This window comes from Quercus lobata, chromosome 4 (assembly GCF_001633185.2).
Source record: "Quercus lobata isolate SW786 chromosome 4, ValleyOak3.0 Primary Assembly, whole genome shotgun sequence".
Taxonomy (NCBI): Eukaryota; Viridiplantae; Streptophyta; class Magnoliopsida; order Fagales; family Fagaceae; genus Quercus; species Quercus lobata.
Window position 1 is genome coordinate 93,948,033 of NC_044907.1, and position 144,179 is coordinate 94,092,211.

The 144,179-nt window shown below is 34.8% G+C and overlaps 7 protein-coding genes and 1 pseudogene across 11 annotated transcripts; 7 read left to right on the forward strand and 1 right to left on the reverse strand.

Moving 5' to 3' along the window:
* The first annotated feature begins 3,385 nt into the window (after window positions 1–3,385).
* On the forward strand, window positions 3,386–42,642 carry LOC115987245 (succinate-semialdehyde dehydrogenase, mitochondrial-like). Of its 3 annotated transcripts, none has more exons than XM_031110750.1 (6): window positions 3,386–3,519; window positions 39,595–39,708; window positions 41,414–41,513; window positions 41,878–41,926; window positions 42,083–42,171; window positions 42,325–42,642. In XM_031110750.1, the coding sequence occupies exons 1-5, from the start codon at window positions 3,415–3,417 to the stop codon at window positions 42,168–42,170; spliced, it is 456 nt and encodes a 151-aa protein (XP_030966610.1). In that variant the 5' UTR covers window positions 3,386–3,414; the 3' UTR covers window position 42,171; window positions 42,325–42,642. The 3 variants fall into 3 exon arrangements, with proteins under 3 accessions (XP_030966610.1, XP_030966611.1, XP_030966613.1); XM_031110751.1 differs by lacking the exon at window positions 3,386–3,519 and adding an exon at window positions 39,112–39,359; XM_031110753.1 differs by lacking the exon at window positions 3,386–3,519 and adding an exon at window positions 39,391–39,451.
* LOC115987243 (exopolygalacturonase-like) lies at window positions 29,500–31,928 on the forward strand. Its single transcript, XM_031110749.1, has 4 exons — window positions 29,500–29,656; window positions 29,868–30,176; window positions 30,837–31,352; window positions 31,479–31,928. The coding sequence occupies exons 1-4, from the start codon at window positions 29,537–29,539 to the stop codon at window positions 31,710–31,712; spliced, it is 1,179 nt and encodes a 392-aa protein (XP_030966609.1). The 5' UTR covers window positions 29,500–29,536; the 3' UTR covers window positions 31,713–31,928.
* A 5,757-nt stretch (window positions 42,643–48,399) lies between the features above and the next one.
* On the forward strand, window positions 48,400–49,970 carry LOC115986200. Its single transcript, XM_031109052.1, has 3 exons — window positions 48,400–48,612; window positions 48,703–48,991; window positions 49,264–49,970. Exons 1-3 carry the CDS (start codon window positions 48,400–48,402, stop codon window positions 49,968–49,970), a joined length of 1,209 nt encoding a protein of 402 aa, XP_030964912.1.
* A 3,547-nt stretch (window positions 49,971–53,517) lies between these two features.
* On the forward strand, window positions 53,518–55,780 carry LOC115987799 (annotated as a pseudogene).
* A 7,582-nt stretch (window positions 55,781–63,362) lies between these two features.
* On the forward strand, window positions 63,363–80,223 carry LOC115986653 (succinate-semialdehyde dehydrogenase, mitochondrial). 2 transcript variants are annotated; one of them, XM_031109880.1, is made up of 20 exons: window positions 63,363–63,621; window positions 63,858–63,971; window positions 65,665–65,764; window positions 66,128–66,176; window positions 66,332–66,419; window positions 66,569–66,679; window positions 69,087–69,149; window positions 69,280–69,390; window positions 70,560–70,625; window positions 70,752–70,829; window positions 70,925–71,002; window positions 72,185–72,251; window positions 75,039–75,124; window positions 75,438–75,470; window positions 75,576–75,608; window positions 76,583–76,683; window positions 78,462–78,547; window positions 78,766–78,872; window positions 78,949–79,026; window positions 79,753–80,223. In XM_031109880.1, the coding sequence occupies exons 1-20, from the start codon at window positions 63,517–63,519 to the stop codon at window positions 79,789–79,791; spliced, it is 1,593 nt and encodes a 530-aa protein (XP_030965740.1). In that variant the 5' UTR covers window positions 63,363–63,516; the 3' UTR covers window positions 79,792–80,223. The 2 variants fall into 2 exon arrangements, with proteins under 2 accessions (XP_030965740.1, XP_030965742.1); XM_031109882.1 differs by lacking the exon at window positions 63,363–63,621 and adding an exon at window positions 63,629–63,717.
* An 8,048-nt stretch (window positions 80,224–88,271) lies between these two features.
* Window positions 88,272–90,473, forward strand: LOC115983737 (myb family transcription factor APL). Of its 2 annotated transcripts, none has more exons than XM_031106501.1 (6): window positions 88,272–88,581; window positions 88,711–88,787; window positions 88,938–89,004; window positions 89,120–89,186; window positions 89,428–89,470; window positions 89,565–90,473. In XM_031106501.1, the coding sequence occupies exons 1-6, from the start codon at window positions 88,413–88,415 to the stop codon at window positions 90,216–90,218; spliced, it is 1,077 nt and encodes a 358-aa protein (XP_030962361.1). In that variant the 5' UTR covers window positions 88,272–88,412; the 3' UTR covers window positions 90,219–90,473. The 2 variants fall into 2 exon arrangements, with proteins under 2 accessions (XP_030962361.1, XP_030962362.1); XM_031106502.1 differs by having other exon boundaries at window positions 88,273–88,581; window positions 88,938–88,995.
* An 11,237-nt stretch (window positions 90,474–101,710) lies between these two features.
* On the reverse strand, window positions 101,711–105,178 carry LOC115983185. The gene is made up of 3 exons (XM_031105827.1): window positions 104,669–105,178; window positions 104,230–104,577; window positions 101,711–102,410 (listed from the first exon to the last, which is right to left on the reverse strand). Exons 1-3 carry the CDS (start codon window positions 104,978–104,980, stop codon window positions 101,916–101,918), a joined length of 1,155 nt encoding a protein of 384 aa, XP_030961687.1. The 5' UTR covers window positions 104,981–105,178; the 3' UTR covers window positions 101,711–101,915.
* A 22,196-nt stretch (window positions 105,179–127,374) lies between these two features.
* LOC115986201 (organic cation/carnitine transporter 2-like) lies at window positions 127,375–128,922 on the forward strand. Its single transcript, XM_031109053.1, has one exon. It carries the CDS (start codon window positions 127,375–127,377, stop codon window positions 128,920–128,922), a length of 1,548 nt encoding a protein of 515 aa, XP_030964913.1.
* The last annotated feature ends 15,257 nt before the right edge of the window (window positions 128,923–144,179 follow it).

Here is a 144,179-nt window from a genome sequence, read left to right on the forward strand (position 1 = left end):
AGAGTAAGTGCCGTGGTGAGGGAGAAGCTAGCAATCTCTACGACGAGGTGGATGAGCCACCTCATTGCTTGGTGAGGGAGGCAGGGACTGACGAGACCGGTGAGGTGGAGGAGGGACCGGCGGCAGCAAGTGAGAGAGAGAGAGTGCGGGAGAGGGAAGGGTGGCTAAGAGTGAAGGAGAGAGAGGTGGCTGAGAGATGAGAAATTAGAATTGAGGATATGTTTTAAGAAGTGATAGAGTTGTATTTATACCTAGGTTTTTAATTTTTTTTTTTAATAATATTATATATACGGGTCGGGGTTTGTGCTAGGTATGCATAATACCCAAACTCGACCCAAACCCGCTACAGGTTAAGTTTATAAAACCCGAATCCGCCCCATTTGCTTCGTGGGTCAGGTAAAACCCGACCCATTAAGGTCAAATCGGGTCGGGTTTTTTTGCCATCCCTAATTGCTTACAATTCAGTAATTGAACTTGCAAGTTACAAGTAGCTTTTATAATGGGATGTAATTCAAAACTTTGCCGAAACGATGTTTAAAATTTAGTAACATGTAAAAACTTGACCAACTTGAATAAAATGAATAAAAAAAAATAGAAAGAAAAAAATATCTAGAAATACTTGGAAGTGTTAGATGGTGCACTTATGCTCAAGTAATTAAACTTGGGGCCATATGTAAAAATGAACTCTCCTTTAAAGTAAACTAATCAACAAGGGTAAGATTTCAGTTTTCTATCATGTGTTTGTTAGAAAATTGGAAGGATGAGAAATAAATATAAATGTATTTTTTATTTAGTTGAGAAGAAAGAGATTGTAACTTGAATTAATTTATGAGCAAGACTTAGGTACAGTACTTAGGTGATGTTCCTTAGGTTCCCCTATTAAGATTCTGTCATGTAAGTTTTTTCTCATGGGATAAAAGTGTATAATTTAGTTAAGTACTCATATAACTCAAACTTAAGTGAGGAACCAAAGGAATAGCACTTAAGATATTGTTCCTAAGTTTTGTCCTTAATTTATTGATACCCTTATGTCTTATCTCTTAAGAAATACTTTTCCTACAATGTATCAATTAAAAATATTTATTTTCGTAGCCAAGTAAAATGAGAGGAAATAAATTTTTTGGACGAGGCCTCTGTCTAGTGACCTTTGAATGGAATCTTAGAGGTTTATTGGTATAGATAAATGATGTTTCTTCACACTTTTATGATGTTCTTATTGTCAATTATGACTAAATATTTTTAATGAAAATTCAAGGTTTTCTTCTTAATAAAAACACCTCCTTTGATATTCTTTGTAATTTGTACTATTAAGTAACTTTTCATAACAATATTGGGACCCACTAAGTACCACATAATATTTTGGAATTGATTGTAGCATGAAGTGGAAATTTGTGATTGGTTAAAAATTTTCCATTTCTACCGTTGCTAAGCATGAAAATTCAAGACAAAAATTTAGGAAAATAAACCGATAAAAGGATTGTGTTCTCATTTGCCTAAGCTTAAAAATGAAAATAAAATGGAAGTACAATAATAATAATAATAATTTAGGAGAATACAGGCAAAGACAGGCAGCTCAATGCAACACACTAGAAGATTTCTTCATGAATGTCCATAATGAATTTCTTGGTTCTGTAACCCATTGTATGAAAGTAGCACGAGAAGAATTCTTGCTGATGAAATGTTTCTCATTTCAAAGGAAAGATTTAGAGAAACATTTTGGCAAAATGTCAAGGAGATACTACTCTTTTAATGGTATGGATGATGTTAATGCCAAGCATACCTTTCTCAACTCCCTTCCAAAACCATTAGGGGATGAAACACTCCGCATGATGAATCCCCAAAAAATAACTTTGCAGCAAGCTTCCTTGGGAGAAATTTATCAACATGTGCTCATTGCTCTAGAAAAACTCTACAATCAGTGAAAATTTCTTTCAGAGATTGACAAGATTCATAGCAAACTTAAAGACAATTGTAAAAGAAAAGATCTGCAGATAAAGTGCTATGAAAAGAATTGTGCTTTTTTATTATTATTATTATTATTATTATTATTATTATTAAGTAGACTTACTTAAAGCAAAATAGATTACCAAAAGATATTAAAACACCAAAATAACAATTTCTTACCTTAATTGGATAATCTATATATATATATATATATATATAGATTAATAGGTAAAGCTTAGATAAAATTCAATTAGATTCTATAATTGAAGTCCAATTTTGCACCAAATGTCCTAAATTATTTATTTTTAGAGAGTTATTTTTCAATTTTGGAGTAAAATGTGGGACCATATCATAAATATCCATCCAAGTGAGTTATTTCATTCGAAAACAAAAGAGTCTATAATTAATGAACATAAAAAAAATAAAAAAAATTGACAATTTATATTTTCTACCTAATAATATTCTTACAAGACTTTTTAAAGAGCTTAAAAAAATATAAAAATGACTATCAGTAATATTAAAATTAAATATGTAAAAATTATACTATGTATCTTAATATATCTCTATATATTCATCTCTATATATTAAAATGATTCAAAGAGTTAGTCACAGTTTCAAAAAATGTCAAAAATATCTCTAATCTAATTAGATAATCTTTATTCTTAAAAAATAAAAAGGGTTAAATTTATAATTCAACAAAATTCAAAAAAAAAAACTATTAGATAATTTTTTTTTTTTTTTAAGTTAGTACACTATCTATTTAAATATATCTCATGCACATTTGATACATTTTTTTTTCTAAAAACTAACACACACTAAACCCAACAATTTACTCATTTTCAAATTCTAAATTTTAGTTTCTTAAAATTTCCTTCACGTGTAATCTCACTTATAATAGATAAATTCAAATTAAAAAATTATATTAAATTCAAAAAAAAGAAAAAAAAAAGAGTCTCATCCACGTGCAATGAGACTTTTTTTTTAGGTTTTTATTTTATTTTATATGAACATGAGGGTACTTTTGGTTGTATACACGAGGCAGTAAGAAGTTTTATAGAACATGGAGTAATTTTATAAAATGGAAAGGTTTTTTTATAATTTTTTTTATCAATTTATGATTTTAACTTTATTTTTAAATATAAATATAATAATTAATTAATTAAATTATAAATATTAAAAAAAAAAAGATAATAACTAACTATCTGAACCTTCAGATTATCAAGCTTATGCGGAAGTTATCATCAAATGAAAATACAATTATCACCATTAATGAATCATGAGATAGACTAAAAAGAGCGAACACAGAGTGTGGTAAGTACCAAGTACCTGTCCGTATCTACAAAAATAGTCAAATAGATTCAGCTACGCGTCAGAACAACCTCAATATTAGCAAACCAAAACTCACATTCATACTCGCCCGCTCTTCAGCTAGAGACAGAGAGACACACAAAGAGTGAGAGATACATAGATATGAGCACGTTGATGAGAGCAACGCACACATTCACCAAGCTTTTATCGCCTTCTTCGGATTCCTTTTCTCTTCGACCCTCTGCTTCTCTCCTCACTCGCCACCAGGCAAGAACTTACCATACATAAATACCCTCTCTCTCTCTCTCTCTCTCTCTCTAAATCTGTGATTTGATTGTTAGCTTCTATTTGATTTTTCAGAGTATGTGGTAAAAATATCATCTGGGTTTGTTTGTTAACTTAGTAATTTGCTTAAGAATGAAATCTCTTCTCCTTTACTTTTCTCTCAAGCTCTTGGAATTTCTTTGGCATGGTTTTTAGGGTGTAGATTTTATGTGCCTTGCTTTAGAAGCAACCACCAACATTAGCGACAAGCCAACATCTCTTTAGGTCATGATGGCATAGTTTACAATGTATAATAGGTGAGCAACGCATGGAAAAATTGGGAAAACAAGGTCCATGGCTTTCAAACTAGACATGAGTAAAGCTTTTGATAGGGTTGAATGGAGTTGCTTAGAAAAAATCATGACAAAAATTGGTTTTTGAAGATGATAAAATATAGAGCCTGAGGGGCCTACCTTAATGGGCCTGACGGATTGGAGCTGTTGGGCCTGTGTGAAGATGGTCCCACGCGCTTCGAAGGCCCATCGCTGGCAGACATGATAAGGGCCCATGATCCGAAGTCTCCATAGCCTAGAAAAGCCCTAAGATCCAAAAAGGGAGATCCTTGCTCACCACACTTTGGAGAATTTGTATTGGAGTCCCACATTGGAAAGATCTGGAGGACAGGAAGAAAAGCCAACTTCCCACCACTATAAAAGGACTAACATTCTCGCAAATCGAGGTAAGATTAATTGACCCTATCTAGCGCTCTTGAAGTGAAGAGACGAATTCTGACTTGACCTTCGGAGAGTGTTAGGCCGGCACCACACCGGTGCTCTCTAAAGGTTTTCTTTCGACCGTTCTTGTTGTGCAGGTTCGCTTTGAGTCACGAGTACGGTGTGACCTATTGATGATAATTTTCAACGTCATCAGTTGGCGCCGTCTGTGGGAAACGTGTAGCACTTCATCGCTTCCTAGACAAAAGAGTTACATGGTACTCACTCGCTCAATGGCAACCACGAATGACGTTCAAGAAGAAGAAGCCCCTACGACTGCCCTTGAGAAACAGGTCAGGACGCTCGCCGCAGTCGTGGAGCGCCTCACCAAACAAAACCACGACCTAGAAGAGCAGCTGAACCAGAAGAATGCGGCGGTCAATAACCAAGGAGCGGATCAAGAAGGGACCAGCGCTGAAAGGAGAAATCAGGACGGACCACAGGAGAGTAACGCCCCGAGCAGACCAGTGAGACGGGACATTAGCATCCCATCCCTGACGGATACGGCTCCGCAATCCGTCATCGCGGAGATGCAGGCGATTAAGGAACAGATGGATGTAATGATGAACGCTCTCAAGGGGCGAGTGTCAAGTGATCTTGACGACCTTGTCAACCGGACTGACTCGCCATTCACGACAACCGTCAACTCCTTCCCCCCGCCGAATAAGTTCCGCATGCCAAATATGGATAGTTATGACGGAGTCAAGGACCCTCTAGATCACCTAGAGACCTTCAAGACCCTGATGCACCTTCAGGGAGTGGCAGACGCGATTATGTGCAGGGCCTTTCCTACAACCCTAAAGGGCGCAGCAAGGATTTGGTTCAGCCGGCTAGCGCCCAACTCCATCAGCACCTTCAAGGAACTAAGTGCTCAATTTACTGCGCACTTCATCGGAGGACATCGGCACAGAAAATCCACGGCTTGCTTGATGAATATCAAGCAGCGAGAGGAGGAGACGTTGCGGGCCTACATATCACGCTTCAATAAGGAAGCGCTCTCGATCGACGAAGCCGACGACAAGATATTGGTAGCAGCATTCACGAATGGGCTGAAGGGGGGTAAGTTTTTGTTCTCCCTATACAAAAACGACCCCAAGACCATGTCGGAGGTGCTTTACAGGGCCACCAAATATATGAACGCTGAAGACGCGCTATTGGCCCGAGAAGATAGACCCAGGAAAAGAGACAGACAAGAGGATCCCCGACAGGACCAGGGGCGGAAGAAGGGAAGGATGGGAGACCGAAGGGAGGACAGGCGTCCAAAACCCACGGGCGGAAGGTTCACAAGTTTCACCCCGTTAACCGCGCCGATAGACCAAGTCCTAATGCAGATTAAGGACGAAGGGTCCCTGACGTTCCCAGGAAAGCTCAAAAGTGATCCCAGCAAAAGGTCCAGAGACAAATATTGCCGCTTCCATCGTGACCACGGCCACGACACGGCCGATTGCTACGACTTGAAGCAACAAATCGAAGCCCTTATCCGACAAGGGAAGCTGCAGAAGTTCGTCAACAAGGGGAGAACGGATCAACCCCCACAAGAACAGCACCCCCGCCGAGAAGACGGGCGACCGAGACCCCCATTAGGAGACATAAGAATGATAATCGGAGGAACTGCTGCGGCCGGATCGTCAAAAAAGGCTCGCAAAACATACCTTCGGATGGTACAGAATGTCCAGTTGGTGGGCACAGTGCCAAAGATAGCAAAAAGAGAAAGCCCTGTTGTTGGGTTCTCAGAAGAGGATGCACGGCGCCTACACCATCCACACGACGATGCCCTCGTCGTCAGCATGCGAACAGGAGACTACAACATGCACCGAGTGTTGATCGACAACGGCAGCTCGGCCGATATCTTGTACTATCCGGCATTCCAGCAAATGAGAATTGACAGGGAGCAGCTAATACCGGCAAACGCCCCGCTCGTTGGTTTCGGAGGGAGTAGGGTATTCCCTTTGGGATCGGTAACGTTACCGGTGACGGTAGGAGATTACCCCCAACAAATCGCCAGGAACGTAACATTCTTGGTGGTCGATTGCTCGTCCGCATACAATGCTATTCTTGGACGACCTACGCTCAACTCGTGGAAGGCGGTAACATCAACTTACCACCTAATGATCAAGTTCCCAACGGAGTATGGGGTAGGAGAGCTACGCGGAAGTCAAATTGCCGCACGAGAATGCTACGTAGCTATGATGGAAATGCAAGACCAAATCCAGGCCTTGAGCATAGAAGAGCACCGAACGATGGCAGAACCCACAGAGAAGCTGGAGGAGATAACTCTCGACAGTTCCAATCCGGACAGAACAACCAAGATCGGAACACTTGCCAAACCCGCAATCCGTCAAGAGCTCGTAGCTTTCTTGAGGAGCAATAAGGATGTGTTCGCCTGGAGCCATGACGATATGCCGGGAATCGATCCTTCGGTCATGGTACACAAATTGAATGTATTGCCCTCATTTCCACCCGTCCGACAAAAGAAGAGAGTGTTCGCACCGGAACGAGACCAAGCAATAGCGGAAGAGGTCCGCAAACTCCAAGAGGCAAGCTTCATCAGGGAAGTCTACTATCCCGATTGGCTGGCGAATGTGGTAATGGTAAAGAAAGCGAGCGGCAAGTGGCGGATGTGCGTGGATTTCACCGATCTTAACAAAGCGTGCCCTAAAGATAGCTATCCCCTTCCAAGGATCGACGTCCTAGTAGACTCGACGGCTCAACACCAATTACTAAGCTTCATGGACGCTTTCTCGGGTTATAACCAGATCCGTATGCACGAGGCCGATCAGGAGAAAACTTCGTTCGTAACCAGCCAAGGACTATTCTGTTACAAGGTAATGCCATTCGGCCTGAAGAATGCGGGGGCAACATACCAAAGGCTAATGAACAAGATGTTTGCGCAGCAAATCGGGAGAAATGTCCAAGTCTATGTCGACGACATGCTGGTGAAGAGCCGGAAGGAGGAAGACCACCTGGAAGATCTTAAGGAAACATTCGGTACGCTTCGATCCTACAACATGAAACTCAATCCGGGAAAGTGCGCGTTCGGCGTAACGGCAGGCAAATTCCTAGGGTTCATGGTATCCCAGAGGGGGATTGAGGCTAACCCGGACAAGATCCGAGCCTTAACGGCAAGATAGCGGCATTAAATAGATTCGTGTCGAGGGCCACGGATAAGTGCTTGCCCTTCTTTCGCACATTAAAGAAATCCTTCGCGTGGACGGACGAGTGTCAGCGAGCGTTCGAGGAATTAAAGGCATACCTATCTTCACCACCCTTATTGAGTCCCTCGCAACCTGGTGAAGAACTTTTCCTGTACTTGGCTGTCTCCTCTGTCGCCGTCAGCGCGGCCTTAATTAGAGAAGAGGATAACACACAGAAGCCTGTATACTACGCCAGCCGGGCGCTCCGCGGTGCCGAAGGAAGATACCAACCTATGGAAAAACTCGCTTTTGCATTGGTCACGGCGGCTCGCAAGCTCAAACCCTACTTTCAAGCCCATACCGTGAACGTGATGACCGACAAGCCCCTGCGAAGGGCACTGAGTAATCCTGAAGCCGCAGGTCGACTGACGCTGTGGGCAATAGAATTGAGTGAGTTTGATATCAAGTACCATCCACGGGTGGCCATTAAAGGACAAGCTGTAGCCGACTTCATAGCAGAGTTTACGCGTGACGAGGACAAGGGGGCAGAAGAACCCCCCTCAGTGGAGCATCTACACAGACGGATCATCCAATCGGCGAATTGGAGGGGCCGGCATAGTATTGCTGTCACCTGAAGGAGACAAGATCGAATGTATGGTCCGTCTCGACTTCCCCATTACCAACAATGAAGCAGAATACGAAGCAGTGGCGGCAGGACTCGACCTAGCCAAAGCCGCCGGAGCTGAAAGTGTGGTCGTTTATTGCGACTCTCAAGTCGTGACCAATCAAGTAAACGGAGATTATGAATGCAAGGGGGAAAGGTTGAAGAGATATCTTGATCAAGTAAGGACGAGAGTCAACGGGCTAAAAGCGACGGTCGTCCAAATCCCCAGGGGAGAAAATGAGCTCGCTGATCGGCTAGCCAAAGCCGCTTCAGCAGAACATATGATGACACCGGGTAATGTACTTTCCTTTGTTCAACTCTTTCCACTAATAGACCCCGACAACATGCAGGAGATACGCTTCGAAATAAACTGGACTACACAGATAACTTCATATTTGAAGGACGGGTTACTGCCACAAGAGAAGGAGGCAGCGAGAAAGCTAAAAGTCCAAGCGGCGAGGTTCGTCTTGATAAAAGACATTCTTTACAAGAGAGGCTTCTCCCGCCCTTATCTAAGATGCCTCGGGGTTGAAGAGGCAGACTACGTAATGAGGGAGGTTCACGAAGGGATATGCGGGAACCATTCTGGATCGCGGTCGTTGGTGCACAAACTGGTACGAGCTGGGTATTACTGGCCAACCATGCAGAAGGATGCCGAGTCTTACGTTAAAAGCTGCGACAAATGCCAGAGGTTCAGCAATTTTATCGGACAGCCAGCTGAGGAGCTGACCCCTATAACGGCTCCATGGCCGTTCGCTCAATGGGGACTAGATATCATGGGACCTTTCCCAACGGCGGTAAGGCAGCTAAAGTTCTTGGTAGTGGGTATTGACTACTTCACAAAATGGGTAGAGGCGGAAGCCTTGGCCACCATTACAGAAAAGAACATTAGAAGTTTTGTCTGGCGGTGCATCGTATGCAGGTTTGGCATTCCTAGAGTCCTTGTCTCAGATAACGGGAGGCAGTTCGACAACGGCCACTTCCGGGATTTCTGTACACAACTAGGAATAAAAAACCACTACTCATCACCCGCCCATCCTCAGGCTAATGGCCAGGTTGAAGTCACGAACCGATCCCTGCTAAAGATTATCAAGACTCGGCTCGAGGGGGCAAAGAGCATATGGCCCGAAGAATTGCCGAGCATACTGTGGGCATACAGGATAACGGCGAGGACCCCAACGGGAGAGACGCCATTCCGACTGACATACGGGAGTGAGGCGGTCATCCCAGCAGAAGTTGGGCTCACAAGTTACAGGGTTCACAACCATGACGAAAGCAGGAACGACGAGTCTATGAGGCTACAGCTGGACCTGATAGATGAGGTAAGGTCGGCGGCGGAACAAAGGATCGCTAGATACCAGGATCGCATGGCCAGACATTACAACTCCCGGGTCCGACACAGGAACTTCCAAGTAGGAGACCTTGTACTCAGGAGGGTCATAGGTACAACTAGAGACCCTGCACAGGGAAAACTCGGCCCCAACTGGGAAGGACCTTATAGAGTCACGGCATGGAAAAGGAAAGGAACATACCACCTGGAGACAACAGATGGAGAGAAGCTACCGCATCCATGGAATGCCGAGCATTTGAGAAAATACTACCAGTGATAGTAATACGGCGAACGGCAACCATGTTTCTTTTTGGCGCTTTAAGTTTTTTATAAGCTCTTCATTTAACTGTTTTTCTTTTGCTACAATCTTGTCGTGCCTTTTTTAAGCCCAAGGGGGCAGGCGCTTTTCCTTTACGCATCTCTATAATTAGCTACAATTATGATCTTCTACTTGGATGTCATTATGATTGTCCACAAAGTTAACGAAAGCTAGTTAAAAGTCCACGAGACGGACACAAAATAAAGTCCACAAGATGGACGGAGCATCCCACAGGGATGATAACATCCTACGGGGATGACGACTTATAGTCCACAAGATGGACGAAGCATCCCACAGGGATGATAACATCCTACGGGAATGACAACTTAAAGTCCACAAGATGGATGGACACAACATAAAGCCCACAAAGTGGACGGATCACCCATAACGATGAATAATTTCACAAGTCCGTAAAGTGAACGGTATAGCCGCTACAAAGTGGACGGATCACCCATAACGGTGAATAATTTCACAAGTCCACAAAGTGGACGGATCACCCATAACGGTGAATAATTTCACAAGTCCGTAAAGTGGACGGTATAGCCGCCACAAAGTGGACGGATCACCCATAACGGTGAATAATTTCACAAGTCCATAAAGTGGACGGTATAGCCGCCACAAAGTGGACGGATCTCCCATAACGACGAATAATTTTACAAGTCCATAAGATGGACGGTATAGCCGCCACAAAGTGGACGGATCACCCATAACGGTGAATAATTTTACAAGTCCATAAGGTGGACGGTATAGCCGCCACAAAGTGGACGGATCGCCCATAACGATGAATAATTTTACAAGTCCATAAGGTGGACGGTATAACCGCCACAAGGTGAACGGATCATCGATTCGATAAAAAGCTGCCCACAAAAGTGGACGGACCGTAAAAACGGCTGAAATAATTATGCTCTCGAAACGGACGGTTCAACAATGCCCACGAAATGGACGAACAAGACGATAAAGGTCAGCTACCACAAAGTGGACGGATCAACTGACCAGTTTGTCCAGATTACCACTTAACATGCAAGAAGACGGAGAGAAAATCCTTAACGGATACAAATACTTAACCAGCAACAAAAATATGCATAAACATATAATGAAAGAAAAACATTGTTCAGTACAAAAGCTAACTTAAAATAAACCGTCTTCAAAGTACTTAAAACATATAAAAAGGGGACGGATCCTCCTCAATATTTACAAGAGATTAATCTACTTTCTTCGGCTCAGCAACTTGGACATCCTTCGACGGAGCAGACTCTCCGTCGCCCTGAACGGCATCTTCACCAAAAAGGTCCTCCGTATTTTCTGAAGCGACGGGCAGAGCAGATGTCTGATCTTGATCGCTGACGGTTATCATGGACACGTCCAGATCTGGGTAGGCCTTTTTTATTTGACGGAGTGCATCGTCAAAGCCTTGAAGGAACGATCCCCCCAGCTCCTTCAACAAAGCCTCTGAGTCACGATACTCAATGACGGCATCCTCCCTGGCCTGACGGAGTTTCTTCTTTAAGTCCTTGACCTCATCTTCCTTACCCTTCAAGGCCTTCCCAGCTTCCTCCGTCCTCTGTTCAAACTCTTTCCTGGTCTTCTCAGACAGTTCGAACTTCTGCTCCATTGTGGACTTCCACTTATGTAGTTGGCTGAGCTCCTCCTCCGTCTGCCCAGCTTTTGACCTTACCCGTTCCAGAGCCGCTTCACGGTTGAGGCAGCGGTCCATCAAGCCCTTCATCATAACCAAGGACTGAAATAGACAAAATTAAAAAGGTGTTAAATAGAAAACTAAGAGTGGACGGACATACAATGACGGATAAAAAAGGTTACCTGTGCAACGGAGAATAACCCCGTCTCCCCCATTGCCTCCGTCGAATGATTCCCCAGATCCTCATAATCCTCTGCGGAAATTATCGACGACAGCTTCTCCAAAGCAAACTTCGAGTCGTCACGGAGAAGGGGAAGGGGCTTCTCCTCGCCGGCGGGTGGGGCTTGCATTAAGCCCTTACCGGATCCATGTTTGGCTGGGGTGACGGTCTTAACACCCTCAGCCATCAAGCCCACCACGGGTTCCAATGAAACCTTCGGCTGCTTGTATGGACGGTCAGACTTTGGCGGTTGCTTCCTCTTTGCCGACGACCCCGGCATCTTGGGAACCACAACTTCACCCGTCTTCTTTTGCTCGACGGCTAGCGATTTTATCATTGCCCTTCTCTTTGCGTCGTCCATTTCTGCAATACAGGACGGATGAAGATGTTTTCTCAAATTGAAGGCTAATTTCAAGAGTAAAAGTTGACGGACTCACGTTTGTGTATTCTTTCGTCGTATGCAATGGCCTCGCGGGTAGGTTCTGGACCGTCACAGTACCAGTGTATTGTTTTCGGGTTCACTAACTTGGCCCAGGTCCTTTCTTCCGGCTTAGTTTTTCTGCAAATCTCTTCAAGGAAACTGAATTCCTCAAGGCTAACTTGTGGGCGCCGTCTACCTACAGAGAACGACGATCAAAATATAGACATGAAAATGGACGGATATGAAAAGCATTACAAAATTAAGACGGGTGCATACGCAATTGATTTATCACTGCCCAGGTCGTGTCAACGGGCAGGTACTCCGTCTCCCCTGGACGGTTCATCCATCTGTCACCTTCCAGGAAGAAGTAACGACTCTTCCAGTCTCTATTTGAGTCTGGGGTTTCAAAGATCACCTTCAACAAGGGGCTCCGACTAGCAAAACTATACATCCCCCTTGACCCAGAAATCTCGTCTGGACGGTAACAGTGAAGAAATTCATGGACCGTCAGTCTCCTTTCTCCATTCGACCATGCACCATAAAGAATCTCCATGGCTATGAAGACCCTCCAGGCGTTAGGAGATATTTGTGTGACGGACAACCCTAGATAGTGCAAAAGTTCCCTATGAAGTGTGGAGAGCGGGAACCGAAGTCCTGCCTTCAACACCTACTCGTATACTCCGACACCTTCTACCCCTTCATAGTAACATTTCTCCGACACATATGGTAGACGGATGGAAACGTAATCCGGGATTTGGAAGTTGGTTCTAAAAGTGCTGAAATGTCTCTCCCTGATGACGGATGTGAACCTATGCACTGTCCACTCTGGCAACATGATGAACTTCCTTAGTCCATCAGCACCCACAACGGACTCCAGTGCTTGATTCCCGTCGTCATCAGAACCCTCTATTTCAACTATCTCCACATCCTCATTTATTGAGGACGAAGAGGAGGCAGACGAACTCCTATCTTCGCCGGGGCTCTCTTGGTCTTTATGACCGGACGGGTATACATCTTCGTATTCCGTCCCGTCACGAACCACCGACTGGTTACTTGACGCACTAGACATTTCCTACAATTGACGATAAAACCTAAGACTGACGGGTTTTTAAAGCATTGACGGGTATAGTAAGCCTAACAACAATGCAAGGACGGAAATGTAACTTGATTATGGTATTAAAGTAAACACTTACCACACTTGGCGGAGGATGGGTGACGGTTGTTGTAATCGGTAGATTGTCGTCCTCGACGGAGTGCTCTGACAAGGTTGACGGCTTCGCTCTGACAGACGATTTCTGACTAAAAATTGTGAAAATGGGAGAGTGAGGCGCCTTATATATATATATAGGAGATGCACGGAAGACGAAGCGACGCTTCGATCCTATACAACGGCCATTCAGAGATTGACACGTGGCATGCATAATAAATGTTGACAACCTGTCAGTACGTATCAACAGATTGTACCCTTCGTGTAACCGTCAACTTGATGATTCTGCTTTTGACGGGTTGATTCATCTGGAACCGTCATCCTATCTTGCATGAACCCGTCAATCAGTTTAAACCTTTTTTCTCGCGGATCCCATTCCGTCATAAAATACCCGTCATACCCTTACGTTAGGATTGTCACCCCATTGATCCTTTGACCTGAAAGTGGACGGACCATTGGGGTGAAGGGGGCAACTGAAGATGATAAAATATAGAGCCTGAGGGGCCTACCTTAATGGGCCTGACAGATTGGAGCTGTTGGGCCTGTGTGAAGATGGTCCCACGCGCTTCGAAGGCCCATCGCTGGCAGACATGATAAGGGCCCATGATCCGAAGTCTCCATAGCCTAGAAAAGCCCTAAGATCCAAAAAGGGAGATCCTTGCTCACCACACTTTGGAGAATTTGTATTGGAGTCCCACATTGGAAAGATCTGGAGGACAGGAAGAAAAGCCAACTTCCCACCACTATAAAAGGACTAACATTCTCGCAAATCGAGGGAAGATTAATTGACCCTATCTAGCGCTCTTGAAGTGAAGAGACGAATTCTGACTTGACCTTCGGAGAGTGTTAGGCCGGCACCACACCGGTGCTCTCTAAAGGTTGTCTTTCGACCGTTCTTGTTGTGCAGGTTCGCTTTGAGTCGCGAGTACGGTGTGACCTATTGGTGATAATTTTCAACGTCATCAGTTTTCATTCTAGGTGGATTTCTATGGTTATGAGTTGTGTAACTTCTGTCACATTCTCTATTCGCATTAATGGTGTCCCTCAAGGGCGTATTACCCCAACTAGGGGTTTGCGTCAAGGGGATCCTCTCTCCATATTTGTTTTTGTTATGTGCAGAAAGTCTTTCATCTTTAGTCCACAAATCAGCTGAGATGGGAACACTTCGAGGTCTTCAGGTTTCAAGTGAAGCTCTCACATCACCCATCTTTTCTTTGCTGATGACAGTTTATTGTTCTATAATGCTACCACTGCTGATTGTGATGAAATACAAAGACTGCTTATGGTCTATGAAAGGGCAACAAGTCAGTAAGTAAATAGACAAAAAACCTCACTATTTTTCAGCCCCAATACTCCAGCAGAGATCCAAGAGGAACTTAAGCAGAGATTTGGTGCGGATATTATTCGTCAGCATGAGAAGTACTTGGGTTTGCCTTCATTAGTTGGTCGAAATAAATGCAATATCTTCCAACAACTTAAGGAAAGAGTAGCTAATAAACTCTCTGGATGGAAAGAGAAGTTTTTATCTATGACTAGCAGAGAGGTACTTATAAAGGCAGTTGTCCAAGCAATACCAATGCATACAACGAGTTGTTTTCTCCTTCCAGAGTCTCTTTGCGATGAACTAAATAGTATTGTGAGCAAATTTTGGTGGGGCAGAAACATGATGAGCAGAAAATGGTGTGGATGAAATGGAACAAGTTGTGTAGACCAAAGGCTAAGGGTGGCATGGGTTTTAGGGATCTAAAAGCTTTAATCTTGCTCTCCTAGAAAAGCAAGGATGGAGACTGCAACATGAATCAAACTCTCTCTTTTATCATGTTTTCAAGAGTAAGTATTTCCCTGATACTTCTTTTGTGGATGCCCGCAAGGGTAGAAATCCATCCTATGTTTGGCACAACATTCTTGCAACCCAGCCTATTATTCAGCAAGGGATGTGTTAGCAAATTGGAAATGGTAAGGGATGTGTTAGCAAATTGGAAATGGTAAGAAGTTTTGTATTTGGAAGGATAAGTGGACTCCATCCCCATCTACATATAGGGTTGAGTCATCTAGAATTCTGCTTCCTGAAGCACTAGATACTCTTATTGACTCTAATCACGGGTTATGGAGGGCTGTTCTTGTAAGGGAATTATTCTTAAATTTTGAAGTTGAAAATATCCTAAGTATTCCTTTGAGTACTCGTATGCCTCCAGATAAATTAGTTTGGGCTGCCACACCTAATGGTACTTTTACAGTTAAAAGCGCTTATTGGATTGTTGTGGTAATGAAAGAGGCAGAGCAAGAAGGAACTTCTGGTAATGCTAGCAAAAGCAGGCTTTGGAAAACTATTTGGTTGGCTGAGGTGCCGAACAAAATTAAAAACTTTGTTTGGCGGGCTTGTCAAAATATTCTACCCACAAAATCCAACCTTTTCCATCGGCATGTGCTCAGTTCAGATGTTTGTGACCAGTATGGCCAGAGTAGTGAGACGACAAGTCAGGTGCTGCTATTTTGTGACTTTTCAAGGTCTGTGTGGGAATCTTGTAATTTGTTGGTGGATTGTCAATGGAATTTTGCTGATGTGGTATGGAGGTTGGGTTGTGATGTGGGATCATCGGCTATTTCTCTTGCTCAATTCATGGCAATTGCATGGAATATATGGAGGAATAGAAATGGCATTCGACATGGCAAAGAGCCAAAGAAAAAGGAAAATTTGATCCTCAAAGCGTCCAGGTTTATCTCTAAGTTTCAAGCTGTTCAAGACCTTCCAATACCTTCTGTTTGTCGTTCTCAAACTAGTTGGTTACCTCCTGAGCCGAGTGTCTACAAAGCTAATGTGGATGGAGCTATTTTTAAAAATCTTCCAAGTGCTGGAATGGGTATTCTTATTCGTGATTATAAGGGTCAGGTTGTGGCAGTTTTAAGCCAACGTTTTTTTGCTCCTTTGGGTCCTCTTGAGGTTGAAGCCAAGGCAATGAAAGTAGCTGTGATTTTTGCAAGAGATGTTGGTATTAAGAATATTATATTTGAGGGAGATTGTTTGCAAGTCTACAGCTATTTACATAGAACCTCCAAAGCCCCTCCTGCTGTTGCTAATGTTCTTAATGGCATTTTGTTCCACCTTCAATCTTTTCATTCTTTTGATTTTTCACATATTAGGAGGGAAGGAAACAAGTCTGCCCATATTTTAGCTCAACATGCTCAATTTGTTAGTGATTTTGTGGCATGGGTTAAGGAAACCCCCAGTTTCTTAGAAACTGTTATTGCCTCTGATGTACTAGACTGTTTATGATTTCTATTAATATTGTGTTGCTTTTTCACATTTTTTTTTTTAAAAAAAAAAATCCTTAGTAATAAAGCAGTAGACTCAAAGGCCGGAGCCGCCGCACACAGCTAGCAAAATAGTTACCCCACTAACTCCAAGATCTGGCTCCGTCCCTAGCATCAACTTGGCTATATGTTTGAGCTTAAACTGGGTCCAATTTCTATATAGAAAGCAAACAATCAGACCCACTTTGTCAACTTTGAAAACCTCGCCAGCACTTATCGTTAACCCATCAGAAAATTTCATACCCACGAGAAAACCCAACACTCTAAGCCAAACTAAAAACCCAGTCACCGTTATCAAAGTATCAAACCACTTAAACCCACACCCATCACACACCATCATTGATCCTTTGGAAAAAAAAAAAAAATAAATAAATAAATAGAGTTGTCCATCATAACTTCTTGGTCCACAAATCATACAACAGCAACCATAATTAACAAATGGCTCCACTCTGCGATAGAACAATGCCACCGAGGCAAGCATCCATCGCAGGCCCAGTCGATGCTGCCATTCATTCGATCTGTTTCTCCAACTACTGTTACACCTCACTTCTCCCTCTTTCTTTCTTAAAATTAATAAATAAATAATAAATTAAAATTTTAAATGAAAAAAAAAAAAAAAACAGTGTTGTTTTGCCGTAGATAACGGTGGCAATTAACGGTTTGTTAACAAATGACTTAATTGAGAAAAAATGAAATTTAGAGGACTAAAATGACAAAACACAAACTTAAGGGACTGAAATGAAAAATAGTGAAACTTAGAGGGTGAGTTTTGCATTTTGGCCTATATTAATTGGTTTATCAATTTTATGGGATTAACCAAGTTTATGATATTCTCTTTAAAATTCACACGTTTATCCATGGCCCAATGATAAGCTAACAAATCCCCCCTCCCCTACACTAACCCTTTTGGTTTATTGTGTTTCATGTTTGAAAATGATACTAGGAGAAAAAATTTACTTAAGGTAACTGTTTCTACACTCTCTTTTTATTTTTATGTTGTAAAGATATTCACATGCTAGATATATAGTAAATAAATAATCACATGCTAGCTCTCTCCCTCTCTCTCTCTCTCTCTCTCTCTCTCTCTCTCTCTCTCTCTCTATATATATATATATATTATTTTCTTGCAATGTAGTAAACGTTTTTCACATGTTATTTATATATTTTCCCATGTTTTGCTTGTATATATTTCATTGTAAATAATATTCACATGATACTTTATAAGTAAAAAAAATAAAAATAAAAATAAAAAATACTCACATCATATGTATACGAATTGTTTGTACAAAGCATTTGCAAAATCAAAATCAAAATGCCAATGTTCAATTTGTCTTTCTAATTAAAATATGAACATTGAGATTAAATTAAAATGAGGTACTATATTTTGGATAGATGGTGTGAGGGGCCTAACACATGTCACACCCAAAACTGAACTTTTGAGTTCAAAATATTTTCTTCAAAATGTTGGTTTACCTTAATTAATTTAAAGACCTCCAAATCAGTTTTTGGTTAATTAGTTGGCTAAAACAAGTAAGACAAATAGGTGACCAATACACCTAATACAAAACCAGTGGTTGGTGAACTCCTTAATAATAAAAATAAAAATAAAAATAAGAAAAGAGACTCAAGCTCACACACCTACCCTAGAAACACATGCCTACATAAACAGTTTGCCAAGCAAACAATGTAGAAACTGAAAAAAAAAAAAAAAAAAAAAAAAAAAAAAAAAAAAGAAGGACCAAGCATCCACAGCTTGGCATGCCTCTTTTATTTCTCCCTTCAGTCTTTTTACAAGCATCCACATTATTATTATAATTTTGATGGTGACACAAATAAATTAAATAAAGTATTTGAGCATATTAAGAAAATCTCATTTAGGTCCAAAATAAAATTTACACACACACGACATTCAAATTGATAAAGAAAGAAATTGCATTTAGGAAAGAAAATTAAAAAAAATGGACATAAAAAAAACATTAGTTAATTAATTATCCTCATTATATGATAATTAATATAATCATGCTAAGACTCTTGTAACTAAATTAGTTGACATCTCTAGAGTTCAAATTTCACTCTCAAAAAATAAAAAATAAAAAATCTCACTCTCAAAAAATAAAAAATAAAAAATCTCACTCAATTATCTAATTATAAAAAAATATATATAATAGTTAACATAATTGTGGGTCCGGGAAGTTTACAATCCGGCCCAAGCCCTATCTGGGCCCAGGGCCCGTGCCGAGGAGGTCTCTTGCCGAGGACGAATGATCGATGGCCGGGGAGTTAAGGGAACGTGTAAGGTTGAATTTATTCAACCATCTAATTGGCTTTATTCCGTGCCAAATTTGCTTGTAATTCAGCATTTAGTAACCCTGTATTTAGGTGGGTTTGATGTAAGGGTAGTGAGTGAGATAGAGTGAAGTTTGCTCAAGAGTGTGCAAGAAAACAGAGTGTCGCGGCTGGGTCTCGCGGGTGACTCGCGGCTTCAAGCCGCCAGAAGCTGCACACGTGCCAAGCATGCTGGAAGATGAACAGTCATGCTAGCTGGAGCACTACAGGACAAAACAGGACAACTGGCCATACGGTTATCTCGCGACTGGATCTCGCGACTTAGTCAAGCCGCGAGGTCAAGCCGCGAGCCACCCCTATTTTGTAAAAACCTGACGTTTCACATTCCTCTCCACTCCAGTATAAATACCCCTTTTACCCACGATTGAAAGAGAGCTTCCAGAGAGAATTTTGAGAGAGAAACCCTAGAGAAAAACTAGATTGATTCACACACAATCTATACCTTAGAGACTCTTCAAATTCCTCAACTCTCTTCCTCTCCATTGTCAAATCCTTGAGAGGCTTTATACCAAACCAGGTTCTCACCATCATCATCATTGTGAGACTGCTGTTTGGATTTCTGGGAAGCAGTTAGGAAGGAACTAATCTTCATTGGTTGATACTACGGTCTAGTAGCGGAATCCGGGAAGCTAGAAAAGAAAAAGGTTCGGCGTAACCTCGTTGGAGCAAGAAGCTTGGAGGGCTTACGTGCACTGGGTAGATTAGGCTTGGAGGGTCTATTGCTGTCCTTGTATCCCAACTATATTTTCTAGTGGATTGATTACTGCTTGGAGGGCGGCGAAGAGGTTTTTCGCCGAGGGTTTCGGTTTCCTCTTCGATAACACATCGCGTGTTGTCTTTGTGTTTGCATCTTCCTTCCTCTCTATCTTTGCCTTTTTATTTATCTGCTGTGGATATTAATTTGTTATGGCTTAGATAGTATTTAATCAATTTCGTTTGATAGCATATTTTAAGTTTCCGCACACTAGTTGTTTGACATATTGCTTGAATTAATTAAGTTGTTATTTGGGGGTCTAAACGTTCAAAGGTGTTTTTGTACACGTTTTTGAACTTTCAATTGGTATCAGAGCGGGTACACTGATATTGGTTTCATTACCATTGTGTGATCCTTGACTCCCTTTTGAGATGGATAGGTCTCAATCCCTAAATGCACCTCCATATTTTGATGGTAGTAATTCTGCTTTTTGGAAGGTTCGAATGAGAGCTTTTCTGTGTTCTATTGATGAATCCGTTTGGGATGCTGTTGAGATTGGTTGGACCAAACCAGAGGCAGCAAAATCCACATGGGATAAGGCAGCACTTGCTGCATCTAATGCTAACAGTAAAGCACTCAATGCTATTTTCTGTGGTGTGTCTCCAGATGAATTTCACAGGATCTCTCATATTACCGTGGCCAAAGAAGCATGGGAGATTTTGGAAACTACCTATGAAGGCACGAAGAAAGTGAAAGACACCAAGTTACAAATGCTGACCACTCGCTTTGAGGAGCTCAAAATGAGTGAGGATGAGTCTTTTGACTCTTTCTATGGGAAGTTAAATGAAGTGGTTGTCAGCAAGTTCAACTTGGGGGAGAAAACGGAGGACTCGAAGATTGTAAGAAAGATCCTTCGATCATTACCGGAAAGTTTTCGAGCTAAAGTGACAGCAATAGAAGAGAGCAAGGACCTCGATGACATCAAAGTGCAAGAGCTGGTGGGTTCTCTGCAGACTTATGAGATGTCGCTGCCCAATCAACGGAAGAGTAAATCTCTTGCTCTAAAGACCATTAATGAGAAGGTGGAAGATCAAGACTCATCGGGAGAAGATGTGGTTGACAAAGATGTTGCATACCTTGTCAAAAATTTCAAAAAGTTTTTGAAATTCAAAAATAATGGCAAATTTGATGATAAAAGAAAATTCCAAAGTTCTGGAAGGGAGAAAAGGGAATTCAAAAGGAAAGATGGAAAAGAATCCCAACCTACACAAGGTGTCACTTGTTTCGAATGTAACGGGCATGGACACTTCAAAAAGGAATGTCCGAATTATTTGAAATCGAAAGGTAAAGTGTATGCCACGACCTTGAGTGACTCGGATTCGTCTGACTCTGAGTCTGAAGAGAGCTGTGATGGAGAGGGGAACTATTCAGCTTTTATGACTATTGCTCATGTTGAGTCGTCAGATGAACTGAATCTGCTTGTGCAAGACCTTGGAGAACATAGTGATGATGAATCACTAGGAATTGTTGAAGAATCGGATGCTGAAGAAGATGGAAGCAACGCGAATCTTCAGGAGAATTATAACTTACTTTTGGAGAAGTCCGGGGAATATACAAGGGTGGCCAAGGCTGCTGTGAGAAAAATGAAGAAGGCTGAGGAGGACTACAAAAGTCTCCTAATCCGATATAGGGAGGCCAAGTGTGAGATAGAAACTCTGAATGGAGAGTTGTCCGAAGCTTACACAAAAGTAAGGTTTCTTGAGAGTGAGGTTGTGCAAGCTAATGCTAAAGTAGAGAGGGTTACCACCAAGAAGCTAGATGATGTTATATCATCTCAAAAGAGCTTTTCAGACAAATCCGGATTGGGATATACCGGAGGAGGTAGTTCGTCTGGAAATATCACAAAAGAAGTAAAGTTTGTAAAGGCCAAAGATCAAGTTGTAGCTGACTCTACTGGTGAAAAGCTCGAGGTGAAGGAGAAGAAGAATTTGGTGAACCAACGGATGTTAAATCATCACAATCAGTTAGCAGGCAGGTCTGAATCTCGTGCCAAGTCACGTCCTCGACCCCAAAGAGGTCCTAGAGGAACTTATGTGTGCCACTACTGCGGACTTCAAGGGCATACTCGACCAAATTGCCAAAAGCTGAGAGCAAAGAATAGTGCAACCCCTCAAAGGTCAGGAGGACCTAGAAATGAGAGAAGAAGTTGGGCTGGAGATCAATCTAGAGATCAGAATGGTGATCCCGGAATGATGAACGTGATGAAGATGATTGGTGCATTCACCAACTGCTTGGAAAGCTTCTCACGAAGGTTTGAAAGCCCTAACTCCCGTACCCAATCCTATAAGGAAATCATCCCAAACGCAAGTGACGTGAGGGTGAATAAGGGTACTCATGCATAAGCATTACAACATGTCCATGCATCAATACTTCCTATGCTTTGTGACTATGTTTGATTGTTTTGCTTACTATTTTTGCTGTTGGTTGTTTGTTTGTCTTTTTGTACATTTATTTAATTTTGTCTTATCAATCTTTTTGTTTCTTGTGTCAAAAATCCCAAAAAAAAAAAAAACACATAAAAATAGAAAATCAAAAAGCCTGATTGACTTTGTTGAGCTTTTGTCTCAAACTTGTTTTGTCTTGTACCTTTGTGCTAATGGCTTTGTGCATTTTCGAGCATTGCTTGTCTTTATGCACTTATATCACTGTGGGAAAAATCTTGAAATCTTTGTGATTGTTGTAAATAGATCTTCAAACTTGTCATGAATGATTAGTGAATGGTTTTGTTGATCTTGAGACTTGCATAGACTTGTGTCTATATATCTTCCCACTCTTTATTTTTGTTTTGCTAAAAAGAGCTCTCCAAATGTAAATCTCCAAATGAAAAGAGATATTGAGCTGCAAAAGCCTGTCGCACACTCTAGTATTTGACTAGGAAAAAGGGTAAGCGACCTTATATTGAAGTGAATGTTTATTCAAAAAGCCAAAGGCTTATTCATTAAAGTGAAATATCAAATATCACTCTCACAATGAGAGGTGATTGACTCAAAAGATCAAAAAGATCAAATGTTATGATTAAAAGTGGAGTCAAATGTAAAGCTCCAAATCATGTTATCAAGTTTTGTGGGAAGTCATATATACATATTTCTATAATTGAGATGGGTCACATGATCTAGTGCTAATTGTGTATGCCTTGGTTGAATTGATCATTGAAGCTTCACATTAGACGAAGGACTATCTCATTGTTGATATCCACACACAACACACAAGTTTATGTTCAATAAATGCCATATTCATTTGTGTGATTGTACTTGATGAAATGTGTTTTCACATGCTCAATCTTTGTTAATTCAAGCACAAAAAGATTTTTGAGTGTTTTAGGTGTTTTTGGAAAGTATTTTGTTTGAAAAATCTGAAAATTTCAAAAAACCTGTTTTGCCCTGTTTTGGCGGCTCAGTCGCGGGTATGTCAAGTCGCGAGCCTCAGTCGCGTCTCCGCGGGTAATTTTTGGCGACTTGTTCGCGAGTGGAAGGTCCAGTCGCGAGGTTACTCAGAGATTTTCGCGGCTCAGCTCGCGACTCACTTGCGGGTAGACCTTCCAGTCGCGAAAAACACTTAGAAAAATTTTTCAAATTTTTGGTCTTGTGTGTTTTGGCGGCTTGAGCTGGCGACTGTGTGGCGACTTATTCCAGTCGCGAAAAACGCGTGTTTTGCAGAAACAGGAGCAGTTTTTAAACCTTTTTCAGTTTTCCCTCGAACTTTTATGACTGTTCATCTTCTCTTTAAACTTTCTCCTTTCCAAATACTCTGTGAATCCATTTTCAAACCTCATTGGTGCTTCATTTCTTATCCAAATCATCAAGAAAAGGTATGGGTTTTTGCTTTCTCTATCTCATTTTCCTTTTTTTCCTGAATATTTTTGCTACTGTTTGGTTTGATTTTGTGTTCGAAATACTTCTATCTTGTGTAATGGGTATGGCGTGTCTTGTTCGATATTATTCTCATCTGTTTTCATGTTGAGCGGTCACCATGTGAGTTTCATTGTTCTGATATTTGCCTATTATTGTGTCTGACAATCTTTTCTTAAATGGGTTTGGTGTCTTTTTGACTTACTCATTTCATTTGCTTGAGTATTGATGTTGGTGTTCGGTATTGGTTACTGAGTTGTTATGATAACATATTGTATGTCTCTCATCCATGTGCTCTAGTATGAATGATTAGATTCTTCATGTTGAAATAGTTTTCCTTGCTCATATCTCTGGTAGAGTGTTTTATGTTATCTGCTCTAAATGTTCGATTGCTGTATCTGTTTGCATATCATGGTCTTGATAAACCTGTCTCATTGACAGTTGTTAGTCGTTTTGTCCATCTCTGTCTTTGTGCTCTATCACCATATTGCTGCACCTATCATTTCGTGCTCCTGTGTATTGTTGGTAGTTTGGTTGGGACTGCAATGTCTTCAATTTGTATTTAAATATTGAAATTTTGTTTACACTGAATCTTGTTGACATTTCTCTTGTGTGGTATTATTGTTTGGTTCTTTGCTGTGGGCCTGTTCTCTTGCAGATGTCTCGTCGATCTTCCAGGGGTAAAGACATTGTTGCTGACGAACCAGCATCACCAGTTGCCAAAAGGACTCAACTATCATCTCAGGCTTCTCAAGACCCCAATGAGGATAGGTTCAGACTTCCTCTTAACTCACACGTCTACTCAAACGTGTTTGACAAGTCGACCACTATAGTGGAACGGGTGGTAGAGTTTAATACCTTAGGGACCACTTTCATCCCTCGAATCTTTGAGAAACGAGATTGGGCAAACTTGTTTGGGAACTTTGATGATCCAATGGATGAACTGGTTAAGGAATGCTTCTCCAATGCGACTGATCTTGGACCCCAACTCATTTTCTGGGTCAGAGGAACAGAGTTTAGTGTTACTCCAGACTCCATCGCAGATCTTCTCGGCATCACCAGACCTCAGAATGTGAATCTCACTCCTTACGATGAACGAAATCCAGAAGTTGGAGAAATTTTACAAATCCTAGGATACGATCATGAAGTATCCAGTGCAGGAACCTCCATCAGTACCGCAAAGTTTGCACCTGAGTTGACCACACTGAAGTTGATCATGCTCACCAATCTCTACCCACTGTCCAACACTACATTCATCAATCTTGGGAGAGCTCTGTTTCTCTGTGACCTTATTACAGGAGCCCCCATTGATATATGTGCTCACATCTACTACACCTTGAGGAAGACCGCGTGTCGATCTACAGCTCGAGGAGTCATTCCATTTTGCGGTCTCATCATGAAGCTCATTCTTCGTGAAGGCATTATTCCTCTTGCCGATGGAAAAATATTACCTCGTCAACATCCCATTTCCTTATTCACTCTTCAAGCCAGCAGAAGTCACTCCTTTAAATCACCAAGGAGTGCTCACATATCTCCGGTTACTCCATCTGCCCCTGACTCAGAGACACCTGCACATACCACATCTACATCACGTGCAGATCCTGAAGCTTCACCGGCTAGTATTCCACAAGCACAGACTGCTCCTCATACTGATAGAGTCGGCAGTGTACTTGAGCATATTCAGAAACGTGTTGATGAGCTTGTGGCACTTCTCTACTCCACAAACAACCATGTCCAAATGCGTCTCGAGACTATGGAGAATCAGTTGGATGATATTCAACGAAAGTTGGACGAGAGCCTTTAGCTATTCCTGACAAAAAGGGGGAGAGCATTCAGTAAGGGGGAGAAAGTTTCAAAGGGAAGTGTGCATAGTGATAGGGGGAGTACACACATACTTTTGTCATACTTTTGTTTTTAGTCTTATCCTCTAAACCTATAGTTTTCGGTTTATGTTTGTTGGACTAGTTTATGTTTATATGGGTTTGATACACTGTGTTTTGGTGTATAGTTGTTTCTAACTCTTATCATATACTCTTGGTTTAAACTTCAATATATTTTGATGATGTTATTCAGGTTGTTTGTGATTTGTACCCATGTGCTTATGTAAGCTTTTAGGGTTATGTTTTTATGCATATTTGTAGGCTTTTTGGTATGTACCTTGCTTAATGCAGCCTTTATGCTATGTTGAAATCAGTACTTTGATCTAAATGGTATGCATTTTGGTTTATGTACTGTCACTCTTGTGCCCTTGTAGGATTGTTCCTAGATGCATATGCCTTGTGTGATTTGCATTGGTTGAGTGTTGAGCATACAAGTGTCTTGCCTTGTGCTTGTTAACTTGTATGTCCTTGTGTTCATTCCAAGTGTGAATGAGCACTGTGATCACTACCTTGTGGTGTTCACTTGGTTGATCAAGCCATGGTTTGTTTCATAACTCCATCTTTGCTTGATCAAATATTGCCTGTTTCATATGCATTTTATAATTTTCTGCTTACAATGATCATGGTGTATTGTTGTGTTTCAGGAGTATTATGTTCATATGATTCAAGTGCTTCACAGCTTCTAGAGTTAGGTGTGAGTGAGTTTTGTTCAACTGTTCCCAACTCACATGTTAAGTCTAGAGTCTGTTTTAGGGTTTTGTCACGGAATAGCCAAAGGGGGAGATTGTAAGGTTGAATTTATTCAACCATCTAATTGGCTTTATTCCGTGCCAAATTTGCTTGTAATTCAGCATTTAGTAACCCTGTATTTAGGTGGGTTTGATGTAAGGGTAGTGAGTGAGATAGAGTGAAGTTTGCTCAAGAGTGTGCAAGAAAACAGAGTGTCGCGGCTGGGACTCGCGGGTGACTCGCGGCTGCAAGCCGCCAGAAGCTGCACACGTGCCAAGCATGCTGGAAGATGAACAGTCATGCTAGCTGGAGCACTACAGGACAAAACAGGACAACTGGCCATACGGTTATCTCGCGACTGGATCTCGCGACTTAGTCAAGCCGCGAGGTCAAGCCGCGAGCCACCCCTGTTTTGTAAAAACCTGACGTTTCACATTCCTCTCCACTCCAGTATAAATACCCCTTTTACCCACGATTGAAAGAGAGCGTCCAGAGAGAATTTTGAGAGAGAAACCCTAGAGAAAAACTAGATTGATTCACACACAATCTATACCTTAGAGACTCTTCAAATTCCTCAACTCTCTTCCTCTCCATTGTCAAATCCTTGAGAGGCTTTATACCAAACCAGGTTCTCATCATCATCATCATTGTGAGACTGCTGTTTGGATTTCTGGGAAGCAGTTAGGAAGGAACCAATCTTCATTGGTTGATGCTACGGTCTAGTAGCGGCGGAATTCGGGAAGCTAGAAAAGAAAAAGGTTCGGCGTAACCTCGTTGGAGCAAGAAGCTTGGAGGGCTTAGGTGCACTGGGTAGATTAGGCTTGGAGGGTCTATTGCTGTCCTTGTATCCCAACTATATTTTCTAGTGGATTGATTACCGCTTGGAGGGCGGCGGAGAGGTTTTTCGCCGAGGACTTCGGTTTCCTCTTCGATAACACATCGCGTGTTGTCTTTGTGTTTGCATCTTCCTTCCTCTCTATCTTTGCCCTTTTTATTTATCTGCTGTGGATATTAATCTGCTATGGCTTAGATAGTATTTAATCAATTTCGTTTGATAGCATATGTTAAGTTTCCGCACACTAGTTGTTTGACATATTGCTTGAATTGATTAAGTTGTTATTTGGGGGTCTAAACGTTCAAAGGTGTTTTTGTACACGTTTTTGAACTTTCAGAACGGCTGAGAAGCAACCCTGTCCTCGGCACTCCAGAACTTCGATGGGAAGATCAACATCTTGGTGGAGGCTATCCCCAAACAGTCCCCTGAAGGGGATGTAAGTGGAAGGGGGCCCATAGGGAAGCAGGGTGTAGGATTGGATCAAGGAAAATGCGTTTCCCCCCCCCCCCCGCATTAAATGCATCTGCCAACACCCAGATCCGATTAATGAGAAAAGACGTTGGGACGGTGTAAACTTCGATCTTCGCAACTAGTAGAAAGTAAGACGGGACGGTTGATGGGATGGATACAGAAATAAGCCCCTGCCTGACCTACAAGTGGAGGGCCAGGATCAACCAAGACGGGCTATATAATAAAAAGGTAGGTGCACCAAGCAAGGGGCTGGGAAAAATGGCCAAAAACCAGAGCCTCCCAGCCCACCTCCAGGAGAAAGACTCCAGGGGTGAAGGAAAAACTAACCTTGTATGAACACCACGAAAAACCCACCGCCTGTCGATCAAGGCCTAGCCTTTCAAACCCACGCTCTACAAATGATATTGTTTGGGCCTTTTTACGTGCGAACCCGACACTGTTACGGTCCGCCACGAATCGTGTCCTTACAATAATCACTAAATTATAATTAATATACTCTAGCAAGAAAAGCGCTTAATCACATATATATTAATATAAGGCCTTTTTTCTTTTTCTTTTTTTCTTTTTCAAAGTTATGGACTGATATAATTCATCCAAAGTCAAAATACGAGGCCAAAAAAAAAAAAAAAAAAAAAAAAAAAACTATCCTTCTTTTGAAAACAAAATCTATCATGATTGTGATAATAGTCTATATATATAGTTTTTGTTTTTTTGAGAATGAATCTATATATATATATATATATAGTTAAAGCCAAAATTTAGAGAAAAGTCCAATTAGATTCTAAACTAGAGTCCAATTTTACGCCACTTGTCTCGTCTAATTTTTAAATTTTTGTATCAAGTAAATTATTAGGTGCAAAAATTGAAAAATTTAAATCCAATTTGATTTTAAATTGGATTTCAATTAAAGTTCAATTATGCATCATATGTCCTATCTAATTTGTAATTTTTGGAACAAGTGAATTATTTGGTGTAAAAACCGAAGAGTCAAAATCTATTTAGATTTTAAATTTTATATATATATATATATATATATATATATATATATAATGGAAAAACTATTACATAATTTAAAAAATTCATAACTTAGAAAATGTGTCAATTGTAACTCTAATATTAATTATAATTTGAACTCATATATGTGTATATTTGTGATTGTTTTTAAATATACCTGTGCATATACACGTGGTTATACACTAATAATTAATTAAAAAAATGCCCTTTTTCTCCTCTTTTTTCCATCTTTATATGCTCCATTTTTAGCCTTCCAAATAAAGATCATAAACAAGAAATAGTGAATTAGCAAAAATATATCATAAATACGCATTGGTAAATTAAAGCAGCTCAAATATAGGAGAAATTATAAGGTCCTCATTTTGGACAAGTGATGTAGTCCACTGGTCCAGTAAAAGAATCCCACCTGTTTAAAATTACCGAGTCAGTATTCAGTTTTTATTTAAAACTCTACAACTTTAAATAGGTGAAAGTCTTTTATTGGAATGGTGGACCACATCACTTGTCCACCATGAGGACCTCATAATTTCTCTAAATATAGCCACACTTATTCCTTTTTTTTTTTTAAATGTATGCATTATACGAGCGTAATGCCACCCTTTATTAAAATTGATATTTCTACCTCCAGTAATGCTATAGTTACAAACTATTTTATAATATTTTTATAAATTATTAATGTGGCCAACTTCTTATTGATTTTCATCTAAGCTCATTATTAACATCACTTTTTCATTTACCAATAACCACCCACAATATCAGCAGTTTGTAAAAAAAATTTGTAAAAAAGTTTGCATCTCTAGCATTACTCTTTTACTTGGTTAACCGCTAACAATCATTTGTGTCTAAGAGAAAATCAAGGGATTTGGATTTACTGGTTAACCGTTCATGGTCATTTCTGTGTCAAGGATTTGATTTCAGGGAATGAGAGCTTGACAAATAAGGCAAAATGAATTTAATCCCTTAAGTTTTTTAGCATAATTCAATCGTAAAATTAGTTAACATTAGTTGAATAGCTCAATGGTGGTGAGCTCACATATTGAAGTATAAATAGCTTCAAACCAAATGGGGTATTCATCATTCCGTACAACAAATTGGCAATAGCAAGGAAATAATTGAAGAACAATAAGATGGGAAAGAATTTTAGCATTACAACAGTTTCCTTGCTATTGCTGTTGACATCCACCAATGCTGGGCAGGTCTTTGACATTAAATCATATGGAGCACAAACTAACGGCGATATCACTCAGGTAAAAATATGTGTAGTGCAATTAACCATACTTAATTAATATGAAAAGTGTGTTCAACTTAATTCGTAAAGCCTTTTAACATCATATAAGAGAACTTAGGTTCAAACTCTATTTACACTAAAACCCAATTGGTTTCTTGACCAGATTGATAAAACATTAACATGAAAAATAATTGTAATATGCTGATTTTGATTTTTCATAATGTGTTTAGGCTTTGACACAAGCTTGGAAAGCTGCGTGTGCAGTAGCAGGAAGTAAAGTTGTGATTTCAACAGGGACTTACAAACTAGGTTTAGTGACTTTGTTGGGTCCATGCAAAGGTGCTATTGAGTTTAACCTTCAGGGCACTCTACAAGCCCCATCGGACATTGAATCCTTCAAAGGGAAAGATGGTTGGGTTGTTTTTGAAAGGATTGACAGTCTTACTGTGTCAGGCGGTGGAGTTTTTGATGGCCATGGACAAATGGCATGGCAAAAAAATAATTGTGCGAAAAAGTACAATTGTGACATACTTCCTATTGTAAGATTTAAATCACAAAATAATTATCATTTACATTTCCATAATTTTCTACTTAGATATATATAGTCACTACAACTTTACAAGCTTTATCCATTACTAAAAAGCAATTCAAGCATTTATATGTTAGAGAATGCTAAAGATAATATAAACGATTTGGCATAAATTTTATATAGTGATGTGTCACAACTCACAAAAGAAGTAATTCAACATTTATATATGAGAAAGCCTACGGAGTATGGACACAACATTTTGTGCAAAACACTAATGGGACTATGAGTGATAGAGAAAATATTATGGTTAAATCTGAAAGTGATAGTTCGCCAATCACAATCGCACATGTCATCAAGTTATGACAAAGTGTATGTGGTTTAAGATAAGAATTATTTATATAAGATGATATAGTTGAAGTAATACCAACCACGTTCATTAACACATTAGGTTGTAAGTTGTTATGTGATAATATTTCTTATAATTTTTTAATTTTTCCTATTTATTATGTTGATTCAATGATGCTAAAAAATTTATTACCAAACCAATTTGTACCTTTCTTTTGAATCGTTAGCATTTTACTAAATATGACATTTTTTTAGGTGAATATTTAAATGAAACTTGAGCATTCATATTTTGTGTTTAATTTATCTAACTTGTAATCATGAACAGAATATAAGGTTCAACTTCATCACTAATTCAATAGTCCAAGACATTACATCGAAGGACAGCAAATTTTTCCATATCAACCTTTTGGAATGCAAGAATTTGCAATTCCAACATGTTACCATAACTGCACCGAGAGATAGCCCCAACACTGATGGAATCCACATAGGACGGTCATCTCAGATCAACATTACCAATGCCAATATTGGAACAGGTGATGATTGCATCTCCATTGGTGATGGAACCCAAGATATTACTATTAAGCAAGTAACTTGTGGACCTGGCCATGGTATCAGCATTGGAAGTCTTGGAAGGTACGAAAACGAACAACCTGTTTCAGGAATCAGAGTTATTGGTGCCACTCTTAGCAATACAGAAAATGGTGTTAGAATCAAAACATGGCCTGCTTCCCCTTCTGGGACTGCTTCTGATATACATTTCGAGAATGTTATCATGGACAATGTTGGCAATCCTGTCCTCATTGATCAAAACTACTGCCCAAACAATCAATGCTCAAATGAGGTTATTATAAATATCACAAATATATACACACATTTTGATGTTAGAAGTTAAAAAAAGGATAAACAAATTACAGATTCTAATATCAAATTCTTGGATGGATTTTTTGTTTGTTTGTTTTGTTTTCAGTCTCCCTCTAATGTTAAGATCAACAATGTTAGCTTCAAGAACATTACAGGAACTTCTACAACATTGGAAGCTGTGAAGCTTGTTTGCAGTAAGAGTGTACCGTGCCAACAAGTGGTGGTTGCTGACATTGATCTCGCATACAAGGGAAGTGGATCTGCTACTTCCACTTGTGTTAATGTCCGACCTGCGGTTTCAGGCAAGCAAAACCCTTCTGCTTGTACCAAAAAAATTTAGCTAATGCGGAATGAAGAAATACTATCTACAGGTTATAGAAATTCTATTCAAAATAGAATCTCACTTACTTTTGTCCAACATGTTCCCTTTAAAAAAAAAATTTGGGGAATGTTGCTTAGTTATTTTTTGAATTGTTTAAGTTCAGCCTTTAGCTGAAAGCTTCTATGATTTGTAGTGTTGTATTAGATAGTATTTATTATATTATGATATAGATATTATTTATTTTGAATTGGAGAATTTTGGAGAATGTTGTATATATATTATAAGGAAAAAGTAAAATAAATTAGAGTAAAGAAACATAAACATTTTGCGATATTAAAAATTAGTTTAGTAGCAACGCATCACTAAGATCTGTTGGGGATATTACACAAAGTAATAATGGAAGAACAATGTTAACACAAAATACAAACAAAAAATAGATAACTTGGAGACATTATATCGTTTTCCTAAGACAATATTTGCCCCCCCTCCCCCCACACTTTTGTTGCTAAAGGGTTAGAGCAAAGTTGTCTTTAGGATACAACCAAGATGTTGGGTTCTATAGATAGCAATTTTGGAGAACGACCACAAGATTTCTTGTGTTTCTCTCAAACTTACAACTTTGTGGAATTAGTTATTTTTTGAAGTGAACATAAGCCTTTATTTATACCCATAGGTTTATATTTCATCAAAAGGCACGTATGGAGAGTTAAAATGTTTCATAAAACTGTTAATAAGGCTTGAAACCTCTTCAACCTTTCTAAACAGTCACCAGAAAATTCTACAGAAAATCTCGTTTCACGAAGAGTGTATCACTACTACACTACACGTGTAGTAGTGGTACACTCTAGCCTTCAGCCAAGGCTTATAAGGCATGAGTGGGGTGCATCTTTCTTCGATGTGGGAGCAAGTCTCAAAAACTGCTCACGTTACTTGCAAAGAACAAAGCCATGCGGGTCCTTCGGCCCCAAAGCGAACAAACTGACTGCGGGTGGATCTTCCCCCACAAATGTAGTGATGGGAAACCCTTTATTATTTAATTAGTTGAAGACTCAAAGTTACCGTTCATTATCAAGTGATTGTTTAACAAAACTCTTTTTCTTTTCATTTTTTACTACTTTTTCAAAATGACAATTTTTTAAAGGAAAAAATCTCACATATTTATGCTACCTCAACCTTAACCAAGTAATTATTAAAAAAAAAAAAAAAAAAAAATCCTTAACCAAGACACCAATAACTATCTCACCCTTTTTTTCATTAAATATTAGTGCATGATGTTGATTAACCATTATTTTAATTGTTTTATTAATGTAATATTAGGCATGAATTTGAACTTTTAACTATAGTTTTTGTATTTTTTTTTTTTAAGAATCTTTTATATATAGCTTTATGAAGTTACTAGGTATAGAATTATGTGAAAATAATAAATAGGTTTAAAAAAAAAATTATAATGTGGATAGAATAAAGAATTGGTCTAACCTCAATCAGACCTTGAAATTATCCTTAATTATAAAAATCTATCATTGATTTAAAAAAAATAAAAAAATACAAAAAGAAAATAATGCTAATAATGCATTGTTGTCAACCTTTAGTATTAATATTCCAACTTTTTAAAATTCTTGAATAAAGAACATTGCCCCCCCCCCCCCCCCAGTTTGAATCCTAGTTCCGTCCCTGCTCATTTAGTTGCAACAAAAATGGGTGATTTAAAATAGCTCGCCAGTTGCGAATCTTTTCACATGATCCCTTACAAAGCAGCAATTCAAAAAATGTTGTGCTATTTTGGCATTTGGTTTGTAATGTTTGGTAATTCAGAAGAAATCCGAGACATGAGGTTGTAATGTAATGAGAAACCCCATGATCTCTTTTCAGTGAACATCATCTAGTGAACAAATATTTGGGAGTTCCTCTTATATACCGTCCTTAACCGTTTTAGGAAAAAGGAACCATGTTAAAAAAGTTTTTTCTTACATAGTTGGCAAATTAGTCGGGTAAAAAAATTATCTATGATTGTTGTCAAAGTGATTCTAATTTTTGAGAATGAAACGAGGAAGGGAGAGGCCTCTCTTTATTAATTAAAAATATTTATGTATTTGAAGCATTATAATACTTAGGTGGAAAAGGGATATGAGGGAAATAAAAGAAGAGATTAAATGCCAAAAGATAGCTACTTGGATTAGGCATTTTATTTTATTTTAATGGTAATTAATCCCTAAAACTATACCGTGCATTTAATCGGTATTGGTTTGTGTGATAAGAAATGAGCTTCCATGGGTTTAGGTAACTATAGAAAAACCAGCAATTGGTTATAGGTAGGAATGCCAACGGGCCAGGTTTTTTCATACTCGGACCAGACCCGCAGGCCCAGACTTGGCCTGATTATTAAACGGATTTTTTTTTTCGAAGCCTAGACGCACCTCGCGGGCCTTGTTTAGCCCAGCCAAATTTGGGCCCATGCGGTAGCCTAAATTGTGGCCCAACCAAAAAAAAAAAAAAGAATTGAAGCCCAGCGAGACCTGAAGAGAGGCTGAATTCCGTGAGACCTAAAAAAGAACGTAACAGCATCGCTATGTCCGCCATTGTTGTTGGTGGTGGCAATGTACTTAAGCTAAGACTTTGGTGTCTCATCGGATCAAACACACTGCGAGACGGCTTCACCAAATGATGTTTGATGGTAGGGATTATGAACGAGTTGACGATGATGCCTTGGATGAGAACAAAAGACCTAATGTGAATGTTGTCAATTGGCATGACAAAGACTACTCTATGGTTACTATCCAGAGTAAAGATAGGCCCAAGCTTCTCTTTGATACTGTTTGCACATTGACAGACATGCAATATGTGGTTTTTTGTGCTAGTGTTAATGCTGAGGGTCCAGAAGCTTATCAAGTATGCCATTTATTGCTGGTGGTGTAAATTGGGGTTAGCTCTTAATTGGCTGTCTTTGTTTTGTTTGTACTTGCATTTTTGCTAACTTTCTATGGATGAATTTGCAAGAATATTATATTAGACACATAGAGGCAGCTGTAAGAAGTTTCTCTGACTCAGATTGTGAATTGTGAGATTAAGAGTGAGTGAGAGTGGGAGAGAAGAGAGGTGGCTGTGAGATGAAACTGAGTCTGAGTGAGATGAGAGGGAGACGCGGCTGTGAGTGAGTGTGAGCTGAACTTTTTGTTTTAGGGTTAATAGATATAGATATAGATATATATATATATATATATATGTACACACACTGGGCTGTTTCAGTAATTTAGGATATAAGTATATAACCGAGTCGGGTCCGGGTCCAGGTTTTAATAAAACCCAGACCCGACTCGGACCCATTTCGGGTTTTTTTTTTAAATCCCAAACTCGACCTTATTTTTTATCAGGCCGGGTAAAACCTAACCCATTAGGGTCGGGCCAGGCCGAGTATCCGCGGGTTGGGCAAAAATTACCATCCCCACTTATAGGAATGGCAACGGGGCGGGTTTCGTTATGCCCGAACCCGACCCGCGACTTGACTCTGAAACCCGAAACCACCCTGTTTAATAATTGAGTTTTTTTTCTAACCCCAAACCCACCCCATCAGGCTCCACGGGCCCCGCCACTTCAGGCCTAATCCATGGCCCAATAAAAAAAAAAAAAAAAAAATTGTTTGAATCTTTAAATCGTGTAGAACAGAAACCATCACAAGAACCATGCAAAACAAAGTAAAAAGCACAAATATTCCACTCAATAGTACAGATCAAAGTCTAAGACCATAAATATAGATCAAATCTTTCATAAAATAAAAAAAAAAACCAAAAAAAATACAGATCAAATCAGAGTCTAAGCCTACCTCTATTTCAACCCCTCCAAAACTCCAAAAACAGAACCATGAAAAACTCCGAATAGATCAAAGTTTAAGACCATATAAATACAGATCAGATCTTTCATAAAAATAAAAATACAGATCAAATCAGAGTCTAAGCCTACCTCTATTTCAACTCCTCAAAAACTCCAAAGCAAAACCACGAAAAACCAGCAAAAATCCCTCCTTTTTCCAATCAAGGCGAGGTGAGAGAGGTAAGTAGGAAGGAGTGGCATCTGCAGTGAGGTGGAGGTGTGAGCAGCGTTTGCAGCAAGAGGGAGGAGTGAGTGCCGTGGTGAGGGAGGAGCTAGCAATCTGCGACGAGGTGGATGTGCCACCTCGTCGCATGATGAGGGAGGTAGGGACTGACGAGACCGGTGAGGTGGAGGAGGGACCGGCGGTAGCAAGTGAGAGAGAGAGAGTAAGGGAGAGGGAGGGGTGGCTAAGAGTGAAGGAGAGAAAGGTGGCTGAGAGGTGAGAAATTAGGGTTAAGGAAATGTTTTTAGAAGTGATAGTAGTATTTATACCTAGGTTTTTAAATTTTTTTAATAATATTATATATATGGGTTGGGTTCGTGTCGGGTATGCATAATACCCAAACTCGACCCAAACCCGTTACAGGTTAAGTTCATAAAACCTGAATCCACCCCATTTGCTTCGTGGGTCGGGTAAAACCCGACCCATTAGGGTTGGACCGGGTTGGGGTTTTTTTGCCATTCCTAATTGCTTACAATTCAGTAATTGAACTTGCAAGTTACAAGTAGCTTTTATAATGGGATGTAATTGAAAACTTTGCCGAAACAATGTTTAAAATTTAGAAACATGTGAAAACTTGACCAACTTGAATAAAATGATTAAAAAAAAATAGAAAGAAAAAAATATCCAGAAATACTTGGAAGTGTTAGATGGTGCACTTATGCTCAAGTAATTAAACTTGGGGCCATATGTAAAAATGAATGCTCCTTTAAAGTAAACTAATCAACGAGGGTAAGATTTCAGTTTTCTGTCATGTGTTTGTTAGAAAATTGGAAGGATGAGAAATAAATATAAATGTATTTTTTATTTAGTTGAGAAGAAAGAGATTGTAACTTGTATTACTTTATGGGTAAGACTTAGGTACAATACTTAGGTGCTGTTCCTTAGGTTCCCCTATTAAGATTTCTGTCATGTCAGTTTTTTCTTATGGAATAAAAGTGTATAATTTAGTTAAGTACTCATATGACTCAATCTTAAGTGAGGAACCTAAGGAATAGTACTTAAGGTATTGTTCCTAAGTTTTGTCCTTAATTTATTGATACCCTTGTGTCTTATCTCTTAAGAAATATTTTTCCTATAATATATCAATTAAAAATATTTATTTTCGTAGCCAAGTAAAATGAGAGGAAATAAATTTTTGGACGAGGCCTCTATCTAGTGACCTTTGAAAGGAATCTTAGAGGTTTATTGGTATAGATAAATGATGTTTCTTCACGCTTTTATGATGTTCTTATTGTCAATCATGACTAAATATTTTTAATGAAAATTCAAGGTTTTCTTCTTAATAAAATCACCTCCTTTGATATTCTTTGTAATTTGTACTATTAAGTAATTTTCATAACAATATTGGGACCCACTAAGTACCACATAATATTTTGGAATTGATTGTAGCATGAAGTGGAAATTTGTGATTGGTAAAAAATTTTCCATTTCTACCGTTGCTAAGCATGAAAATTCAAAACCAAAATTTAGGAAAATAAATTGATAAAAGGATTGTGTACTCATTTGTCTAAGCTTAAAAATGAAAATAAAATGGAAGTACAATAATAATAATAATAATAATAATTTAGGAGAATACAGGCAAAGACAGGCAGCTTAATGCAACACACTAGAAGATTTCTTCATGAATGTCCGTAATGAATTTCTTGGTTCTGCAACCCATTATACGGAAGTAACACGAGAAGAATTCTTGTTGATGAAGTGTTGCTCATTTGAAAGGAAATATTTAGAGAAACATTTTGACAGAATGTCAAGGAGATACTACTCTTTTAATGGTATGGATGATGTTAATGCCAAGCATACCTTTCTCAACTCCCTTCCAGAACCATTAGGAGATGAAACACTCCGTATGATGAATCCCCAAAAAATAACTTTGCAGCAAGCTTCATTGGGAGAAATTTATCAGCATGTGCTCATTGCTCTAGAAAAACTCTGCAATCAGAGAAAATTTCTTTCAGAGATTGACAAGATTCATAGCAAACTTAAAGACAATTGTAAAAGAAAAGATCTGCAGATAAAGTGCTATGAAAAGAATTGTGCTTTTTTATTTTTATTATTATTATTATTAATAATTAGACATACTTAAAGCAAAATAGATTGCCAAAAGATATTAAAACACTAAAATAACAATTTCTTACCTTAATTGGATAATCTATATGTATATATATATTAATAGGTAAAGCTTAGATAAAATTCAATTAGATTCTATAATTGAAGTCCAATTTTGCACCATATGTCCTAAATTATTTTTTTTTATAGAGTTATTTTTTAATTTTGGAGTAAAACGTGGGACCATATCTTAAATATCCATTCAAGTGAGTTATCGCATTCAAAAACAAAAGAGTCTACAATTAATGAACCTAAAAAAAAAAATGGACAATTTATATTTTCTACCTAATAATATTCTTACAAGACTTTTTAAAGAGCTTAAAAAAATATAAAAATGACAATCAACAATATTTAAATTATATATAAATTAGTTATGTAAAAATTATACTATGTATCTTAATGTATCTCTATATATTAAAATGATTCAGAAAGTTAGTCATGGTTTCAAAAAATGTCAAAAATATCTCTAATCTAATTAGATAATCTTTATTCTTAAAAAATAAAATGGTTAAATTTGTAATTCAACAAAATTCAAAAAAACTATCAGATATATATATATATATGTATATTTTTTAAGTTAGTACACTATCTATTTAAATATATCTCATGCATGTTTGATACATTTTTTTTCTTCTAAAAACTAACACACACCAAACCCAACAGTTTACTCATTTTCAAATTTTAAATTTTAGTTTCTTAAAATTTACTTCACGTGCAATCTCACTAATAATAGATAAATTCAAATTAAAAAATTATATTAAATTCAAAATAAAAAAAGAGTCTCATGCATGTGCAATGAGATTCTTTTTTTTAGGTTTTTATTTTATTTTATATGAACATGAGGGTAATTTTGGTTGTATACATGGGGCACTAAGAAGTTTTATAGAACATGGAGAAATTTTATAAAATGAAAAGGTTTTTTTTTTTTATCAATTTATGATTTTAATCTTATTTTTAAATAGTTTTATAAAACATGGAGTAATTTTATAAAATGGAAAGGTTTTTTTTTATAATTTTTTTTATCAATTTTATGATTTTAACCTTATTTTTAAATATAAATATAAGGATAAATTAATTAAATTATGAATATTTAAAAAAATCTGAATCTTTAGAGATTATCAAGCTTATCTTCAAATGAAAATACAATTATCACCATTAATGAATCATGAGATAGACTAAAAACAGCGAACACAGAGTGTGGTAAGTACCAAGTACCTGTCCGTATCTACAAAAATGGTCAAATAGATTCAGCTACGCGTCGGAACAACCTCAATATCAGCAAACCAAAACTCACACTCATACACACACACTCGCCGGCTCTTCAGCGAGAGACAGAGAGACACACAAAGAGTGAGAGATACATAGATATGAGCACGTCGATGAGAGCAACACACACATTCACCAAGCTTTTATCGCCTTCTTCGCATTCGTTTTCTCTTCGACCCTCTGCTTCTCTCCTCACTCGCCATCAGGCAAGAACTTACCATACATAAATACTCTCTCTCTCTCTCTCTCTCTCTCTAAATCTGTGACTTGATCGTTAGCTTCTATTTGATTTTTCAGAGTATGTGGTAAAAATATTATCTGGGTTTGTTTGTTTACTTAGTAATTTGTTTGTATTTTGAATCAAACTAAGTATCATAGTGTTTTGGATAACATTAACACTAAAATTAATAAAGGGTATTATTATTATTGTTGTATTGGCAGATGAGTACGGAGGCTGAGAATGTTATTGCTCGGCTCAAGAATTCGGGTTTGTTACTTAGCCAAGGCCTCATTGCTGGGAAATGGATCGATGCCCATGACAGGAAAACTATCAAGGTCTCTATTTAATTTTTTTTTTCCTGTCAATTTCTTATTGAATGCATGTAACAATAACAGAACTTTGGGTCTGCTATAGATTCTTAACAAATAACGCTCGTTATTGTTGCACACTGCTGTATACACAACTTGTGAAAATACGATTTCAGTTATAACAGTTATAATTGGGAAATGATGAAATCAGTTTCACAATTTTAACTGAAATTGTGTTTCAATTTCAGCTGTGTAACTATCATCACTCAACAAATAATTTTGGGTTGGTTATGGATCCTTAACAAACTAGTTAGGTCCGTCACATGTATTCTTTTTATTTTTATTTTATTTTATTTTTAGGTAGGCGATGCCCCAAAGTGTATATGTAGTAGATCCATTCATAATAAAGTGACTAATTTCACATTGATCTACATATGACACTAAGTACAAACACACGGACAAAGTTTTTTTAAGCATAATAAACTAACGAAAATAAGCTATACCAAATGATTACCAACCATGCTCTAGATTGGCATCAGTTTTTTCTATAAAAAACAAGAAAGATGCATCGGTTGCTTTTTTCATTTTATTCCAAGATGAAAAAGATAAATGATTTTAGATATGATAGAATGACGGAAAATAATATAGGTGTCCTCATTAATTTGTTGAGTATCCAAATTTGAATGACGAAAAAGAATACAGGGGTCTCCATTGAAAAAAGACAATGATTTTTTATATGATATACTGACATCGCCTGCTCTTTTCATTTTAAGGAGGCGATTGTATCATATCCAACATCAATATAATTGACACACACACACATATTTTACTACTTATGTTGTTTTAGGCTCTGTCAATCACCTCCTTAACCTTAATCAAATGCATAATAACCATTTTTTTAAATAAAAAAGTTTGGTAAGTTATACATGCATCTAGTGGGCCTTGAACAACCTCACCCTCCATCTTACTTTCCTGTACTCATTGGCACATAAGAAACTGATATGGACACTCATTGTTGGGCCAAGGAAGCTTCTTGCTTTGCTTTAGTCTTAGGTTTCCAAAGATGAATGGATACTTGAAGAGGTTTGGATACCCTCATTTGTCAAAAAAGAAAAGAGAAGATGAATACTTTCATATCTAGGTGCCCAAATGGTTTAGAGTATTTTCATCTTAAAAGAGAATGTTCAACTTTGTATTGTTTTGTATTTTTCAAGGTATGGCTGTACTTTTACATAGCTTTTTATTTATTTATTTATTTTTATCTATATAGTAAAATAACAACAAATAACAATACAACAATCAAGATTTAGTCCCAAAGTTTTTGGCCAGTTATGGATCCTTAAGAAACCAGTCAAGGTTGGCCATGTGTATGTTTTTTAAGAAGGGGGGGCTCCAACATGTATTTGTAGTGGATCCATTCATTTTAGAGGAATAATTTTTACTCTAGCTGTCAACCTACCATAACCCTCCTCTTTTTCCAAGCTTGGGATTGCTATGATCAGAATATAACACTAAGTACAGAGACATGCAATATTATTTATTATTTATATTTTTTTTAACAGGGTAAAACAATGAAATAAGCTATACTAAATGAACACCAACCATGATATAGATTGGCATTGCTTGCACTTTTTATTATATTCCAAATGAATTTTTCTTTTATCTAATATGCCTTAAAAGTGCCGTTTTTTTTTTCCATAACAAAAATCACACCTATTCTATGTCATGGCAGGTTTGCAATCCAGCAACTAGTGAAGTTATAGTAGATGTCCCATGCATGGGTCAGAAGGAGACAAATGATGCAATACCTTCAGCATATGAGTCATTTTATTGTGTGAACTTTTAGATTGAACCACTCTGATTATGTTATATTCTGGGCTTTGGCATAACTTGTTAGACAAAACCATTGGTGCTTCTATGCTTGACATATACTACATCTTTTTAAAATTTAATGTTATTCAAACCTTTAAGTTTAACCAATACATCAATAATTGTTCTAACTATATTACTTTCAGTAATGATTATTTAAGGAAATAATTGTTCTAACTATTAATACTTTTAAATTTTAATGTTATTCAAACCTTATACTTAAATGGACTGAGGTTGTGCTTGATATTTTTGACAATATTGGGACGTAAAATACACTTTTGAATTTTTTTTTAACTAATGTAATGTATATACAATCTATCTGTGTAGCTTGGAGCAAACTGACAGCTACCGAAAGGAGCAAATATCTAAGGAAATGGTATGTTAGCTATCTTTTGAATCTAGTAAACCCATTGGTTTTATTGAAAGATACACAATATATTAATCTCACATAAATAGATCCTCCAAAATGCTGGCTTGGAAACTTTATACTTTTGCAAATTTTAATATTAGACTTTTCTACATGAATTTCAAGGTATGATCTACTAATTGCCCATAAAGAAGATCTTGGACAGCTTTTTAACCTTAGAGCAAGGAAAACCTCTGAAAGAATCCCTGGGTGAGGTATCTCCTATTCTCCTTCTAACTTTGCTTTAAGATATCTGTGCATTGGTCTTGGACACTATATCTTCCTGTTTTCATCATCAGCTATATTACTTTGGTTGCATAAGTCATCAATTGTTTTGCAACATATTATGTAATGGACTTAGTTAACAGGTTAGCTATGGGGCTGGTTTTATTGAGTTCACACGCATGGAATAATGTGTTATTCCACTCTCCTAGATGAAGTCACATTTCTATCTCCACCACTAATACTCCCTCCCTTATCCAGCACCACTCTCTCCACCACAATTTCTCCCTCCTTTATCCACAATCACTCTCTTAGATAATCTCACCTTTCTCCCTCTAACATCAAAGTTCCCTCCCTGCTCAACATCCACTCTCTTAGATGAACTCAATTTTCTCTCTCCACCACCGAAACTCCCTCTGTTGTTCACTTCCACACTCTCAAAAGAATACCCACTTCTCACTCTACCACCATGTTAGAGATATATATTAGACATATTAGCCCAATGTAATAGGCCCAAGCCCATTCCTGCTTGTACTAGTAGTCTAGGGTTTAGTCGCTTATATATACTCATGTTGGGGTTCATTGTAACACAGGAGGTTATTGTACTACACTCTCAGATAATAAAGATGTAGCCCTTAAGGGATTCCTCCGTGGATGTAGGCCGTAAGGCTGAACCACGTAACCCTCGTGTTCTCAGTGTTCCTCCTCTATGCTTCCTCTTCCGCATCTACTCTAGCATACACAACATGGTATAACACATCTCTATGCTAATATATTTAACATGGTATCAGAGCCAAACTTCGTTCTTGGCATCAAACAAACATCTCTAGCAAGCAAAGAAGATTCTCACGTGCACACCATCATTAGAAGTCACACACGCTTGTTTGCTACATCTAGACTCCACGGCATCTTGCAGCCGCCATGGCTCACTGCTATGTCCAGACCCACAAACTCAAGCAAAGCCGTGACTTAACTTTTCAGATCTGTGCACATCAAGCCTTCGCCTGTCGAAACCGACACTACAGACGTGCTCCCCGGCCTCCCGTGAAGAAAACCCAGAAATACGGTCTCCCGAAGCCCTGCCACGCGCCTCCACGCGCCTCAGTTGTAATCGGAAAATCTTCCACGCGCCGCCTCAGATTTTGACTTCCGGATCGTGTTCTTGGTACACGCGCCGCCATGACGGCCTCCTCGTCCACCGATCTACAAAATCGAGGCACCCGATTTCCAACCGCAGCCGCACGCGCCACCACGCGCGAACAATGGCTCCTGGAACTCTCACGCGCCGCTGAACGTTCTTGACTCCCCGCTTGGATCACAGCCACACGCGCCGCCAAGAAGGCCTTATCGTCCTCCGATCTACAGAACCTAAAATTATGGGCCTCAACCGAGCTAACACGCGCCACCACGCGCCTCCCTAGTTTCTGGCTTCTCCTCCACGCGCCGGTGAACACGCACGCTCCTGCCATGCCGGAAAACTACTGCTGATGTCATCTGACGTCACCGGATGACGTCATCATTCCACATCAGCAGCCACGCAAGCACGTCCACGTCAGCCCTAGTCCACGTCAGCGACACGTCATCAGCCACGTCAGCAGTGTCGTCTCGTCAGCACCACGACCCGGACCGACCCGACCCGGACCACCCGGATCTGACCCGTGAGCACTTTGACTGTTGACTTGACTCTGGACCAGTTGACTTTGACTTTGACTTTTTGCGTTGACTTTGACCAAAAGTCAAAATTTCCAAAAGGGCCTATCTTGCTCAGTTTTTCGCGTAGATTCCGATTTTGGGCTCCATTTCTGCATTTGAGACTCCGAAATTAGTCAATTGACACATTCTTCATTGTGGTTTCTTCAAAGGCATTCTTCAAGGCATCTCCAAGTGATCTTCTCATGCTTATCCAACCTCAAGCCTTCATCGAGCTTCCGCCTAGAGTTTGAGGGAGGGTGTTAGAGATATATATTAGACATATTAGCCCAATGTAATAGGCCCAAGCCCATTCCTGCTTGTACTAGTAGTCTAGGGTTTAGTCGCTTATATATACTCATGTTGGGGTTCATTGTAACACAGGAGGTTATTGTACTACACTCTCAGATAATAAAGATGTAGCCCTTAAGGGATTCCTCCGTGGATGTAGGCCGTAAGGCTGAACCACGTAACCCTCGTGTTCTCAGTGTTCCTCCTCTATGCTTCCTCTTCCGCATCTACTCTAGCATACACAACATGGTATAACACATCTCACTCTACCACTTCTCACTCTACCACCAAAACATTCCTCACTCGCTCACTCAACAAGCTAAAAACTGCTTCTGCATCATCGAAACAATCCTAATTTTCACTCTCCTCTGAAACCGTACAAGTACATCTCTCATTACGCCTATTACTCACACTAGTCTCCTTGAGAGAGCAAGAAACCTCATAACAACCCCAGTCCAAATGCTGGACTGGAAGCCTGTTATAGTAGCGGTTTCCACTTCCCAAGATCAGCCTTCTAGAAGCTGAGCATTGAAGCAGGGTGGACTGCCTCAACCCATATAAAAATGTAGGGCTTGTGGGCACCCTATGACTGTGAGTCGAAAATGTACAGCAAGAACAACAAGCACAAGCACAACAAGATGATGATGATGATGATATTTGAAATGGGGTTCTATCAAATCTTTCATTGAAGAAGTAGGAGTAGTCATTAAAGGAAAAGGAAAGAGGGCCTTTGCTTCTAAGTGAATATATATAGGTGTTGTGCATATCTATATAGCTAATATTATCTATAAAAAAAGGGACAGGGAGAGAGAGGGCAGCTTACCTTGCTGTGAGAAGTGGGTTATGGAGGGTTTGGAAGGTTGATGGAGCTGAACTTGAGAGTGAAACCATGTGGGTCTCTGTCTCTACTGTTGTAGATCAGATTTCTTAACTCAACTCAACTCACAAATTATGTTGTCGAATGTCGAAGAAAATGAAATTATTCAAGTCCAATTGAATTGAGGGATAGCTGATAGCTCGCTACAGGTCGAGCGGCTCATGAGAATCGGTTCGGTTGGGTTGATTCGCTCGGTGCCTAAACTTGGCTTTTCCATGTGAGTTGGCAAAAATTATTTTTTGAAAGAATAATGATACAATCATTTAGCTATTTTACATTATTTTTATAATCCGTTGATGCGATAAATTCTTACGGATTCTTCCTTAGACCCACTATCAGAATTACATTTTTACTTACTAATAACCACCCATCAGATCAAGCGTTTGTAAAATAGTTTATAACTTTAGTATTTCCCATTTTGAACATACTAATAATAATTTGCTACATCAATATTTTGTGAAGTTTTCTATAAAATTTCTAGTGGCTCTAAACTCAATGTTTCTATTTTAGTAACTTCGATCTCACTTTTTTATTCCCTCAAAACTCGTCTTACATCATTCCTATTTAAATTTGGGATAAATCTAGATTCACAATTTGCAAAAGTATAAAGTTTCCCAGGCAGCATTGCTTTTGATAGGGTCCATGATAAAACTTAGTTAACAGGTTCCATGATAAAACTTAGTTAACAGGTTACTATTTCGAAGTGAAAATTACATGATAAAACTTAGTCTAAGAACCATTAATCTAAGATTAAAAGTTAAGTTATGAAATGGGAGTATTAAGAACCCACCCTGCCTAATGTAATTGGTCTTCTAGAGTATGATGGACACCATCATGTCATAATATTCATTCATCCGACAGATCAAAAAATAAATTAAATTAAATTAAAAAAAAAAAAAAAAAAAAAAAAAAAAAAAAACCTAGCATTGAGGTTTTTGAAAAAATGATTTTGAACATAAGAACAACATATGAATATTAAAATCTATCATGATTTGATCCTAAACCACCCCAAATAATCAAAGAAAGTCTTTTTAAAAAAATAATAATAATGGCAATAACAAGATCAAAAAATCAAATGGATGAAAAAAACCACCTATATGCAGTCATGCACAAGGCTTGATGATAAATTTAGCCTTGGTATGTTTTCGGGGGCGTTGGAGAGTAGAGAATTAAGTGATAGAGATTCGATCGTGTACTGAATAAAAGGATTACCAACTACCTTATTACCTTTATTGAAAACTTTCTGTAGATCCCCTAGAATTGTGTGTTTAGAACTGTAAACACCTTTTATTTATAAAGGGATGAAGGCATGGGTTAATGAGTTTGAGTGAAAATTAGACACCCAAGGCTTGAATCCTCTAAAAATCATATCAAAAGGTGATAAATATGAGTTGAAAATAGGGGGGAATTCATAAAATGATTGGAGAATTTGAGGTTAAAAAATGGCTTGCCAATTACTTTAATAAATAATTAATCAATTTTCTACAGTTTCATAAGTACACTCGGATATACATTATGCATCTTTTGTTTGATAAATGTCCCGACAATGTCACCTGAAAGCAACATTGCACATAATGCATCATTGTATTTATACAGATAATCGTGCTCATATGACATATCATTCATGCTAGCTTATAAATATTGGGTATTCATGCCATGCGTCATTGTGCAACATTATTACATGCGTGTGAATGTGAGATCACCATATGTTAGCTATGGGGCTGGTTTTATTGAGTTCACACGCATGAAACTAGTAATGGACTTAGTTTCCCATTGGCATTGGTTTTGTTGAGAAAATGGTAGCAAGTATGTGCGTGAGAATGTGTTACTGTTTGTTACTATTATTTGCATTCCTCTTCTTATATACTATGAGTTAAGAAAAAGGTTGGACAAGGCGAGAGTTACGAGGTAAAGTGGTTTGACTTTTGAAGCTGGTCGATTGTAGTTGGGAGAGGTTTGTTTTTATAATCGTAGTTGGGAGAGTTTTGACAACTGAGTACCAAACCAAAAGGGACAGAGATTCCAATGTTTGTGTTCATGGTGGATGTTCTACATCTCATGGTACCACATGTTCCTCACACATGGTTATGGACCTTATGGTTAGAAATTGAATCAATGTTCTAAATGGTCTTTGACAACTCCGATACTAATTCGTCTCATACAAATCAAATCTTTGTTCTGAGACAGACGAAGTGCTTGATCACTAGACTTTCACTCTAACGTCTTAATCCATTAGTAAGTATGACTTGCCCAACCAAGTTGGCCTATATAAATGAGATTAACTTGACTCTTGTAAAACATAAGTTACATGATTAGGATATAATGTGGGTGTAAACACCCTCGTGTTAGTGTAACTAATAAAAAGCTTAAGAATGAAATCTTTTCTCCTTTACTTTTCTCTCAAGCTCTTGGAATCTCTTTGGCATGCTTTTTAGGGTGTATATTTTATGTGCCTTCCTTTAGAAGCAACCACCAACATTAGCGACAAGCCAACATCTCTTTAGGCCATGACGGCATAGTTTACAATGTATAATAGGTGAGCAATGCATGGAAAATTGGGAAAACAAGGTCCATGGCTTTCAAACTAGACATGAGTAAAGCTTTTGATAGGGTTGAATGGAGTTGCTTAGAAAAAATCATGAGAAAAATTGGTTTTCATTCTAGGTGGTTTCTATGGTTATGAGTTGTGTAACTTCTGTCACATACTCTATTCGCATTAATGGTGTCCCTCAAGGGCGTATTACCCCAACTAGGGGTTTGTGTCAAGGGGATCCTCTCTTTCCATATTTGTTTTTGTTATGTGTAGAAAGTCTTTCATCTTTAGTCCACAAATCAGCTAAGATGGGAACTCTTCGAGGTCTTCAGGTTTCAAGTGAAGCTCTCACATCACCCATCTTTTCTTTGCTGATGACAGTTTATTGTTCTGTAATGCTACCACTGCTGATTGTGATGAAATACAAAGATTGCTTTTGGTCTATGAAAGGGCAACAGGTCAGCAAGTAAATAGACAAAAAACCTCATTATTTTTCAGCCCAATACTCTAGCAGAGATCCAAGAGGAGCTTAAGTAGAGATTTGGTGTGGATATTATTCGTCAGCATGAGAAGTACTTGGGTTTGCCTTCATTAGTTGGCCGAAATAAACGCAATATCTTCCAACAACTTAAGGAAAGAGTAGCTAATAAACTCTCTGGATGGAAAGAGAAGTTTTTATCTATGGCTGGTAGAGAGGTACTTATAAAGGCAGTTGTCCAAGCAATACCAATGCATACAACGAGTTGTTTTCTCCTTCCAGAGTCTCTTTGCAATGAACTAAATAGTATTGTGAGCAAATTTTGGTGGGGGCAGAAACATGATGAGTAGAAAATGGTGTGGATGGAATGGAACAAGTTGTGTAGACCAAAGGCTAAGGGTGGCATGGGTTTTAGGGATCTAAAAGCTTTTAATCTTGCTCTCCTAGAAAAGCAAGAATGGAGATTGCAACATGAATCAAACTCTCTCTTCTATCATGTTTTCAAGAGTAAGTATTTCCCTGAAACTTCTTTTGTGGATGCCCGCAAGGGTAGAAATCCATCCTATGTCTGGCACAGCATTCTTGCAACCCAACCTATTATTCAGCAAAGGATGTGTTAGCAAATTGGAAATGCTAAGAAGGTTTGTATTTGGAAGGATAAGTGGACTCCATCCCCATCTACATATAGGGTTGAGTCACCTAGAATTCTGCTACTTGAAGCACTAGATACTCTTATTGACTCTGATCACGGGTTATGGAGGGCTGATCTTGTAAGGGAATTATTCTTAAATTTTGAAGCTGAAAATATCCTAAGTATTCCTTTGAGTACTCGTATGCCTCTAGATAAATTAGTTTGGGCTGCCACACCTAATGGTACTTTTACAGTTAAAAGCGCTTATTGGATTGTTGTGGAAATGAGAGGGGCAGAGCAAGAAGGAACTTCTGGTAATGCTAGCCAAAGCAGGCTTTGGAAAACTATTTGGTTGGCCAAGGTGCCAAACAAAATTAAAAACTTTGTTTGGCGGGCTTGTCAAAAAATTCTACCCACAAAATCCAACCTTTTCCATCAGCATGTGCTCAGTTCAAATGTTTGTGACTAGTGTGGCCAGAGTAGTGAGACGACAAGTCATGTGCTGCTATTTTGTGACTTTTCAAGGTCTGTGTGGGAATCTTGTAATTTGTTGGTGGATTGTCAATGGCATTTTGCTAATGTATAGTTTGGAGCTTGGGTTGTGATGTGGGATCCTTGGCTATTTCTCTTGTTCAGTTCATGGCAATTGCATGGAATATATGGAGGAATAGAAATGGCATTCAACATGGCAAAGAGCCAAAGAAAAAGGAAAATTTGATCCTCGAAGCGTTCAGGTTTATCTCTGAGTTTCAAGCTGTTCAAGACCCTCCAATACCTTCTGTTCATCGTTCCCAAACTAGTTGGTTACCTCCTGAGCCGAGTGTCTACAAAGCTAATGCGGATGGAGCTATTTTTAAAAATCTTTCTAGTACTGGAATGGGTGTTCTTATTCGTGATTATAAGGGTCAGGTTGTGGCAGCTTTAAGCCAACGTTGTTTTGCTCCTTTGGGTCCTCTTGAGGTTGAAGCCAAGGCAATGAAAGCAGCTGTGATTTTTGCAAGAGATGTTGGTATTAAGAATATTATATTTGAGGGTGATTGTTTGCAAGTCTACAACTGTTTACATGGAACCTCCAAAGCCCCTCCTGCTGTTGCTAATGTTCTTAATGGCATTTTGTTCCACCTTCAATCTTTTCATTCTTTTGATTTTTCACATATTAGGAGGGAAGGAAACAAGCTTGCCCATATTTTAGCTCAACATGCTCAATTTGTTAGTGATTTTGTGGCATGGGTTGAGGAAACCCCTAGTTTCTTAGAAACTGTTATTGCCTCTGATGTACTAGACTGTTTATGATTTCTATTAATATTATGTTGCTTTTTCACATTTTTTTTAAAAAAAAATCCTTAGTAATAAAGCAATAGACTCAAAGGCCGGAGCCGCCGCACACAGCTAGCAAAATAATTGCCCCCCTAACTCCAAGATCTGGCTCCGTCCCTAGCATCAACTTGGCTATATGTTTGAGCTTAAACTAGGTCCAATTTCTATACAAAAAGAAAACAATCAGGCCCACTTGGTCAGCTTTGAAAACCTCGCCAGCACTTATCATTAACCCATCAGAAAATTTCATACCCACGAGAAAACCCAACACTCTAAGCCAAACTGAAAACATAGTCACCGTTATCAAAGTATCAAACCACTTAAACCCACACCCATCACACACCATTGTTGATCTTGAAAAAAAAAAAAAAAAAAAAAGAGTTGTCATCATAACTTCTTGGTCCACAAATCATACAACAGCAACCATAATTAACAAGTGGCTCCACTCTGCGATAGAACAATGCCACCGAGGCAAGCATCCATCGCAGGCCCACCGATGCTGCCATTCATTCGATTTGTTTCTCCAACTACTGTTACACCTCACTTCTCCCTCTTTCTTTCTTAAAATTAATAAATAAATAATAAATTAAAATTTTAAATGAAAAAAATACAAAACAGTGTTGTTTTGCCGTAGATAATGGTGGCAATTAACGGTTTGTTAACAAATGACTTAATTGAGAAAAAATGAAATTTAGAGGACTAAAATGACAAAACACAAACTTAAGGGACTGAAATGAAAAATAGTGAAACTTAGAGGGTGAGTTTTGCATTTTGGCCTATATTAATTGGTTTATCAATTTTATGGGATTAACCAAGTTTATGATATTCTCTTTGAAATTCACACGTTTATCCATGGCCCATTAATATTCACATGATACTTTATAAGTAAAAAAAAAAAAAAAAATATTCACATCATATGTATACGAATTGTTTGTACAAAACATTTTCAAAATCAAAATCAAAATGCCAATGTTCAATTTGTCTTTCTAAAATATGAACATTGAGATTAAATTAAAATGAGGTACTATATTTTGGATAGACGGTGTGAGGGGCCTAACACATGTCACACCCATAACTGAACTTTTGAGTTCAAAATATTTTCTTCAAAACGTTGGTTTACCTTAATTAATTTAAAGACCTCTGAATTAGTTTTCAGTTAATTAGTTAACTAAAACAAGTTAGACAAATAGGTGACCAATACACCTAATACAAAACCAATGGTTGGTGAACTCCTTAAAAATAAAAATAAGAAAAGACACTCAGGTTCACACACCTACCCTAGAAACACATGCCTACATAAACATGCCTCTTCTATTTTTCCCTTGAGTCTTTTTACAAGCATCCACATTATTATTATAATTTTGATGGTGAGACAAATAAATCAAATAAAGTATTTGAGCATATGAAGAAAATCTCATTTAGGTCCAAAATAAAATTTACACACACAACATTCAAATTGATTAAGAAAGAAATTGCATTTAGGAAAAAAAATTGAAAAAAATGGACATAAAAAAAAATTAATTAATTAATTATCCTCATTATATGATAATTAATATAATCACGCTAAGACTCTTGTAACTAAATTAGTTGACATCTCTAGAGTTCAAATTTCACTCTCAAAAAATAAAAAATAAAAAATCTCACTCAACTATCTAATTATCAAAAAAAATAAAATAATTAACATAATCACTAAATTATAATTAATATACTGTAGCAAGAAAAGCGCTTAATCACATATATATTAATATAAGGCCTTTTTTCTTTGAGATCTACAACATTTTTACAATAAATCACAGGTGGTTAGTTGTTATTGGTTCAAATTTGAAACTAATACTAAGATACTTTTTTATCCAACAATAACAACCAATAACAACCTACTACTTAGGATTTGTTGTAAAAATGTTGTAGACATATCATTTCTCTTTTTCTTTTTCTTTTTTCTTTTTCAAAGTTATGGACTGATATAATTCATCCAAAGTCAAAATACGGGGCCAAAAAAAAAAGAAAAAAAAATCTATCCTTCTTTTGAAAACAAAATCTATCATAATTGTGATAATAGTCTATATATATATATATATATATATATATAGAGTTTTTGTTTTTTTGAGAATGAATCTATATATATATATATATATATATAGTTAAAGCCAAAATTTAGAGAAAAGTCCAATTAGATTCTAAACTAGAGTTCAATTTTACGCCACTTGTCTCTCTAGTTTTTAAATTTTTGTACCAAGAAAATTATTAGGTGCAAAAATTGAAAAATATAAATCCAATTTGATTTTAAATTGGATTTCAATTAAAGTTCAATTATGCATCATATGTCCTATCTAATTTGTAATTTTTAGGATAAGTGAATTATTTGGTGTAAAAACCGAATAGTCAAAATCTATTTAGATTTAAAATTATATATATATATATATATATATATAAAATGAAAAACTATTACATATATTAAAAAATTCATAACTTAGAAAATGTGTCAATTGTAACTCTAATATTAATTATAATTTGAACTCATATATGTTTATATTTGTGATTGTTTTTAAATATACCCGTGCATATACACATGGATACAAGAATAATTAATTAAAAAACGCCCTTTTTCTCCTCTTTTTTCCATCTTTATATGCTTCATTTTTAGCATTCCAAATAAAGATCATAAACAAGCATGAGTGAATTAGCAAAAATATATCATAAATACGCATTAGTAAATTAGAGCAGCCTAAATATTGGAGAAATTATAAGGTCCTCATGGTGGACAAGTGATGTGGTCCACCGGTCCAGTAAAAGACTCCCACCTTTTTTAAATTGTTGAGTTAGTATTCAGTTTTTATTTAAAACTCCATAATTTTAAACAGGTGGAAGTCTTTTATTGGAATGGTAGACCACAACACTTGTCCACCATGAGGACCTCATAATTTCTCTAAATATATCCACACTTCTTGCTATTTCATTTTTGTTTAATGTATGCATTATATGAGCGTAATGCCGCCCTTTATTAAAATTGATATTTTTACCCTAAGTAATGCTACAGCTACAAACTATTTTATAATATTTTTATAAATTATTAACATGGCCAACTTCTTACTGATTTTCATCTAGGCTCATTATTAACATCACTTTTTCATTTACCAATAACCACCCACAATATCAGCAGTTTGTAAAAAAAATTTGTAAAAAAGTTTGCATCTCTAGCATTACTCTTTTACTTGGTTAACTGCTAACAATCATTTGTGTCTAAGAGAAAATCAAGGGATTTGGATTTACTGCTTAACCGTTAATGGTCATTTTTGTGTCAAGGATTTGATTTTAGGGAATGATTTTAGGGAATGAGAGCATGACAAATAAGGCAAAGTGAATTAAATCCCTTAAGTTTTTTAGCATAATTCAATCGTAAAATTAGTTAACATTAGTTGAATAGCTCAATGGTGGTGAGCTCATGTATTGAAGTATAACTAGCTTCAAACCAAATGGGGTATTCATCATTCCATACAACAAACTGGCAATAGCAAGGAAATAATTGAAGAACAATAAGATGGGAAAGAATTTTAGCATTGTAACAGTTTCCTTGCTATTGCTGTTGACGTCCACCAATGCTGGGCAGGTCTTTGATGTTAAATCATATGGAGCACAGACTAATGGCGATATCACTCAGGTAAAAATATGTGTAGTGCAATTAACCATACTTAATTAACATCAAAAGTGTGTTCAACTTAATTCTTAAAGCCTTTTAACATCATATAAGAGAACTTAGGTTCAAACACTATTTACACTAAAACCCAATTGGTTTCCTGACCAGATTGATAAAACATTAACATGAAAAATAATTGTAATATGCTGATTTTGATTTCTCATAATGTGTTTAGGCTTTGACACAAGCTTGGAAAGCTGCGTGTGCAGTAGCAGGAAGTAAAGTTGTGATTTCAACAGGGACTTACAAACTAGGTTTAGTGACTTTGTTAGGTCCATGCAAAGGTGCTATTGAGTTTAACCTTCAGGGAACTCTACAAGCCCCATCAGACATTGAATCCTTCAAAGGGAAAGATGGTTAGGTCGTTTTTGAAAGGATTGACAGTCTTACTATGTCAGGCGGTGGAGTTTTTGATGGCCAAGGACAAATGGCATGGCAAAAAAATAATTGTGCGAAAAAGTACAATTGCGACATACTTCCTATTGTAAGATTTAAATCTCAAAATAATTAGCATTTACATTTCCATAATTTTCTACTTAGATATATATAGTCACTACAACTTTACAAGCTTTATCCATTACTAAAAAGCAATTCAAGCATTTATATGTTAGAGAATGCTAAAGATAATATAAATTATTTGGCATAAATTTTATATAGTGATGTGTCACACCTCACAAAGGAAGTAATTCAACATTTATATGTGAGAAAGCCTATGGAGTATGGACACAACATTTTGTGCACAACACTAATGCGACTATGAGTGATAGAGAAAAAATTATGGTTAAATCTGAAAGTGATAGTTCGCCAATCTCAATTGCACATGTCATCAAGTTGTGACAAAGTCTATGTGGTTTAAGATAAGAATTATTTATATAAGATGATATTGTTGAAGTGGTACCAACCACGTTCATTAACACATTAGGTTGTAAGTTGTTATGTGATAATATTTCTTATAATTTTTTCATTTTTCCTATTTATTTTGTTGATTCAATGATGCTAAAAAATTTATTACCAAACCAATTTGTACTTTTTTTTGAATTGTTAGCATTTTACTAAATATGACATTTTTTTAGGTGAATATTTAAATGAAACTTGAGCATTCATATTTTGTGTTTAATTTATCTAACTTGTAATCATGAACAGAATATAAGGTTCAACTTCATCACTAATTCAATAGTCCAAGACATTACATCGAAGGACAGCAAATTTTTCCATATCAACCTTTTGGAATGCAAGAACTTGCAATTCCAACATGTTACCATAACTGCACCTGGAGATAGCCCCAACACTGATGGAATCCACATAGGACGGTCATCTCAGATCAACATTACCGATGCCAATATTGGAACAGGTGATGATTGCATCTCCATTGGTGATGGAACCCAAGATATTACTATTAAGCAAGTAACTTGTGGACCTGGTCATGGCATTAGCATTGGAAGTCTTGGAAGGTACGAAAACGAACAACCTGTTTCAGGAATCAGAGTTATTGGTGCCACTCTTAGCAATACAGAAAATGGTGTTAGAATCAAAACATGGCCTGCTTCCCCTTCTGGGACTGCTTCTGATATACATTTCGAGAATGTTATCATGGACAATGTTGGCAATCCTGTCCTCATTGATCAAAACTACTGCCCAAACAATCAATGCTCAAATGAGGTTATTATAAATATCACAAATATATACACACATTTTGATGTTAGAAGTTAAAAAAAGGATAAACAAATTACATATTCTAATATCAAATTTTTGGATGGATTTTTTGTTTGTTTGTTTTGTTTTCAGTCTCCCTCTAATGTTAAGATCAACAATGTTAGCTTCAAGAACATTACAGGAACTTCTTCAACATTGGAAGCTGTGAAGCTTGTTTGCAGTAAGAGTGTACCGTGCCAACAAGTGGTGGTTGCTTACATTGATCTCGCATACAAGGGAAGTGGATCTGCTACTTCCACTTGTGTTAACGTCCGACCTGCGGTTTCAGGCAAGCAAAACCCTTCTGCTTGTACCAAAAAAATTTAACTAATGCGGAATGAAGAAATACTATCTACAGACAGGTTATAGAAATTCTATTCTAAATAGAATCTCATTTACTTGTGTCTAGCATGTTCCCTTGAAAAAAACAAAAAATGGGGAATGTTGCTTAGTTATTTTTTGAATTGTTTAGGTTCAGTCTTTTGCTAAAAGCTTCTATGATTTGTAGTGTTGTAATAGATAGTATTTATTATGTTATGTTATAGATATTATTTATTTTGAATTGGGGAATTTTGGAGAATGTTGTATATATATATTATAAAGAAAAAGTAAAATAAATTAGAGTAAAGAAACATAAACATTTTGAGATATTAAAAATTAGTTTAGTAGCAAGCATCACTAAGATCTGTTGGGGATATTACACAAAGTAATAATGGAAGAACATGGTTAACACAAAATACAAACAAAAAATAGATAACTTGGAGGCATTATATCATTTTCCTAAGACAATATCCCCCCCCCCCCCGGGCACTTTTGTTGCTAAAGGGTTATTGCAAAGTTGTCTTTAGGATACAACCAAGATGTTGGGTTTTACAGATAGCAATTCTGGAGAATGACCATTGGATTTCTTATGTTTCTCTCAAACTTACTATTTTGTGGAATTAATTATTTTTTCAAGTGAACATAAGCCTCTATTTATACCCATAGGGTTATATTTCATCAAAAGGCACGTATGGAGAGTTAAAACGTTTCATAAAACCGTTAATAAGGCTTGAAACCTCTTCAATCTTTTTGAACAATCACCAGAAAATCCCATTTCACGAAGAGTGTACCACTACTACACTACACATGTGTAGTAGTGGTACACTCTTGCCTTCAGCCAAGGCTTATAAGGAATGAGTGGGGCGCATCTTTCTTCAATGTGGGAGCAAGTCTCAAAAACTGCTCACGTCGCTTGCAAAAAACAAAGCCGTGCGGGTCCTTCAGCCCCAAAGCGGACAAACTGACTGCGGATCAATCTTCCCCCACAAATGTAGTGATGGGAAACCATTTATTTTTTAATTAGTTGAAGACTCAAAGTTACCGTTCATTATCAAGTGATTGTTTAACAAAACTCTTTTTCTTTTCATTTTTTACTACATTTACAAAATGACAATTTTTTAAAGGAAAAGATCTCACATATTTATGCTACCTCAACCTTAACCAAGTAATTATTAAAATAAAAAAAAAAAATCCTTAACCAAGACACCAATAACTGTCTCACCCTTTTTTTATTGAAAATTAGTGCATGATGTTGATTAACCATTATCTTAGTTGTTTTATTAATGTAATATTGGACATGGATTTGAACTTTTAACTATAGTTTTTGTATTATTATTATTTTTTTTGAATCTTTTATATATAGCATTATGAAGTTATTAGGTATAGAATTATGTGAAAATAATAAATAGGTTTAAAAAAAAAATTATAATGTGGATAGAATAAAGAATTGGTCTAACCTCAATTAGACCTTGAAATTATCAAGATTTGCCAATTAACTTACAGAACTCTTAATTATAAATATCTATCATTGATTTTAAAAAAAAGAAAATAAAAAATACAGAAAGAAAATAATACTAATAATGCATTGTTGTCAACCTCTAGTATTAATATTCCAACTTTTTAAAATTCTTGAATAAAGAACTTTGGCCCCCCCTAAGTTTGAATCCTGGTTCTGTCCCTGCTCATTTAGTTGCAGCAAAAATGGGTGATTTAAAATAGCTCGCCAATTGTGAATCTCTTCACATGATCCCTTACAAAGCAGCAATTCAAAAAATGTTGTGCTATTTTTGGAATTTAATTTGTAATGTTTGGTAATTCAGAAGAAATCTGAGACATGAGGTTGCAATGTAATGAGAAACCCCTTGATGTCTTTTCAGTGAACATCATCTAGTGAACAAATATTTGGGAGTTCCTCTTATATACCATCCTTAACCGTTTTAGGAGAAAGGAACCATGTTAAAAAAGTTGTTTCTTACATAGTTGGCAAATTAGTCGAGTAAAAAAATTATCTATAATTGTTGTCAAAGTGATTCTAATTTCTGAGAATGAAACGAGGAAGAGAGAGGCCTCTCTTTATTAATTAAAAATATTTATGTATTTGAAGCATTATCATAGGTGGAAAAGGGATATGAGGGAAATAAAAGAAGAGATTAAATGCCAAAAGATAGCTACTTGGATTAGGCATTTTATTTTATTTTAATGGTAATTAATCCCTAAAACTATACCATGCATTTAATCAATATTGGGTTGTGTGATAAGAAATTAGCTTCCATGGATTTAGGTAACTATAGAAAAACCAGCAATTGCTTATAGGTAGGAATGGCAATGGGCCGGGTTCAAGCTGGGTTTTTTCATACTTGGACCCGACTTGCTGGCCCGAACCTTGCCCGATTATTAAATGAATTTTTTTTCGAAGCCTAGATCCGCTCACAGAGCCTCGCGAGCCCCTTTTAGCCCAACCAAATTTGGGCCCATGCAGGGGCCCAAATTGTGGCCCAACCAAAAAAGAACAAAAAAAGAATTGAAGCCCAACAAGACTTGAAGAGAGGTTGAATGCCACGAGACCTGAAGAAGAACTCAACGGCATTGCTGTGTCCGCCATTGTTATTGTTGGTAGTGGGAATGTACTTAAGGCAACAGCAAATCCAGTGAAGCTAAGACTATGGTGTCTCATGGGATCAAACACACTGCGAGACGGCTTCATCAGATGATGTTTGATGGTAGGGATTATGAACGAGTTGACGATGATGCCTTGGATGAGAACAAAAGACCTAATGTGAATGTTGTCAATTGGCACGACAAAGACTACTTTGTGGTTACTATCTAGAGTAAAGATAGGCCAAAGCTTCTCTTTGATACTGTTTGCACATTGACAGACATGCAATATGTGGTTTTTCATGCTAGTGTTAATGCTGAGGGTCCAGAAGCTTATCAGGTATGCCATTTATTGCTGGTGGTGCATAATGGGGTTAGCTTTTAATTGGCTGGCTTTGTGTTGTTTGTACTAGCATTTTTGCTAACTTTCTATGGATGAATTTGTAGGAATAGTAAATTAGACACATAGAGGCAGCTGCAAGAAGTTTCTTTGACTCAGATTGTGAATTGTGAGATTGAGAGTGAGTGAGAGTGGGAGAGAAGAGAGGTGGCTGTGAGATGAAATTGAGTCCGAGTGAGATGAGAGGGGGAGGCGGCTGTGAGTGAGTATGAGCTGAAATTTTAGTTTTAGGGTCAATATATATATATATATATATATATATTTATATATACACACACATATAGGGATATTTTAGTAATTTAGGATATAAGTATATAACTAGGTCGGGTCTGAGTCCGGGTTCGGGCCGGGTTTTAATAAAACCCGAACTCGGCTCGGACTCGTTTCGGGGTTTTTTTTTAAAAAACCCAAACCCGACCTTATTCTTTACTGAGTTAGGTAAAACCCGACCCATTAGGTCGAGCCAGGCTAGGTACCCGTGGGTCGAGCAAAAATTGCCATCCCTACTTATAGGAATGGCAATGGGTCGAGTTTGGGGCGGGTTTCTTTATGCCCAAATTTGACCCGCAACCTGACTCTGAAACTCGAACCCATCCCATTTAATAAACGGGTTTTTTTTCTAACCCCAAACCCACCCGGTCAAGCTCCACGGGCCCCGCCACCTAAGGCCTAATCCATGGCCCAATAAAAAAAATATTTGTTTGAATCTTTAAACCGTGTAGAATAGAAACCATCACAAGAACCATGCAAAACAAAGTAAAAAGCACAAATATTCTGCTCAATACTACAAATCAAAGTCTAAGACCATAAATATAGATCAAATCTTTCATCAAAATAACAAAAAAAAAAAAAATACAGATCAAATCAAAGTCTAAGCCTACCTCTATTTCAACCCCTCAAAAACTCCAAAAACAGAACCATGAAAAACTCCGAACAGATCAAAGTTTAAGACCATATAAATATAGATCAGATCTTTCATAAAAATAAAAATATAGATCCCTCCTTCATAGTGTAAGCCTACCTCTATTTCAACTCCTCAAAAACTCCAAAGCAGAACCACGAAAAACCAACAAAATTCCCTCCTTTTTTCAATCAAGGCGAGGTGAGAGAGGTAAGTAGGAAGGAGTGGTGTCTACGGTGAGGTGGAGGAGTGAGTAGCGTTTGCAGCGAGAGGGACGAGTGAGTGTCGTGGTGAGGGAGGAGCTAGCAATCTCTGCGGCGAGGTGGATGAGCCACCTCGTCACTTGGTGAGAGAGGTAGGGACTGACGAGACTAGTGAGGTGGAGGAGGGACTGGCGGTAGCAAGTGAGAGAGAGAGACTAAGGGAAAGGGAGGGGTGGCTAAGAGTGAAGGAGAGAGAGGTGGCTGAGAGGTGGAAATTAGGGTTAAGGAAATGTTTTTAGAAGTGATAGTAGTATTTATACCTAGGCTTTTAAATTTTTTTAATAATATTATATATACGGGTCAGGTTTGTGCCGGGTTTGCATAATACCCAAACTCGACCTGAACCCGCTACAGGTTAAGTTTATTAAACCCGAATCTGCCCCATTTGCTTCGTGCGTCGGACTGGGTCGGGGTTTTTTTGCCATCCCTAATTGCTTACAATTCAGTAATTGAACTTGCAAGTTACAAGTAGCTTTTATAATGGGATGTAATTCAAAACTTTGCCGAAACGATGTTTAAAATTTAGTAACATGTAAAAACTTGACCAACTTGAATAAAATGATAAAAAAAAAAAATAGAAAGAAAAAAATATCCAGAAATACTTGGAAGTGTTAGATGGTGCACTTATGCTCAAGTAATTAAACTTGGGGCCATATGTAAAAATGAACGCTCCTTTAAAGTAAACTAATCAATGAGGGTAAGATTTCAGTTTTCTGTCATGTGTTTGTTAGAAAATTGGAAGGATGAGAAATAAATATAAATGTATTTTTTATTTAGTTGAGAAGAAAGAGATTGTAACTTGTATTACTTTATGGGCAAGACTTAGGTACAGTACTTAAGTGCTGTTCCTTAGGTTCCCCTATTAAGATTCTATCATTTGAGTTTTTTCTCATGGAATAAAAGTATATAATTTAGTTAAGTACTCATATGACTCAATCTTAAGTGAGGAAAGGTATTGTTCCTAAGTTTTATCCTTAATTTATTGATACCCTTATGTCTTATCTCTTAAGAAATATTTTTCCTATAATATATCAATTAAAAATATTTATTTTCGTAGCCAAGTAAAATGAGAGGAAATAAATTTTTGGACGAGGCCTCTGTCTAGTGACCTTTGAATGGAATCTTAGAGGTTTATTGGTATAGATAAATGATGTTTCTTCACGCTTTTATGATGTTCTTATTGTCAATCATGACTAAATATTTTTAATGAAAATTCAAGGTTTTCTTCTTAATAAAATCACCTCCTTTGATATTCTTTGTAATTTGTACTATTAAGTAACTTTTCATAACAATATTGGGACCCACTAAGTACCACATAATATTTTGGAATTGATTGTAGCATGAAGTGGAAATTTGTGATTGGTAAAAAATTTTCCATTTCTACTGTTAGTAAGCATGAAAATTCAAAACAAAAATTTAGGAAAATAAACCGATAAAAGGATTGTGTACTCATTTGGCTAAGCTTAAAAATGAAAATAAAATGGAAGTACAATAATAATAATAATAATTTAGGTGAATACAAGCAATGACAGGTAGCTCAATGCAACACACTAGAAGATTTCTTCATGAATGTCCATAATGAATTTCTTGGTTCTGCAACCCATTATATGGAAGTAGCATGAGAAGAATTCTTGCTGATGAAATGTTGATCATTTGAAAGGAAAGATTTAGAGAAACATTTTGACAGAATGTCAAGGAGATACTACTCTTTTAATGGTATGGATGATGTTAATGCCAAGCATACCTTTCTCAACTCCCTTCCAGAACCATTAGGGGATGAAACACTATGCATGATGAATCCCCAAAAAATAACTTTGCAGCAAGCTTCCTTGGGAGAAATTTATCAGCATGTGCTCATTGCTCTAGAAAAACTTTGCAATCAGAGAAAATTTCTTTCAGAGATTGACAAGATTCATAGCAAACTTAAAGACAATTGTAAAAGAAAAGATCTGCAGATAACGTGCTATGAAAAGAATTGTGCTTTATTATTATTATTGTTATTATTATTATTATTAAGTAGACTTACTTAAAGCAAAATAGATTACCAAAAGATATTAAAACACCAAAATAACAATTTCTTACCTTAATTGGATAATCTATATCTATATCTATATATATATATATTAATAGGTAAAGCTTAGATAAAATTCAATTAGATTCTATAATTGAAGTCTAATTTTGCACCATATGTCCTAAATTATTTATTTTTAGAGAGAGTTATTTTTTAATTTTGGAGTAAAACGTGAGACCATATCATAAATATCCATCCAAGTGAGTTATTACGTTAAAAAACAAAAAAGTCTACAATTAATGAACCCAAAAAAATAAAAAAAAATGGACAATTTATATTTTCTACCTAATAATATTCTTACAAGACTTTTTAAAGAGCTTAAAAAAATATATAAAAATGACTATCAATAATATTTAAATTATATATGTAAAAATTATACAGTATGGCGACAAAGGACAAAAGAAAGGCTGCCATTACTGCCATTAAATACTCTGCGCTAGACAGAGCAATGCTTTTTAGCTTTTACAACCACCCCCAACCACTTTGGGTATGGGCTGATGGGACAAGTATCAGTCCTGGAAAGTTGAACCTACACGTGGACGTTGGAAGGGGAGTAAAGGCTAATATAAAAGGAAAAATAAGCAGTCCAAAGAAAGGGGCCGGGAAAAAAGGCCAAGAACCAGAGCCTCCCAGGTCGTATCGAGGAGAAAGACTTCTCGAGTGAACATGGTTTAGTTCTGCATGAACACCATGGCTAACCATCGTCCGGTGACCAAGGCTTAGCTTTTCAAACCCATACTCAACAAATTATATTGTTTGGGCGCTTAACGTGCGAACCCAACATCATTTTGGGGTCGTTACAAATTGAATCCTTCATATATATATATATATATATATATATATATATATATTTAAGTTAGTACACTATCTATTTAAATATATCTCATGCACGTTTGACACATTGTTTTTCTTTTAAAAACTAACACACACCTAACCCAACAGTTTACTCATTTTCAAATTCTAAATTTTAGTTTCTTAAAATTTCCTTCACGTGTAATCTCTCTAATAATAGATAAATTCAAATTAAAAAATTATATTAAATTCAAAATAAAAAAAGAGTCTCATGCACGTGCAATGAGATTCTTTTTTTTAGGTTTTTATTTTATTTTATATGAACATGAGGGTAATTTTGGTTGTATACATGGGACACGAAGAAGTTTTATAGAACATGGAGTAATTTTATAAAATGGAAAGGTTTTTTTTATAATTCTTTTTTATCAATTTTATGATTTTAACCTTATTTTTAAATATAAAAAAAAGATAAATTAATTAAAATATGAATATTTTTGGAAAAAAGACAATAACTACAAAAATGGACTAAAAATACAATTATGCGGAAGTTATCTTCAAATGAAAATACAAATATCACCATTAATTAATCATGAGATAGACTAAAAACAGCGAACACAGAGTGTAGTAAGTACCAAGTACACCTGTCCATATCTAAAAAAATAGTCAAATAGATTCAGCTACGCGTCGGAACAACCTCAATATTAGCAAACCAAAACTCACACTCATACACACACACTCGCCGGCTCTTCAGCGAGAGACAGAGAGACACACAAAGAGTGAGAGATACATAGATATGAGCACGTTGATGAGAGCAACGCACACATTCACCAAGCTTTTATCGCCTTCTTCGCATTCCTTTTCTCTTCGACCCTCTGCTTCTCTCCTCACTCGCCACCAGGCAAGAACTTACCATACATAAATACCATATCTCTCTCTCTCTCTCTCTCTCTCTAAATCTGTGATTTGATCGTTAGCTTCTATTTGATTTTTCAGAGTATGTGGTAAAAATATTATCTGGGTTTGTTTGTTTACTTAGTAATTTGTTTGTATTTTGAATCAAACTAAGTATCATAGTGTTTTGGATAACATTAACACTAAAATTAATAAAGGGTATTGTTATTATTGTATTGGCAGATGAGTACGGAGGCTGAGAATGTTATTGCTCGGCTCAAGAATTCGGGCTTGTTACGAAGCCAAGGCCTCATTGCTGGGAAATGGGTTGATTCCCATGACAGAAAAACTATCAAGGTCTCTATTTAATTTTTTTTTTCCTGTCAATTTCTTATTGAATGCATGTAACAATAACAGAACTTTGGGTCTGCTATGGATTCTTAACAAATAACGCTAATTATTGTTATACACAACTTGTGAAAATACAATTTCAGTTATAACAGTTATAATTGTTAAATGGTGATACCAATTTCACAGTTTTAGCTGAAATCATGTTTCAATTTCAGCTGTGTGTAGCTATCACCGCTCAACAAATAATATTGGGGTCCGTTATGGATCCTTAACAAACTAGTTAGGTCCTTCACATGTATTCTTTTTATTTTATTTTATTTTTTAAAGTAGGGGATGCCCCAAAGTGTGTATGTAGTAGATCCATTCATAATAAAGTGACTAATTTTACATTGATCTACATATGACACTAGTACAAACACAGACAAAGTTTTTTTAAGGATAATAAACCTACGAAAATAAGCTATGCCAAATGATTACCAACCATGCTCTAGATTGGCATCAGTTTTTTCTATAAAAAATAAAAAAGATGCATCAGTTGCTTTTTTCATTTTATTCCAAGATGAAAAAGATAAATGATTTTGGATATGATAGAATGACGGAAAATAATATAGGTGTCCTCATAAATTTGTTAAGTATCCAAATTTGAATGACGAAAAAGAATACAGGGGTCTCCATTGAAAAAAGACAATGACATTTTATATGATATATTGACATCGCTTGCTCTTTTCTTTTTAAGGAGGTGATTGTATCATAACCAACATCATTATAATTGACACACACACACACACACACATTTTACTACTTATGTTGTTTTAGGCTCTGTCAATCACCTCCTTAACCTTAATCGAATGCATAATAACCATTTTTTTAAATAAAAAAGTTTGGTAAGTTATACATGCATCTAGTGGGCCTTGAACAACCTCACCCTCCATCTTACTTTCCTGTGCTCATTGGCACATAAGAAACTGATATGGACACTTATTGTTGGGCCAAGGAAGCTTCTTGCTTTGCTTTAGTCTTAGGTTTCCAAAGATGAATGGATACTTGAAGAGATTTGGATACCCTCATTTGTCAAAAAAGAAAAGAAGATGAATACTTTCATATCTAGGTGCCCAAATGGTTTAGAGTATTTTCATCTTAAAAGAGAATGTTCAACTTTGTATTGTTTTGTATTTTTCAAGGTATGGCTGTACTTTTACATAGCTTTTTATTTATTTATTTATTTTTATCTATATGGTAAAATAACAACAAAATAACAATACAACAATCAAGCTTTAGTCCCAGAGTTTTTGGCCAGTTATGGATCCTTAAGAAACCAGTCAAGGTTGGCCATGTGTATGTTTTTTTAGAAGGGGGGGCTCCAACATGTATTTGTAGTGGATCCATTCATTTTATAGGAATAATTTTTACTCTAGCTGTCAACCTACCATAACCCTCCTCTTTTTCCAAGCTTGGGATTGCTATGAACAGAATATAACACTAAGTACAGAGACATGCAATATTATTTATTATTTATATTTTTTTTAACAGGGTAAAACAATGAAATAAGCTATACTAAATGAACACCAACCATGATATAGACTGGCATTGCTTGCACTTTTTATTATATTCCAAATGAATTTTTCTTTTATCTAATATGCCTTAAAAGTGCCATTTTTTTTTCCATAACAAAAATCACACCTATTCTATGTCATGGCAGGTTTGCAATCCAGCAACTGGTGAAGTTATAGTAGATATCCCATGCATGGGTCAGAAGGAGACAAACGATGCGATATCTTCAGCATATGAGGCATTTTATTGTATGAACTTTTAGATTGAACCACTCTGATTATGTTATATTCTGGGCTTTGGCATAACTTGTTAGACAAAACCATTGGTGCTTCTATGCTTGACATATACTACATCTTTTTAAAATTTAATGTTATTCAAACCTTTAAGTTTAACCAATACATCAATAATTGTTCTAACTATATTACTTTCAGTAATGATTATTTAAGGAAATAATTGTTCTAACTAATAATACTTTTTAATGTTATTCAAACCTTATACTTAAATGGACTGAGGTTGTGCTTGATATTTTTGACAATATTGGGACGTAAAATACACTTTTGAATTTTTTTTTTTTTTAACTAATGTAATGTATATACAATCTATCTGTGTAGCTTGGAGCAAACTGACAGCTACCGAAAGGAGCAAATATCTAAGGAAATGGTATGTTAGCTATCTGTTGAATCTAGTAAACCCGTTGGTTTTATTGTAAGATACACAATATATTAATCTCCATAAATAGATCCTCCAAAATGCTGGCTGGGAAACTTTATACTTTTGCAAATTTTAATATTAGACTTTTCTACATGAATTTCAAGGTATGATCTACTAATTGCCCATAAAGAAGATCTTGGACAGCTTATAACCTTAGAGCAAGGAAAACCTCTGAAAGAATCCCTGGGTGAGGTATCTCCTATTCTCCTTCTAACTTTGCTGATATCTGAGCATTGGGCTTGGACACTATATCTTCCTGTTTTCATCATCAACTATATTATTTTGGCTGCATAAGTCATCAATTGTTTTGCAACATATTATGTAATGGACTTAGTTAACAGGTTAGCTATGGGGCTGGTTTTATTGAGTTCTCTGCGGAGGAAGCCAAACGTATATATGGTGATATAATTCCGGCAACTCTGCCTGATCGTCGATTGTTTGTTTTAAAGCAGGTGTGCTTATTCATTTCTTGATGGTTTGAGCTCTATATCATTATCCTCTATAAGTTTAAGTATTTTGTCTAATTTTCAGTTGTCTGTTATACATAAAATGTCTCATCCTTGCTTGAGGAAAACACTGTCAAGGAGTTGGGTCTTAATCTCAAAATGATATTAGTGCTTTAAAGAGCAACATCAAAAAGATTAAAAAAAAGATCAACATGTGACACAACTATGTTAAGGATGCAGGTCTAATATAGATGCAAGATTGAAGATTCTTTGCAGAACTGCCTGAGAGTCCATGGTCTAGTATCCGTGTTTTCCATCCAGTTGATTGTTAGGAATGTTATAAGCATATGGATAATAATTGTTGTATTGAGATTTAGTTAGTTAGTTAGTTACAATTCCAAGCATGTTAATCACATTTAGCACATGTTGGAATTATTAATGCACATGGGGAATAATAGAACCTAGTTAGTTAGTTAGTTACAATTTCAAGCATGTTAATCACATTTAGCACATGTTGGAATTACTAATGCACATGGGGAATAATAGAACCAATAGGATGAGGCCATGTGGACCAATGAGATTAGAGCTAGTCTCCTATAAATACATGATTGTAATCCAATATGAGGAATCAATGAAGAATAAACCAATTTGTTAGTGCATTTCTCTCTCTTAATCTCTCTCTTTCTCTATGGAGGGTGACTACCTCGAATTAAGTCAATTTCCCTACAATCCCCATCCATTTCCCTATAATTCCCATCAATCTCCATTAGGAACCACCGGGTTCGTAACAAATGGTATCAGAGCCGTTGATCCAGAGACGAGCAATTGTGATGAAAGAAAACTTTTGGAAAAAATACAAGGACTGTTGAACAAAGCCTTAGAAGAATCTAAGGATATTTCAAAGAAGATGAAGGCCTTGGATGAATCTAACATGGCCATGAAGGAGGAGCTCTCAAGATTGCAAGAGGGTCTCGAGAACATGACGGAAGAGGAGATACAATCTCTTGATTCAATGAAACTCGAAGAACAAATCAAGTTCCAAGAATCTACTACTATTGTTGCAAGCCGAGATGTTGATTTTTGTGTCAAAGTGGATGATGATGTACATGTACACGCTGCCCTTGAAGTTCAGTCAAAAGAATCAACAAAGAAGGTGATGATGATCTTCCAAGAACCCATTCTTGATGCACCAATGGAGGATTCCATTCAAGAGTCTATGATTCAAGAATTGGCAATCCAAGTGTCGGTGATCCAAGAATCCAAGATACAAGCTCCAAGAATTCTAATGGTTCTAGAATCAAATGAGGTCTTGAGGATACTAGAACATTTCAAGGTTCAAAGAACCAATGAGACCTTGAAGATTGAAGAACCATCGAAGCCTCAAGAATTTGAGCAAAGTTTGAAGATCTACGAAGAAGAAACCTTCATGTGCACCGGACCGCTTGTCAAAGAGAAATGCATGAATATGGTGATCAAAATGTCACTACGGTATTGGTCCATTGGAAGATCTCCTTTGATGAAGATGCTATTTCACAACAACACCTTGTGGGCAAGGTGTTTTCAAGGGGAGGGAAATGTTAGGAATGCTATAAGCATATGGATAATAATTGTTGTATTGAGATTTAGTTAGTTAGTTAGTTACAATTCCAAGCATGTTAATCACATTTAGCACATGTTGGAATTATTAATGCACATGGGGAATAATAGAACCTAGTTAGTTAGTTAGTTACAATTCCAAGCATGTTAATCACATTTAGCACATGTTGGAATTACTAATGCACATGGGGAATAATAGAACCAATAGGATGAGGCCATGTGGACCAATGAGATTAGAGCTAGTCTCCTATAAATACATGATTGTAATCCAATATGAGGAATCAATGAAGAATAAACCAATTTGTTAGTGCATTTCTCTCTCTTAATCTCTCTCTTTCTCTATGGAGGGTGACTACCTCGAATTAAGTCAATTTCCCTACAATCCCCATCCATTTCCCTATAATTCCCATCAATCTCCATTAGGAACCACCGGGTTCGTAACATTGATGGAATGTTTTTGGTCTTCCTAGCACAGCCCTTGTGCTCTCTAAGACTTTTTAGGATAGTAAGGAATACCAGTATTAAAGATAACCTGCTTTCACATGATATTCAAGTCTTTACAATCCACACAGAGCAGTTACTAGCATTCACTTTCCATTTTTGCTTTAGTGTCCTTTTTCTGAACTGTTGCATCTTTGAATTACCTTCTTGTACCGGTGGTGGTTGGAAAGATGACCTTTGATGATTTTGCTCTTGATTGACAATTTTAACATAATATTTTTTATGGAGATTTCTTGATATGTTTTAAAGCATATCCTATTACCAGTTGTTATATTTGATCTCTTATTTAAGATTATTTGTAAGTTTTATTTTGCAGCCTGTAGGTGTTGTTGGTGCAATTACACCTTGGAACTTTCCCTTGGCTATGATTACTCGAAAGGTGTGCTTAATTTAGGATTATTACAGTCTAATATCCTCTGGTGCATATCCTTAAATTGTTTTAGGATTCGATAACTTTAATGACTGAATTTCATTTTCAAAATCTCCTTTCTGTGCCTCACCTGTATCAGGTTGGTCCTGCACTTGCATGTGGCTGTACAGTAGTCATAAAACCCTCTGAACTCACACCCCTCACAGCTTTAGCAGCGGCTGAGCTCTCTCTTCAGGCCGGAATACCACCAGTAATTTCTTTTATTTATCTGCATACATGCGAACGCATTGCTTCTTTTCTTGTCAATAAACTTCCATTATCTATATAAAAAAAAAAAAGTGTGTTGTTGATGCAGGAGATGCAAGAAAATTTTTATTTAGTATTATTTATGTTTGCAAGTCAATTGAATTTTTATATTTTAGGTCCTTGTAGTTATTAGGCTATTAGTATTTTAATTTGGATGCAAGGTTATTTTTGTAATAAGGCATTTAGGGTTTCCTAGCCAATTAGAACTAGGGTTTAGCAATCCTTTATAAGCAACCTATTGTACTCCTTGAAGAGATAGTTCATATTTTGATAAATGAAAAAAATGGTTGTTTGGTCTCTCTTTGGTCTAGTGCTAACTCCAGGCCCACCCAGTGTTGACTCTAGGTCCATTTTAGGTGCTGACTCCTAGTGGTTTCCCTATTTGGTGCCGACTCCAAGTCAGGTTTAGGTGTTGATTCTTAGGTCATATCCATTTATTTTTCTATTGTTTCATTTTGTTCTGGTTGTTCTGCATCATAGTGGTTTTCATTTAGATACTTATTTATGTTTCCAGTAGGGATAAAACTTGGGCAGGCTGTGCTCATCTCTGGCTCAATCTGAGGTGCAAACTTGGCCCTAACCCAGCCCGGCCTGTACTTCTACCCCTACTTGGTCTTTGAGTTGGCTTGTGTATGTTGGATACTTATTTGGTTTGGGTTGCCATTATTAATGGCATTCAAATGTTACTCTAAAATGAAAAAAATTCACTGTACATACTCTAAGGTGCTTTCCCAGCATTGAATCATTGAAAAAACACTATTCCTATCCTAGGCCAAAAAAACATACATCAAGGACTAAACTATATATAGAAATTAGAAAAGATATAGAGCTTTTGGGCCTAACTAATTGTGTGGGTGGCATGTCCTATATGTGAATTTTTCTTTTCAGCTTACAATAGGAAAATCATGAATCATGACATCCTTAAAGCTCAAACTAAAAATACATTAATTAAAATGATGCTGGTCTCAGGAATCTGAAGCGTTGGCCTAAGCCCAAGTTTCTAGAATGTGGCTTAGACTATGGTGCTTTTTCTTTTTTCTTCTTCTTGACCAACTGATAGTTCTTCTGTAGTTTCATTTGCTTCTAATGCATACTGATTTCTTAATTGTCTAGGGAGTTGTCAATGTGGTTATGGGAAATGCTGCTGATATCGGGGATGCTTTACTTGCGAGTACACAGGTTTTTTACCTTTAATATATGCCCTGATCTCCTCTCCATGTGATACTATCATGCAATATCCTTCTAGATAATAGGATATAAAAATGATGTGACATTAAGTGTTCTTGTTGTATTCAATGTATTCAGGTAAGAAAGATCACTTTCACGGGTTCAACAGCAGTTGGAAAGAAGTTGATGGCAGGTGCTGCTGGGACAGTTAAAAGGGTATGCACAGTATATGAAATGAGGGCATGAGCTAACAATGTTGAAAGCGCTAGAAATCACCATGTGGCTAATGGCCTTTGTTTTGAATTTTCTAGGTATCTCTGGAACTTGGTGGCAATGCACCCTGCATAGTCTTTGATGATGCAGACCTGGATGTGGCAGTAAAAGGAGCTGTAAGTTAGGGTGATTTTTTATGTATACTGGTTGTAATGGTGTTGATTCCATCTTAGATATCATTACATGAGTTAATATGCATCTGGAGTGAGTACGAAACCATTGTTGTTTGTTTATGTACAGTATTAGATATACCTGAGATGCTGCATAAAGCCATCTAGGCACTGGTTGTAATGGTGTTGATTCCATCTTAGATATCATTGCATGAGTTAATATGCATCTGGAGTGAGTATGAAACCAGTGTTGTTTGTTTACCTATAAGATATACCTGAGATGCTGCATAAGGCCATCTAGGCACTTCTGGGGCAGGATATATCCTTTTTACTGGTGCAAATTATACTTGATTCCTTTTTAGGCTGCTCTGCATGCCCTCAAGCTAGTGCATGTGCAACAATGCGTCCAACTAAGTACATACTTCAGACAATAGAAGTTTCTAAAGCTGCCAGAGTTAAAAAATACAAGATATGAAATTGTATTAATGCAATGTCCACTGCTTTTATAAACCCTACATTAGGAGTTTGGCTGTGCCATTAAGTTGGACATGAATGGCATATCAACCCCATGTGTGTTTTATGCTCAAGTGAGATTCTTTGTTTTCTATTTTCCTTCAAGAAATGGGCATCATTTCTTAAGAAAAAGACCGTCAATGACGTTTAAATTGGTGAAACTCTTTGTATATGGCTTAACCACCACAGTGATAAATTAACTACTCTTTCTGTAGTAATTTTCATAAATGTGTTCATTTTTGTGATGTTGTTTCCATCACGTTGATCTTCTGAAATTTATTGTTTTAGCTTCTAGCTAGTAGTTAGATTCTATTTAGCATAACTATATTTTATTTTAGGAAAAAACTTAGGTACAGTATCTTAGGTGCTGTTCCTTAAGTTCTCCTCATAAGATTCAGCCATGTGGCTAATACACTTCCATCTCATGAGAAAAAATCTATATAGCAGAATCTTAAAAGGGGAATCTAAGGAATAACACTTAAGTACTGTACTTAAGTTTTGTTCTTTACTTTATATGCTTTAGGTGACTATTAAGTATTAACTATTCTTGCCCTTTTTCTTTAAACAAGGATAGATAGTTGATATTATTATTCTGTTTTACTTTTACATTCTTTGTTCCAGAATATAATTATTTTAGATATTTCATTTATTGAACAATGCAATTTGTTGTTGCAGCTAGCAGCAAAGTTCCGTAATAGTGGACAAACATGTGTTTGTGCAAATAGAGTTCTTGTGCAAGAAGGTATAGATGAAAATATTGCATTTACAGATATATTAATTTGTCTGGTTGATGCTATTGTATTGTTCAGCTTAAATTTGACTGCTTGTAGATTGTCAGTATTAGATATAGTAAGTGAACTCTTAGTGTTTGTGGAGACATAGATGTATAGATACGTCAATATAGCAAATCATTGGTGCCATGCTTGCACTAAACATTTGCTGCATTTTAATAACAATTATAAAGATTATATAATGAACTTGCTAATACCTGTTACTGCATTGGATAGTCCTTGGCACAAGAAATGACATCAAATTGCATTGGGAGTCTGATTTGGGGGAGAGTTGGAATTGCTAGTAGGCAGAGAGGCCCAACTAGTACGGCAACCCATAACTAAGTTCAAGCCCAACCAAGGTGGGATTAGTTTTAACACTTCCTTGTTGCAGGCCTGACAGACATACAAATCCAACAGAACCAAGCACCCTCAACGAATCCAAGACCCCCAAAGATAGAAGCATGACTAAACAGACCCAATTAGCCCACGATTTTATACTCAAGTGTTATAAATTATGAACAAAGAGAATTTCATGGATTATGCCTCAAACAACCTACATATTTGACAAATGTTTCCAAAGTTATAGATTCAGTGTCTGTTTGGGAATAGCTTATTTAGTTGAAATTGAAATTTTTTTGCTGAAAGTACTGTAGATAAAGCTAAAAGGTAGCTGAAATAGTACAGTAGGCCCATGAATAGTATCAAAAAGTGCAATGAGACTCATGAATAATAGCAAAAATAAGCTGCATAGTCAAAAAAAGCTGGCTTTTTAAGCAATCCCAAACACACACTCAATCTTCTAAATGTCTATATGTATAAGCTTTTACTTTCTGTAGGGGCAAGGAACAAGGGTAAAAATTGTGGAAGGTTTTCTTTCAAAGACAAGTCAATAATAAGAATTTTCTTTCTCTCCCTCTTGTTTTCTGGAGATCTGTGGTGTCTATCACCTTGTTGAATACATACACAATAACAAAAAGAAAATTGGACAGCTGATTTATCTTATTTGCTAAATAAGCTACCAAAAATGCTTATCCAAATGCACATTGGTATCTTGATTGAGTATTGTTTATTAGATTCTTCTTTTCCCTTTTTTATTTTTTAGTTGTTTGTTAAAACATATCGCGTTTGGCAGAGAACATAATACTAATTGTAGACTGCATTTGTTGATTCATGATTCAAATGCAATTTTTAGGTTTCATAGGGTGTGTTTGGGAACAGCTTTAAGCTTTTATGGATAGCTTTTTAAAACCTCATTTTTTCCTATCTTTTCTCACTTTTTTCAATTTTTTTCAAGGTACAAGTATACTTTAAACATACTTTCAGCAAAAAGCTAGATAAGTTATTCCTAAACAGACAAATAGTGTCATTCAGGTTCTTGAGTAAAATTTCAATAAAGAAATCTGCAGTTTGTGAAAGGCTTAAAGGAGTTTTAATGAGTGAAATTGTGATTTGAATTTTGGAAAGTAAGTAAGATTCAAATTATAGGATTTAGTATGGAGCTGAAACCCCCCTCAGGTAATTTAGTATGTAAAACATCCTATCTTAGTTGATTATTGGTTTATGGTAGTAGCATAGTAGCTGATAGATATTGGTGAAATAATTTAGAGTATAAATTTTAGGTCAACAAGTGGATCAATATGATTTTAAATAGAGGGAAAAAAGGTTGGATTGCATGGGTAAGGTAATTGTTAGAAGTATATGGTTAAATGATTAAATTTATCATATCTCAATAACTTAAACTTTTGGAACAATTGTTAATTTAACATGGTATTAGAGCGGGAGGTCTTGAGTTCGATCCCTGTCTCCTCCACTCTACCTCCCATTTAAATTTCATGTGTTGAGCCTCACCTATTAAAAGGTAGTTTTGGTCTACACATGAGGGGGAGTGTTAGAAGTATGTGGTTAAATGATTAAATTTCTCATATTTCAATAGTTTAAGCTTTTGGGACAATTGGTAATTTAACAGTAATGATAGCAGCTTAGCAGCTCAAGGGCTTAGTTTGGATCTGCTAAGGTTTGACTTGAGATGAATAAGACTGGAAGTTTGGGGTGGTCATAACATTTAATATTATTTTATGTTTATTTTGTCCTATAGAGTCTAACTTCCAAATTGTAAGAATTCTTAAGAAGTATTTCATGACTATTAAATTACCTTGGAAAGGCTGTTTTGTCTTTTTACTATATTCTTGATTTGGTTTTGGACCCTCTAAGGCCTTATGAACTCCCAATAAGCAAGATGAATTATACCTAGAGATGTGGATATATTATATATATATATATATGTATATGTATGTATATATGTGTATATATATATATATGTGTGTGTGTGTGTGTATATATATATATGGACTCACATTAATTACTTGATTCTTTTTCTAATGCATGCAAATGTTAAGGTATAGTTTGATACATCAATAATATTAATATAAAAAAAGTTTGATTCATTTGCTCCTGGTCATGAGCATAAATTGCTTATTTTGTCAGGGGTGAATGCCCCTGAATTACTCAAACAACTGGTTTTGTGGGTTGGAGCTCGTAGGTTTTACTGGCTAGAGGCGAATCCAAAGGGCTCTTCTTTAGAAAGGTTCCCTATGTTCAAAAAAAAAAAAAAAAATGTTTGATTCATCAATAAAAAATTTCACTACATGGTCTGAACTGGTTCATCTGTCTGGATTTTTTAGAAGTTTCTGGTATATTCCTTCCAAATAAGCCTTTTTTATTCTTCCATTTGCACAATTAATAGATTTTCTTTGCAGGTATCTATGAGAAATTTGCAAATGCTTTTTCAAAAGCTGTCCAGAATCTCCAAGTTGGTGATGGCTTCACTGAGGGTGTGGCCCAGGTAGGCATTTGTACATTCCGTGTCACAGTTGTGGTCCCCCCATTTCTGAAGCTACTTTATTCTTCATGCTTTCTTTAGAGTCACAAAATTATAAAAGAGATACCGTCTCATTTGTTTGTAACATTTGACATCGATCTCTTTTATTTTCTATATCATATGACTTGTTTTGAAAATTGGAGATGATGTTCCATTCACCCATAAATATAGAAATGAAGGCTTTTAGGGGCTACTCTTAAACTTCTTTTATCTTCCCCTCTATTTCTCCCCAATGAGATGTAATCAGATTTGGAATTAACTATTCATTTCCTCACAGGGTCCTTTAATCAATGAAGCTGCAGTACAGAAGGTATGTTTGCTTTCAATTTTTCCAGTTTATAATGTGCATTATGTTGTGATCTTGCAGTTACTGACATCAACTTCTATCTTGGTGCCTTTTAAATTTTCCTTGCAGGTTGAATCATTTATTAAAGATGCAATCTCAAAGGTTTGTTTACTCAGTTATTCTGTTGAATTAGTAATTGCTGATTTGGAGGTTGTAACTTCTTATCGGCATTATGTTATATGATTATCTTAACATCATTGAGTACCTACTGAAGAAGGATGCTTACTTGGGTACCATTCTCCATGCATCTTAGATGCTTGACACCATGGCAAGTAAATCTTTAATTGATTTTAGAGCTGCAAATCTCTCCAATATATATTTTCTTTAGTTTTGATGCACTGCTTGTACACTACCTGTGTACTGAGTGCTGTTTCATTTTTTCTTTTTGTTTCATATTAGAGTCGCAAATCTCTCCAATAAGTCTACATGTTGTTATCATGGCCTCGTAGTTTAGTGGTACTTCTCCTTTTAAATGTGGAGATTTGGGGTTCAACCTGACATAAGGATTTATGATGTAGATGGTTATTTATCCTTTGGCTGTAAAATAGGGCTATATGTTAGTGTTTTATCAATTGAATAATCTTCTCAATTATGTGCAGTATATAATGTGCATGGAGTCATTATATTGAGTCAATCATGAAGTCCACTTGTGGACCACCACAAAGTGTAAAAGTGGAAGTCAGTCGTGAGTCACATCTTTGATGTTTGGCACAGGAAGTTGGTTGGTAATTCTCAGGAATATGACATTCACAATGCGGTTATTATTCTGACATTTATCTTATTTCCCTCTTCTCTCTCTCTCTCTCTCTCTCTCTCACACACACACACACACACTTTGCTTTAATACCTGAAGATTGAAAAAAAAAAAAAAAAAAAAAAAAAAAAAACTTTGTTCCCATATTGAAGGTGGTTGTAATGAATATTGAATGAAATCAAATAATATGTACCTTTCATTTTCCTTTTTGCTTGATATTGCAATTTTAAATGTATTTGGCATAGCTCACAAAATGACAGTCAATAGAACTTTTCTTGTTAAGAAATAATGCTACTCTTATAAATTATGATTTTATTTGAAGGGAGCAAAAGTCCTACTCGGGGGTAAAAGACATAGTCTTGGTATGACTTTTTATGAGCCTACAGTTATTGGTGATGTCAAGAGTGAGATGCTTCTATCAAGGTGAATGGTTTTCTTTTAAAATATTTTTACATTTGTTGTTCTACATTTGACTTTTTTTTAGTCACGGATATGATATTGCACTTATTCTTGTGTCCATATTAATGTTTTATACTGTGACCTCAACAGTAGCTGGGCCATTATATTCCACATATGGGTGTCATTCCTTTTAATTGTCATGGACAAGTTTCAAGAGGCAACTTGAACATGTCTCTAAAAAAACAATTCAATTCAAACATGATGTCAGAAGAAAAAGAAAAAAGAAAAAAAGTTGAGAGGCAAGAACACAAATAAGTGTGTGAACTTGAAGTCTTGAACATGATCTGTTTATTTTCTCAGAATGCCAAACCTTTACGGAATTCAAAGGTTGTACAAGTAACATGACATGGCATGGCCGACATGGTTGGTGTGAAATAAGTTTGGTTCACTCGGGTTACCTATTGATCTAACATGAAACTAACAAGTTTAATTTGTTTTATCAAACGTTTTATTTAGAATATTAGACCACTTACACTCCCTTTTGTTATAATGCAAACTCAACGTCTTAAAATATTGCCATGAAAGATCTAGTTGAAAAAGTAGTATTATAACGTTAATCTAGTTGTTTGCCATATTGGGTTGAATCATTATATTGTCAAAGGGGGTAATTATTTGTGTCAAATGCAGGTCAATTATGGGTTTGGAAAGTTATCCCAAATATGAGCTATTCAATATGCATAAGATGGGTGAACCCAATTTTCCTAAACAAGACTAGGAATTTAGGTGAAAACCAAACTGCTAACTTTGTTTAGCTTTGAGTTGTTCATGAATTGTGTCAAGACTAATCATTAGAATTTGGAGTTGTTTCGTTGTTGCTAGTAGAACTTCTCTCATTTAGGAGTGTTATCCTTGATTTTGCATAAAGCGATCAAAAAGTGAAATTGAGTGAGCAAGCTGGACTTAATTGTCCATGTTTTACAAAATCCTTGTTTCCCCCTTTTGTTTTGGTGAGAATCAGAGACATGGACATGACATGGAACACAGTGATACGACAATTCTTGAAAAATTAAGACATGACATGGATACTGCAATTTAGTTAATTAATAAATAAATTTTTTTAGATAAATTTTTATTTTATTTTATTTTTGTAGCCATATTTTATGTTTGGTTTGGCAAAGTTTTTTTTTTTTCCCACAATACACCTTGGACTTGGAATTTGATGATCAGTAATCTGTTATTTTTTATTTTAAGAAAAATTTAAACAAAGTTTCTTTTTTACTGAAAAAAAAAAATTCTGCTTGCATTTTTTTGGTATCAACTGTGAATAATTGACTGATGTGAGTGGGGCATGTATACCCATGTCTCAGTACACTAATTACTGGGTTCTGAACGAATTGAGCTGGTTGTAGAGTGTAGATTGCTTGCACTGCTATGGTGTCAGCGGTAATGAGTTCAACTCCTAAGTCTAGATTGTTTGTGTGATTGGGGATACTCCTGGGTTTGAAGAAATAAAAGGACAAAATACATTGTCGGTCCCAAATTTTAGCCCATGAGTGATTTTAGTTCCTAAATATTAAAGTGATCAGTTTTAGTCCTTAACAAACTTAAAGTGATCATTTTTAGTCCCTAATATTTAAACTTAAATGACTAAAATTGCTCTGGTAAACTTTAGGACCGAACAGTGTATTTAAGTGAAAAGTATTGGCTTGTTATGTGCTTTAAAATGTTTTTCTTAGTTCTTTTAACTGGATGAATTTTTGTATGTTAGTTTTTATGTGCTTAAGCTGTTTGTCATGTGTCAGAGAGGAAGTATTTGGACCTGTGGCACCCTTATTGCTGTTTAAAACAGAGGAAGAAGCTATTCGCCTTGCTAATGACACCAATGCAGGTTCTTTTTCTGGACATGATTTATATTTTAATGCAAGAAATTCAAAACATACAAAATATCCTGCTCTCTCTCTCTCTCTCTCTCTCTCTCTCTTCCTTGGTCAATTAAAACTCATTTGCGTTACATTTCTGCTTAAGTTATTCCATATTGATTCAATTTTTTGTTATTTCTTCACTATTCAGTTTCGTGGTTGATTGTTTTCCTCTATACTTTCGTAGGTTTGGCTGCTTACATATTTACAAACAGCATACAACGTTCGTGGCGTGTGTCTGAGGCTCTTGAATATGGACTTGTTGGTATCAATGAAGGCATAATTTCTACAGAGGTTGGTTTCATCCTGCACCCACCAACAGATTAAGAAATTATTGTAGCTAGCTTGTCACAAGTATGTTCAAATGCAGGTTGCTCCATTTGGAGGTGTCAAGCAGTCTGGTCTTGGAAGGGAAGGTTCCAAGTATGGGATGGACGAATACCTGGAAGTAAGCTTACTGACAATGTCCTAATGCAACTCTTTTTGTTTTTTGGTTTTTATTTTTGTCGCCAGAATAGAAAAAAAGAGGGGGGGGGGGGGAGGTGAGGGGAGAGGGGAATCTTCTCTTCATGTTGTGTGTGTCCACCATTTACTAGTATTCAATTAGGTTCTCAATAATTTGCTACTTATCAAATAAGTTTTTGATCGACAATCTGATTTATGGGAATAATTTTCTATTTAACAGTAACAAATATTGAAATAAATATGCATCTTTATGTATGTTGCTTCTGTTTACTAATTTTCATGCTGTCTGTCAAGTAAGGAATTTCTTCAAAATCAGAAGTTGGAATTCAAGACTTCAAACAATAATCTAAAACTGCCAACAACACTTCAATCTTTCCTTTGATGGGTTGCTAGATATACTTAATTTATTTGAGGGCAGTATTGACTTTTTAAATTATATAATTTAGGATAGCTGTTGTCAGTAAGGCATCTCTTTGTAATTACCTAATCCGGGAACAGCCCTTTGAAAACAACACTACAATGGGGCAATTGCATGTAATTTTCCCTTGCTTTTCAATCTGCTGAAGTTCTTGAATTATCTACTTATTAAATACATTTTCCATATTGGCTCAAAAGTTTTGTTCCTTTATGGAAGTCACTAATGACCATATATCAATCTGCTTATATCTGTGCTGTCATTTTGATACATCTTTCCATACAATGGTTTCAGATGAAATATGTGTGCTTGGGGAATATGAACAGCAATTAATATGAAAGGGCTCTGCTTGGACTGTTTTCAATGTAGCACATGTTGGAGCCTTGACAGTGACACTGCTGCTGTTAAGCTTAAGTTGCAGACAGTCTGCAGGAACAGTGCAATATCAACAGTAAAAGATGAGCAAGATTTAAATACTATGCATGTATCTAAAATAAGCGTAGGCTTGTCAAGGATTAAGTTGAGTTAAATTATACATTGGTGGTCAATATTGTTAACCCCTCTTTTCTTGAAGGTTGGTTGACAATATTACCTTCCCGCAAATACCAGTGCATTTTTATATCTTTTCAATAAAACAGTTTTGGCTGCACAATTGAGTTTTGGCAAAATAAACATGTGAATCTTGTGTGTTAACCCATTTAAGTAAATTACAAGTGAATGTTATCTACTTTTAAAGGGGAGTTAGACTCTGTAGTTCATGCTTTAGCCTAGTTTGCGGCCCATTGTAAGTTGTCTGTGTTGTATTAATTCCTCTCTTCCTCCTGTTAGGGAGGTTTGGAGGAGAAATGCTCCTCGTTTTCTTATGAAATTTGAATTTGGTAACCCCCCCCCTCAAAAAAAAAGAAGAAGAATAAATGTAGCTTTTGTACTTGCTACATCCTCGCATTGCACCATTTGCCACTTTGTCTTTGTGATTACAGGCACACAGATCCAGCAGGGAATATTTTAGAAACATAAAGCAGGCTCTTGTAAATGAATTTGTAATCATTACTTTTGTAATGTACTAACCGAATCCCACCAACAAAACATGGGTGGAAAAAGGTTGTGTAGGGGCAATGGTCTTGTAGCTTGGTTGAGGTTAGTTCAAGCATTGAAATTACTGGTCCAAGTGTTGGCAGCTGGTTTTGATTCACTTCCCAGGACTTTTACAAAGGTGGGACTCAAATGTAAGTTGAGTAGCACTAATACACTCAATGTTGTTCCAACCTTGATACACAATATAGGTATCAATCTTATTATCACTAAGGGCTGATACTTTCCCAGCCTCTTGGCGAAAATGAAGATGATGTGATGCTACATGCTTTTCTTCAATGTCCAATCCAATTGCCATTATGAATGCATTAACCAGTAACCATGGTGTGAAATGTAAGAGCAGTGTGAGTACAAATTTCAAATTATGTATCAAACGCCACTGTTTTTCCATATTGCATATTGTCTAAATAATGAAAGATCTCAAATGCCACGAGTTATATTAGTCTATAACCCATAAAAAAGTCAAAGCTCCACCTTTAACCTCATAAGATTGATATTCTACCATCGAATTGAATAATTTATATAAATATAAAATGGGCAAATGATACTCTTAAGATATAGTTACCATGTATTTTATTTTATGAAACTTTTCTCCCCTGCAAAAAAAAGAAAAAAAAAAAAAATCTTCATTAAAGCTTACAAGTGCACAAACAATCAGAAACCTAAATTAGGATTAATTGAGAAAATTAAAAATATAACAAAAAATGTCAAGACTCGAGTAAAACTTTTTTGTTTGTTTTTTTTTCAATCCTTTATCATCAGCAGTTGGTGGCGGTAACATAGGGGAGGTGTAAGTCTAGCAAAACAAAGAAAGTGATAGCTCTATGTTGTAAAGGTATATCATAGAGATAGTATATGCAATTTATCCATATATTTAAAGCATAAGTTTAGGGAAAGACCAACCCTAGAAGAATTGAAATGGCTCAAATGCAGCCTTTGTAAGATGAGTAATATTATCAACAATATTTTTTCAAAACAGTTGAGTTGATAAGTTTTTATTGGTTTTTATCTAGACCCATAATTTATATAATTTGTTCACTTACTAATAACAATTTGCTCATCTTGATAGTTGTGATTTTTTATTTTTTATTTTTTGTCTCTAAACTTTGTGTTACAAGATTGATAGCTTTGGAATGACTCGGCTTATGACATATGGCTATCTTTTGGTTAACCATGAATATTGCAATCTTTGCAGAACTGTGAGGCTCTAGAATGACTCATCTTATGCCTTATGGCTATGTTTTGTTTATCCATGATGAATATTATAGTTTCTTGCTTGCATGATTGCATCTTGTTCACATTAAAATGACAGTAGAATTTCAACTTGATTAAATTTCACAAGGGTGTTTTAGTTTTTAAAGAGCAGAAGTTGCACTGTTGCCCGTTTCATAATGCTCATTTCCATTGCTTTTTGTGAAGTGGGTTTTCTCACAATTGTCGCAGTTTTTTATATTTTGAAAATCTGACGCCCTACCAAACTCATTCTTGGCCTTTGATTAGACTAAATAAAATTTTTATTTTTGCTAAATGATTAGGCTAAATAAATTGCTCTTTTGGGCTCTCAGACTTGACAGCACAGTCAAACCTTGGAGCTTTATTATCTGATTTGAAGCTGGGCCGGGACTCAATTGCAAAGTAACATTCGGCTATGAGCAATGTCTTTTTTTTTTTTTTTTTTTTAACATTATGTACACCACCTCTCTCTCTCTCTCCATTACAACTTGTTAAAATAGAAAGTTATGATTGAAGCAAATAGACCTATAACACCGACATTCCTTTATCATATACCAATTACAATATGCCACTCTAATAAACTTTGATATTTCTAAATATGTTAGGTTTTATGGTTAAAAATTCTAAGTAACTAGATTATGTCCAAAAAGTACTCAGGTTTATAAAGAATAAATATTTAGTCTAAAAAAAATATAGATTTCAATAATATATTTAAAATTGAAGGATAAAGGAAATAGTAAAAAAATAAAAAATAAAAAATAATTTTAAACTTTTGTGGTGAGAACATTTCGTATAAGAACTCAATTTTTTTTTTTTTTTTTTTACCAAAAAAAATAATAAAACTTCTTTTAAATTTCTCAAAATATTAAAAATTATATTTCTTTAAAATTTCTTGAGACTTTTGATTATTGAGTTTTAATCGGAGTAATATTTTAAATTTTTTATAACTTTGATTATAGGGTTTTACTTAAAACAAATTATGTAATATTTTCTTGAACCACATAGTGAAAACATAACATGTAAGGTCCACTTTTAGTAATACAAAATATGGTAGATGATCAAATAGTTTAAACTAAATAATGAAACTCCTTTTAAATTTTTAGAAACTTTTAGTAATAGATTTTTAATTGGATTTCTTGAAAAATTGGCAATAGAATTACACTTACCCTTGAGGTTTGAAAAAATGTTGGAAACTCCATCATATTTTTAAAAATAACACTTAGTTCCTGGAGGTTTTTATTTATTTATTTTTAGTTATAATAGCCACTATGGTTAGTAGGCTTTATTTTGAAGTTAATTTTTTTTTATGAGAATATATAGTTTGAAAATATGTATTTTGATTCAATTTGTAATAGGCATAAATGATCGGAGTTATTTATTATTTAAATCAAAACCTCAAGGAATATAGTGTCTTTTTATAAAATAAGTAGCTTTTTTTTTTTTTAAGTATATTTTTATGGATTTAGTTTATCTCAAATACTTTTTTTAACTAGAATTTTATTTTATTTTAATAAGAAATTGCCATATCACCAACTAACTAAATAAAAAGTGGAGATTAATACCCAATACTGCTTGCTATTGTGTATTTAAAATAAAAGGAGATTTCTAGTTAAAAAAGTATTGGAAGTAAGCTAAATCCTATTTTCATAAACTTTATTTAAACCTCAAGAAAGGATATTTTAATTTACCATAATTTTATTACAACACATTTTTGTGGGAGAAATATATATTTTCTTAGTCAGGATAAAAAGTCTTAAGGGTGTAAAATAAATAGACAGAATGACTTGATCACATGGTAAAAATACTATATATATATATATATACACACACACATATATATATATATATATATAAAGGAAAAAAAAGGAGATGGCATTTGCTTGATACAATCATAACATGTACGACACAATTTTTATTATACAATATATGATATTATTGTGCAAAAATTAAAAATTAAAAAAAAATGAAAAGAAAAAAAAGTTTAAAGGTGTATATAGGTCTTGTAGCTATAGTCCGAGTTCTGAGCTGCCTCAGTATGTGCATTTCAATCTAACATCCTATCTGAAAAAGATCTGAATATGACAAAGGAATGTCATATATTCCCCACTACAATGTGACTTTGAGGATCCTCAGCCATCACCATCGTTATCACCATGCTCTCTCATCAATCTCTTTAATTGCTTAATAATCATCCAATCACACAAATTCAATCTTAATATATAGTAATCACAGTTTCTTCAACAAAGAAATGGACGGTGCACCACCCTATCAAATCTTTGGGGGAAGAACTAGATAGAAAAAGAGAGAAGCTTCGCAAAGTATTCAAATTGGACATAAAACATGGGGTCCCACTAATTCACCCTAAAGGAATATATTCATTTTGGAGAATAATTCTAGAGAACATAAAGATGCTTAAATTTCAAGCAAACATGCCCTTAATACTAAGCTAACTCACTTTTCCACCTGGGTTTTAGCTTTGACACTTATTGAACTAAAAGTTAAACCCTAACTTTGCTTCAATATATTATAAAGGGAGCCATTGTGGCACAAGTAGTCGAAAAAGGAATCTCACAAATTAGTCTAAATATATAGTATATATTTTTTTCCCCTTTTTTTCTTCTTCTTTTTCTCTTCTTATTTTTAGAATAGAGTGGTGCAGAAATAAACAAAAAAAAGCATTTCATATTGTAAGCTAAGGGTCGGTGAGAGCGAAGGCATTCTAGAGCTCAAATCAGCTAATAAATTGGATATTGTCTCAAACTAGATAGCTTGATTTTTGACCTGTCAAGCAAGCATTGGCTTGATTTGTGGACTGTTAAGTGGGACCTAGTTAAAATTTTCTATGCTATAGGTGGGTCAAACTTTTGCACGTAATTTGATTGAAGGTATAATAGGAGTATAGTGTTGAGCAAAATTGAGGGTTTTTTAGAGTTTTGGGAGAAGAATCTTCCTTTAATTGTCAAAGAAGAAAGCATCTATTCCATTTTGGATTTGGATGAATAGCATGCATTATATGATATCTCCAGCTTTGACATGCTTCATCTTTGCATGGGCTTTACATAAGAGAGAGAAAGAGAGAGCTTTGTATGTATAATATATTTGGTATAACAATTTTTTTAACTACTATTACTATAAGTGTATTATAAAATGAGAAATGTTACCAACCCAAACTATTTTATAATATTTTTACAAATTGTTGATGTGGTCAATTTTTATTGGTTATTAATTTGGGTTCATCACTAACATTATTTTTTTATTTATCAATAATCACTCACCACATCAGCAATTTGTAAAAAATGATGTAAAATAGTTTATAAGTCTGATATTTTCTTTATAAAAATGATAACCGTGATGGATTCTTATAAAAATTATACCATTACATAATAACTTAACATGACATTGTTAAGTTGTGAAAAAATTGGTGATTTTTATTTTCTCTAACATTGTTCTTGCATATATTGTTCTTAAATATCCTGATTTACTTTTTAAACTATTAGTGTGGGACCCTGTATCTATTTATGGGTTTGACTCTATTTTAGCTTTTTTGTTTGTTACGGTTTGGAAGGAAGTAGGAATGCCAGGGAGGACAATCTTCAATTCCACAAAAGTGATAAGGGAATGAGCCCCAACAAGCTTTAGAAGTAGAAGGTCCCCCTCCTGTCATCAAAAGCTCCACATCCGAAAATCCTTTATGCATTGATGTTCAATTTCCAAAATGTTACGAACCACAAACCCTAAAGTTGGAGTTCCATATCATGTTGTTTTTTAGTGCTTTTCTTATCCATCGAAGGAAATTTACATTTTGATCATTAATCTTCTAACTCAATGCTTTATTATGTATAATTTCTCTTAGCTTTAATACATTTGGCACAAGAGAAGATCATGGAAAATGACAATGTCAATTCGTTAACTAAAAAGGTACTAAAGTTTCATTGAGAAATAATATAATTCAGATAATGAAAATCAAAATTTTTTCGTGGTTATACCTTAGAGAGGGACAGGAAATTATGTCTTATATATGATTATCTAGTTAGGTCACGTACAGTAATTTCAACTTTTGACATAAGTTGAAATTAGATCTCAAATGCGCATGAAAGGGTGAACAATATAGCATCACTGTGACCTAACTAGATGGTCATGAATAAGGTGGTACTATATATATGCTTTAAATCTCATTTGGGAAGGATCAGGATTCCCTCCATTTGATATGAATCTATTTCACTTAAAATAAAGAGAATCTAATTCATAATTATCAGACTACACATTAATTAAGTCAAGAAATGGATTTTACTTGAAAAAATTAATAGTATCAACCTGAAAAGATTATACAACTAGTGTAGCTAGATGCGGAAACTATGGACCCTTAGAGATTTTCTTATAATGTGTGTTAATTTGAATCTTTTAGTTGTGAAAATTGATATTGATTCAAAAGTGGCAGCTAGTAGATTGGATTGATGGCCCTCCATGTAGTAGTATTTTTCATGCACCTCTTATTATGGATTGTAGGAACCTTCTGATATTAATTCCGTCTGTGAAGATTAAGCATCGTTATCATGAAGCCAACTACAACATTGCCGTGCGAATGCTCTACAACAGAAATTTGTGACTTTTGTTTCTCCTTCCGATTATATTTATATTTTTCTTTTCTATGATAACTTGGGTTTGTATTACGAGAAGCTTTGCCCTAAGTTTGTATTTATATCAGTTACTTAGTATATCTAATTAAAGTGTCACAAATACAATGGCATTTAAATTATATGTTACGAAGGACTTAATAATTTTTTCCCTTTATTTTTTTGGACAGTAGCTTGGGAGGCTGGAGCACAAGATAAAAAAAGTATTAAATAAATACTTTTTAATGATATATAAGACAACTATAAAAGGCCTAGTTGGGATTACAATATTGCAGCTTCTCATCAAAATAAGAGAAGCTGGCTTCACAAAATTTTTTAAGAACTTAAATACTTTTGGTTTGCAAATCAAGAATAATTATATAAACTTCTTGATTTTAAAAGTTAAAAGGCCCTAAAAAAAACCCCACCAAACAAAGAGTAATTATATACTAATGAGAGCTATAACATGAGATTAAAAAAATAAAAAATAAAAGACAAAAAGAAGAAAAGAAAACTAAGTACTCTTACAGATCAAATCCACATGAGAAACATGACAATGCCATTGAATCCAATATATAGTTAGCGAATCTGTTAAACATGAAATTTTTATGTCAAGCATCATGAAAACCTTTTTATTGGTAATGACATAAAGCATGTCTTTGCGTTCTAGCCATGATAGCCGATAGGTTATAATGGGGTTCACAATAATTAAACTAAAAAGGGGTCGTACTACGAAAACACAGAAGGATATGTCGAAATAAGTGATGGCCTAGCTTATAGCTATAGCGAGAGATTTATTATGTTTTAATGCGTGAAAGAGCATATGGTTCCACAAAAAAAGAAGGGTAAAGTGCTACATATATATTGCCCATCATCATGATTGCATGAGGCTCTCTCTCACTCATAGCTTCATGCGAAAAAAGTGTCACATGGTGTAGAAGAATACACTACTAAAGATATAGTCCTCTTTTGGTGATAACAAAAGATATACTACTCTCACATTACATAAATACTGACACACGACAATATAAAGATTCTCTATTTCATCCCAAAATATAAATAAATAAATAAAGATTCTCTCTCTCTCTCATATAATTAGATATATTTTCTGAAAATATTAAAATTATTACTAATTTTAATACAAAGGTCTTCCAAATTGATGTAACATTGATAATAAATGTGATTGATTTTACTTCAGTAATACAAAAAATAAATATTAGAATCACTTTTTTGTTATAAAAAATATGCTATAACACCTATTAATTTTACCATAAAAAATTTACGAGATGGTATAACAATGAATGCTATTGATGTTATCTTAACAATATAATAAATAAATGCTTAAATAACTTCTTTGTAAGGTTTATATATTGTAAAGTTTTTAATATCTCTAACACTAATTTTTTGTGATTATTGACACATCAATTTGCGAAAGTAATATGGTAAAATTTATAATATATATTTATAGTATCACTTGTATATCTGAGTCTTTAAAAGAGTATATCGAGATATATTTATAGTATCACTCGTATATCTGAGTCTTTGATGGTAAAATTTATAGTATATATTTATAGTATCTGAGTCTTTGAAAGAGTATATCGAGATATATTTATAGTATCACTCGTATATCTGAGAGAGAGAGAGAGAGAGAGAGAGAGAGAGAGAGAGAGAGAGAGAGAGAGAGAGAGAGAGAGAGAGAGAGAGAGAGAGAGAGAGAGAGAGAGAGAGAGAGAGAGAGAGAGAGAGAGAGAGAGAGAGAATCTGGCAAAGGAAGGCCTGCATTTTAGAATAGTTACACTTTAGTTTCAATTTTTAAAACATAGTTTGTATTTTTTTTATTTTTCTTTTTCTTTTTATGCAAGATAAGCTAGCTTTGTCTGTCCCCCTTGTGCTTTCTAGTTGAGAGAAGCCAAAGCCACCCGCCATCTTCTTCAAAAGCGCACCCTATTCTTCCCTATTTGCATCGCATTTGTTCTTGAATCTCTTGGTATTCTCAGAGCCCCTCAGAGAGAGAGAATGTTCCAACACAAGAAGCCCTCAACTATGAATTCCCATGACAGACCCATGTGTGTTCAGGGTGACTCTGGTCTTGTCCTCACTACAGATCCTAAGCCTCGACTCAGGTGGACTGTGGAACTCCATGAACGATTTGTTGATGCTGTTACTCAGCTTGGAGGGCCAGATAGTACTTATTCTTTCCCATGCTTTCTTTCCAATTTTGTTTTCATTCTATATTATTGTATTTAATAACTTTTCCTTGTATTAATTAATTCTATTGCTTTGTTTTGCCTCTTTTCTTTGTCTGAATCTGTAGAGGCCACTCCAAAAACCATCATGAGAGTTATGGGTGTGAAGGGTCTCACCCTTTACCACCTCAAGAGCCACCTCCAGGTTTGAATACAACAATATTTCAAGCTTCTTTTGCTTTTTCTAACTGCAAACCTTTTTGTTGTTCCTGATTTTTAGTTAGCTTGACACTTCTCTACCTATTTTTCTTTTCCCTTTTATGTTCTTTTTATTCTTTTTCTTCTACTTGATTAGAAATTCAGGCTTGGGAAGCAACCCCACAAGGAATTCAATGATCACACAATTAAGGATGGTATGAGAGGTGACTCTTCTTTCTAGGGTTTCTTTATTATTATTTTTGGGAGCATGACATGTTTCTTTATATACTAATTATAACCCATATGACATGGCTAAATTTTGTTTGTTTTCCATGGCAGCTTCAGCTCTTGAACTTCAAAGAAATACTGCGTCTTCATCCAGCATCATGGCCCGTAGTATGAACGAGTATGTATTATATTTTTCTATTTTTGGTGACATAATAAAAGATTAAATTAAACCAATAGCTAGAGAAGTATTTTTGCTTTTTGTTTTTTTTGTTATTTTGATTTTTTTAAATTTTAATTTAATCATAAAATGAATCACCGAAATTTGTATTTTGATTTGGGGTATGGGGTTTGGGTTTTCTTGTGGATTGTATGTGTGAAACTGTATATAACAGTAACTCACACATGGTTGATGCAATTAGGATGCAAATGGAGGTGCAAAGAAGACTTCATGAGCAATTAGAGGTAACAAAACAGCTTAATTAATTATCTCATCTACTTTTCATTTCTTCATAAAATTTGTACAAGTATCCTATATGGATTTGGGTACATATGGCAGGTGCAAAGACACCTTCAGCTGAGGATTGAAGCTCAAGGAAAATATATGCAAAGTATATTGGAGAAAGCTTGTCAAACCCTTGCTGGAGAAAATAGCATGCCATCTGCAAGCTATAAGAGTATTGGAACACAAGGCCTTGGTGACATGGGATCATCAGCAATGAAGGATTTTGGTTCACCTCTTAACTTTCCATCTTTTCAAGACCTTAACATATATGGAGGTGACCAACTTGATCTTCAACACATGGATAGGCCACCGCTTGATGGATTAATGATGGGAAATAATGATAGTATTTGTCTTGGCAAGAAGAGGGCTAGCCCTTATGGTGGTAGTGGCAAGAGTCCCTTAATTTGGTCTGATGATCTTAGGCTACAAGATTTGGGATCAGCCCCATCTTGCCTTGGGCCACAAGATGATCCTTTCAAAGGTGATCAAATTCAGATTTCACCACCATCAATGGATAGAAGCTCAGACATGGATAACATTTCAGACATTTATGAAACAAAGCCAGTACTCCAGAGTGATGAAAAGAAATTTGAATCTGTAAAGCTTGAAAGGCCATCACCGCGAAGAGGGCCACTTCCAACAGACAGGATGAACCCTATGATCAACACTGGCTCCATGACACAAGGAAGAAATTCACCATTTGGGTAAAATGTAAATCATTTCTTATTAGATGTAAGTGACTTACTATTAAGGGTTTGAGATCTAGGGTTTTGGGTCTTTAAAATTTAGCAGTTGAGTTAGGGTTTCCACTTAAAGACTATGGTATAATGCCTTGCATGGCAAATGATCTTATAAGTTGTTATTGTTCTAAATTCTAACTAGTACATTGGTACTTTATTGTGAACAAGGTGAGTAAGTTCTTGATGCTTCTTACTCCAATATACCTCATAGCTTATTGATTTAGGGAGGTACCATTTTATTATGGCCTATTGACAATTATTTGACATTCCATTAATTGATGCTACAGACACTAGCATGCATCTGTGTGTGAGTAACAAATGGGAGTAATAAAGTTTATTCTTTTCTTATAATCACATTGGTTATTTTCTCCTACTTTTATCAGGCCAATTAGCATGGAACATCCCGTCTCCATTAAGCACTTAAGAACTTTTCTTCAGAAATTCCTGTGGAAAAAACTCACCATGCATTAAAATGCCATCAGTTTTGGTGGTAAAGTTTTGTAGAGGTCATGATGATACAAGAATATTGGGGTTTCAACTTTTCCTTTGTATTTTTCTTGAAGAAAGAAAAAAAGAAAAAATAAAAAGAAGACATAAATGCATTAAGTGTATGAAATCTCATTTCCTTAATCTTGTGTTTCTTTTTACCTTTTCAATTACCATAGATTGTGCCATATATGTTTGTCAAGTGGGTCATCTTGTTTTTATGGTTAATACTCTTGCTAATTTAGTAACCTTTTTCTAACTGTTTACTTTTAAGGTAGTTGCTCCAAGTTAGTTACTCCTATGATTGCAGACAAAACCATTGGGAAATTAAAAAAAAAAAAAAAAATTATATGATTGATCCCATCAAGGACAAAGATAGGGTTTTGGGGAACTCATACATACAATAGCAAAAAATAAAAATAAAAATAAAAATAAAAATATTATCACAATTATCTGGTATGCTAGTGTCCATGTGAAGAAAGATTGAAAGAAGCTTTCTTTTCCTTTGAATGCAAAAACAATTTCCTACAACTGAAGCCGACAAAGAGTATCCGTCTTTCATCCTCTTTTATCTTCTTTACTAGTACTCCATATTCCTAAGGTATCAAAACAATTAAAGATGACAACTAGGGTAGCTGCCATCATGACACGTGTACTCAGGAAGTCACTATATGTTGCAGTAATATTTTTAAACACTACATATAGTATTGTGTAAAAGTGCTTGATAGTACAACTTTATGATAAATTTGAAAATCTAGCATAGAGTAGTTTCCAACACAATCTTTTCACTAGTTTTGCAATATATATATATATATATATATATATATTTAGTTACAATTATTGGTTTTTAATTAAGTTAATTTAGGCTTCTTTGATCTTCAAGGTGTTGAGTGTGACCCTCTTTCCTTTTATTATGTTAAAAGAATGTCTCTCTCTCTCTAGATTTCTGATCTAAAATTAGATCCATGCAGAGGTTTTTCTTTGTTGATTGAAAAAGATGGTGGTGCCACTAGCTTTATTGATTGCAGAGAAAATGTAGCCACTGCAAGTTGGCAAGAAAGCTCCTTCCAAAAACACTCACAGAGAGAGAGAGAGAGAGAGAGAGAGAGAGAGAGAAAGAGAGAGAGTGAGGAAAAGCTAATAAAGCCTAAAGGGAAGGAAGAATACAACGCACTTCCAAGCGTGCACATATCGAGGAAGCTTCTACCTTTATGTCCCTAAAGCTAAAGAGTCTCACTTACAATAAAAGCTGATGATGCATGGATTTGGTTTCCTTATATTACGATTTTCATGCATTTGGGTTCTTGTTTATTCACACTCACACACATCATCATGTATAAATGATAAGGAATACTTATATATTTATATATATTTATGTGTGTATGCCAAAATGAGGCAAGAGTGTTTCAAGGCACATTCTTCCATGCAAATGTAAATCATTTGCATCTCATTTCATGCACTTTGGATTCTTTTTGCTCACTCATTACACAACTTTAGGTCTAGTAAACAATTTTCCTATATAGCTCTAACAAAGTACGGTTCAGAAGCTTCTTTTGTCTCCTCCTTAGCCCACCTCACTATCATAGTTGGAGCCTCCTACTAAAAGATTAGTCAAATTATTACAACAAACATCTGGGAAATTAATATTTTCTTTCTTCCTTTTAGGAATAAAAAAAGAAAAAGAAACAGTCAACAAACCTCTACGATTTCAATCTTTGATGTCTTTTGTGACCACAAATTCTGCCATATAGGCTGTTAGCTAGAGACTTTGCAGTTATTTTAAATAAAAAAGGCAATTATGGGATTAAACATATAGTTTGATGTTAACAAAAGCGAAAAAGGAAAAAAAGACAGAGAGACACCTTTAGGTTTTGAACTATATATATATTTAGCAATTAACCTATGATTAATCTAGTTATCGCTCTTCATGTTGTGTACTTTCTTTCTTTAAAATAAAAAATTAAAAATGAATTTAAGATTATATATCCTTAAAAGAATATATCTTTCTACTTGTTAGAACCAATCAATTTTGTTGGTAGCAAGGCTACACGTAGCCGCGCATATTATGCCATATATGGAGCCAATCACAAAGTAACTAAACGTCGGTAGAAATTGAGTAACTATTTTACTACTGTGGGAATGTGCAGCAAGGTCATACCCTTTTTTTTTTTTTTTTCATTTTCTTTTTCACATAATAATTAATAGTGCTAATTAAATTTAGAGGGAGTAACACGTCGCTATACTTTGCTTATCAGTTTTTTGTAATTTTTTTTATCATTAGTCCATAATGTAAGCAATGTGTGGATACGTACATTTCTTTGTTATTCATCTTTAAATATGAACATGATTTTAATAACATAAAATGATTTCATACACATAATTAATTCAGGTACACTCTAGTTTATGGGAAGAAAAATTTAATTTCCTTACATAAGAGTTATAGTAGCACCCTCAATTTCTACAATTTTATCTCAACTAATGATGTGCATAACAAACAAGAGAAAATAAAAAGTTCTATTTGTTTCCAAAAAAAAAGGGTTCTATTTGCAATACAAATAATAGAATCCAAATAGATCATTGTCAGAATTGAGGAATAATAGCATAGATCTTGACCTGCAATATCAGGAACACCCAATTAGAAACACATTATGAATTGCATTCTCTAACATAACAAAAAACCATAGAATTTAAGAAAATAATAGAACTTCAATAATAGAACCTTTCACCTAAGCCTTTTAATACAAATAATTTTCTGTGCTTTGCTCAATGATATTGTTAGAGTTGGCTCATATTTGATCTGGGCCACTGATCAAAAAATTATAAGGGCATAGCAAAGTAGAGTACATAGAGTGTAACAAGCCGAATGTACGGTTCAGAGGTATTTCAGGGATTTGTACTGGTAGGGTTATGCTATATAAGCTTGTTCTAATCTTGATTTCTCATATAAATGATTTATAGCCGCTCACTCCATGTGGACATAAGCCTGTTATTGAACCAAGTAAAATTTCTGTGTTGATTTCTTTCTCCTCTCTATTTTTATATTGCTTAGATTGATTTTTTACCCTATAGTCTCTTTAAATAACTATTACTGAATGTATTATAAAAATAAGTCTCATAGAAACCCCTATATATCAAGCACCAAAAACCAAATTATCAATAATCAATATAATTTCATAGAACTTAAACAATATACTAGAACCAGAGTTACAATAAATTGAAGAAGAATAAACTTAATAGAGCATCAAACTCCAAATTTTTTATTTATTTATAAAATGTATTAACTACAATGCTGATTTAGAAAAATGAATTAGTACTAGTGTCACGTAGGTTACAGAATAGAAGTCTATTAGTTATAGAAATATAGATTTTTTTTTTCTTTCCAGAATAGCAATATTTTAGCTGTAGAACTATAAATTTGTCTTTTTTTATTTTTTATTTTTTTATTTTTTTATTTTTAGGTTTGACAAATTGTTTTTGAACATGCGGTAATGAGTACCAATTAGTTATGGATACTTTAAAGTACCATCCCTAGCTAGCTTGGTCTTTTCCTCGGAAAACCCAGTCCATATCTTGCAAAAGTTGATTGAATTACACAAAATTGTAGAATTTTTTTTTTATCATAATGGGCATCCTAAAAAAGTTCTTGAGAGAGAGAAGAGGAAGAAAGTAACCTAATCTTTTTTCCCCCTTCTTTTGAGATAAAAATTCTACATGAACCTAATTTAAGTGTAGTAAATTTGTGAAGTGACCATCACACCAAGAGTGTGTAGTGGTAAGTTACTTGGTCATATTAATTTACTTAAATTTTGTCAAATAATAGTGAATCAAACTTGCATTTTAAATTAGTGACTCATGATAGAATTTAAGAATTAATCATTGGCTTTTTCCTAGCTAGGAGCTCATTGATGTGGTTGTTGTAATATCACCCCACTTAGTTTTCCATATGAAATTTGCCCTAAAACTGAGATTTTTAGAGGCATGGTATGGTCACAAAACTATTGAGCCACACTACATAAGTGGAGTAGTATCATTGAATTAGTATAATTGGTTAACCATTAGCAACCTATAGTTTATGCATAGTTGTGGGTTTCAGTTAACTCATCTGGTAAAGTTTTTTATGGTTAAATAAGAAATTTAGGGTTCAATCTCCGCCTATACCAAAAACTGATTGGTGTTTTGGTTTGATAATAAAGAGTTATTATTAGGAGCAAATGTCATAAGTTGAAACTTGTTGAAAAAAAAAAAAAGAAAGTTTATGCATGGTTTGTTGAAAATAGTTGTGGGTCTAATAAAGTTACAAATAAAAGCATTTTAATTATAAAATTTTATAGATTTGTACAAAGTTTTTTTTTTTTTAAGTTACAGATAAAAGCATTTTAATTATAAAATTTTATAGATTTGTACAAAGTTTTTATTTTTATTTTTTATAGGAGATTTGTACAAAGTTAGTTATGCTTTAATGTTAAATAAGTGTTAACTAAGTGGCTAAATAAACCTTCTCAAAAAGAAAAAGAAAAAATTGGCTAAATTAAAGTCTTTTAGTTTTAGTTGTAGAACTATATCAGATTAGCTTAGATATGGGGCTTTTGTAGCAGTTATGCATTAAGTGGGATAAAAGATTTGTATTCCAACACTAATACCACTTATTTTTTTTCTCTCTTGACCACCCCGGAATACCATATAGAAAATAATGGTTTTAGATATAAAAGAACCCTTTACTTAAGCCTCTCAAGTCTCAACGGGAGGAACTCAGATTCAATATCATCAATCCATTTATGTTCAACATTAATCTGAGTTTAGGATTTAATGTGTTCCAATTTAAACCATTTATCATGTACATGTAGTCATGTACTTGTTGATAGAGAGGCTGTCATCAGATTTTTTATTCCTCTTGTATTGATTGGGACTTCACATAAGAAGAGTTTTCAAAATGTTTAGTTCAAAACAAAAAAAGGGTCCCAAAAGCAGCCATAATTTTCTCTTGGGGACCCAAACATATATATATATATATATATATATATATATATAAAACATCCAGACCAAACTTGTCCAAATAGTATATATACCAAATTATAGTTCACACGGTTCTTTTCTCCTGGCAACTTACTAGTTTATTTTGAACCACATAAAATATTTTTACATTTCTACAAACTTTAGCCATATGATTTGTGGTGTCACCTAAATTTGCTCTTCTGGTCAATTAACAGCAATCCTAAATAAACCTAATCAAATTCTAATGGAGAGGTTCCCAGTCTGGCTCAAGTGAGAGCTAATGCCTATTGTGATCCACATGACTTCCATAAGCCAATTGAATTTCATATAATTATTGCTAAATTTCAAAGTTTTAAATCTAATAATGATGATGGAAGAATTTTCACAGTTGAATTGGATTCCGAACATCTACAAAAAGGAAAGAGAAGGTTTGAAGAAATTGCCAGGTGAGCTTTGGAAAGGAGTCTCCAATGCCTAAGTTAGCAAATATTTTGACTACTTTTTATGAAAGAGAGATTTTTTAGATAATATTTTCAATGTAACTTTTGTGCGATGTAGGACCTTCTTATAGGATTTGAATGAGCCTCCTAATTAAGTGCCCTATCAAGAGTCTTCCTTTGATTTTTCCAAAAATTATGCATATCCTTTATCAAGTAAAATTTGAATTTAGGTCGGATCTTATTAAATTTGTTATTATTATGGAGGAAGGATTGTGTCCAGTGTATAGGAACATTAGACCTGTTACTGGTTCCATTGAGATGCTGACACATAGCAAATATTTGACATGTGTTAGCATCTTGACAAGTCTAGTATTCATATATGCTGGATCCAGGCCGGTTCCATTATTATGTGATTAATTTTAATCCATATGGAGTAATAACATTACCTACAAACAATTGCTACTCCAACTAGTGCATATGAAATGGGTTGCAAGAACACCCACAACTATATAAATGGAGTGAACCTCCAATTGACTTGACAAGGCTTTTTTTTTTTTTTTTTTTGGGAGAAGAAATTGACTTGACAAGTTGACATGTAGAATATAAAAGGGGTAATTACACATAACCCACCTGTGGTTTGGGCGAAAATCACTTTGCCTATCCGTGGTTTGAAAAGTATCACTTAACCCACTTGTGGTATGTTTCCGTCAATCTCCGTAACCCACCTCAAGCCCAGCCGTTATAAAAACACCTTTTAACCCCAAAACACAACATAACGCGAATCAAAACACCCAAAACTTTAAACTTTTCGAGAGAGAGACCTGTGGTGAGATTAACGTGTTCTTCGTGGTTTGGAGTGTCTAGAGGGGGAGAAAACACAAGTTTCACAACATCAAAGTTAGGGGTAGAAAACACGTGTTTTTATAATGGGTTGTGGCTCTCCATTTGGTGGTTTTGTGTCACCATTTGTGGGTTTTGTTGGTTTTTGCATTTGAGTTTGCTTTATTTTTTTTGCAGAAATCATGGTTGCCAGTGGTTATTGGTGGATTTGGTTATGGGTTCACAATAGAGAGAAAAGAAAGATAGAGGTTTTGGGTTTTAGGGGTTCACAATCTCAATCTCACCATAGCCATATAAAAAACCTGGCTTCTCCAAATTCTTCTCCAAATCGTCCTTGTATGTTGGTAAGCTTTTTTTTTTTTTTTTTTTTTTTTTTTTTTTTTTTTTTGGAGGTTTAACACATACCCATTATTCAATTTTCTCTCTTTGTTTGGTTTCCAAGAAAATAAAAGGGAAAAAAAAATATTAGGTATTGTAGTTTGTGCTGTTTGAGCTTTATATTGCTGTGTAAAGGTTGAAACTTTTGATTTGTTTTCAATTGGGAAGGACAAAGAAATTATGGGTTTTGTGATTTATGTTGTTGAGGTTCTTGTAAAGATGAGAGACTTACTAAAAGTTGAGCCAAATGGGTGTTTAAGACTAAGATTGAAGAGTTTGATTTCTTTTATAGTTATATGGTTGTTGAGAAAATTTGAGAGAACTTGGGAATGTGAAAAATAAAAAATAAATTCTAGGTTTAATGATTTATGTTCTTCATGTTCAAGATTTATATGAATTGAGAGAGAGACCAATACCACTTTTTGATCTTGTTTCTCTTGCATTTTTGTACTATTTTTTGTTTTGGGAGGAGAAAGACATTAAATTTGAGCAAAAATACCTATTTACCCCTGATTTTTTTTTTTTTTTTTTTGGAGAAAAAGGTAAGCGAACAAACGGAATATACCACAAGTAGGTTAAGTGATACTTTTCAAACCACGGGTAGGTAAAGTGATTTTTGCCCAAACTACAGGTGGGTTTAGTGTAATTACCCCAAAATAATATTATAACAATATTAAAAAAAATGCATTAATATTAGGAGTAAAGATATTATTACTTTTTTTTAGTCTTCTCCCACTTTTATTTATTTATTTTTTTATCTTTTTGGTAATGTTTGGACAGATATTCTCCCACTTTTGAAACCCCTATGTCGGCATAAGTCATAAGCATAACCTTAAAAGTTTTGGTCAAGCCGACGAGAAAGGTTCTTTTGGGCCTGACTACTATATTTCCATAAAGTGGACTAATGTGGGCTCTATAGAAACACTCTTGGATCCAACAGAAACATCATGTTAGCCCATTTTAAGGAAATGACATGATAAAAGACTATGACTATACTTACAAGGCTGCTTGTTTTGGCCCAAGACAAAAATGTTAAGCTGCCTGTGATTAATAATAAATTAGCCCAGCCAGCCCAAGGATTAAAGTATTAAACAAAAGGAAAACCCGTCAATATATAGGCTGAGACACCAAAATGAAGTTCGGATTCTTTAGCAATAATGATCAAAGCAATGAATTTCGTTCAGGAATAGCTAGAATTTTCCATTCCAATTAGCTAACTGTTTCGAATCACTTTTTATTTCATCTTCCAATCCATTCACTAAATTTGGTCAGAAATGATGATTTTGATGGTATGCAAACAAATCATTTTTTTATATATAATTATTTAATTTCATTTTTTTAAACCCATTTTTTTCATTATTTTTCTCACATATGACATATTATTATTATTTTTATTATTATAATATGATTTTATTGTTTACTTTATTCAGATATGACGTCTTTTTTTCCTTCATTAAGTGTGTGTCTATATATATATTTTCATATATTCATGAATGACATGATCTATTATGTAATGAGAAATAACGATATTAAGAATGTACACTATTTTATTTGAATTAATTATTTGATATGGTATAATAATAATAATATTATTATTATTATTATTTTGGTAAAGAGCAAATTTCATTAAGAACTAAACAACTACATCAAGGTCAATTACAGTCCGATCAAAAGTAGCCCCTGCTGCGTCTAGACTAAGCAGCAAGGAAACATCAGCAGGGGATTAAAGAAAAATAACAAAGTCTTGGGAAAGCAAGGCTCCCCTCCTAACTAATGCATCATCACATTTGTTAGCTTCCCTATAACAATGTTGAATCTTCACCACAGGAATATCCCTCAGCCCCGCTTTACAATCTCCAAGAATAGCATCCAACCCGTTCTGGTTTCTATCTTCTTTGTGCAGCAGGTCCACCACGAGTTTGGCATCCAGTTCTATAATTACTGCTGGAAATTTTAAAGCAATACACAGGCGAATTCCATCACGAAGAGCCCAAAGCTCAGTAGCAGCACAAGTAGTGGTCCCTATAGCTCTAGCAAAACCTCACACCCATTCCCCATTAGCATTGTGGATCAATCCTCCTCCTGCCAAGTTGGGGTTCCCAATGGAGGAGCCATCCGTATTTAACTTAGCCCAATTTGCAGGAGGGCGATGCCACTTGACCTTTATAGTTGTGCGAAGACCACCAGACTTGTCGTTTGTTCTGAGATAAGCATATTCAATGGCTTTGGCCATCACCTCCTTCTTCATATCAATTCGGGTTCTCTCTTTGCCAATTACTACACTATTTCTGTGAAGCCAAAAGCTCCAAATCCCAAAGGGAAATACAACCCCCCAATTAATCCCCTAGCAAGGAGATTTTTTCGTGCTACAACAATTCAGCCTCAACTAATCCATAAGTCTAGTCCCATAAAATAGAGAAGGCTGCATAGGTTGGGGAAATGAGTTCCAAAAGCATTGAGCGAAATGGCAATCCCTTAAAACATGGATAATAGTTTCCGAGGCACCATTGTAGATTGGGTAGGAGGGAGAGACGTCCATACCTCGATAGGCCAGGGTGGCTCGAACAAAGATGCTATTGTGATAGCATTGCCAGATGAAACACTTCACCTTAGGGATGGTGATAGTCTTCCAAATCCAGTCACCTTCAAAAGGATTGGCTTGATCATCATCACCTTCCATGCTAGCCAACTTGTAAGCCTCCTTAAGCTCAAAAGCCCAACTTGGGGAGATATGGTATAATATTATGTGATGATGAATTACGATTATTTATTTTGTAATGTGTGTATATATATTATAACTTTAACGGTGACTCTAAAATCATATACTAAAATAGACTAGTATCGAAATATTTTGTTCCAATAGATAAAACTGAATGGCTACCGTTCAAAATTAACAACTTTAATAACGATGGATCACATTTAGAGCCAGAATTTTTTTTTTCCCAGTAAAACAAAAAAAGTGGCAGAAAATGTTTTTGATCAGTTGCTTTCAGCAAAAGAAAAAAAAAAATTGCAAGAACACATAGCAAGAGAATATTCTTTCAATGTTAAAGATGGTGGTACGATGAATCCAACATACCTAACAAGTCAAGTCCTATCCGAGAAACAAAAAGTAAATGAACAGATTAACATCAGATTGTACCATAAGATACTTGCAGATAAACATGTGGCCAAGGATGCAATAGCATGTGGACGAGAAGAAGCAGAAAAAGAAAAAAAAAAAAGAATGAATACTTTTTGTACTAAATACCCAAAATACCAATGAAATCAGATTCAATATGGGTAGAAAAATAAAGAATGATTGTTTGTTAATGATTAGAATATTTCACTCTTACATGATGAAAATGAAAAATGAATTACCTTTTTATGATGTTTCAAAAAAATCATTTTTCTTCTTTCCTTTCTCATGATGTTTTGAAAAGATGAACTTCATTGATTGATTCATAATAACATTTGTTCTGTCAGATTTGCTTCTATTGGAGATGGTCCAGATGGAGTTGGTCTAGCTAGTATTATGGACCAAGTTGTAGAAGGGATCGCGAGAGAGCTAGAGGGAAAGGGAAAAATACGAGTTACTTAATTGCTTAATCTAGCTCTTATATATTGAACTTTGAATTTTAACAATTTTGGACTAGTTGTATTATAAGCCTAATTCGTTTTAAATATTACTGGATAGATACTAATAGAGATATTTTTTTTTTAATAAAAAAACATTTGTTTGGATTAGGATTAATTATGTTAGTTTTGTTGAGTGGAGGTCAAGTCGGGTCAAGTCTCAGTTAACCCGTTGGCGCTACACTACCACCCTTTAAGAGAATAAAGTTATGTCATTACCAAGTCCAACATCCTGCAGAGGCAGAGGCAGAGACCATGTTAGGTCAAGTCTCAGTCAACCCGTTAGAGCTGGGCTGCCGCTCTTTAAAGGAATAAAGTTGTGCCCTTACCATTAGTTATAGGAAGTCTTGACTCCCTTGAAATAGTACATTTATCCATAACGAGTTGTAACGTTAGCACTTTGGGTTAAATTTAATCCTGTACTTCAGTAAACAGAGCGTAAAATCTTTTTTTTTTTTTTTAATTTTTTTTATTTACTTTTTTTTTTAATTCCCTCTATCCATGTATGATAAATCCTCTACCTAAATATGTTTATTTATTAAGGATTCCATATTTTAAGATTCAATTGGGTGTTTCCTTAGTGCAATTGAGACTTGCTAATTCCATGATTGGATCTTACTTTCACATAGCAAAACCAAGAAGATATAGTGAAAAGGATGCATAAAAAATAGATGAAATATTACCTTAGTATTTTTCTCAAAACATTGCCTTAGAAACACCAAATCTCTTATTCCACCCAATGCTTAAATTGGTCATTTGATTTCAACTTAAAAAGATTGGACATTTGAAGCATCTACATACTACACTAAAAGCATTAAATAAACAATTACACCATAAACCCACCAATATTGTGATTAGAAGAAGAAAAAAAAAGGCATAAAAGCAAAAAAAAGAAAATTCCTAATGTTAGTGAATCACGGAGAGTGTAGGTTGTCCACAATATCAGCTGGAGGGATGAAGTAGTCTAGTGAGAGCCCTGGTACATTATACACAACATCATCAATTGTCCAAACTTCTTCCATTCTAGTCCTAGTATGTTGTTGTGACAACTCCCCAAACCTGAAAACTGTGGCAATTGACCTGCCTTGATGAGCAATTAACACACCATCCACATCTCTATAGTCTCCAATGCTACTTCCTATAGTGGTTTCCCAATACACAATTTCATTTTCTGGGGTTTGTACCCTAGTGAGGTGGGAGTCTTCCAAGTATACAAGGAGACCACTCTTTTGGCAAAAATAGCCATATAGAACATGCCTAATCACCTCTGCTGAACCATCATTTCTTTCCATCACAGCTGCTCGGTCTGCACATACTTTTAGTACAAAGCAGTCATCATGCCCAAGTCGTTTCTCTCCCAGGCATTGGGCATTGGCAAATAAGCTGGCTGTGGTTTTTGGGTCTAGGCCCTGAACAAATTGATACAACCAAACAATTTAGTAAATAAACAATAGCATGTAAGCCAATTTTAGACGGTAATATAATCAAAACTTGATTCTGGATTATTCACATACTTAGATCCATCTTTCATTTTTTTTTTTTTTTTTGGAATTTACATAGTTTTTTTCCTTTTTTTTTTCCCATGATATAAGTTATCTTAAAGTAATTTACTTGTTAGAATGCACAAAATTTTTATTATTTCTTTATTTAATTTTTTTTTTTTGGAAACTCATAAAATTATCTCTAAATTATTAATTTTATGATCCTTACTATGCCAAAAAAAAAATAAAATTGATAAGACAATTCAAAGAAAGTTTAGTTGAACTGTTGAAGCACGATCCAAGCATTCCTAGAGCCAAAACATGTTGGAAGCAGAGAAGAAAAGAAAAAAGGCTGGCTCTGAAAATTTGGTGTATATACATTTGAAAAAAAGTTGTACCATTTGTTCATTGATGTTTCTAATTTCTATGAGCTATTCAAAATAAAAATATTGTTTCTCCATAAGAAAAAGGTAGGGAGTGATATAGGAATAAGTGGCAAAGAAAAAAAAAAGACGAAGGAAAAAAGACAAGAAAAGCAGGGGGCTATGATGCAATAAATGTTGTATTATTCACTAAAGTGAAAGAAATAAAGAAGAAAAAGTTAAAGGCAAAGGATAATATACATGCACTTTAGTAACAGTAAGCTGCAATCCCAAGGTTGAAGAAATAATAGTGTGTAAAATGACCCTAGATGACATCACAAAGATAATCACGTGCTATACCTAATTCAGTGAGCGACAGTGTTCATAAAAATAAAGCCTTAATGTGTAGGGTAAAGCAAGGGACAGTTTCTCCATCATTGTCAGCCAAAATATACCATTTCTTGGGATTATGTCTTTGTTCCTCGGTCTCTATCCTTGTCTTTTAAATGAATTTTTGAATACCCTAGGGTTTGCTTGGAGTCTTGGACCTCTATTTTATTTTATTGAAATGGATTTTATATTGTTACACAACAGTTTCTCAAAAAAAAAAAAAAAAAAAATATATATATATATATATTTTGTCACACAACAGAATTGAACTGTACCTGTTTCTCAAAAAAAAAAAGAAAAAGAAAAAGAAAAAAGAATTGAACTTTACCTATTTGGGCTTTAATGAGTCTTTATTCACTAAGTGTACAATGGGCTTTAATGAGTCTTTATTCACTAAGTGTACAAAAATATTTAATGGGGTGCGTGTCTAATATTGTCTTCTTCTCCTTCTTATTTTTTTTTTTTTAGAAAAAATGAGTAGAAGAGAGTTGGTTTTTTCTATCTGAGCATGATTATAATGACACTCTATCTGTTGAACTTGGACTTGTAGGAGTAAAAGATCCGAATAAGCCATAATTGTACACTCAATCTTGTCGAGAACACTAATGTTTAACATTGTCTTAGATAATGAAGTTTGGTCTTATTTGATTCTCTAAAAAAAGAAAAGTTTGGTCTTATTTTGAGCACCGTGATTATTGGACCTAACCCAGATGAAAATTTCCTAACTTTGACCCCTTTTTTGGTTTAGATACAACTGTACTAAAAATACTTTTGGTATGCGTAGGGTAGACGAATGCCAATATGGAGAACATCATTGATCCACCAAAATTGGCATACATATCTCATTACAATTGAGATACCGAATATTTTATTTCCCATTTGAGAAAATTTGATTGTATATGACATAATAATGATTCCAAATCTAATATTACCTGTATTCTCGAGAAAAATATATTTATAGATTTGTAATATTTAATATAAACCGAGGCTAGTACCTGTATGATGCGACGGAGTGGGCGTTGGGGGCCTTTCGCTGCGTGTGTGCCTAGCCAAGAAGTGTGGCGCCACACAATTTTTCCATCACTACCAGCTATGACTTGATTGCCACCCACAACCAAATCCAGAGACCACTTGCCAGGCAACATTTGCCAAAGAACAAAGCAACCATTTTCACCACTTCTTGTTCCCAAAGTTTTCACATTTTTCCCAGACGAAACTTCTGTCTCACAACAAATCATCTTCACCGTCCCTGTTGCGTACATGGTTTTTGCACACTTTTGTTGCTTTAGACACCCCGTGGCTGCTAGATATTGTTGTATGATATAATTTGCAATTGAAGTTTCCTGTTAAACAACAATTCAAAACGTTACAAACAACAAAATTGAGTAGTAGTAGTAGTAGAAATAAGAATATAACATGTATATGTATGTATACCATAGGAATGTCTTTGATGTGAAGACGATCAATTGGGTCATTGACTAGGGGAATTGGAGCAAGAGGGCAACCAAGAACACCAAGCAAAAGCCTCAAATCTTGCTTTTTGGGTTGAATGGCACCATCAAATGGGCTTGAAAAACTGGCTCCGGGAGAGTTTTTTGTTGCTCTAAACCATTCACGTATGACTTCCCAAGAGCTCTCTTTTTTGTTACCTTCTTCTTGCATTTCTGGGTCTGGCCATTCCATTAAGGGTGTCAATGGTTGAGGCACGTACCACACTTGTTGCTTTCTTCTCATTTTAGAACCCATATCATGAAACTAAAAGTGGTGAATAAGAGAAACAGTTATTGAAGAAGATGATGGAAATGGTTGAAGAAGAAGAAGGAGTAGTATCTAATGGAGGTCATGGTTTGTGGTTATATTTAACAAAAGGTGAGGGAGTGTGAAAGAGTTTGAAGCATTGTTTGTGGGAAGAGACAAAAGCGACAGCTTATCTGTCCAACGGCTGAGATGGTATTATAATAGACACACTCGCATGTTGGCCTGTCTATTACCTTTATTCTTCTTTCTATAGGACGACTCCTGTTGTTTTGCTTTTGGCCACTAATGTTAGAATTTCCCAATTTTTAATAACTTCGATAAGTTGATAAGTTATGACGGACTCGATATTCACATTACCTTAATATAAATTACTCGCAATAAATTATATTAATAATTGTGAAAATATAATATCAATTTTATTATGTATTAGCCATGGTAAGTTATATGTTGTTTCTAATTAATTCAATTAGTAAAATTTATTGTTGTCGAATAAGAATTATGAGGCTTGTAAGTTGTATATACATACATCAAAGATCAATTAGTATTTGACTTGATGATAAATAACAATTATCGTAGAGTAAACGCTAAATATGTTAAAATTCTATCTATATGTAAAAGAATCACAGCAAGTTTTGTGAATAATGGTAAAAAAAAAAAAAAAGGTTTGTGTCCATAATATGCTTATTGTTTGCTTTTATATTTATAATCCTATACTTTTTGCTCTAAAGGGGGGCCCATTAAGACTGGCTTGGCCGCCCTATTTGGCTATTTCTTTCCATGCCTTGATATTAGACCTTAATACTGTAATACCCCTCTATTAGTTCCCTCAATTACCCTAGAGGTGATCTTTCTTGGACAATGATCCCACACCACAATTTTTTTTAAGGTGGCCACTATGTAGTAATGTCTGAATGATGACTCCATTGATATCTATAATCTTTATTGTCACACTACAAGCATTGATTTTATCAATGGTAACTTCGAGACATGTACTTAATCTTAATTTGCTGTTTAAATAATCAGGAAAAATATTTAATCATTATATTTTTGAAGTGTGTGTAGCAAAATTGGTGCAGATCCTAGATGGTGAATCAATTTTACTAGAGATCTGATCACCATTCTTGAAAATCCAAGTTTTTAATTTTAGTTTTATAGGTCTTATAATCTTATGACATGTCATAAAAAGTGAAAGGATAAAGCAACATTCCACAACTTATTAAAATGACTAGTGTAAAGCAACATATAAAAGTGGTGTTAGTGATGAGCTCATATGAAAGTGATTGTTTATGCAAGTTATGAAATATGGTAAGACCTAAGTACAATATATTTTGTTTCTATATTAAAAAGATAATACTACTTATTCAAAAAGAAAAAAAAAAAGAGAAGATAATATTATTTGTATTTTATTGACTAATGAAACTAAGTATTAAAAATTCATTTGAAAATTTAATATACTGCACTTATACTTAAGTTTTACTCAACATGAAACGAATTGTAAAATAAGTTATATTCATGACAAAGTTGAAGGTGAAAATCTTGAATTCAACTCATCTTGAGTTTTTCTCAACCAAAAAAAAAAAAAAAACTCATCTTGAGTAAGGAATTTATGAGATAAAGGCTATAATATTGTTTTTTTAAAAAAATTTAGAAGAAAGAGAGAAAAAAAAAAAAAAAACTTTTTAATTGGTTACTGACATTTTTTTCTCATTCAAATTCAAGGGTTATTACGGTCTCTTAAAATGGATCAATTGGTCCAACGGGGTCACCTACTTTCATGTATTTTTATAATGCTGGAAGCACCCATTTCCATGTAGGACAAATCTACCAAATCTTCATTTTAAAGGTAATTAAAAAAAATGCTTGTTGCAAATCCCAAACAAGAATCAGGCCTAGTTTATGATCTTCCTTCGATCTTGATTCCTGCCTACACTATATAATACACTTCCCAAAGTGGGTCCACAAGCATATAAATCTGTCTCTATATTTATTTTTCACTAACATAAAAACTCTCTTTTATGTAAATTATTTTATTCTAATGATTAGGAAAGTTCTTGAAGACTAATAGTCTGTTATCCATGTGGATAGCTTTTTTGGATTGTGAATTAGTGTAAGGTAGGGACTGAAAAAAAGAGAGGTGGGCCGGCACATTGGGTTGGAGTTAGACTCAACAAGTGACAAGAAATGGTGGTGATGGGTCGGCATCAGTAGGATGAGAGTGAGAGATGGGGGAGCGGCAAATGAAGGAGATGGTGATAGATGAGTCATTCATAAGGTGGTGAGTGATCTTCAAAGCCAAGCTCTTTGTTCCCACAGGTTGAACTGTGACTTTCATTAGTTGGGGGAGAGAATATAATACATGTGGAATTGGTTTTGGGTCATAAAAATGGTTCATATATAGATATTCTGGATAAGTTAGCTAGTCCATCACTATTTCTATTCCCCTTTTTTCGCCTCATTTTAGCATCTTCTGTTTAAAGTTTTTCTAGGTAGTGCTAGCCTGCTAGGTATCCTAATTAGTATCACAGTTTAGGAACTCCAAAGTACACTGAGACATTTAGTCGAACAATTGACATGCGTAAGAATGGGTGAAGCCATTTGAAATAGGCAAATGATACGGTTAGTAAAAATGGTTCACACATCGATATTCAAGATAAGTTGGCTGGTCCATCACTATTTCTATTCCTTTTTTTCACCTTTTTAGTATCTTCTGTTTTAAGTTTTATTTCTTTGGGGGCTATTTTTAGGTAGTGCTAGGTAATTCTTAAATCTCAACTCCTAGTTATTTATTTATTTATTTTAAAAGAGAGTTTCAATCTATGATGTCCGCTTTTGATAATAACTTTATCATCAGATCAAGATACTAATCGACTTTTTAGTGTAGGTAAGAATTAAACCCAAAATCTCTTATTTAACCATCAAAGATTTTATCAATTAAGTTAACTGGAACTTATACTCTTTAACTCCTATGTTTTTTTTTTTTTTTTTTTTTTTTTTTTTTTTTTTTTTTAAATTTTTTATTTATATGAGACTGTAACCCACACTCTTTAACTCCTAGTTAGTATCACAGTTTAGGACTCCCAAGTATAATGAGACATTTAATTGAACAATAGGCATGCGTGAGAATGGTGAAGCCATTCGAAATATATGCTAATATTTTAAGTGCTATAATGAGATCATGTTTGTGAATAAAATGAGGATAATCTTTTTGAAGCCTTGCTTTTACATTGCCTCCCATTAAAGAAAAATGTAGTAAGTGAACAGGTTTGTAGTTTAGTACTGGACTGATCCGATTCTTTTCATTAAAAAAATTATAGGTTTGAATTCCCTCATCTCCATTTGTTATGATCAAAGAAGAGAAACATAATAATTTCGTAAGTGTGCCTAAAACAAATGGCAAAAAATGTGCATACAATAATGAAATAATATCTAGAGGTGTCATTTGGTTGTCCTTGAGTATCATATGACCCCTATTTATAACTTTGACTAAATTACAATTTATAACCTTTAAATTTGCAGTAATTTTGATTTTATCTATTAAAATGTCAAAATTAATTTTAGATTTGACATTATATAGCAATTTTATTTGAGTCCTTTCATTCATTTATAGGACCTGTGGTTGGCTATCATGACTCATAAACATCGTGTGATTAAATGACTCAATTGATTGGCAACTTCTCATGTCTTCAATGAAAACATCTAAGGTTCAAATACTCTTATCCCAACTATCGAATAATAATAATAATTATAAAAAAATATTTAAAATTATAAATTTAATTGAAATTTATCTAAAATTATGAACTTCTTCTTCTACTTCTTTTAATAAAATAAAACCCCTGTGACTTGGCTAATAAAAAATGTTTGAATTGTTACGTGTAACAATTTCTTTCACAAAAACAGTTTTTCTTCTTCTTAATTTTACATTATGAGGGAAAAACTAAAAAAGAACAGAAAAAAAAGAGAGAGAAGCAATTAGGGAAGAAAGATGAGAGAGAAATCTCATTTATCCTAATTAAAGAACAAGATAGTAATATAAAACCATAATATATTTTTCCTGTAACAAAATCATAAAGCATATCCTTGTAACATTATTTACAAAATGTTATCAGGAAAATACGAAAAGCTGTAAAACAGAGGAAAGCACTAGTTTTAGGGAATGTGCTAATTGGCACTTCTAGAACGCCAGTCAGAACTTTCCCTTTCCCTTAGTAGTGCCAATCAAAACTTGTTCAAATTAATTTGGTTTTTGCGTGTTGGCTCTCTCACCCACGTCCTTGCATGTGATTTAACTCTTAGATGACAATCAAGAGGTCAGAGGGATGAAATTTACAAGGTTGAAATTGATTAGTAGTAATTAGTTAGAGTCGTAGCACATTAATCACATGTATAATTCTTAGAAACTTATGTTAAATTAGCAGTAGGATATGGGAAATTAGTGAACCAATCCTATGCAGCCATGTGGGCCAATTGTTAGCTCGTACTGCTAACTCAAACTACTAAAATGGATTGTTTCCCCTCTATTTAGCCTAAGCACCATTCACTGCTATCCTATACGCGATGATGGCTCCATACGGTTAGAAATAGGTATGTTGTACTATTCTCCTCTAAAACCCTGTGACATGACTGTTTGCTTAACACAGGGATTTCGAAGAAAGCCACATGTCTAACAATTTTTTTTTTTTTTTTTCTTTTAGTAAAATAGTACTCATTGACAATGAAACCTAAAAATTTGAAATGGATTTCATTCAAACCAGTTGTTTGCATAATATTTAACAAGCACATTGAACAGACAAAACTCTTGTATGCACCTGGCGCATAAGATACCTTCTTACTAGACAAAAAATTTGTTGTTACAAAGAGACAATGTGTAGTGATACACAATGATGAACTGGCTATTAGAGTCAACAAGACATAGTTCTGATACTATGTTATATATAAAGATAGCAAGGAAGAAAAGAGAATATAAATTGTGTAAATATGTATATATTGTAATTCTTTCTAAATATACAGAAAAAGGAGTAGTATATATAGGGGCTTAAGCTAGGGCCTTTTGTTTCTGTTGTTGCGAGAATTTGGCTTAAGCTAGTTGACCTAAGGGGAACAAAGGATCCTTGATGATGGAGCCTAAGAACAAGGACAATGTTGATTGCCCTTGATTTTAGTTCAGTCAAGGATATGTAAAATGAATGTTGACAGATATGACACATACTATACTAACAATAGTCCATAAACAACTAAAGGTTTTCATTTCAGCCAAAGAAAAAAAAAAAAAAGTCCATGACCATAAGCAATTGCATGAGTCATCTTTTATGCTTAAAAAAAAGAAAAAGAGAGAGAAAAAGAGAGAGTGAGAAAGAAATAAAGGAGAAGCAACGTGGTCTTATTACCTGACCTTGAACATTTGCCGAAGTCTAGAAAACAGCAAAAACATAGTAAATCTTAATTGTCATTTTACTTTAGCTTTTTCCCCCACTATTTAACTTTGTCTATCTTCACCAAAAAAAAAAAAAAAAAAACTTTGTCTATTTCGAATCTATTGCCCTGGGCATTGGGCAACACGTAACTTGATTAAATATATAGTAATCTTCTAAACTTATGTGTAAGCCAGTAGCTCATAACCCTTGATTTTGGGAAGTGTTAAATGTTTGAAGTTGGAAGGGGGCTAACAACTCCATGAATTTGGTCAAGTGGGTCAAAGGAAATGAATTGTCTATTTTATGGTCATGATTTTGTTTTAAGAGATATGAGAATTGTATCAAGTCATTTAAAACTTCATTTAATGAGAATCAATTTTAAAAGATCGTGGCACCAAATTAAACCTTGATAATGAAATGAACACCTTTTTTTTTTTTTTTATGGGAAAATTAACACTCTTCATTTTAAAACAAATAGAGAAAATTATTTTATAGTAAAATTATTATATATTATATCTTTGGGTAAAATACTACTCCTATTTTTATACTTTATTCAAGAGTTTGTTTTTCAACCCTAAAATTTAAAAGGTTCTTTTTCATCTTTAAAATTTGTAAAGATTTTTTTTTATTTTTTTTTTATTTTTTTTTTTTTATAAATAATTTAGAGACAAAAATAGGGATAAACAAAAAAGAACTTTTCACAGTAGTTTAGAGATGAAAACAATATCATTTTTAAAGTTTAAAGATATAAAGTAAAACAATTTCAAAAGATTATAGACGAAAGATGAACCTTTCAATAGTTTAAGGAAAAAAAAATGAATATTTTAAAGTTTAGAGATGAAAAACAAATTTTTAATAGAGTTTAGAGATCAAAATAAAATTTTACCATTTTTATTATTATTTGGTCGTTGGGGTCCATTTCCAACATTTTATATTCTATTTTATTCACTACTAATTATGGTATGCAAAATTTTCAATTTTAATCTATGGTTATTATTCTTAAAAAAAAAAAAAAAAAAAACTATGGTTATTTTATAAGGAAAATCAGATAAACACATAACAAATTATAATTGATATAGAATAAAATGGAACACAAAAAGTGAAATAGAAGATTTATATTATTTAGTCTAGAGCCAGAGATTTAAATTCAAGATAACTCCGATAACAACACCAAAAGATATTAATTAATTGAACTACAATGCTCTAAGCAAATTATTTTAATACTTAAAAAGTTAACGTGTTAAAATTTTATGCACTATATGATTAATATAGTAAACATAGATTGTCAATGTACGTATGTCAAATACTGCCTAACCATAGTAATGTCATGGTAGAAAAGAAATTGTTTTGTTTACCTACCTGCCTGCATAAGCATTTCTGAATGGTGTACCAACCGACCAGAATTCCAAAACAGAAATGTTAGGGTGACAATTTTTTTCACATTTTTTGTTATTATTGACATGTACAGTGATTGAAGTAATATTACTTTCACTTAAACTCACTTTTAATACAACTTTTATTAAGTAATAAATTGTGTCCTCTCCCAAATAAAAAAAAAAAGTAATAAATTGTGAAAAAAGTTATGAAAATGTTATATTCCTAGATTTTTTGATATGAAAAGGCAAACACATCATTATATAATAGGTAATTGTTCTCTTACATTCATTGATGCATACTCTGTACAAATAAGTTCCAAAATTTTTTGTGCAATGTTCATGTTTAAAATATAAAATGAATAATGTGTATGGACAATGTACGATAATGAGTGTGAGAGAATAGATGTCCTCTTTAAATCTCTAGCATTGTTTCCAATAAATAGAACCCATAAACATTAAAGAAATGTACAACATAGTATATATGGCCAATTCAGCTGACCATCTTGTTTCTCAATTCTAAAATCACTAACACTACTCTTTGATAGACAACAAACATTCATTAGTATCTACACAGATGCAGAGCCAACATGGCACTGCACTGATAATTCTACATGCAATTCAAGCTCCGATATATGTTTGCAAACTCTCCAAGACTGCATGGGCATGGGATCGGATAAGGCCATCATATCAGAATGGGGTCTTGAATGTGTGCTAGTTCAATCATCACTATATCTGCATCATCTTACTTCATGGGCTGCATAATTGGTGGATTTGTGCTTCCCAAAATTATTTAGGTTCAAGCATGAGGATGCAATTACTTATTGCCTTAATTATCTCAATTCCGAGCTCTCATTAATTTCATATTGGTAGGATTTTTTTTTTTGGCTGAATCACATTGGTCCAATCATTCAACTACTATTCTATATAAAAAATAATAATTCAACTACTATAACCCATTTTAGATCCACTAAGATTTCTCATTTTTGAACAAAGTAAGAAGCCGTACTATCAATAATTCGTACTAGTCAGCGCCGCAGTTGGAACAAATTAGAAATCAAGTACGTGATTGAGCTGCAGCAATTGGAAATGTAGCCTCTAATTAAGCATATTGGTCAACAATGGACAACAAGCTAGGGCCACTGACTAGCAATCATCAATTGTACTAGTAAAAAATTATTGATGAAACCATTTAACCTAGTTACTAGTAGATGCAAAAAAGTGCATGGGTTTCGGGTTTGGGAGATGATTTGTTGCCATCTGCTTTTTCATTGTAGCAGTATTAATTTATTAGGCACTTGCTTTTCAGCCATTATTTCCAAAATTATTACAGAAAGACAAAAAGCATCATATTTTGGGGCTTAAACTTTGCAATGAAATGATCATGAGCATGTGGTTTTAGTTAGTTCAATGAATCTTCCTTAAAAAGAAAAGTTTAATAGATAATTTTTTTGTCATGGACTTGTATGGTTGTATTCCAATCTTATTTACATTTAAAAAAAAAAAAAGCATACATAAAAAAAGATATGTTTTAATATATTTATAATGAGTAATCATATGTTATGGATGTCATAATTAGTTTTAAACCCGATTATATTTATATATAAAAAAAAATAGTAAATTGTAAATTACGCTCTTAAAATTTGGGGATATTAGAATTTTACACCTTAACATTTTAAAATTTGGAATTTACCTCTTGAAGTTGGGGGGATTGTATTTTATATCCTGACATTTCAAAATTTAGATTTTACCTCTTAAAGTTTGGGGTGTTTGGATTTTATACCCAAAAATTCTGAAACTTTAGGGTGTAAAATCCAAACATGCACTCTCAATTTTTAGGGAGTAAAATTCAAACACTCCTAAATTTAAGAGGTAAAATTCAAAATTTAAAATGTTAGGGGGTGTAAAATCCAAACACTTCCAAATTTTAGGGGATGAAATTCAAACACTCCAAAAATTTAGGAGGTAAAATTCAAATTCTGAAACATTAGGGGTGTAAAATTCAAACACTCCCAAATTTCAGATGGTAAAATCCAAATTCTGAAATGTCATAATGTAAAATCTAGATATTTCAAACTTTAGAGGTATAATTTGCTATTTACCCTATGAAAAATATTGACTGGGTATTCTTTTTTTACTTTGGTAAGTGTTTTCAAGCTCAATTTAGTGAAATTAGCATGCCGATAGTTCTTTTATCCGATTTATTATTCCTATGTTAGCTAGGTTCATCCAATGTTCAAAAAAAATTTTAATAAAAAAACTACAAACATAAAACCTATACCGAACCCTATCCACATGCATGTTGTCCCAGGAAACTAAATGTGGAAATGAACTGTAACTTTAAAAGTGTAAATTTATAAATATTAGGGGAGCATCTTGGCACATGTAACCTAAAAAAGTTCCCCCCTGTCAAAACCACCAGTTTTATCATACAGTAGTAGTATTAATTGGGTAGCTTCCAACTCTACCATTTTCTATGTTCTTCTCATTTTTCTACTGCCAACTGCCAAGCCCTACCTACTATCATAGTCCATAAACAATTGTGAAAGTTACTCCAAAATGAAATGAACCAACGTGATCTTACCGAAACTTGAACAATAGCCAAGGACTAGAAAATTTTGTGTTTGTTACTTTACTTTTCCCCCTATAAAACTTTGTCCTTTACCAATCTAATGCCCTGGGCAACACGTAACTTGATTATATATGTTTTTAATAATGTAACTTGATTAAATATAGTGATCAAAATTATGTTTAAGCTGGTAGCTCATAACCCTTGATTTCGTTAATGGCAAGTATTAAATGTTTTGAAGCTGGAAGAAGAGTGATAGGTGCTGACAATTAGAAACAACCCCATGAATTTTTTGTTGTAGTTGTTGCTTAATATGTTTGTTTATAAAGTTAGAGTCCTTCTATGGTGGATCTTTATCACCCTACATTGAACTTGAAGCAACCTCTTAAAATAGTGTGGTATAAATTGGTTCTTGTTGCCCATTTTACTTCGAGATTTGAGAAGCATTAGAATTAGATCTAGTAACACTGAATAATTTTATGAATCATGCCTATCACTTTACACTTGAATCAACAAAAGATATTTAAATTGCAGATTATGGTGGCTTAGATGTGACTGATAATTAAAAGATCAACATTCAACTTCCAAGCATCCCAAAAATAAGGATGGTGAGAAGAAATATTACATACTAAAACTTGTGTATGGGAAGTTGCATCCTTAGCCATGGCAAGAAAGTGAAGTTCCAACTTGGTTTTCGTTATTTAATTCATTGAGTAATTATTAAGTACTTCTAGAGTACCATAAATGCGTACTCTCCCATCTCACATAACTGTAGGTCTTACTAATTAAATTTATAGTGGGACCCACACTTCACGTGAGAGGAAGAAATACGCATTTATAATACTCTCAAAGTATTCAATAAATTTCCTAATTCATTATACTAAATATGGAATGATAACTTATTTTAAATGTTACCATATCAAAACTAATTCTTATAGACAAATGGAGAAGATCATCTTTCCAATTATAGAACAGTATCCTCTTTATCATACAAAAAAAATTTCCCTCTCACTTGCCTAGTTCAAGATTGTAAGAAAGTAATCATTGCAAAGGATGTTCTCTAGGAATTTATAAAAAATAAAAAATAAAAAAAATACTGTAGTTAACTTTTAGTGGAAGAAAATTTTCGATAATGTAAAATTTCAGGCACTAGATTTAAATTAGTAAACGTACATTATCAAGGTACCTTAGACTCTTGAGTCTTGGGCCTCCTGGCCATAGTAATGCCCTTAGTAAATACTAAATAGTCAGGTTTGGTGGCCATCCAACTAGTATGTCAAAAGGCCAAGTTGTTGAACACAACATTAAATCACTAGCATTGTTTTGTTCCTATGAAACCCAAAAGCTTAGGAGCTTTTGGGCCTGCCCAGTTCATACACTGCTCTACAAACCAAGGTCATCCATTCTGCAGCCAATATATCGAACTACGAGTGAGGGACTATCGAAAGCACTAAGTTTTAGGTCAACAATTGAAGAGTATGTAGCGACCTATACCTCCCCTAACACTTTTTTACAAAAAAAAGCTGCCGAACAAGACATTGCCAAAGTTGCATTGGAACACGTATCAAAGAGGACAAGGGATGAATGATGTCCTCTCATTTATAAGATTTGTTACATCTTGATTGTAAAGTTGTAATATATTTTATCTTTTTGCAAATGACAGAAAATTATTATTATTTTAGGTTGAAAGAAGCCTAGATTGTGATGTTGAAAGATGCTTGTATGTGTGAAAGATTATCTTTATCTACAAAGTTGATCATTTCATTTCTGTTACAATAAAGATTTGGTGACTTTAAATCTTTAGAACGTAAATATGTAAGTTATAAATTACTTTCTCATAGTTGACTCATGTTTAACCCATTTGTTTGTCATTTTAATATGTATGTGGCTTCACGGTCATCTATAATATAAGTAATATTTAGTTTGAATTTATTTTGGTAGCTTTTGTGGAGAAGTATTCTCTAGAACATGTGTAGATGGAATTTGTTTTGGCCGTCCAGACCCCCCGTCGATGTATAAGAATCTTCTATTGGTTTACATATCAAGATCATCCATTTCGCAACCAATATATCGAACTATGGGTGAGGGACCATCGAACGCACTATGTTTGAGGTCAACAATTGAAGTGGATGTAGCGACCTATACTTCTCCAAACACTTTTTTACAAAAAAAACTAGTTGAACAAGACGTTGCCAAAGTTGCATTGGAACACATATTAAAGAGGACAAGGGATGAAGGATCTCCTCTCATTTATGAGGTTTGATAAATTATGATTGTAAAGTTGTAATATATTTTATCTTTTCGCAAATGACAAGAGATTTTTTTTTTTTTTTTTAGGTTGAAAAAAGCCTAGATTGTGAGGCTGAAAGAGGCTTGTATGTGTGAAGGATTATCTTTATCTGTGAAGCAGATCTTTTCATTTCTATTACAATAAAGATTTGGTGACTTTAAGTCCATAGAATGTAAATATGTAAGCTGCAAAGTATTTTCTCTTTGTTGACTCTTGTTTAATCCATTTGTTTGTCATTTTAATTTGTTTGTGGCTTCATGGTCATCTATAATATAGCTAATATTTAGTTTGAATTTGTTTTGCTAGCTTTTGTGAAGAAATATTTTCTAGAACTTTGTGTGGATGGGATTTGTTTTGGTCGTCCAGAACCCCCCCCCCCCCCCCCCTCTCGATATACAAGAACCTTCTATTGGTCTACACACCTAGGTCATCCATTCCACTACCAATATATCGAACTATGAGTGAGGGACTATCAAACGCACTAAGTTTTAGGTCAACAATTGAAGTGGATGGAGCGACCTATACCTCTCCAAACACTTTTTTACCAAAAAAAAAAAAAAAAAAAAAAAGAAAAAAAAAAAGCAGTCGAACAAGACGTTGGTAAAGTTGCATTGGAACATGTATCAAAGAGGACAAGGGATGAAGAATGTCCTCTCATTTATGAGGTTTGTTACATCATGATTGTAATGTTGTAATATATTTTATCTTTTTGCAAATTACAGGAGATTATTATTTTTTAGGTTGAAAGAAGCTTTTAGATTGTGAGGCTAAAAGATGCTTGTATGTGTGAAAGATTATCTTTTATCTGTAAAGCTGATCTTTTCATTTCTATTACAATAAAAATTTGGTGGCTTTAAATCTTTAGAACGTAAATATATACGTTGCAATATACTTTCTCATTGTTGACTCTTGTTTAACCCATTTGTTTGTCATTTTAATATGTATGTGGCTACATGGTCATCTATAATATAAGCAATATTTAGCTTGAATTTGTTTTGCTAGATTTCGTGGAGAAGTATTCTCTAGAACTTGTGTGGATGAAATTTTTTTAGGCCGTCCAGACCCCCCCTCGATGTACAAGAACCTTTTATTGGTCTACACATCAAGGTCATTCATTTCGCAGCCAATATATTGAACTATGAGTGATGGACCATCGAACGCATTACGTTTGAGGTCGACAATTGAAGTGGATGGAACAACCTATACCTCTCTAAACACCTTTTTACAGAAAAAGCTGTTGAATAAGACGTTGCCAAAGTTGCAATGAAACACGTATCGAAGAGGATATGGAATGAAAAATGTCCTCTCGTTTGTGAGGATAAGGGATGAAAAATGTCCTCTTGTAAACTTGTAATATGTTTTATCTTTTTGCAAAGGATAGGAGATTATCCCATTGTTGACTCATGTTTAACCCATTTGGTTGTCATTTTAAAATGTACGTGGCTTCATGGTCATTTATAATATAAGCAATCTTTAGCTTGAATTTGTTTTGCTAGGTTTTTTGGAGAACTATTCTCTAAAACTTGTGTGGATGGAATTTGTTTTGGCCATCTAGACCTTCCCTCCATGTACAAGAAGCTTCTACTGCTCTACACACCGAGGTCATCCATTCTGCAACCAATATATTGAACTATGAGTGAGGAACCATCGAATGCACTGAGGTTTAGGTTAACAATTGAAGTGGATGGTGGGACCTATGCCTCTCCAAACAGTTTTTTACACAAAAAAAAAAAAAAAAAAAAAAAAAAAAAAAAAAAAACTGAACATGATGTTGCCAAAGTTGCACTGGAACACATATCAAAGAGGATAAGGGATGAAAGATACCCTCTAATTTATGAGGTTTGTTACATCATGATTATAAAGTTGTAATTTATTTTATCATTTTGCAAAGGATAGGAGATTATTATTTTTTAGGTTGAAAGAAGCCTAGATTGTGAGGCTAAAAGATGCTTGTATGTGTGGAAGATTATTTTTATCTGTGAAGCTGATCTTTTCATTTCTATTACAATAATGATTTGGCGACTTTAAGTCTTTAGAACGTAAATATGTAGGTTGCAAAGTGCTTTCTCGTTAACTCATGTTCAACCCATTTGTTTGTCTTTTTAATAAGTATGTGGTTTCATGGTCATCTATAATATGAACAATATTTAGTTTGAATTTGTTTTGCTAGCTGTTGTGGAGAAGTATTTTCTAAAACTTGTGTGGATGAAATTTGTTTTGGCCGTCCTAACCCTCCCTCAATGTACAAGAAGCTTCTATTGGTCTACACACCAAGGTCATCCATTCCATAGCCAATATATGAAACTATGAGTGAGGGACCATCTAACGCACTAAGGTTTAGGTTAATAGTGGAAGTGGATGGAGCGACCTATACCTCTCTAAACACTTTTTTATTAAAAAAAAAAAAAGCAGCCAAACAAGACGTTGCCAAAGTTGCATTGGAACATGTATCAAAGAGGACAAGGGATGAAGGATGTCCTCCCATTTATGAGGTTTGTTACATTGTGATTGTAAAGTTGTAATATATTTTATCTTTTTGCAAATGATAGGAGATTATTTTTTTTATTTTTTTATTTTATTTTTATGTTGAAAGAGGCCTAGATTGTGAGGTTGAAAGATGCTTGTATGTGTGAAAGATGCTTGTATATATGAAAGATTATCTTTATTCGTGAAACTGATATTTTCATTTCTATTACTATAAAAATTTGGTGACTTTAAGTCTATAGAACGTAAATATGTAAGCTGCAAAGTGCTTTTTCTTTGTTGACTAATGTTTAACCCATTTGTTTGTCATTTTAATATGTATGTGGGTTTATGGTCATTTATAATATAAACAATATTTAGCTTGAGTTTGTTTTGCTAGCTGTTATGGAGAATTTTTCTCTAAAACTTGTGTGGATGAAATTTGTTTTGGTCGTCCAGACCCCCCCTCAATGTACAAGAACCTTTTACCGGTTTACACACCAAGGTCATTCATTCCACAGCCTATATACCAAACTATAAGTGAGGGACTATCAAATGCACTAAGGTTTAGGTCAATAGTGGAAGTGGATGTAGCGACCGATATCTCTCCAAACACTTTTTTACAAAAAAAGCAATCGAATAAGACGTTGCCAAAGTTGCAATGGAACACGTATCAAAAAGAATATTGGATGAAAAATTTCCTATTGTAAACTTGTAATATATTTTATCTTTTTGCAAAGGATTAGAAATTATCTTTTTCCAAATGATAGGAGATTATCTTTTTTTCAGGTTGAAAGAAGCCTAGATTGTAAGGCTGAAAGATGCTTTTATATGCGAAAGATTATCTTCATCTGTGAAGCCGATCTTTTCAATTCTATTACAATAAAGATTTAGTGACTTTAAGTCTTTAGAACATAAATATGTATGTTGCAAGTGCTTTCCTATTGTTAACTCATGTTTAACACATTTGTTTGTCATTTTAATATGTACCTAGTTTCATGGTCATCTACAATATAAGTAATATTTAGCTTGAATTTATTTTGCTAGCTTTTGTGGAGAACTATTCTCTAAAACTTGTGTGGATGAAATTTGTTTTGGCCGTCTAGACCCCCCCTCCTTGTACAAGAAGCTTCTACTAGTCTACACACCGAGGTCATTCATTCTGCAGTTAATATATCGAACTATGAGTGAGGGACCATCGAATGCACTACGGTTTATGTTAACAGTGGTAGTGGATGGAGCAACCTATACCTCTCCAAACACTTTATTACAAAAAAAAAAAAAAAAAAAGCAGTTGAACAAGACGTTGTTAAAGTTGTAATGGAACACATATCAAAGAGGATATGGGATGAAAGATGTCCTCTCGTTTATGAGGTTTGTTACATCATGATCGTAAACTTGTAATATATTTTATCTTTTTGCAATTTGCAAAGGATAGGAGATTATCTTTTTTTAAGTTGAAAGAAGTCTAGATTGTTTTGTTGAAAGATGCTTGTATGTGTGAAAGATTATCTTTATTTGTGAAGTTGATCTTTTCATTTCTATTACAATAAATATTTGGTAACTTTAAGTCTTTAGAACGTAAATATGTAGGTTGCAAAGTGCTTTCTCATTGTTGACTCATGTTTAACCCATTTGTTTGTCATTTTAATATGTATGTGGTTTCATGGTCATCTATAATATATGCAATATTTAGCTTGAATTTGTTTTGCTAGCTTTTGTGGAGAACTATTCTCTAGAATTTGTCTGGATGAAATTTGTTTTGGCTATCTAGACCCCCCTCGATGTACAAGAACCTTTTATAGGTCTACAAACCAAGGTTATTCATTCCGCAACCAATATATCGAACTATAAGTGAGGGACCATCGAATGCACTAAGGTTTAGGTCAACAATTGAAGTGGATGGGATGACCTATACCCATTCATACATTTTTTTACAAAAAAATGTAGCTAAACAAGATGTTGCTAAAGTTGCACTGGAACACGTATCAAAGAGAATAAGGGATGAAGGATGCCCTTTCATTTATGAGGTTTGTTATATCATGATTGTAAACTTGTAATATATTTTATCTTTTTGCAAAGGATAGGAGATTATTATCTTTTAGGTTGAAAGAAGCCTAAAATGTGAGGTTGAAAGATGCTTGTATGTGTGAAAGATTATCTTCGTCTGTGAAGCTGATCTTTTTATTTCTATTATAATAAAGATTTGGTGACTTTATGTCTTTAGAATGCAAATATGTAAGTTGCAACGTGCTTTCTCATTGTTGACTCATGTTTAAACAATTTGTTTGTCATTTTAATATGTATGTGGCTTCTTGGTCATCTATAATATAAGTAATATTTATCTTGAATTTGTTTTGCTAGCTGTTGTGGAGAAGTTTTCTTTAAAACTTGTGTGGATGAAATTTGTTTTGGCCATCCAGACCCCCCCTCGATGTACATGAACCTTCTACTGGTTTACACACCATTATCATCCATTCTGCAGCCAATATATCGAACTATGAGTGAGTACCATCAAATGCACTAAGGTTTAGGACAAAAGTTTTGTCTCTTGGTTGCAAGAACTTGCTCCTTCTCTCATGCTTGGTAATGTCTGTCATTGCACTTATAACCATCTTGTCCACCAATATTTGGATTTATTCCGTCTTAAGATTTGTAAATGGGTTTTTCTTGTGCATCAATCATAACTTGTTCTCTTTTTACTAACAGAAATTGTGGAGAAATAGTGGTATGGCCATGTAAGGATTATTATTATTATCATTATCATTTATGTTGTGATTATTATCATTACTGTTAGAATAATGGTTAGATGATGATATTCATATTTTCCAAACACCTTACACTTTTCAGACAAATGGTAGTTTATTATGGTATTTGAGTAGGTATTTTTGACGTGATGGGAAGTGTTAGAATAATAATTAAATAATTAGAATATTTTCCAAATGGATTTGGGGACAAGTGATAGTTTATCAGCTAATAGCTTTTGCCTTATGTAAATTGGGATTCTTCATGGAGAGCTCTTTATCTTTGGACTTCCATTTCAGCAATCTAGTAGAGTTCTCCATGTTAACGAGTCTTCAAACAGAAAACTTCTAAGTTTGGTCTTCACATAATAGTGAAGACGTTGTTTAAGAGCAGATGGGCTTTTCTAAGGGCATTAACAGATTTACTCGTATGGGATTTGGGTTTGGCATTGGATTGGTGTACTATATTTGGGCCTTATTTTGGTCTAGGCCCATGATGCCTTATTGATTTATTTTTTAGCCCAAGTTCTCGAGGTTTTTATAAACTACACTGCTGATTTTTTTTTTCCCTTAACTGTTGGTGTATTTTAACAAAATGAATCAATTCATAATTTTGAGGTTATGTTAAAATTATTATGAAATTATGTTGCTAATAGTTATAAAATATTTATTTCTGTATATTTATTTATTTTTGGCTCAACTTTCTGTATTTTTAACTTGCTTATACTACTATCGGTGAATTACAAAAAATGTGTGAGATATGTGATGTTTTGTGTAGAGACTGTACTTGTTACCTTATATTTTATCTATGTTATTTTGATAGCAAAGAAAGGTATTTGCTTGGTGAAGTTTTGAGCTTAATCACTTCTGTATAGTTGATCGTAATTATAATAAACTTGTGATCTGGCCTGAAATTACTATGTCTACCTATGATTTAAAAAGTGTGACTTTACCCACCCGAGATAAGGTCCGTTTGTTTTCCATAAACCACCTTTATTAAAAAACAGGGGATAAATAGATATTTTTGCATACTTTTAATGTTTCTCTCCTCCCAAAACAAAGAACACATACAAACAAGATAAAATAAGATCAAAAGATGCTATTTGTAAAAATTTTAGAAACTTGGCTCAAGAACTAAAATAATCACAAAATGTCTTTGTAACACACTAGAAGAAAATATTAGGCAAATTTTCTTAGGCTTTTTATTTTTATTTATTATAATTCTATCCATTATTTCCTCTCTTTGGTTTAATTTATATCTCACACTCTCTCTCTCTCTCTCTCTCTCCTCTCCCGCTCTCTGTCTCTTTCTCTGTTCTCTCTCTATCTCTCTCACCTCTCACACTAAAATTCAGATTGGCTATAGCTTTGGGTTATGGTGGTGACAGTGGAGGAGAACAAGGTGGTTGTATGGGTTTGGGTTTTAATTTGTAGAGGAGCACAACTGCTTTGAGTCTAAGATTTGAGGAGAAGCATGATGTGTGGGTTGTAATTTGGGTTTTGGGTTTTGGGTGAGGTCAATCTTAGATTTTGGCTTGGTTGCGGTGGATTTCAACTGATCGATGAATGGTGGCTACTGCTGGTGAATCTCAAACCTTCAAACGATATGGATTTTTTTTTCTTGAACTGTAGCAGCTACAATTTATAAACATGAAGAAGAACATATCTGGGTTTGAATAGCTAGGAACTGGATATAATTTTTTTTTTTCCTTCATTTAATAACAATCACAAAAACTCTGTATTTACAAAAAGAGAGTGAGAAAAAGGAAAAGACTTACAATGCTGATGTGAAAAGAAAATCTTATTTGAGATTTCAAAACTTTTATATCATGCGCAAGACGTGGAGAAAGTGTTGTTTTCTTTCTTTTAGCATTCACCACACATTGGCCTATTTGTATGCCTATGTATATGTGTGTCACCGCCTCCATTATTTCTTTGTCTTCTAGTTAATCAGTGAGAACCTGGAAAGACATCATAAAAAAGTAGACCGTAGGATAATAATTTAATTTATTTTTGAGAAATAATTTAATTTAGATACAGCTTTATCGTCTAAGTTTTAAATATTTAAATTCCATTCCAACTAAAATCTTATTATCAAAATTTTTAGATCTTATATATATTCAGCCATGGCTTTTCATGATTGTGACAAGGGGCTACGTTCATTAATTAGTAAATTAATTATATATTTTTTGTTAGGATATATTTTGCTCAATTAAGGGATAATATTTAACAACTGTTTAATTTAAGTAAAATTTTATAATTTAAATTTTAATAAATTTAAATTCTATTTAAACTAAAAGTCTATTATAAAAAATTTTCTAAACTTAAATCCCATACAAAAACCCAAGTTTTCTTTCTAAAAATAAAACTCACGTTTTGACTAAGGGATAAGATTTAACAATAATCACTTCCCCCCAGTTACATGATTTAACAATAATTTAAAATAAATTTAAATTTTATTCAAACTAAAAGTTTATAAACTTAAATTCCATAGAACCCAGACTTTTTGTTTTTGGTTTTCTTCCTCAAGTTGTATCTTATTAAATTAATATTTTATTAGGATATTAAGCTACAAAACTCTTGACTAAGGGACAAGATTTAACAATAATTTAATTTAGATCAAACTTTATCATCTAAGTTTTAAAAATTTAAATTCTACTCCAACTACAAGTCTATTATCAAAATTTTTAGAATTTATATATATTTAGCCATGGTTTTTTGATACAATCCCTCTTAACTAATAAGTCATTCCTATAATTAAATCTCACACAATACACCCCACGTTGTTGTACTTTATTTTATTTTTTCAAAATGCAACTTACTCTTATGTTTTATTCTAATAAACTCGTCTTACTTATTGTTATCTGCTCTAAACCTTATCATACATGGCTTGAGAGTTGAGACCACCTGAGCACCAAGTGGGATATATCACTACTTGAACCCACAGCCTCATACTCACAAAGCAATGTGCCACAAGCTTGCAAGGGCTTCCTACCTTCAGATCACCTCCTCAATTGGTCATAATTTTTAAGAATCGAAATGGTGTCAAAGGTGCGGTCTCTATAAAATGAAGAGATGAAATAATTTAGTGTTTGCATTTCCTTCATTTTAGGTAAGTTTTCAAAAAATAAAATTCTAGTTTAGATGAGTTTCCAACATTGAGAAACCATTGAAAAAAAAAATGTCAAATCCATAAGCCACATCAATTCAGATAAAAACATGTTCAGCACCAAAAAAGAAAATTACGTGTAACGAATTGGCAATTTGCCTTAGCTGAAACTCTGTAACCTTTCATGTATGTGCTGCATTCTAGACATAGATGGACTTGGAATTATTAGTTCAATTACGTGTAACGAAAGATTAATTTTTCTCTCTCTTTTTCTAGATGAGTATAAACATGATCCCTTACTTTTTGTGCTCTATGCTGTACTAAAATCAAAGCTTATCCTAAATTCATAATCCTCGAAATGGATTTATTTCATGATTCAAATTAAATGTCACCGTTTGAAATGTTTATTCACTGTACTATCTAAAACTTTAACAGTGAAATGTACACTTCTGTTTCTGCTGTAATTCGTTCTATTTATTTGTTTCTGGATATTGTCAATTGCAAAAACAAATTTTAGCAAGTAAAATTGTAATTTAAAAAAAAAAAAAATGTGTACACTTTTGTAAATTGTAAATTCTATTTGGAAAATGCTAAAGTCACAAACTATTTTATAAATTACTAATGTGATGAGTGATTATTGATAAATATAAAAGTGATATTAGTGGTGGGCCTAAATAAGAACCAGTTAAAATTTGCCGCATCAACAATTTGTAAAAATATTGTAAAATAGTTTATGATTGTAGCATTACTTATTCTATTTATCATAGACTGTGAACTTCAATTCTATTTAGTGAATTCTTTCTTGGGTTAGGGAACACCCGTAATGGTTTTCTTTTAATGCTCTGTTTGTTTCGATAGAAAACCTTATGTAAAGATAGTTTTCCGTGTTTTCCAGTATTTGGTAGCATAAAAAAAAAAAAAAAAAAAAAAAACCATCTTTAGTCAACATAAAAAGTATGACTTATATTTAGAGATCGTATTCTACTAATTTTTTTTTGGAAAACAACTCTATTTCATAGCAAGCTTGCCAAGCTATATAAGGGAAGTTAGAAAGTTGTTTTTCAACTCATTTAAAATTACTACTAAACATTGGAAAATGAAATAGTTTTATAGAAAATGATTCTTGGAAAATAACTCATTTTCCGTAAAACATCATTGCTGAAATAAATAGAGCGTTAAATGTGATTTATCGATTTTTCACTTTGTCATCATATTCTATGCCCTTCACATAATTATTATTGCTTTTCATATGGTGATAGGCTAGTTTATGGAAATCAACTAAGATTATCTTTGAATACATAATTAATTAATTAGCGCAAGTTATTTAATTCGTTGATTAATAATCATAGGAGTCAAAACATAATCTTTTCAATTGGTTTCAAATCATATACGTACACTCTTGAAGGATTCACGATTGTGATCTTTGACCTATTGTCATTGATGAATTCATGTCTTAATGATTTTAAAGTATTTGTTATAACGAAGCTTTTTTGGGTGTCTTAAATATCAGAAAATTACTAAGAAACCCCTAAATAAATTAAAAGAGGTCAAAGCTCAAATAGTATTCTCACACTTTCACAGCAACTGAAGTATATTTTTATTGAATACAAATTTTCTGTTCCGCTTTATGTCCTACTCTAGTAATCATGGTATACCATTTATTTTTTTTTACTTTTCTTATAAAATAACCAAAATTTAAAATGGACAAAAATAAAACACAGAATAACATAATTAGTAAAGTATAAAATGGAAACAAAAGTGACATAGAAAATTTATATTCCGAAAAGTAAAACATATTATTTGTTTTCATTTCTCCATTTCTTGTATGAGGTTAAAACATACACGAAAATGAACATGACCTTATTTTTTTGTGGGAAAATTTTGAGAGCTAGTTATTAAAAAAAAAGTGTTAGACGTCACTTGGTCATTCCTCAATCACATTGTCACAATCTGAAAACCAGTTTCAATTTTTGTACTTGTATGAGACTGGAAAATACTTACAGGGGAATATGACCCTTTGGAAACAATGGGGATTCAAATGTAGTTATTGAATTAACCTTTGAGGCACAGCCCAGTGATCAATCAATTAAATAAACGGTAAAACATTTAATTTAATTTAATCTTTTTTTGAGAATAAAGAGAGATAGGAACAAGCCTAAACCCACTTTTAGAAAATAGTTGCAAGTTGCTTGTATTGTCATGACTTACCATGATTGAGTTGGCAAATTCCATGTATTATCATGGCATACCATGATTTGTGGGAAATAATGTAGGACACAAAAGGTGGGCATATGATTTGTTTTCATTGTGATGCTATTAATTACATGGTTGAGTTAGTCAAATTTTATCCTAATACAGGTTAATGGGCACAAGACCATCAGATCTTAAATAATAATTCTACAAGCCAGAGTCATTAGAGCTTTATGGAAATATCAACTGCAGCCCATAATCTCACGGGGACTAACTCTGCTGACCAAGAGAGTCCAGGACTCGACCAAGACCTTCCTTCCTTGTCTCTAGAAGAGACAATTGAAAAAATTTTAGGAGGTTTTGGGTGGTCTCAATTCATTCAAGCCATCCTTGTAGCAATCCTAGGGTTTTTTGATGCACAACAAACATTTATCAATATCTTTGCTGATGCTGACCCAAAATGGCATTGCAACTTCAACACAACATGCAACCCAAGCTCCAATATTTGCCAACTCCCAAAAGGTGCTTGGTCTTGGGATGAATCTTCTCACAAGACAATCATATCGGAATGGGGTCTTGAATGTGCTAGTTCATTCATCACAGGCCTTCCTGCTTCATCCTTCTTTGTAGGCAACTTAATTGGGGGATTCAGTCTTGCTACACTTGGTGATTTCTATTTTGGTAGGAAGATCTTGCTTTTCCTCTCATGCCTAATAATGTGTTTTGCCTCGCTTATCACAGCATTCTCGATGAACATTTGGATGTACTCGAGCTTGAGACTTTTAAGCGGGTTTGGTCGTGCATCAATTACTACATGCACTCTGATTTTGTTAAGTGAGAGGGTTGGAAAAAAATGGCGTGGCCAAATAGGGACAATGACATTTATCATGTTTTCGCTCGGGTTACTATGCTTACCAGCTGTGGCCTATTTGAACAAAGGTTCATCATGGAAATTTCTCTATCTCTGGACTTCCATTCCAGCAATCTTATATTGCATCATTGCTTATTTTTTTGTGTATGAGTCTCCTAGATGGCTTTTCACGGAAGGGCGTGACATAGAAGCCAAAGCAATATTGAGAAAACTTGCATCTATAGAAGGCAATAGTTTAGACTCATACCTATCTAGCATTCATCATGGGCAAGAAATATCAAAACTTAATCCTTACAAATTGATGAAGGACTTATTTAAGAGAAGATGGGCTTTGCAACGGATAATAGCAACTATGGTATTTGGTTTTGGCATTGGATTGGTATACTTTGGCTTGTTATTCGGTGTAAGAAATTTGGGTTTCAACATTTATTTGGGTGTCATATTAAATGCCTCAATGTTAATACCTACAAATTTAGTAACCCTTTTCTTTATAGCAAGATGGAAAAGGAAAGGTTCATTGTTTGCCTTATGTATAATAAGTGGCATATGCAGCATAATTTGTGGTGTAGTAGGCAGTCGTACAGAAGGCATACTGATTGGGTTTGAACTAGCATCTTTCTTCTGCGCTGCCTTGGCATATAATGTGATGATGATATTCGTAGTTGAGTTATTTCCAACAAATGTGAGGAACTCGGCCACAACATTAGTTAGGCAAGCAGTTGTGTTTGGTTCTGTGTTTGATCCGATATTGACTTCAGCAGGGACGAGAAATAAATTCCTATCTTTCGGAACTTTTGGACTGACAATATTTTTGTGTAGTTTCATTGTGATCATTTTGCCAGAGACAAGGGGTAAAAATCTTTGTAACACCATGGATGAACAAGAGCGCATGGATCATAAAATTGTGTGAATTTATCTATATACATTACATATTATGAATCACACCCTGGAGAGAACAAATTATATTCTACATATATACATAGCATTTTTCCTTTTTTTTCAATTTTTAATTTTTTGTTTCTTTTTATTTTCTACAGAAACCACAACAATAGCATGACATTGGTTCTAAAACATGGATAGACTACCAGATATCATTACATTGATTTTTTTATTTTTTTATTTTTTTTATTTTTTTGGGGAATAAAATCATGGAGGGTGCAATAAAATATTGCTATGGTAAGCTATCATTGAATCTACATTTTTACCAGATATTTTAAAGTGTTTATGATTTTCAATTATTTTTTTCCTAGAAAAAAGCTAGTGAAATTTATAGAAAATCATAAGCTCTTTCAGAAATCTATTCTTAATAGCCAATTTACCATCTTATTCCAATTAGATTTTAAAACTAACAACCTTTACGAGGCTAAGTAGCTATTTTCATGAATTGATTACAAGTTTTGTTGGGAAATTAAGACCGTGGTTAATAGAATTAACAAGTTTTAAACCCAAGTTGTTAATTAGATATATTATGAATAAACCTTATTAAAATAAACAAATGTCAATATCATGTCAATATCATGCCCAATGAAATAGTAAATAAGACAAGATATGATGACCTAGGAAAATCAACGAAACAAACTAGTTTCACAGTAAAAAAACTTGGAGGAAAAGAAGCTCCTAAAACAACAAGGAGGTAAACACTCCTCCTAACAAGATGAAACACAACTCCCCCTTACAAAGACATGTATTTCTCCCCCTAACATGTAGAAACTTAAAAAGAAACCACATTTTCTCCTCCTTTTTGTCATAATCGACAAATAGTACAAGAAACTATAAAGCTTCACCCGAGAAACATAAAGACGATCTAAGATGATCAAGAGGGCACAATGAATCCATATAAATGCATGAATGTAATGAAATAAGATGCTATGGATGACAAGATAAAAGAAAGATGCAAAACAAGTGAAAAACAATGCATGCGAGAGGGTCTCGACAGATCGAGAAGCTGTTGAGCTGCTATCGAGAGAAAACCCAGAAATCTCGATGGATCGAGGATCTGTTGAGAATCTATCAGGCAGACAAAGAGCTCAGAAAATTTCCTTGATGGATCGAGAAGCTGTCGAGGATCTGTCGAGATCACAAGAGGAAGGCTTGATAGAAAGGATATCTGTTGAGGATGCGTCGAGGAGCTGTCAAGCTTGAAGAAAAGAGGTTTTTCAAGAAGGGAAAAACACATAGAGATGAATGCATAAATCAAACTACTCACTCAAACATCAAACCAACATATTAAACTCTCAAAACTCATCTCAAACAAGATGCAAAGTATATAGATCCAAAACACACACACACACACACTAAACAAGTCTAATCAATTTTATATTTAAAAAACAAGTTAAGATAGTTTAGCAAGCATATATTAACACATGTATCCCTTGTGATGGCCAAATCACATTGTACCTGCACATGTATCAAGAGTAGCAAAGAATTTGCGTGTTGTGTGTGAAACAAAGCAAGAGTGCATAAGTGTCTCATATTATGAAGATTTGAGACATGAGAAAATCAAATACACTCACATACAATCATAACTGTTTGATGGGGACTATCACCCTCAAGGTACATCCTATAACTCCCACATCTCCTAGAAACATGCTTGCAACCATATTAAAAGCATTTTGATTCTTTTTGCTTTTATTTTTCTTTGCATATTTTTCTTTTAAGCATAGCATGTATGGACATATAAGAGAGAAAAGAAATACCCAATTAGTGGTGAGATGTTATACATGATTGGCTATGCCGAAGCACATAGATGTTATACATGATTGGCGGGCTTTAGTGGTGAGATGGTTATTTATGTCTTTTTCTTAGGATTTTCTAATCCTTCTTGTCAAAAAGAGTGATATGAGTATGAAATATAAGAGACAATCTTAATCGTACTCATCACAAATATGAGCCATAAAGCTCACTTGCTTAGTTGTGCATTGAGATGCTCATCTAAGCTACAAGAGATACAAAGTTAAGAAAATTTTGTTTCAATGGCCATCCAAGGTACACAAGTACCAACATATACAAACACATTGTTTTTGTATTTTTCTGATTTTTTTTTCTTTTATTTATTTATTTATTTTGAAGACAAAACAAAATAAAAACTAAACAACCAAACAAAAATAGACAAACAACATGAAAGTATGAAGATAGATGCAGATGCATGAAAGCATGATTCCAAAAATAGATAATAAATCAAGCAAAAAAGTCTTACTTTAGATAGAAAGAATTAAAGTAGAGGACAGATAGAAAAGACAATTAAGTCTTAGGCTCCTTTCTCACCCAAATAGCACAAGTCTTTGGCCGTGAAGATGAAAAGACACGTGTCCTAGTATGTCTGCTAAAAGACATAAAAGAATTAGAATTCTCCTGAAATTGAGTTAAAAAGTTCAAAAATTTTAACAACTCTCCAAACAAAGGTGTTGAACCTTGAGAGGGAACCTGTAATCGTTTGGAAATACAACTTGAAGTAATTAGGATGAATGTGTCCAAAAACACCACAATGGTGACAAACATGAGTAGTTTTAGAACTACTAGACTTCCTAGAGTGAGGTCTAACAAAGGATTTAGAAATAGACCAATCAATTATGGATTTCATACCTTTATCACTTTTCTCAGATTGGGGCACAAAGATAGTCTTTGATCCAGAAGCCATGGAAGAGGAGGGGCCAGAGGAAACGGCATATCCTAAGCTAGTCTTGTCAGAACTAAGCTTTTGAGCACTCAATACCTGATTAAGCTTTGCACTAGACATCCTCTCTATTTGAGTTCTAACTTAACTAAGCTCAACCTCGAGATTCTTCACATTCTCATCCAATGAGGTGTTCTCCACAACAAGAGTCTCAACTAACCTTGTAGTCTCATCTAGTTTGACTATCAGTTCAGCTTTTTCAGTTTTTACCTTATTAAGCTCTTTTCTACAAAGATGAGAAGTCATTTCAGATTTTATAAATTCAGTGCATACCTTATCATAGGCTTCCTGAAGGGTTAACTTCTTGGGTACCTCATCATTAGAAGAATCCTCATTGTCACTAACACTCTCCACAATCAGCTTATCGGTTGTGGCAGCAAAAGTCATATAATAACCACATTCAAACACATACTCATCAGAAAAGTCATTCTCAATATCACTTAAGGTAGCAATCAACCCTTTATCTTTTGACTTCTTGGTCTTTTCCTTCATAAGGTAGTTTGAGCACTCTATCCTCATATGACCAAAACCTTTACACTCATGGCACTGGATAAGGGGTTTCTCACTCTTACCATTCCTAGAGGATTTAGATTTCTTAGGAGGTTTGTCCTTATCCTTTTTCTTACATTGAAGAAGCTTGATAATCTCATTAACTATGAAGGTTAGATCCTTATCCTCATCATCATCATCATCTTCATCTTCATCTTCATCTTCATCTTCGCTTTCATGTTCAGAGTCATCAATCTCTTCCTCTATACCTATAAGAGCCAAGTTTCTACTTTTTCCACATTTTCCCATTAAACCTAATCCCATCTCTTAGGTTTGAAGGTTCCTTACAAGCTCAGTCCAAGGAATTTGATCAATGTCCTTCACTTCTTCAATGGTAGTGATCTTGGCATGGAATCTTTCAAGTAAGGACCTAAGGATTTTCCTAACAATTTTAGATTTTGCTATAGATTCTCCAAGGTTAAAGGCAAAATTCACAATATCCTTATGTTTAGAATAGAAGCCATCAAAGGTCTCATCCTCCTCCATCCTTATTTCTTCAAAACTACTAGTGAGTCTTTGAAGCTTCACAGTCTTTATTGCCTTGATACCTTCATAGGTGGTCTCAAGAATGGTCCATACTTCCTTGGCAACTTTTGTGGATGATATTTTCTTGAATTCCTCATTGGTCACCCCACAAAACAGAGCATTCAAAGCCCTACTGTTGAAATTTGCCGCTTTGATCTTTGCTTCATCCCAATCCACTGGCGCTTCCTTTGGCTTAATCCAGCCAACTTCAACAGTTTGCTATACTTTTTCATCAAGAGCCTGCAAAAAAGCTTTCATACGAACTTTCTAGTAAGCATAGTTAGTACCATCAAACAAAGGAGGAATCAAAAGAGATTATCCACGATCCATGACAACGGGGGTCAAGGATCACACTTAGGAAATTAATCCAATCAGAGTGTACCCGCTTTGATACCACTTGTTGGGAAATTTAGACTCCGGTTGATAGAATTATAGAATTAACAAGTTTTAAACCAAAGTTGTTAATTAGATTTATTATGAATAAACCTTGTTAAAACAAATAAACATCAATATAATGTCAATATCATGCACAACAAAATAGTAAATAAGACAAGATATGATGACCTAGGAAAACTAATGAAACAAATTAGTTTCACAGTAAAAAAACCTGGGGGAAACCTTTGTGAAAAGCAATTCACTATAGTAAAGAGAAGTTTCAGATCTAGTATAAAACCTTTGTCCCTAGACTCTACAATCCTCGTAGATGAACTTACAGTAGAAACCTTCTACCGCTTCAGAACCTCTGAACTCTTCAATATATGAATGCCACCTTTTTGCACGGATCTCAGTACGTGATTAACTCCAGCAACTTGAAGATGTTGTTGGCTGCAAAGTTCTTCACTTCATCAACAATGAAGATCAAGAAGTACTTGGTTACAAAACCCTAAGGCAGAAAAGACGCAGTAACTTCTTGTAGAGAGAATAAGGCACTAGGTCACTTTCTGTATATGTTCTCCATGTATAATGACCTTTAAAATAAGTCTTATATATGTTTAGGGTTATGAGAAAAGAAACCCTACACATACATGTCAGCATGAGCCGAAAATCAGATCTGAAAATTTTGATTTCGTAGATCTCGACAGATTCAGCTTCTGTCGAGCTTCTGTCAAGCTTCGTTCTTAAGTCTCAATAGATACTGTTTCTGTCGAGGTATCTGTCGAGTTTTAATGAATAGCTTTTCTTCACTTGTTTCTTGGTCCAATCTTCATGGTTTTAATACTTGGCTTGAACAACATGTTTCTTGAAGTACTAACCCATCCTAGATCTACCTAATTACAAATAACGTGCATTTTGTCAAAGGATTAGCCAATTACATAAAATATGTTCTTAACAAGTTCGATGCCTTTATTCTTAATGAAATACCATAAAAATTTACTTTATGTGATTATCGTCGTGTTTAAGATGCTTTGGCTACTCATAAGCTATTGGGTCCTTAAAAGTTACTTCACATTGTTCTAATGGGTCCAGCAAGGGTTCAAAGTTTTGGAGGAAAGAAGTGTATACTAGTTGTGGTAGATGATTTCACTCGATACATATGGGCTATTCTACTAAGAGATAAATTTAAAGCACCAGAACATATTATCTATCTATGCAAAAGACTTCAGATTGAGAATGATGTGATGGTTGCCAATATCAGGAGTAATCATGGGAAAGAGTTCGAAAACTCCAAACTTGACTCTTTCTGTTGTAATCAAGGAATCGAGCAAGAATTTTCTGCTCCCAAGACACCTCAGCAAAATGGAGTTGTGGAAAGGAAGAATAGAGTGTTTCAAGAAATGGCTAGAGTTATGTTGCATAACAAAAATCTGGCAAAGTCATTTTGGGGAGAAGCAGTGAATACTACTTGTCACATACTGAACACAGTATACTTTCAACCCAGCACTAAGAAGGCTCCATATGAACTCTTGAGAGGGAAAAAGCTTGTAGTAAAATACTTTAGAGTATTTGGAAGTGACTGTTACATACTTTGAGATCATGAGAATCTTGAAAAATTTGATGCCAAAAGTGATAAAGGAATCTTCCTAGGATACTCTAGCTCAAGCAAAGCCTATAGGGTGTATAACCTCAAGACCAAAATAGTGATGGAATTAGCCAATGTGGTCATAAATGATGAACAATCTTTTGAAGAATTGCCTAAAGAGGTCATAGCAAGTCAAAAAGATCATGTTGAAGATAGTCTACGTACAGAGTATGTAAGAAAATGACCGACGAATACTGAGATTTTTTCAAGATAGTCTACCTACAAAGTATGTGAGTCCTCCATCTGTGTTTTTCGGCGAATACTGGGATTTTTTCGGGAAGATCTAGCTAGATCCGGCGAGATTTCGCTAGATCTAGCCGACATCTTGTCGAAAATAGGCGAGATCTCACTGGATCTGGCAAGATCTTGCTGGATTTAGGCCATTTTGTAATTTTTTTTCTCTCCGGATTTTGGCCGTTTTTCATCTTTTCTCGTCAGATTCTTGTTGTTTTCTAGATCTTTAACCCTTACCGATTCGCCTGACATCCGTTGAAGCTCTGACTGGCCTAATCCGATTCTCCTCCTGGTTGGCGGCAGGTTGATGGTGGCTCCACCCAATCAGTTCAGGTCGGATGCGGGTTGAGCCAAAATTTGATCTGAATCAAACCGTGGATAGACCTAGAACCAACAACACCTGTTCAAGATTGAGTTCACTCCAACCACTTTTTGTTAACTAGATGCACCACCTTTATCTAGATCATCAAATCTTTAAAATCATGTACTTTGATCTCTAGTTGGTGCTTCTAGAGATAAAAAAACTTCTTTACTTGTGTACATCACACAACTCTACAAATGTCCTGAAAAACGTGCCTTAGGATTGCTTTTGTATCTTGACTTGAAAACTATGAAACCCTAGCTTCAAGATGATTTATTGAAACCAATCTGATAATAGAAATGCACAAATCTCCACAGGTCGAGCATGAATCAAGATTACGCAAACTTGGAGAAAATAGGCAAATGCCCCTTTCAAAAAAAAAAAAAAAAATCCAGCATTTTGCCCCATTTTCCAAACTAATTAGGGAAATGCCCCTCTTTTGAAACTCGATTTTCTCAAAATCGAGTTATAAAAAAAAAAAAAAAAAATTCTGGAGCCCTATAGTAGCGTTTTAAGGAGTCTATAGTGATGTTTTAAGAACCTATAGTGGCGTTTTGTAACTTGATCTCCATGAAGTTGAGTTACATGCAATTTTTTTTCTTTTTTTTACCTATAACTCGACTTCATAGAGATCGAGTTACAAAATGCTACTATAGATCCTTAAAACATCACTATAGGCTCCTTAAAAACGCCACTATAGGGTTTAACTTGATTTTGAGAAAATTGAGTTTCAAAAGAGGGACATTTTCCTAATTAGTTTGGGAAAGAGGGCAAAATGCTGGATTTTTTTTGAAAGGAGCAAAGGCCAATTTTTTCCCACGAACTTTGTTATTTTTAACTTGAACCTTGGTCTTCCCTTGAACTAGAATTAGAGTTCAAATATACTGAAAACTTACTAGGCCTCTTACAACCTATAAATTAATAACTGCACACCAAAATGCAATACATTTATTTGTAAATTTTATATTGGGACTTTATTACTCAAGATCTGGTGGTTTGCCTTGTTCATGTAAAGTCATGCAAAACATGATCCAAGCGCTTTTTATAGTCAATTTTGTACATTTTTTTTCTTGTGCTGGTAACTCAAACATGAAGCTCGCGCTAGTGTAGCTAAAGCTTGAGTACAAGCCAGCGAATTCATGGGCAATTGTGTGCGAAATGGTATTATTGGTACTACATGTTGTAACATAGCATTAGATGTGTTGATCATACCATTAAATCCTACCTAACTATGGCTGTTTGAGTATGTTAAAACGAAATACTAGATAAAAATAATGAATATAGAATATCAATTAATTTAATAAATAGAAGTGAGATTACACTAGCCAATAACTAGGTGCTGATTTAGACCCAATTACGGTTCAATTAATTTTAAGCTAAACACAATTAAAGTGAAATTTACATAATTAGCCAATTAACTAACTGAACAACCCAACTACAGCATGGATGGACATAATTGAACAAAGCAATTAAGTAAAGATAGTAAGTAAAAGAGTGAAAACGAAAATAACACTAGATATGCTATAGAAGAGGAAAAATGAAAAATTCGGCGTAAAAACCTCTCCACTGTCTGACATGCTGAATTGATTCTATCAGACTGTGGCTATGCCATTCCACCTCAAAACCAATTGGTTATGAAGAAGACATACTCAAATCTTTTATGGCCTTCAACATCACATCACGCGGGCCTATTTTTAGAATGGTTGTAGGAAGTCAAATTGTGGTTCCCCCAACAATCCCTCCCTCAGAATGATACTCCCGTGACTCGAATCCATGACTATGGCTCTGATACCATTTGTTGGACTGTGAGCTATGTCATTCCACCTCAAAACTAATTGTTGATGAGGAAGACACACTAAAATCTTTTATGGCCTTCGACATCACACTATGCAGGCCTATTTTTAAAGTGGTTGTAGGGAGTCAAATTGTGGTCCCCCAAACAGATTTATTAAGAGAATAAGTTGGAGTACAACGATAACAAAAAGACTTTCTAAGCCTAATTCATCTATTGTACTTAATCCCTCCAAGCTTTAACTACCAACGGATTTCACAGAGTCTTTTCATTTCTAGTTTTCCCGATCTCGCAACATTGATTGGTTGCACTGCCATGCCTTACCAGTTGAATTTGGGCTAAGCACCAATGCTTCCCAATGTTCAAGACGCGCTCAAGACTCAGTAATTGTGTAGGCTATGTTTGGGTTAATCTCCTCTTAAGGTAAGTCAATAGTAGAGGGAAGAGAGTAGAGAAAATCTAAAGGAATTGAGTAGTAATTAGTAGGCTCAAAATTACTAGCTCTCCAATGGTTTTTCTTGGGTTTTCTCTCAGAAGCTCTCCTTACAAATTCATAGGAAATGAGAGTATATATGGTATAAGAAAAAAGGAGGAAGGCTGCATCAAGGAAATGAGCTGTCAACGTTACTCGCAGGAAATTTGTAGGAAGGCCCACTCTAGAGACACCTAAGCTGTAACATATTTTTGAACTTCTTTAGGCACTCCTCAGTTGTTATCTCTCGAGTGCTATAGTCCCGAGATATTCGCGAGTCAGTCCCAATTTTAACTGGATGTGTAAATCCTAACCAACTCTATACCTAACCCATATACATTAAACTCCAAAAAAATACAAGGAAATAAAAGCATGAATACTACGGAAAATTACAACTTAACAAAACAGAAAAAAATCATCAACCATACATTAAATAAATATAAATTGAAGTAAAAGAGAAATGAAATAGGAGAAGAAGAAACGGAAGAGTAAAGAGATTGAAGAGAGTTAAGTATGAGACTATGAGAACACTTGTATTTAGTGATGAGGTATTTTGGATGGTGGCGGGAAAGTAGAGAATTGAAAAATGCAAATTGAAAGGTAAAGTAAGATTTGAAGAGCACTAACAATGGGGATGTAAAAATATACTTATTTTACATCTCCAAATATTACTTTATCTATTTTACCAACCCATCCAACAATACACCCAACATCCCCATTCAACAATACACCCAACATCTTAGTTTTTATTTTTACATATTACTCAATCAAATAGTATAAACTACCTAATAAAAAAATAAAAAGTAAGAAGAGAGAGTGTGAGATGAAGAGAGAGAATGTGAAAGATTAAAAAAAATATATTTTTTCTTTACAACCTAATGAACAGTTAGCATTAGCACCCCCCCCCCCCCCCACCCCCCCAGTTGCTAAAATAGCCAGTAACCATTTGAAAAAAGAGCTACATTCGAGGATGTATACTTAAATTTTTTACAATATGTGAACAGTAAGTTCTTATATTTAGAACTTGCTATTCATGAGTTTGTAAACTAAAATACTATATTTTATTCAATTTTTTTTCTCTCTCTCTCACTTTATATTTATATTATTTTTTGATGGGGGGTGTTTATATTATTTTAATGAGTTGTATGTAAAAATAGAAATCAGGATATTGGGTGAGTTGTAAAATAAGATGGTAAAATAGATAAAAGTGGTTTTTGAGGATATAACATAGATTTTTTTTGCATCTCTGGATGCTAGTGCGAAGGTTGCATATATGCAACCTTACTGAAGCTAGGATGAAATTTTTTTACGTTTACATACCTGGATTGAGCATGATTTTAAGGGTCTAGTTGCTAAAATAGCAATTGGGAGGTTTTACACCCTCAATGCTAGTGCTCTAAGGGAAGCTAATAGTAAAACTCATAAAAGTTGTGGGCTTGTTATGGCGTGTTGGGGGAGGAGAGATGGAGAAAGACTAAAAAAGTCAATGTAATTAAGTAAATTTGAATGAAACATGGAAAAATGGGGCCAGTTCTTACAAAAATTCTTAAGAACCTATTTTTTACTAGCTATATTTTTTTTTTTAGTTTGGGGAGGGGGGAGAGGAAAGGAAAAAAAAAAAAAAAAACATAGCTCTCCCCCTGCTTGTGCAATGGACAGGTCAAGATCACAGCCTCATTTATAATTAATTTTTTACTTGTTTCATATGGATATGGCATTTTAGTACAAGTTGATTATCATTAGTTAGCGTGTTAGTATTATATAATTTATTTCAGTTGGATTATTTTTATCTAAAAATAAGTTGGGTAAGAGGTGTAAATGTATTTAGAAAGGTGAGGTCTTAAAAACTCTTTAATAAAGGCAAGAAAATATTACACCATATATACATACACTTGTTCCGTGTATATATCATTTGAGCTGGGAGATAATTATCTTGGTGAATCCGATTAATGCTAGAAGATAGAAATTGTTGGCTGCATGTGTTAATGAGGCTGCCTTTGTCATGGATAGATTTTTTTATTTTTTTGGTTGAGAGTACTAAATATTTTAATACACACGTACGGAGAGAAGAGAGAGAAAGATTGGTTCATGGGTTTGAGGGAAAGTTTTAACAAATCAGAATTAGACAAACGAAATAAATGTTATTGGCTGAGGGACAAATTATAATTGATTTTTAGAAATAGACAAAGAGAAGGTTTAGGGATAATTATCCTCTTTGCCTGTCATCATGGTTAGAGGAGTGTGTTGCCTAAACAAAGCAAAAATTATTGATCTTAGGACAGAGATGACATTCTATAGTATCAAGTTCAAATTTTTTGTTTTGTTTTTCAAAAATAAAATAAAAAGGTTCAAACTTAGTGTTCAACATTTTTGAATCGAAGATATTGACACCCAAAGACCTTGTCAAAATACATTAATAATATTGATGATGCTTGAGATCGTTAGTCGAATTCTTTGTCTAGATTGTCTAGAAGACCAAATGAAACATGAAATAAAATAAGGAAGATCATAGGGTAGTAACACCGGATGGTGCTGGCCAAAAATCCTTCGATAATAGAGTCAAATATCAGGAACTGTAATGTCTTAAATAGTTAATGGCTAGCTAGCTACAACATTATTCTATAAATATTAGATCCAGCCAATGCTTTTATTTTTTTATTTTTTCTATAAAGTTTTGGTTTATGGCGTTTGCTTATGATGATTATACTCTTTATCATCAAACTAAGGCAACAATCAACTTTTTGTGTAACTGTTGTATTACTAGAACCTATGATCCAACAAAACTTTTAAAAATTGTAATCGATCTTTCTAAGATTAAATAACATATTAGTTATTCATATCCATTTTGATATTTCACATTCATATTCATAATTGAAGCGATAATGTCTATATTTAAATACATAAAAGTGAATGATATGAAAGAGACGTGGAATTAAGAAGAATCAAAACCCATACAAATATTTTCCCAAGGCTAGGTAATGTGTTAATTGTCATTCATAAATGCTGGACGTGGCACACACTCTCCTTAGCTTAAAACAACTAAAAAGCATTTATTCAATCACATTTATGTCACTCCAATATTTGCCTTTTGCCCTTTTCATAAACATAGTTCCATATTGCGATTCAACACACTTCGAAGGAACCACGTTGTGGCCAGGGCTCCCCTGAAGTTAAAAAAATTAAAAAAAAAAAAAAGTATTCTCGGCCTAATTTGATTTGGGCCAAAGAAAAATTTGACTTGGGTCCCCACTCAGAAACAAAATTTTACCAATTAGGAAAACTTATCCTAGTTAACCAAAAAAAATAAAAAAATAAAAAATAAAAAATGCTAACTTCACAACACTTTCATAACATATTTTAGATAACATGTTGTTACTTGTTATTATTGGCGATATTAACAAGAACTTACCAAAAAAAGTCCAGGTTTCCTATTCAAAAGTGAGTAATTCTTAGGTATTCCAAGGTTTTCTATAAAGTTTTGATTTATGGCGTTTGCTTATGATGATTATACTCTTTATCATCAAACTAAAGCAACAATCTACTTTTTGTGTAACTGTTGTATTACTAGAACCTACGATCCAACAAAATTTTAAAAAATTGTAATCGATCTTTCTAAGATTAAATAACATATTAGTTATTCATATCCATTTTGATATCTCACATTCATATTCATAATTGAAGCGATAATGTCTATATTTAAATACATAAAAGTGAATGATATGAAAGAGACGTGGAATTAAGAAGAATCAAAACCCATACAAATATTTTCCCAAGGTTGGTAATGTGTCAATTGTCATTCATAAATGCTGGACGTGGCACACACTCTCCTTAGCTTAAAACAACTAAAAAGCATTTATTCAATCACATTTATGTCACTCCAATATTTGCCTTTTGCCCTTTTCATAAACATAGTTCCATATTGCGATTCAACACATTTCGAAGGACCCACGTTGTGGCCAGGGCTCCCCTGAAGTTAAAAAAAAAAAAAAAAAAAAAAAAAAAAAAAAAAAAAAAGGCATTCTCGGCCTAATTTGATTTGGGCCAAAGAAAAATTTGACTTGGGTCCCCACTCAAAAACAAAATTTTACCAATTAGGAAAACTTATCCTAGTTAACCAAAAAAAAAAAAAAAAAAAAAAAAATGCTAACTTCACAACACTTTCATAACATATTTTAGATAACAGGTTGTTACTTGTTATTATTGGCGGTATTAACAAAAACTTACCAAAAAAAGTCCAGGTTTCCTATTCAAAAGCGAGTAATTCTTAGGTATTCTTGGTCCCCTAGAACATGGACAATGATACTCCATCTTTTTATATTCATGGTGGAGTCTACTCATTAAATTCATGGTGGAGTCCATCATGAATGTGAGAGAAATGAGCACAATTTCTAAAGGAAGAGAGTGCTACATCGACTCCATCTCTCTCTCTCTTTCTATAAGTTCTCTCTCCTGAGGCCATTCTGCTGTAGCCAAAGCTCTGCTGGTAATCTCTCTCTCTGTCTCTCTCCCTCGCTCACTGGTGAACTGGGTTTTCTATTTTTATCGTTTGTTATTTAGTCATTCTCTCTAATCTGTGAATGCTAGTGTACTCTGCTGAAGGGTGAAGACTAAAGTAGACTGCTTTTGTGGTTGTCTTGTCTGCCGATCTCATTAAAAACAATAGTAAATAACTTTGTGATTGTCAATTTCTTTACATTTTTGTTTAGTATTTAAAATATATATTATAAATAAAATTTATAATATATTACCGTGTAGTGTATATATATATATATATATATATATGATACTATTGTTTATATTGTATATTAATATATTTGTCGATGAGATTTGCTAAATTATTTAATTTTATCTAACTGTATTTGCTTGGTAGTTAACACTTATTGTTCATTCAATCTTAACCCTTTGTCCTAAAGATTGAATCTTTAGATAATGAATCCCTTAAAAAGGCTCGTAGATTATATGAACTTAAGAAAATGAATATATATAAGTATAAATTGTTCCCTTAGAACATGGTCCTAAATTTCAATAATTAATATGAGATTATACCGGTGTATGAGATGAAAATATAAATTTAAGAAATTGTGTAACTGTGTATATAGAAATTGATATAGTCATATAGCTATAAAATGTAGTTACAGACTCAATTATAAATGATTTTACTTCCATGAAAAAAAAGTAAGACAACTTTTTTACTTAAGAATTTAATTATATTTAGCTTCTCCCCACAGAAGAAATTCTTGGCTGTGCCACTGTGTAAAATAACAGAGAGTAGAGAGAAACTAAAATTCTCATTAGCTGAATGAATGATACAAAATGAATTAATTGAAATATAATTACTAACTGAGCTACTTATATACAATCCCAAAAACAGAGCATTACTCCAGGTGCGGTGCTAAACTAATTAACCGTTTTTCAACTAATCAACCAATTACAATTTGACAACTGGTTTCCTCTCTAACTAAACTCTGTGTTCCTTTCGCACGTGTGTCCCGTGTGACTTCATTAATCAAAACGCTCCGTTTCAAGTCTCCTCTTGCTTCTGTCGTTCTGTTCTTCAGCCTTGTTTTTCTTCTGTCGTTTTCAGTGCTGTTGCTTCTGTCGTTTGTAATGCTTCTGTCTTCAACACTCCTCCTCAAGTTCAGAGTATTAGACTTTGTAACTTGAACTAAGGAAGCTATCTGTAATTGCTCAGATTGCTCCTTTAACAGCTTTGGTTGAAAAATGTCTTTCAATCCTAGTTTCTCTGTCAATCTCACAAAAGATGAAAAACCCAAAGCTTTTGTGAAGATGTTTGCAACCTGTGAATTCGTAGCAACATGGAAAGTCTTAATCATTCCCTCCAAAATTTTATCTCTCACTAAATGACAGTCAACTTCTATGTGCTTGGTTCTTTCATGAAAGATCGGGTTTGCTGCTATATACAGTGCGGCCTGGTTATCACAAAATAGCATAGCTGGTCTTGAATGCTCAATCCTTAAGTCCTTCAACAATTGCAAAACCCAAGTGATTTCACAGGCTACACTTGCCACAGCCCTATACTCAGCTTCAGCTGAGGATCTGGACACGACTCCTTGTTTCTTTGATCTCCAAGAAATTAAGGAATCTCCCAAATATACTTCATAACCAGTGAGGGACCTCCTTGTGTCTGGGCATCCAGCCCAATCCGCATCACAGAAGGCCTTGATATGCAACTCTGTGTTGCTTGGGAAGAATATGCCTTGAGGATTTCCAAAGCATATTTTCTTTGGTTAAGACTGATACCTTCATCAATTCTAGCAACTTCCAATCCTAGAAAATACCTCAATGAGCCTAGATCCTTCAAACCAAACTTATCATCAAGAACTTTCTTCAAATTATTAACACAAGCAACATTGTTTCCTGTCAAAAGTATATCATCAACATATACCAACAAAATTGTGAATGAAGCTCCTTGTGTATGAGTAAACAAGGAGTAGTCAGACTTGGATTGGACAAACCCCATTTGTAGAATAGTTGAAAAAAACTTCTCAAACCATTGTCTGGATGCTTGTTTGAGACCATA

Coding starts and splice junctions, on each gene's coding strand:
- LOC115987245 (XM_031110750.1), top strand. CDS start 3,415: ATGAGCACGTTGATGAGAGCAACGCACACATTCACCAAGCTTTTATCG. Junction 41,514..41,877: donor AGCATATGAGTCATTTTATT/GTGTGAACTTTT, acceptor CTATCTGTGTAG/CTTGGAGCAAACTGACAGCT. Junction 41,927..42,082: donor AGCAAATATCTAAGGAAATG/GTATGTTAGCTA, acceptor ATGAATTTCAAG/GTATGATCTACTAATTGCCC.
- LOC115987243 (XM_031110749.1), top strand. CDS start 29,537: ATGGGAAAGAATTTTAGCATTACAACAGTTTCCTTGCTATTGCTGTTG. Junction 29,657..29,867: donor CTAACGGCGATATCACTCAG/GTAAAAATATGT, acceptor TAATGTGTTTAG/GCTTTGACACAAGCTTGGAA. Junction 30,177..30,836: donor ATTGTGACATACTTCCTATT/GTAAGATTTAAA, acceptor AATCATGAACAG/AATATAAGGTTCAACTTCAT.
- LOC115986200 (XM_031109052.1), top strand. CDS start 48,400: ATGGTGTGGATGGAATGGAACAAGTTGTGTAGACCAAAGGCTAAGGGT. Junction 48,613..48,702: donor AGGGTAGAAATCCATCCTAT/GTCTGGCACAGC, acceptor TGTATTTGGAAG/GATAAGTGGACTCCATCCCC. Junction 48,992..49,263: donor AGAGCAAGAAGGAACTTCTG/GTAATGCTAGCC, acceptor GCTAATGTATAG/TTTGGAGCTTGGGTTGTGAT.
- LOC115986653 (XM_031109880.1), top strand. CDS start 63,517: ATGAGCACGTTGATGAGAGCAACGCACACATTCACCAAGCTTTTATCG. Junction 75,471..75,575: donor ATGAAGCTGCAGTACAGAAG/GTATGTTTGCTT, acceptor TTTTCCTTGCAG/GTTGAATCATTTATTAAAGA. Junction 75,609..76,582: donor TTAAAGATGCAATCTCAAAG/GTTTGTTTACTC, acceptor TTTTATTTGAAG/GGAGCAAAAGTCCTACTCGG.
- LOC115983737 (XM_031106501.1), top strand. CDS start 88,413: ATGTTCCAACACAAGAAGCCCTCAACTATGAATTCCCATGACAGACCC. Junction 88,788..88,937: donor ACCTCAAGAGCCACCTCCAG/GTTTGAATACAA, acceptor CTACTTGATTAG/AAATTCAGGCTTGGGAAGCA. Junction 89,005..89,119: donor AATTAAGGATGGTATGAGAG/GTGACTCTTCTT, acceptor TTTCCATGGCAG/CTTCAGCTCTTGAACTTCAA.
- LOC115983185 (XM_031105827.1), bottom strand. CDS start 104,980: ATGGGTTCTAAAATGAGAAGAAAGCAACAAGTGTGGTACGTGCCTCAA. Junction 104,578..104,668: donor ACATCAAAGACATTCCTATG/GTATACATACAT, acceptor GTTGTTTAACAG/GAAACTTCAATTGCAAATTA. Junction 102,411..104,229: donor CACTCCGTCGCATCATACAG/GTACTAGCCTCG, acceptor CAATTTGTTCAG/GGCCTAGACCCAAAAACCAC.
- LOC115986201 (XM_031109053.1), top strand. CDS start 127,375: ATGGAAATATCAACTGCAGCCCATAATCTCACGGGGACTAACTCTGCT.